The sequence below is a fragment of the Tiliqua scincoides genome, chromosome 8 (assembly GCF_035046505.1).
Source record: "Tiliqua scincoides isolate rTilSci1 chromosome 8, rTilSci1.hap2, whole genome shotgun sequence".
NCBI lineage: Eukaryota > Metazoa > Chordata > Lepidosauria > Squamata > Scincidae > Tiliqua > Tiliqua scincoides.
In genome coordinates, this window is record NC_089828.1 from 42,478,553 (window position 1) to 42,619,928 (window position 141,376).

The 141,376-nt window shown below is 45.8% G+C and overlaps 7 protein-coding genes and 1 long non-coding RNA gene across 9 annotated transcripts in view; 5 read left to right on the forward strand and 3 right to left on the reverse strand.

Annotated features, from left to right (window-relative positions):
* The window catches only part of LOC136659044 (uncharacterized), a 16,346-nt gene extending 2,536 nt beyond the window's left edge, over positions 1–13,810 (forward strand). Inside the window, exons 2-3 of the long non-coding RNA XR_010794820.1 lie at positions 9,608–9,754; positions 12,766–13,810. This is a non-coding gene — a long non-coding RNA (uncharacterized lncRNA). The remainder of the gene's footprint in view (positions 1–9,607; positions 9,755–12,765) is intronic.
* A 4,572-nt stretch (positions 13,811–18,382) lies between these two features.
* On the forward strand, positions 18,383–40,028 carry KANK3 (KN motif and ankyrin repeat domains 3). 2 transcript variants are annotated; one of them, XM_066636584.1, is made up of 11 exons: positions 18,383–18,508; positions 25,266–25,350; positions 25,925–27,754; positions 29,388–29,487; positions 30,968–31,270; positions 32,192–32,282; positions 32,871–33,090; positions 33,931–34,073; positions 34,550–34,750; positions 36,663–36,796; positions 39,321–40,028. In XM_066636584.1, the coding sequence occupies exons 2-10, from the start codon at positions 25,314–25,316 to the stop codon at positions 36,747–36,749; spliced, it is 3,012 nt and encodes a 1,003-aa protein (XP_066492681.1). In that variant the 5' UTR covers positions 18,383–18,508; positions 25,266–25,313; the 3' UTR covers positions 36,750–36,796; positions 39,321–40,028. The 2 variants fall into 2 exon arrangements, with proteins under 2 accessions (XP_066492681.1, XP_066492680.1); XM_066636583.1 differs by having other exon boundaries at positions 18,384–18,508; positions 36,663–36,744.
* Positions 40,029–40,693: 665 nt separating this feature from the next.
* RPS28 (ribosomal protein S28) lies at positions 40,694–47,114 on the reverse strand. The gene is made up of 3 exons (XM_066636586.1): positions 46,996–47,114; positions 40,861–41,016; positions 40,694–40,777 (listed from the first exon to the last, which is right to left on the reverse strand). Exons 1-2 carry the CDS (start codon positions 47,080–47,082, stop codon positions 40,894–40,896), a joined length of 210 nt encoding a protein of 69 aa, XP_066492683.1. The 5' UTR covers positions 47,083–47,114; the 3' UTR covers positions 40,694–40,777; positions 40,861–40,893.
* A 219-nt stretch (positions 47,115–47,333) lies between these two features.
* NDUFA7 (NADH:ubiquinone oxidoreductase subunit A7) lies at positions 47,334–54,589 on the forward strand. Its single transcript, XM_066636585.1, has 4 exons — positions 47,334–47,461; positions 49,062–49,111; positions 50,763–50,915; positions 54,345–54,589. The coding sequence occupies exons 1-4, from the start codon at positions 47,411–47,413 to the stop codon at positions 54,439–54,441; spliced, it is 351 nt and encodes a 116-aa protein (XP_066492682.1). The 5' UTR covers positions 47,334–47,410; the 3' UTR covers positions 54,442–54,589.
* A 3,955-nt stretch (positions 54,590–58,544) lies between these two features.
* On the forward strand, positions 58,545–68,511 carry LOC136659294 (potassium voltage-gated channel subfamily V member 2-like). Its single transcript, XM_066636429.1, has 3 exons — positions 58,545–59,795; positions 65,594–65,878; positions 68,296–68,511. The coding sequence occupies exons 1-3, from the start codon at positions 58,545–58,547 to the stop codon at positions 68,509–68,511; spliced, it is 1,752 nt and encodes a 583-aa protein (XP_066492526.1).
* Positions 68,512–73,538: 5,027 nt separating this feature from the next.
* LOC136659296 (bone morphogenetic protein 2-like) lies at positions 73,539–80,179 on the reverse strand. Its single transcript, XM_066636430.1, has 6 exons — positions 79,930–80,179; positions 77,395–77,534; positions 76,494–76,616; positions 75,688–75,913; positions 75,242–75,250; positions 73,539–73,903 (listed from the first exon to the last, which is right to left on the reverse strand). The coding sequence occupies exons 1-6, from the start codon at positions 80,177–80,179 to the stop codon at positions 73,539–73,541; spliced, it is 1,113 nt and encodes a 370-aa protein (XP_066492527.1).
* A 15,026-nt stretch (positions 80,180–95,205) lies between these two features.
* On the reverse strand, positions 95,206–99,172 carry POLE4 (DNA polymerase epsilon 4, accessory subunit). The gene is made up of 4 exons (XM_066635799.1): positions 98,873–99,172; positions 96,819–96,903; positions 95,781–95,822; positions 95,206–95,438 (listed from the first exon to the last, which is right to left on the reverse strand). Exons 1-4 carry the CDS (start codon positions 99,089–99,091, stop codon positions 95,425–95,427), a joined length of 360 nt encoding a protein of 119 aa, XP_066491896.1. The 5' UTR covers positions 99,092–99,172; the 3' UTR covers positions 95,206–95,424.
* A 4,740-nt stretch (positions 99,173–103,912) lies between these two features.
* On the forward strand, positions 103,913–136,316 carry LOC136658419 (excitatory amino acid transporter 5-like). The gene is made up of 11 exons (XM_066634991.1): positions 103,913–104,146; positions 109,495–109,574; positions 122,187–122,399; positions 123,653–123,695; positions 125,770–125,992; positions 127,605–127,704; positions 130,386–130,619; positions 131,315–131,509; positions 134,762–134,896; positions 135,723–135,822; positions 136,142–136,316. The coding sequence occupies exons 1-11, from the start codon at positions 103,970–103,972 to the stop codon at positions 136,268–136,270; spliced, it is 1,629 nt and encodes a 542-aa protein (XP_066491088.1). The 5' UTR covers positions 103,913–103,969; the 3' UTR covers positions 136,271–136,316.
* The last annotated feature ends 5,060 nt before the right edge of the window (positions 136,317–141,376 follow it).

A 141,376-nucleotide genomic window follows, 5' to 3' on the forward strand; every position in this document is an offset into this window, starting at 1 on the left:
CCAATCCCATCCAACTGGGTTCGCCTTTTGCTCCCAGGGCCAGTTTGGGAACTGGTCCTCTGGAAACTGTGGGGTGGGACCCACCAGGTGGCTCACGAGCCCCTTTCAGTGATCCCCCTGCATTTCCATTTCTCCTTGTCATAGGTTAGACTTGGCCCCACGGGGCTGCCGGGGCCCATGGTTTAGGCAGTGCTTCTCAGACTGTGGGGCAGGATCCGCCAGGTGGGTCGTGAGCCCATTTCAGTGGGTTCCCTTTCATTTCAATATTCTGTTTGTCATGGACTTGATGCTCCCATGGGGTGCGACTGCATTTGGGGTAGTGTGGCAGGCCTGGACTAACAGGCTGCTCTGTATGTTCTTTTAACAATGACAGTCAGTGGGACTTACTCCTGAGTTAGTGCGCATAGGATTGCAGCCTAGGCAGTGGCGTAGTTCAGGGGGTGCAGGGGAGCAGTTGCTTTAGGGGGACAACAAGCTGAGCTTGACACTAGAGGCCAAAATGGTGAAATCCTGGTATGTCTGAATAATCCTTTCATGGTACGTATCACTGGAAAGGTAATTTAATGCAGAATGCAATGCCGCAAACCCCATTGGAATATCTGGATTCTATCAAAAGTTATGGCCAATTAACCATAAAATGGGAACACAACTGCCTTATGGAACAAAAAGTGGATTCTCTTAACTCAAAACTAACCTATGAGATTGATCTGAGAGGCAATGACATGTTTTTATGTTATCGCCATGGTGCAATGACATGTTCTTATGTTATTGACATGTTGCAATGACATGTTATCATGATACAGCATGAAACTGTTCTGCCAAGCTCCTTGTTCTGAGCTTTGCCTAGAGATCCTATGCCCACTTTAAGGCCAATTAGTTCCCCCAGCTGGATTACAGCTAGATTGACCCCCTCCCAGCAGGAAGGAGACTAGTAGGTGGCTTGCCTGTAAGTCTGCAGGGTCCCAGCTCTCCAAGTAGCAGTCCTTCCAGGTAAGCAGCAGCACCTCAGCTTTCCACCACTCAGCAGTCTGTTTGAGTACTCTGTCAGTTAGTGAGCCAGATAATCAGTCCTAAAGTCCAGTCCTAAAGTCATTAGCCAGTCCATTGTTTTGTTAGCAGAGTCCTGGGTGAGCCTGTGAGTCAATAGACAATAAATCATTTAGCCAGGAGGTCAGTCCAAAACGAAGATCCCTATGTCAGTCTGTGAGTTAGCAATCCAGTAGGTCCATTAGCTAGCAAGCAAGCAAGTCTCCTTTCCCTCCTCCACTCTCTCTCCACTACAACCCACAAACCTTCCTACATTAGGTACTCCTTTTATGCCTGAGGGCCCTCATTGCCTCTAGTGGCTGTAGCTGTGTGCACACCCTGTGCTCAGAGCCCAGGCCTTTACCCTTAAAGGGGTCACTGCTGACACCACATGCTGTCTCCTTGCTCAATCTTCTCCAGTTCCAATACAGAAACCAATAAAGTGTTAATGAGTCAGCTCTCATTTCCATGTATCATAATACAGTCACCACTCCTCACTGGGTAAAGAAGCACTTTTTCAATGGTGCCCCTTTTATATTGAGCAGGGGGAGAATCACCACCCCTCTTCACCCCAGCACAGTGTCTCCGACCGATAAGGGGCACAATTTTTATTTATCTACATTAAATTTGATTTTGTCGGGGGGGGGGCTACAAATCTTTGACCCCAGGTAGCAGATAGATGCCTTAGCTATGCCACTGACTGAGGGGAGGCAGCAGAGCAAGTGGGTGGTGACCCCGCATGAACACACACACGGTTCTTTGGATTTTTGGAGAGGCAATCAACAGGCGACAGGAGAATTCAAAGGACTTCTAACCTTTACTTGTTTGCAAACTGGACCTCCACACACATGTAGAGGACCCAGAAGGATTACAATGATGCAGGTTTTATAGGGTCTTTTTAGATAGGGGAGGGGGACAAGAGGACACAAAGAGAGAGAAAATATCCAGGGGAAAATAACATACAGGTAGACACGCAAACAACATTTGGCATGTTATCAGTACAGGATGTTGACCTGAGGATGACAATTCAATACACATCGGCAGTTTGTTTACAGAGATATCCGTTAGAGGGGGTCTGGTACTCTGACTCATCCCTTTTACCCTAACCTTTTTATCCTCATTTGTTGATTGCCCTTATCTATGACCTTTCTGTTCACCCTTGGAGGCCCATACCACAGTTAACTGGTTCTCTGAGAGGAATAGCTTTTTTGGTCAGAGAAGAGCCTTATGGGTGAACTGGGCATTTTGGGATATTTCCATATTGTGAGCTGGGCGTATTGATATCAGTGGTGAGCTGCTGGGGGGAAGAGGTGGGTTCCTCCCAATTTTCACTTTTTTAAAAGCCTGGGCATGTCACTTCCTGTTGTGACATCACTTCCTGGGTGACACTTTCAGCTGCAGGATCTTTAGGTACACCACTGAGCCTAGGCTTGTCAAAAATTGTCCTGCTTGATGATGTCACCACCGGTCATCATTTCTGGTGGGTCCTGACAGATTCTCATTCTAAAAAGTGGGTCCTTGTGATAAATGTGTGAGAGCCACTGCCCTAGGAGGTGGCTGATCTGGTCCTGAAGACTTAAATTCATTTAGAACAGTTAAGTGACCCAGAACCGCATCTTTACCATTCTTGAGCCGCAGCCTTTTCACTCCCTCCTGGTCTCCTTAGTTAGGACACAAAGGCCCAAATCCTAACCCACTTTCCAGCACTGGCATAGTGGTGCAAATGCGACGTGTGCTGCATCCTGAGGTTGCGGGGCACTCATGGAGGCCTCCTCAAAGTAAGGGAACGTTTCCTTCCTTCCTAGGAGCTGCATTGTCCTTATGTTGGGGCTGGAAAGTGGGTTAGGTTTGCAGCCAACGTCTCATTTGCTGAAGAAGACAGAAGCAAAGTAGGCATTTGGTGGCATCTCCAGACTCAGAGGCAGGGCAGCTCAGTACTTGAGTGTACCTAGGTAGCAAACTGTGTGGGAGGGCTATTGATGCCCTGCTTTGTGAGCTGGACTAGATGGAACCTACTTGGGTCTGATCCATTCTTATAATAATAATTAGTCCTTATTTGCAGTCAGGGTGCCCTTGATTAGTTCCAGAAGTTTTGGTGCCCAAGTTGGAAATCCAAATGGTGCTGCACCCTCCTATAAAATTAAAGTGGCACACAGTCCACTGACATCTCACTGAATTGCGTGGATGAGATGGTGGTGTAGGGAGGAGGGTTTTAGATTCGTTAGGCACTGGGGAACGTTTTGGGACAAGCGGGGCCTGTGCAAGAGGGACAGCCTCCACTTAAACCAGAATGGAACCAGACTGCTGGCGCACAATATTGAAAAGGTGGCAGAGCAGCTTTTAAACAGATCCCTGGGGGAAAGTGGACAGGAGGCGAGGGGCATCCAGTTCAGGACTTCTCATCCCTATGGAATGAGGACGGGGAGGTTAGAGAACAACAAGGCAGGGGCAGAGTACGAGTACGAATTGGGAGTAGAAACATGATGGGATGAGATAGCCCATCCAGCAAAATGAGAGACTGCAAAGATAAAGGAGCACATCTTGGGGGACTTCGTATACAAGTGCTTTTATGTGAATGCCAGAAGTCTCCGAGCAGAGATGGGCGAACTGGAACGTTTAGTGACTAGGGAAAACATTGACATAGTGGGCATAATGGAATCATGGTGGAATGCGGAGAACCAGTGGGATACCACAATCCCGGGCTATAAACTCTATAGGAGGGACAGAGATGGGCGTGTTGGTGGTGGGGTAGCCATTTATGTTAAAGAAAGGGTGGAATCCAGCAAAGTAGAGATTGAAGGCGGGTCCGACTCCACCATAGAATCTGTGGGTTAAATTACCAGGTTCAAGGAGCAATGTAATACTGGGGGCGTATTGTTGTCCTCCAAACCAGAAACCTGAAGGGGACCTTGAAATGAGGAAATGGATCAGGGAGGTGTCGACGAGGAACAGGGTTGTAATCATGGGGGACTTTAATTATCCTCACATCAATTGGGTCAATTCGTGCTCTGGTTATGAAAGAGAAACCGATTTTCTTAACATACTAAATGACTGTGCTTTAGAGCAACTAGTCATGGAGCCCACCAGAGGACAGGCGACTCTGGATTTAATATTGTGTGGCACTCAGGACCTGGTTAGAGAGGTAAATGTTACTGAGCCGTTGGGGAACAGTGACCATGCTGTGATCCATTTCGACATGCATGTCGGGGGAAGAGTGCCAAACAAATCTGACACAAAAACCCTTGACTTCTGAAGGGTGAAATTCCCTCAAATGAGGAGGCTAGTTAGGAAGAAGTTGAAAGGGAAGATGAAGAGGGTCCAGTCTCTCCAGAGTGCATGGAAGCTGTTTAAAACAACAGTAATAGAAACCCAGGAGAAGTGTATGCTGCAAAGAAAGAAGCGCTCAACTAAGTCCAGGAGGGTGCCCACATGACTAATGGGCCAAGTTAGAGAGGCCATAAAGGCCAAGGAAGCTTCCTTCCATAAATGGAAGTCTTGCCCTAATGAGGGGAATAAAAAGGAACATAAACAGTGGCAAAAGAAATGTAAGAAGGTGTTTTGGGAGGCCAAGAAAGACTTTGAGGAATGCATGGCCAGCAATATCTGGGTGAACAATAAAAGCTTCTTCAAATAGATTAGAAGCAGGAAACTTACTAAAGAATCAGTTGGCCTGCTGGATAGTGCAGGTGAGAGAGAGAGAGAGAGAGAGAGAGAGAGGGAAGGAGGGAGGGAGGAGATAAAAGGAGACTTGGAGATGGCAGAGAAATTAAATGAGTTCTTTGCATCTGTCTTCACAGCAGAAGACGTGTCAGGCAGATACCACTGCCTGAACGGCCCCTCCTAACTAAGTTGGATAGAGGTTAAAAGAGATGTTTCATACCTAATTGACAAATTAAAGATTGTGGTGTTTTAGTGCTTATGCAGAAGAGCACTGCAGCTTTGGTAACATGGCCAGGCAAGGCAAACCTCCCCACCAACCGCACGCCGAAGGGGGTGCTAAGTTCCAGAGGCCGCAGTGTGAAAATAGCTGATAAGGCACTTGGAAAAAGGCACCCATTGTTCTTAGCCCCTGTATGCGATTCCAATGTGGCACAATCTAGGAACTGGATGTAACTTATTAATGTTGCAAAACTACAATAAAAGAGCAGTTCAGAGGCTTGTAAAAACAGTCTCTCTCTCTGCACTCTCAACCCTCAATCTGCCTGCTGTCTCTTGATTTCTGTCTTACTTTTCACTGCTTCTGCGCTTGCACCTACATCCAGCAACCTGACCCCCTGGGTTTTGGTTGCTCCCCAAAAAGTCACTGCTACAAAGATCAGTAAGTCACCGGGCCCTGATGGCATCCACCCAAGAGTTATTAAGGAACTGAAGAATGAAGTTGTTGATCTCTTGACTAAAATATGCAACTTGTCCCTTAAAATGGCCACAGTGCCAGAAGATTGGAGGATAGCAAATGTCACACTGATCTTTAAAAAGGAAAGGAGAGGGGACCCAGGCAACTATAGGCCAGTCAGCCTAATGTCTGTTCCAGGTAAGATGGTGGAATGCCTCATCAAAGATAGAATTTCAAAACACATAGACAAACAGGCCTTGCTGAGGAAGAATCAGCATGGCTTCTGTAAGGGTAAGTCTTGCCTCACAAACCTTATAGAATTCTTTGAAAAGGTCAACAGGCATGTGGATGCAGGAGAACCTGTGGACATTGTATATATCTGGACTTTCAGAAGGCATTTGACACGGTCCCTCACCAAAGGCTGCTGAGAAAACTCCACAGTCAGGGAATTAGAGGGCAGCTCCTCTCGTGGATTGGGAACTGGTCAAAGACCAGGAAGCAGAGAGTGGGTGTCAATGGGCAATTTTCACAGTGAAGAGAGGTGGAAAGTGGAGTGCCCTAAGGATCTGTCCTGGGACCTGTACTTTTCAACCTCTTCATTGGAGGCAGGCTGTGCAGCATGGCCTTTCCCAGTTTGAAGAGACACTTTGCCAACAGTCTGAGGCAAAGAGGCAAAGAAGGAAGGCCCATAGCCAGGGAGACAGACCAGGGACAGACTGCACTTGCTCCCGGTGTGGAAGGGATTGTCTCTCCCAGATTGGCCTTCTCAGCCACACTAGACGCTGTGCCAGAACCACCTTTCAGAGCGCGATACCATAGTCTTTCGAGACTGAAGGTTGCCAATACAATACAATACAATACATGACCTGGACTAAGCAGCGAGGTGGCCAAGTTTGCAGATGACACCAAACTTTTCTGAGTGGTGAAGATCAGAAGAGATTGTGAAGAGCTCCAGAAGGATCTCTCCAAACTGGGAGACTGGGCAGCAAAATGGCAGGTGCTTTTTAATGTAAGTAAGTGTAAAGTCATGCACATTGGGGCAAAGAATCAAAACTTCACATACAGGCTGATGGGTTCTGAGCTGCCTGTGTCAGATCAGGAGAGAGATCTTGGGGTGGTGGTGGACAGCTCGACGAAAGTGTTGACCCAATGTGCGGTGGCAGTGAAGAGGGCTAATTCCATTCTGGGGATCATTAGGAAAGGCATTGAGAATAAGACAGCCAATATTGTAATGCTGTTGTACAAATCAATGGTAAGGCCACACATGGAGTATTGTGTCCAGTTCTGGTCGGCACATCTCAGAAAGGATATAGTGGAGATGGACAAGGTGCAAAAGAGAGTGACTAAGATGATTACTGGGCTGAGGCACCTTCCCTATGAGGAAAGGCTACGGCGTTTGGGCGTCTTCAATAATAATAATAATAATAATAATAATAATAATAATAATAATAATAACAGGTATTTATATACCGCCTTTCTTGGTCTTTATTCAAGACTTTATTCAAGGCGGTTTACATAGGCAGGCTTTATTAAATCCCTTATTAAATAGGGATTTTTACAATTTCAAAGAAGGTTCTTTCTTTCAAGAAAGACTACATTCAAGGTGTTTCATTCCAATCTGGCTTCACATTCTGGCCTCTAACCTCCCACGCTCAGAGCAGATGGAATTGCTCGGCTTCAGCTTGTCAGCTGCTCCAAGGTTGCATGGTGCCGGTGGCCTTGAACTGGCGACCTTGTGGATGTTATCTTCAGGCAGAAGGAGGCTCTACCCTCTAGACCAGACCTCCTGCCTGACTGTCTTCAGTCTAGAAAAGAGGCGCCTGAGGGGGGACATGATTGAAATATACAAAATCATGCAGGGGATGGACAGAGTGGATAGAGTGACATTCTTTTCCCTCTCACATAACACCAGAACCAGGGGCCATCCACGAAAGTTGAGTGTTGGGAGAGTTAGGACAGACAGAAGAAAATATTTCTTTATCCAGCATGTAATTAGTTTGTGGAATGCCTTGCCACAGGATGTAGTGATGGCATCTTGTCTGGATACCTTTAAGAGGGGATTGGACAAATTTCTGGAGGAAAAGTTCATTACGGGTTACAGGTCATAGAAGGTATGTGCAAGCTCTTGGTTTTAGAGGCAGACTGCCTCTGATTGCCAGATGAAGGGGAGGGCACCAGGATGCAGGTTGTGTCTGTTGTCTTGTGTGCTCCCTTGGGCATTTAGTGGGCCACTGTGAGATACAGGAAGCTGGACTAGATGGGCCCTTGGCCTGCTCCAGCGGGGTGGTTCTAATGTTCTTATGATGATACCATGGTATGTGACTGCATTTTGGGAAATGTTACAGACCTGTACTTTGAACAGACTACTGTGAAGATGCTTTTAACAATGATAGTAAATGGGACTTACTCCTGGGTAAGTGTGGGTAGGATTGAAGCCTAGGTTTGTTAAAAAAAATTTCTGCTTGATGATATCACTTCCGGTCATGACATCACTTCTGGTGGATCCTGACAGATTCTCATTCTAAAAAGTGGGTCCCGGTGCTAAAGGAGTGAGAACCACTGATGTATTTAATTGACTGCGACAAGGGTATTATACAAAAAATTCTCTCAGACCTTAAATAAAAGCAACCTTGAATCCTTTGTCCTTGTAAACAAAGGGTTAAGATTCAGAATAAAGATATGGAGTGTCTTTGGATATTGCTATTCATATAACTACATTCTTGGGATAAAAAGCAGCATACAAATCTGTCTGGCTTGCAAGAGAGAAACAGTTTCATGAAACACCACTGCAGACACAATGGAAGTTCTCCAACCTGACCACTTACCCTGGCAAGCTGTGCCGGTGATGTCAGTGGTGTAGCCCACGTGACAGTGGCAGCGGAAGGAGCCCATGCTGTTGATGCACTGGCCATGCTTGCAGAGGTTGGGCAGCACCTTGCACTCGTCAATGTCTGTAGGTGGGGGGAGAGAAGGACCTCTCTGTCAGCGGAATCCCAGAATGGCAGCTCCCAGCATGCCTTGCTGGAAATCTCCAGCACAACACCATCTGTGAGGTGATGACCAGGGTGTGGGGTTGGACCTTCCATCACATCTTTTCATGGATGAAATGAATCATTTTTCCCTTTTACTACAGCCAAATTCATTTTGGAGGTGAGGAAGCAATAATTTTGCCTCACCTATATCTTTCTTTACTAGTCATTAAAAATTAAATTACATTTATGAGTTAATTGGACAGCATTGACTGGAACAGTTTGAAGCTTAAGTGTTTTTCAATGTCAGTTAAACCTCATTAGGGTTTACAACATTAAAAGCACTAAGATTGGGCATTTTGGGATGGGGGAGGGTGGAACGGGGGTATATCAGGCCCGGGAAACCTTACGCAGGGCCACTTGGACTTCCTCCCCATTCTGTTTAAGTCCTTTTCTTTTGGACTTTTAATACACTAGTTACATTTTGACTCTTGTCTGCCTGGCCCACGTTCACAGGTATTTTGGTGGGTGATCAAATCTCTTTGCAGATGCAAGTGTGGGTTTGATTTGAACCCCCTAGAATTCAGTCCTGACCTGGGAGAATTTTCCCCCAGATGGCTCTTCTCTGCCTGGTCTCTGTAGCCCAGGATGTTGGCAGCAATCTACAAAGGGGTTTTCCCGGTTTTGCTGCTGATGCAGGAAAGGGAAAGTGGGGAGCAGGAAGGGTGTTCCAGACCCACAAATGCAACATTCACACACATGTCCCTATCTAAAAGGAGAAAATCTCTAGAATCTCAAGCATGTCACCAATTTGACTTTACATGAGACTTGCTATGGCATCAGAGTTGTGGAGGAGGACCAGCCTTGAGTTCACAGAATGTGCCAATGTGGAGTTTCATCCTGTATAAGCAGCACTGGACTGCTAAAACTCAGTTCTGCTTAGAAATTCCTCCTTTTGCCTTGGAAGCCCTGCAATCCAGATATGTTGAGTTCAATTGTGATTTGGGAGGGATCTTCTATGCCCCATCTAAAGAAACAACATCTCACTATGCTGCTAGGAAGCTGGCTGGCTTAAATTGGTAGTTGGCTCTTAGGAGATCACTGCCCATACTAGTGGACTGTTTTCTCACTGCCATCTTCCTCCTCTCCCTGTGTGGCTTCCCCTGTGCTCAGCTTTCATTTGAAAGCTCCATGGGACGGGAACTTGCCACCTTGGTTGTTGCTCTGTCAAGGACCCTTCACTTTGATGATGTTTAATGATGATTCTTCATTTCCTCAGCTTGATGAAGAAGCTGCCTGACTCCCAAGAGAAAGGGGGCAGATGAAATGGAGCTTCTTGTTCCCTGGCCTTAGAGATGGTGGGCATAAAGTACTGAAATGGACGCTCTACCATCACATTCCTTCTCTCTTTCTTCCTGAGCTGAAGGTAAGTTGGGCAGGCAGATGGGCTGAAGGGATGAGGCTGAGGGCAGGGAGGGCACTTGCTTACACACCTGGCTTCATCCTCCTATTGCTGCAGAAGCAGAGGCTGCCCACTCTGTGGGGTTGCCAGTCTGACATCTCAGGTTTTTGCCTTCTTTGAGAAGGAGAAAAATGGCAGTAAGAGGCCAGAGACATGGGGCTGTGGGGAGGGAACAATGTGTTGTAGTTGGCTTTGTCAGCTAGCGCAGATGAGGAAGAAATTCCAGCACTCCAGGTCACTGTCCTTGCAGTGAAGAAAAAATGCAGACACAGTAGCTTCCATCACCAAGTCTATTTACATGTATATACAGCAGCAAAAAGTCCACAGCAGTCTCTCAGTAATGCATTTCAGATCAAATAGTACAGAGCAGAGTGAGGAAGAAAAATAGAAGGCTAGCCACAGCCTGCTCCTTCACCTTTATACTTCAGTCAGCCAATCAGGCAAATACATCATTGTATTGCATCAGCTTTGGATGACTCATCATGACTTGGCTTTTTCAGCCTGATTGCAGGCACCTGGTCAGGATGACCTTTAGTGCACTTTGTCCTGTTCTGTTCAGGCTTGTAAATTCATATCCTGACAGACTTTAAAAGACCTTTGGTTATTAGCACCTTCTCATCAGGGGACACTCCCTAAAGCACCAAAGACTCCAAGTTCTGCTCACTGAACAATGAAGTGCACACCCCACCTATACCTGATTGCCCACCATATCAAACTCTACCAGTATCTGTCAGGTTCCACCTCCATTGATCTACCAGAGGAGGTAGACGGCAACCCAGGAACACTTTAAAGAGGGAAGACACCTCAAAAAACTAGGATGGCTCAACAGGCAACTCAGAGGTGAGTTGAAGATTTAAAAAGACATGTATAGGAAGTGAAAGATGAGACTGATCACCAGGGAGGAGTACAGTCAGATAGCCTGGTCTTGCAGGGCAAGGGTCAGGAATGCTAAAGCTCAGTATGAGCTAAGGCTGACCAGGGATGTCAAGAATAACAAGAAAGTTTCTTTAGATACGCCCAAAGAAAGAGGAAGAGAAATGAGGGGGTGGGATTGCTCCTGGACAATCCTTGCTCAACTCCTGCTCATCTTCTCTCAGAAGGAAGATTGTGCAAATGTGGGTGCTGGGTCCTTGGCTGATGGGGGGATATGCTTACACCCCTGAAGAGGTAATGAAAACCTGGACAGTTTAGGATTGGCAGGGAACTAGTTCAAAACCACTTGCATGGCCTAAATGTATTCAAGTCATTTGGACCAGATGAACTGCATCCTAGAGTACTAAAGGAACTTGCAGAGGTACTTGCAGAGCCTCTGTCAATTATCTTTGAAAAATCCTGGAGGACAGGGGAGGTGCCACTAGACTGGAAGCAGGCTAATGTGGTCCCAATCTTTAAAAAGGGAGAAAAAGAAGACCCAGGAAATTACAGACCTGTCAGTCTGACTTCAATACCAGGGAAGATATTAGAACAAATCATATAGCACACAGTTTGCACATATCTAGACAGCAACTCAGCGATCAACAGAACCCAACATGAATTTGAAAAATATAAATCTTGCCAGACAAATCTCATCTCCTTCTTTGATCTGGTTATTAGCTTACTGGATTGTGGGAATTTGGTAGATGTAATATATCTTGGCTTCAGTAAAACATCTGATAAGGTCCCACATGACATCCTAATCAGCAAGTTGGTAAAATACAGGTTCGACGATACAATCGTTAGATGGATTCGCAACTGGTTGGATGGCTGTACACAGAGGGTGTTTGTCAATGACTCCGCGTCAACCTGGAGGGTGGTTTCTAGTGGGGTACCCCAGGACTCTGTCTTGGGCCCGGTTCTCTTTAATATCTTCACCAATTACTAGGGTGAAGGGATACAAGGGAGCTTCATCAAATTTGCTGATGGCACCAAGCTAGGAGGAGTAACAAACACAATAGAAGACAGTAAAAGCCTTCAGGAAGACCTAGACAAAATGGAATACTGGCTGAAATGAATAAGATGAAGTTCAAGAGGGACAAATGCAGTTCTGCACTTGAGCAAAAACAACCAAAGATGTAGGTATAAAAAGGGAGATACATGGCTTGGCAGCACTACATGTGAGCGGGATCTTGGAGTTGGATGGTGGATCACAGGATGAACATGAGTCAGCAGTGTGATGCGACTGCAAGGAAGGCAAATGCAGTTTTAGCCTGCATTAACAGAACCGTAGCCTGGTCAGATAGCCTGGGTGATCTAAATAATGAATTTTAATTGCCTTAACTTTAATCAGTCTGCCCCCATCTCCAAACCTGCAAGGTTTTCTGCTTTTTTCTGCCTTCCAGATTCACTTAATACAGGTATAATAATACAGGTATTTATATACCGCCTTTCTTGGTCTTTATTCAAGGTGGTTTACATAGGCAGGCTAATTTAAATCCCCGTAGGGATTTTTACAATTGAAAGAAGGCTCTATCTTTCAAGAGCCACAACAATTCAGATGTTTCATTCTGATCTGGCCTCCATCCTGGCCTCCATCCTCCCACGCTCAGAGCAGATGGAAATAGCTCAGCTCAGCTTGTCAGCTGCTTCAAGGTCGCCCGGTGCCGGTCGAACTGGCGACCTTGTGGATGTTATCTTCAGGCAAATGGAGGCTCTACCCTCTAGACCAGACCTCCTGCCCTGCAAAAACAAAATCCTGCAAAAACAAAAACTTTCCTTGCAAAAACAAAATCCCTCCCCTCCAAGCTGATAAAGAAAATGTATTGAGCTCTATGAAGCTTTCGGCCTGCTTCTGTGACTTCTGGTCACTTCCATGAGGCATTCTGGGGCCTGCAATGGAGTGGGTTGTGGGCCTGGTGTGACCCAGAATCGACCTGTGGGGACTCCCAGAAAGACTTTGTGGTGGAGCATTGAGCATGGGGTCATGACCCATAATTTGGGAAACACTGGACTGGATTAATAGTTAATTGACTTTGACCTGCAGTTTTTCCTTGCTGTAGGCTCAAGGTTCTCGCCTTGTTCCAGCAGATGATGGGCAGAGCAACAAGAATTCCAGGGATCCATGTGTGGTGTCATTAGAAAGAGCTCAGCTGGAAGAATTGGAGAGAGAAACCTTTGGAAATCAAGAGGGACTTAAGAGGCAAGAAAGCAAGCAAGCAGAGCCCTGGAGAAATAACTCCATTTTTCACCAGAGTGAGAACTTCAATGAAATCCTGATTCAACAAGAAGATAATGGAGGGAGAAGACACATGTGCCAGTTATGTGGGAAAATATTCAGTTCTAAATCAGGCTTGAATAGACATTTCAGAATCCACACAGGGGAGAAACCCTATTAATGCTTGGAGTGCGGAAAGAGATTCCGTGAGAACGCATACCTTGCTTCCCATCAAGGAATTCATGCCGGGGAGAAATTGTATAAATGCTTAGAATGTGGCAAAAATCTGAGTCACAGCATATGCCTTACTTTGCATCAAAGAATCCATACAGGAGACAAACCATATCAATGCTTGGAATGTGGAAGGAGCGTCAGACAGGGATCACAACTTGCTAGACATCAAAGAATTCATACCGGGGAGAAACCTTTTCAGTGCTTTGATTGCAGGAAGAGTTTCTGGCAGAGAGTGCAACTTACTAGACATCAGAGAATCCACACTGGGGAGAAACCATATGAATGCCTGGAGTGGAAAATGCTTTTGGCAGATTTCACACCTTTCCTTCCACCAAAGAATCCACAGAGAAGATAGGCCTTATCATTGCATCAAGTGTGGAAAGAACTTCAGGCAAAGCACAGACCTTACTAAACACCAAAGGATCCACATGGGAAAAGCCATATAAGTGTTTTGAGTGTGACAAGTGTTACAGGCAGGCAGCACACCTTTCTTCCCATCAGAGGACTCGCACCAAAGAACCCACCAACATCCAAGAAACTATAAAAATGCTCTGTCTGTAGCCAAAGTATTCAGGATATATGATTCCTATCTTAATTGTTGACATCAATCTGGAATGGTTAGAGATGCATATTTTTATAATTCAAATCAGCACAAATGTACACACAGAAATAAAATTTTTCTGAAGCAAGCAGACTTTGTTTCTTTAACGATGCATGAGTGTGTCATAGGAGGCACCACCATACAAGTGGAATTTTCTACTAGGCGCGCCAGAGTAAGGTGTTAGTGCAAAGTGCTCCTATTGTGTATGCTCAGAAATAGCATTTCAGCAAGGGCTTCCTGCCAAACTTGTTAATTTAAAGTCAAGGAGGTGCTCTGTTCTTTGTAGGCTGTTAACCAAAATAATCAGTTCTTCAGTGCTATATTATCATTATTTTTTACACCAAATATTAAAAATAAAGCTACCAATGCATCCAGGCATATAAAGGTATTGACAATCACATATGTAAGGATGCACTAGTCTGAAATTGACACAATTGTTATGGTTAATGGTAAAAAGACAATGGGCAATTTGCCAATTTCTATTATTTTCCTTGCAGTCCTGCCACATCTGAGGCAACTGCAATTGCAAGCTTTCTTGAAATAGTGGAATTTTATAGCTGTATAGTGCACCTAAATCAAAATGAAACTCATGGCATAATCCTATCAGGCCTTACTGCTGCTGGAACTTGCGTTCCAGCAGCGGTTGATGTTTTACAGCATTGCAAAAAGCCTTACAGAAGCATGTAGAGCCATGTGTTTTCAAGCCACCACTGCAGTTGACAGGGAGGACCTTGCACATGGTGGTAGTGAAGAGGAGCTCTGCCAATGCCAGTAAGTTGACAGGGTGGGTGTAATAAGGTGGGAGGATTGGGGTGGATCAATGAGACGTCGTCTTGTGTGCTCCCTCAGGCATTTGGGCCACTGTGAGATACAGGAAGCTGGACTAGATGGGCCCTTGGACCTGATCCAGCGGGACTCTTCTTATGTTGGTTTGGGAGCATGTTGGGGTGGGAGGTGATGACACCCAGTATGAGTGATCTTGCACCGGATGCTATCCAGTCCAGAGCCAGCTGACACGCCCCCTTTGTTTTCTCAGATTTGTACCAGCTAAATAGTTGGTGCAGGTTGGAGGAGACCCATTTTCCCTTGCCCCTCTGAAATGGCTCCCTTAACCATAGAATGCAGTGCAACCTGGTTTGGTGCAGCTGCACGCTGTGGCAGAGAAAATAGGATTGGGCTTCTCGGCAAGCTTGGCAGCAAGGCTTAAAATACTGGAATTTTATGGTCCCACAGATAAGGCTCATGCCTGACCACCAGATTGCACATTCTATCATGCAAGTACTGCATGTTTTGTACTTAGTCAAGCAGTCCAAGAATGCTCTCACTGTTCTTTTACTCAATACCCATAAAGTGTTTGATATGTCAGAATGGTGGTTTTTACTATAAATGTTGGGGAAATGAATGTCAGGGCTAATTTCTTTCATATGGTAGGATAGCTATACAAAAAAGGCTACAATCCTATCCACACTTTCCTGGGAGTAAGCCCCATTGACTATAATGGGACTTGCTTCTGAGTAGACATGCATAGGCTTGGGCTTGAAAACAATCTGTCTGACTCCAGTAAGATTAAATTATCTTGAGGCATGAAGCAGGTTAGTTTTGTTTTGTTCCGCATATTGAGGAACAAGCCGCCTTGAGTCCCTTCGGGGAGAAAGGCAGGGTAAAAATAAAATTATTATTATTATTATTATTATTATTATTATTATTATTATTATTATTATTATTATTGCTGGCAAATTCTCTTTGCAGACTGTGGCTGAACCCAAGGAGGAAATGGTCATTTAGTCAATAAGTTTTCAAATTATATTGACCTTTTTCAGGACACTTAAGGAGCCAGGTTTATGTAGTGGTTCTGGGGTTGGACTTAGATCAGGATGATCCAAGTTCAAATCCCTGCTCAGCCATGAAGCTTCCTGGGTGCCCTTGGACCAGTTGCTCTCTCTCAGCCTCACCTACCTCACAGGCTTGTTGTGAGGACGAAAAAAGGGGAGGAACTGTGTACCACCCCTGGGCTCCATGGAAGAAGGCTGGTATTAAAATTGAAAAATAAACAAATTCTTAATTAACTGTTTTAGCACTCTGGCCCTGAAAGGCTAATACAGCTCAAGTGCCTCTCAGAAAACAATTTTTATGGCCTAAACTTCCAAAAGGGAGGACACAAGCCTGTCACATGATGTTTCAAAATGCTTGGTTGTTTCAACAGAATGGATCAAGAATGAATGCTGGATGTGTTGGTCAAATACTTGCAGTTGGTAAACCTATTCTTAGATACCTTATTTTGTTCTGTTGGCAATTTTTTTTCACATTATAATTGCATGACCTTGTTATATTCAATCAAATATTAATACTGTTCTAGTGCATGTCATTGTCAAACATCAAAAACCTAGTACCACATACTGTGATAAAATCAGAAACTCAATTATTAAACACTAACATTGAATATTCAGGACTATTTAGAAGCCAGAATGAGAAATGAGCATTTTGCTCATTTTCACCAATGAGCATTTTGGGAAGGAAGTTCTGGTTTCATGTAGCACAGAATCACTTGAGCAATCTCAAGCAAGCGGGCCCAGCTGTGCCACAGAACAAGAAGGCATCAATGACAGAGAGGTGAAGGGTGAGCACCATTACTCTGCCTGTCTTGGAGGGTTGAGGGAATCGGACTCAATAGCGCAGTTGTCTGCTCTAAACCACAACCCATTCAGTTGCCTAATGAGTTAGAAAGGGCCTTTGCTAATCTGGCCTGATGAACTTGACGGGTTCCAAAAATGAACATTGCCTACTGCTGGTCCGAGATGGATTCTGATGCAGTTTCTTGGCTGTGAATGAGAAGGGCCTTTCTTTGTGGCAGACTCACAAAGGACTTGTACCCCTTCAGTCTGAAATGTCAAAGGGGCCTTGTGGTGGGAAAGATGAGTCATTATCTAGCATCAAGAATGCAAAGTGTCTCTCAGCAGTCAAGTGGCTGGATATGCTGCACATTGCAGCTTTGAGGGCCTGGATGAAGAAAGTGGAAGAAGAATCAGAAGGTCTCCAACATGGGGAAGCATAATGGAAGCTTAATAGTAGAGCAAACTGAATATATGTAGCCCCTCTTGTTGATCCCATGGTCTAGTAACGAGAATTCTAAGATCTCCGTGATGTACTCTTTGGTTGTCTACTGCTGTGTTTAAGTGGTTACGAGCTTCTCTAAAGACTAGCCAGTGTTAGCCTACCCAGTTTGATATGAAAAGTGCATAGTAGACTATAGCAGCCGCTTTGACTTTGAGCCTATCTTTCCTGAGCATTCTTGCTTTTTCAACCGAAGTTGTTCCTTATCGTGTGTCCCTCTTGTGGCAAAAGAGATTGGTTGCAGATGGGTCCCCTCATTTACTTGTGTCTTTCCTGGGCTTGTGTATCTCTATGTTTGATGGAGCTATTTCCCCCTACCCTTTTGGTATCATATGACATTGGCCCTTGAGAGGCTTCTTCCATGCCCTGCCCATGTGAGCCTGTTGCTCTCATGTAGGTATTGCCATACACGCTGAGGGAGTGGTAGACAGGGTTGCATCTCAGATTTTTTTCAGTTCCTCACTCCTTCCCCTTTAGGACCAGCATAGGATAGACTACAATTAAAATGGTTTAGCAAGCTAGAGTGATGACTTAATTTGAGTATAGGATTGCTCTATGTGGATTCTAACATTTTCTAATTTTATTTTTCATATTTTGATACGACGCTTCCTCCAAGGAGCTCAGGGTGGTGTACATAGTTCCTTCCCTCCTGTTGTCCTCACAACAACCCTGTGAGGTAGGTGAGGCTGAGAGAGAGTGACTGGCCGAAGGTCACCCAGGAAACTTCATGGCTGAGCCGGAATTTAAATCTGAAACTTCCAGATCTAAGTCCAACTCCCGAATCACTACTCTAGCCTTGCAGGAGGGAAAACTATAGCAGAGGCATGAAAATGGCTTGTTTTGTAGTTGTGCATAGTATGAGAAGATGGATTTGTGCCTGCATCTCAGGGGCTCAGGGAAAGGAAATGGAGATGGGGTAAACAGCATCTTAGGCTTAATTACTATAGAATAAGAACAAGAGAGGATGTTAAAACTCCTACATTGGCGCAGGGTGACCAGATGTCATAACTGCCAAAGAGGACAAGGCACCTAAAATGTAGGACATCCAAGAAAAATGTAGGGCAGGACTAAATCAAAGCTAAAAACACTCGTATATTGATTTAATGTGGTTAATTTAAACACTACTGTATATTGCTTATTAGTAAATTTTGAACTACGTTGCATATAATTTATTGTATATAATTTATTGATTACAAGAAGGCTATGTACTGCCTGTGGAGCAAAGAAGGACATTTAAGTTATTTTCCAGGACACACGGCTGAAAAAGAGGACATGTCCTGGAAAAAGAGGACATCTGGTCACCCTGTTGGGGGTGAAAGTCACTCTGCAGGTGCTCAGGAGCCCCTTCTTCTCCAGATTGGGGGGGGGGGTTAAACTTGTCTCTTGGAGGACTCCCTGGTCTTGAAACTGGACTCCTGGCAAAGTGGAGGAGGAGTTAAGAAGCCTACCTCGCTTGTCCATCCCAACCAGCCCATTCACGTTCCTTATACGAAGCTCCCTCTCCACCAGGCTCCGCCTCGCCCCTGGTTCATTGGCCAGCTGTTCGAGCCCAAACTCTTGCGGTAGCTGCGGGGGCTGTACTCCCGATCCAAGCGCGGTGGGGATGCTGAGCTTCGGAGAGGGGCTGGAACAGAAGCTGGAGGTACCAGAGACGGTGGAAGGAAAGGGAAAGGTTTGGGGTGGCCTCGATCTGTACCTGTACAGCTGGGAGGGGGGGGTGGCATGGGGTGGTCGTCTCAGGAAGGATGAGAACTACATCTTAAGCATAGCCTTAGGGCTACGGTGGGGTCCCAAGACGCCAGCCTAAGGCTGTAGTCCTGAACAAAGTAGGATTGGGCAACAATCCCCGATTGGGAGCCCATCTGCAGTCAGTGGACCTCAGCAGTGGAGTAGCTAGAGGGGGGGCAAAGCACTAAGTTTTGCAGGTGCCTGAACGTGCCATGTAGGCAGCCCCTTTGGAGGCATTCTGGGTGGTGGGAGCAAAACAGAGACACACTCCTTCCTGCCGCCCTGCATTTGCCTCTGTTTTGATCCCACTACCCAGAATGGCTTGGGAAGGGAAGGAGAGGGGCCGCTTGCACGGCACATTCAGGTGCCTGCAAAACTTAGTGCTTTGCACTCCCACTAGCTATGCCACTGCTTCCCAGTCAATTCTTCATAGATCACAGTTCAGTACTAAAATCCTTCTCTGGTTCAGTTCTCACGCACGCTTCCTTGGAAAGGATAAACCCAACTACTGAACTTGGTCCAATGAATTCCCTGTAGGGCTGGCTGGCTTGCTTGCAGTCTGGAGGACTGCAATGAGGAAGGGTTTAGTTATTTGTTCACAACAACCAACTACCCATCTTCAAATTTTGGTGTTCTGTTGCCTTCATCGACCATTTCGGAGGGGATTCAAAACCAGATGAGTTGTTCTGAGTACAGAGTCGAAGGCTGGTGGCTCTTCCAGACAAGCTGATCTGGATCTTTGGGTAGCAAAGCATCTGCTACTAGCAGAACAGATTTTCCATGCCTCAAACACTGATATGCAAAATGAGGACCAATCAGAACTAAGTGCCCAGTCCTATCCATATCTATGGGTGGAGAGACAGGTGAGGCAGAGCCTCTGCACCAGAGTCCTTTGAAAAGCAGCACCACGGCCAAGTGAGGCGTGCAAGCACTCACAACCCATGCGCACAGCACATGGGTTGTGAGTGCTTGTGCTCCTCATGCATCGGTACGTGTGGTGGGTGGGGAGGCAGATAAGGCAGAGCCTCCCCACTGGAGTTGTTTGAAAAGCGCCACCACCGTGTGAGATGCCCAAGCACTCACAACCCACACACTCCATGCGCCTCACCTGCCTTCCCACCCACCGCATGTCCCTGTTTTTGAAAGACTCCGGTGGGGAGGCTCTGCCTCACCTGTCTCCCCACTCATCACATGTCCCTGATATCTACGCAGAAGAAGCAAATCTTATTCTAGTCAATGAGGCTTACTCCCAGATAAGTGTGGATAGGATTGCTGTCTAAGGGCCCAATCCTATCCAATTTTCCAGTGCAGGTGCCAGTGGGGTGTACACTGCATCCTGCGATAGGGGGGCAGTAACTGGGGCTTTCTTAATATATGGGAACACGTGTTCCCTTACCACAGGACTGCATTGTGGCTACACCAGAGCTAGAAAGTTGGATAGGATTGGGTCCTAAATCTCTCCAAACAGTGGGTTACGCACACTGAGGCACTTTCATGTGTCATTTCAAAGCGAGAGGAGCTAATAGTTTGGCCAGAAATTCTTTGGGCTAGGATCATGAACTTGGACCCTATGTGTGTGTGTGTTACTGAGGCTCCTTTAAGTCTGCTACATATTATTCACTGGATGTGCTCTTAACATCAGCCTGACATGGAAATTAAGTAGGGTGATATCATAATGGATAGATGACCATATTTTGGGGTGGGGGTGCTTTGTCTGCTTTGATTAGTGGCCCGTGTAAAGGTGCATGGGAGAAGAGCCAAAAAAAAAAAAAAATGGTATCCCTGGGCTCAAGGAATGTGTGACTGAATACTAAGATACCCTCTGGGTATGTACAGAGGGCATGTCTTGTTGCTGAGTATGCCAAGCCCAGTTCCTACACATCAAAGCTGAAGGGGGCAGGGCTGCCACCTTGGAAACTATCGCTTTCAGACAAATAGGGTCATCTTCTCTCTCTTCCCCCCCCCCCCCCCAAGAAATGAAGTTCTGAGAACCTAGGAAACACCCTGCTGGGTCAGACCAAATTTCATCTAGTAACATTATAGAGTTGGAAGGGACCTACACTGTTGCTGGGGCTCACCTCATCTTTGAGTGTTCTGCAGACTATTCAGCTGCATTCACAGATCAACCTGACATCATCATCTAGCCCACCTCTCACCAGCCTGTCCACCAGCTTGTCATGGGAAACCTTGCCAGTAGCTTTGCTGGGTTCATCTACTAAAACTGAATATTGGGAGAGTTAGAACAGACAAAAGGAAATATTTCTTTACACAAAGTGTAATTAAGCTGTGGAACTCATTGCCACAGAATGTGGTGATGGCATCTGGCCTAGATTCCTTTAAAAGGGGATTAGATAGATTTCTGAAGGATAAGTCCATCACAGGTTAGAAGCCATGATGGGTATGTGAAACCTCAAAATGCCATATGCAAGGGAGTGGCAACAAGATGCAGGTGTCTTGTGTGCTCCCTGAGTCATCTGGTGGGCCACTGTGAGTTAGAGATTGTTGGACTAGATGGGTCTTTGGCCTGATCCAGCTGAGCTCTTCTTATTCATGTCAGGAAAATGCAACAATTGCAACAAACAAGTTTGCCTTCTATGGCATAATAGTGAATGCCTGGCAATGTCTCACTGGCTGCAATAAGAAAAATGGGGACTTGCCCAGGTCTGATCCAGCAGGGACCACCTGAAAATGTTAATGAAATATACAGCCTTGTACTTGCATAACAAAGGCTACAATCCTATCCACACTTTCCTGGGAGTCAGCCCTGTTGACTACAATGTGACTTACTTCTGAGTAGACCATGATAGGCGTGGGCTCTAAGCCAGACTGCATATTACAAATGAGCAGGTATTTTTTAACATGACCTTTTTTTGGCCCCATTTATTGGAACACCAGATATGAGTTGATTTAATTGTCTTGGCAGATTGCCGCTATCATTCCTGCCTTCTCTCTGGGAAAGGAAACAGCTATTTCCCTTCAGCACTGATATATCAGTGTTTATCATTTAAGGAAGGGGGGGGGTCACACAAATTGCCCTAAGACTAATCTGTCTTTATCAGACAAAGGCAGTCTCTGGCCTCAGTTTCTCACGCCATTCACACCACCACCAAGTTGGAGACAAAACACATTGGCTTCATTTATTAGTAATGTGCAGAGATGGACCAATAAAGGAAGATTTCTTAAAATTGTTATAATTCTAGAATCATTAACATAGTCTGAGATGATGGAGAGTTCCAGAGTTTATTTCTTTACCAATGTCTCATTTGCAAAGCGCTTTACTACTTGCTCACTCTTGAAACACAATGGGTGGCCTTTGGGGACATGACAGCCTTTACGCCTAATTGACCTTGCAGCTTTTGTTGTGTGGATGAAAGTGGGCCGATCCGATCCCTTTGTTAACAATTTTGGAGGAAGATCAGGTGCAACAAGACAGCCAGGCAAACCACACTGGCTATGTGGATGCCTCTTTGATTTGAAATGGTGGTTGAGAGGCAACTTGCCACATGCCAAATTTCTAACCACTGCATCTTGCTGCCTCTCAAACAGTCAGGATTCCAGATTTGGTGTCCTGCTTGAATCAGCAGGATGATGTCGGGGGAAGAAGCGGTTTGGAGCATAGTGGTGTTCCTTCAGGAATATTTTTAATAAATGAATTGAAAATGGCATCCTGCTTATTCTGTAAGTTTTCTCATACAGAGTGGTTTGTGATGTTAAGATGTAATTAACATAACCTGCATGAAAACAAAATCTGCAATTAAGTTATGTAAACAATAATCAGAATGCATTAGAATCATTTTCAGCTGATTTGCCACCTCTTTTCCTTTATTCTGCATTTACAAGCAACCTGACAGGCAGAGATTTTGCAGGTTCAACTGTCCTTGTCATTTTATCTCTTGGAAAAAAAGATTTTTATTTTTTATTTTTGATGATAAGACTGCCTTGCAATCACAAGGAGTTTAACATCTTTTTTTACCCTATGGAAAAAATTAAATGAACTTAGTTGACTCATTGATGTCAGCAAGTTACTTGGACTTTTTAAGAATACAGCCAAGAGAAGGGGGTCGTAAAAAAAGGTGGTAACTATACACACATATGTTTTGAGTAAGTATGTGACAAGGCCTTCCAAGCCTGTGGTTTGTTTACTGTCTGGTGCTCTCCAGGAAGCCTGCGGCTGAGCCTGGGCAGCTGATCTTGGCATGCTTTCTGAGCAGGACAATGGTCCTGTCTCCCAGGCGGATGGAGCTCCTCTGTCATTTCCCTTCCCCTAAGGAAGTTGAGTCATTGGTTCCAGGCAGGCGGTTCCCACTCCTGTCCCTCTTCCTTTCCCCAGGTTCATTTTCTGGGTCCTCACTCTGGGAAGTCCATCCTGTTGCTGTTCTGGCAAGCAAAACATGCGCAAAGGCCCTCAGAAAGGCTTTGCATGCTGGATTAGAAACGGTCGATGTATCCAAGCATAGGACTCTAAATTGAAAGAGAACAAAATGTGGTGTAGGCCATATGGTCCTGCCCCCTTTAGGAACAGGCTGAAAAGATGGGGCTCCTAGGCCTTTAATCCCTGAAAAGTAGGAAATCTTGGCAGGTGCTGATTTTTTACTGGGTGGCATTGTGTTGGGATAAGCTGTTATCATGGGATAAGCTGATATCAGTTTTCCATACAGGAGCCCTACTAAGAGGCTCTTTCCACTTTGGATATCTTGCTTCCTGAACATTAACATTCCTAAACTTTTAAAATACCTTTAACAGAGTACTTTCAACCATTGAAAGCACTGTATAAATTATCCCTACAAGAATTCTTGGGAGGTCAGCAATCTTATCCTCCATCTAGTGACTCCATGGCAAATTCAAATTGGGGACTTTCTGATTCATAGCTCAGTTGATTCAGCCACTATGTTATAGTGGCTATTGTTTCATTGTCTCAAAACTAGTAATAAAAACAGTGGTCTGTTTTTGCACTGGACTGACATAGAATACAGACTAGTTAAAATGGCTAGCTCAACAAAAGTATAACTTTAAGTGCAGGATTGGCTAGTGAGTATTTTAGCATGATACTTTCTGGCCTTGCAGGAGGGGAATGTGTAGGAGGGCATGAATGTGGCTTGTTTTTAGTGCTCCATTTTTGTGCATGATTTGAGAAGATGGGTTTCTACCCCAAGCAGCTCCAGTGAAGGAACTGGAGGCAAGGATAAACCAGGAGGAACATGAGATTATGAGATTGTTCCGTTTATGCTGACCACCCATCCATTGTCACTTGAATTCCAGTGCTGGGGATGTCAATCTGTGTCAATTGAAACAAAATGGCTGAGCAGATATGATTTCCATCCTCCCTTTACAATTCCCTCAGTTATGGAAATCATTTCCTAGAGTGATTCTGTCCCCAGCCTCCTGGTTCTCACGATTTCCTGCAGCTTCCCCAGATCTCCTTGGCTTTGCTAAGCCCTGGAACCCTTTGCGTGTATCCAAATCCAAGCTAAGTTGTTTCAGTTAGGAGGAAAGGCACCTCACACCTTTGAATGGAATATGGTCCAAGATATCCAGGGCTGCCACCACCCCATATCCCATGATGTCAAATGCCACTCCTCCTCTTCCCATGCTCACTAGATTTGAAAAGGAGAAGTACAGAGCAGAAGACACATGCTATAGCTCACCACTCCTTAGCCTCATTTCCCTCATCCTTTCAAATCCAGTGGTGTAGCTAGAGGGGGTGCACAGCACTAAGTTTTGCAGGGAGCCTCACCGCAATGTGTAAGGGGCCCTTTGCCTCCCCTTTGGAGCCATTCCAGGCAGGCTCCAAAGGAGAGGGGCTGCTTGTACTACGTTCAGCCACCTGCAAAACTTAGTGCTTTGCACCCCCTCTAGCTACACTACTGTTCAAATCTAGCAGTTCTGGGAGAAGGAGCAGGAACAACAGCAAAAGTCTTTCTACTCCTTGTCCCGGATGACCTCATCAACTCACATGGCATTCAGTGGTGCCTATATATGGACAATACCCAGCTCCACTTCTCTACCCTCCTTGCAATTGGGTCTCACAGCTCCAGCTGTGTGTCTGACATTTCAGCTTGGATGCTTCATTATCTCAAGCTTATGTTCAAAATAACTACTGTACGTATCTTCCCCCCACAAGCCCTCCTTGTACTGCTTGACAGTGTCACCACGCACCCTATAGAACAGGCATAGTCTTTGCTTTACCTTTTACTCTTCTCTCCCCTTTATTCCCCATATACATTCTGGTGCCAAATCACGCCTGTGCCCCTCTATAATATAGTAAGAATTCAGCCATTTCTCACTGTCCCTGTAGCACAAGAGTGTCAAACAAAAGACTGGTGGAAGCTCCTTTATCTTGCCTGTGTGTATTTGTTGCTCTTCAGCTTCATTGGTGACTGGGTATTATAAAAGAAGAAACATCTCTCTCCAGTTTTTCCATTCCCTCCTTCTCATCACCTTTTTTCTAAGCAGCCCCTTCTCCAAGCCTCTTAAGAAAGCATGCTACAGCACTCTGATCATTCTGGTTCTCTTTTTCCTGCATCTTCTCTAGGGCTACAATATTGACCTTGAGCTGAGAATAGACAAAACTGTACACTGTTTTCCAAGTGTGCCCATAGTATGGATTTGTATAAAGGGAGCAGGAAAACCCATTCAGAGAAGACCTTTATTCTAATGTGGTGTTTCTGCAGGTTCATACATTCCTTATTTGGGATTTCCGGAAGACCTAGCGGAAGGAGATGGCTCGATCCACTCACCTGAACCGAAATCTCCCAGGTAAGAAAGAACTGCAGGCTGGATTCAGCCTGAAATGGAAAGATTTGAGGGAAATACTATATTTTAACATATTTCTTGGTTGCTTTTCAGTCCTACTTATGAGACCGCTAAGGTGGTTACAAAATAAATTCTGGAAACAATTGACAGTTCAACAAAGCTAAACCGAGCACAGTGTTATTTGTTGGAAATCTTCCAAGCAATCCAAGTGATCCCACTGTGCACACACACATACACATACTTGAATACACTTGTTCTATAAAGGATGTGAGGGCATTCCTCTCCTCTCCAAGTATGAACAAATTCAGTCCTTGGGCATAGTCAAAACTTATCCACCACTCTGTTTGAGCTGCACTTCTGTTGGGGTGTGTCTCTAGATCACCAGGTATCCTCCCAGGTAGGGCAGTGTCCTGGAGGAAATCTGTGAGTGTACAGGGCAGAGAGAATAAGAAATTGGATCATGTGGTCATCCTATGAGAAATGGGTATACCTTTTCAAGCATCGTATGGATCTGCCAAGGTTCTTATCTTGGTAGTGTCTCTTTTGATGTGTGTGTTTTTTCCTGGTTGACTTCCAGATTTGGGTGGCCCTTTCTTGTATGCTGACCAGGAACAGGATGGGGAGAAGGCTTCCTACTCTTTGGAGACTCCCTACGGCTTCTTATTGGATCTGGATTTCCTCAAGTATGTTGATGACATTGAGAGGGGCCAAACCCTCCAGAAGTTGCCATTCCATCGGAAACTTAAGGGACCCAAACAGGCACTGAGTTCTTCCCGTAGCCAAACCGGTGATTGGACTTCCACAGAGTCACTTTCATCACTAACTAGTGAGGATGGCAAACCTGCCTTTTCCCCAGGGCCCAAAATGTGGCCTAGCTCCTCAAAAAGCCAAAAGGTGGCAAGCAAACAAGCCTCTGACCCCATGTCTCCAACTCCTATCATCCATCTTCTCCCACCACCTCCTCTGAAGTCCTTGATGAGAAACACACAAGTGGAGAAAACTTTGTTGGCAACAAGGAAGAAGTTGGAACAAGAGCAGCTAAATTTGCTGGAAACGGAGACCTCTAAGACACCCAATAGCCCTTTAAAAATGCATTTGTTCCCCCCGAATTGCTCTCCTTCCTCCATCCCCCCAACAGAAGAAAGTCGAGCTGTAAGAACAAGTCCCTTCAATTCAGGGAGAAGCTCACCAGCCACATCAATGAGTCCTGGGCACCTTCATCATATCCGTGAGCAGATGGCCGCTGCCCTCAAACAACTGAAGGAGCTGGAAGAGCAAGTGAAGGTTATTCCAGTTTTGGAAATGAAGATTTGCAAGCTAAAGAGAGAGAAGGAGCAGTTGGTGGCTGACTTGTTGGTGAAATCAGAAACGGATGCAGATGAGGCCTGCATCTTCAACTTCTCCCCACAATCTCCAAGTCTGGAGACCATCAGTCTGAGTGGGGAGGGATGCCAAAGAAGCCACAAGGCTCCCACTGAGATTGGCAACGACGCAGAGGCTTCCAAAGTGAGGTTTAGTAAAATTGCAGCGTTAAAGAAACTGACGGAAAGATTGTCAAGTTCAGAGAGAGTTGCAAAGATGGGCAAAGGAGCCCTGCATTCTTTAACAGCTAGTGAACATGCATGTAAATCTGTGGGTGTTGGGGAGGAGATTGACATGAATGAGGCAGTTTTCTACTACCAGAGCCAGAGGCCAAGCCAAGAGATTGCTGTTGGAAGAGAGCTGGAGACCAAAGATGCTGAGGTATGGGTGATGGAGTCCTTGCTTGGTGTTTCGTCTGAGACAGAGGAGGAAATCCAGCTCCTTCAACAGACCGTTCAACATCAAAGAGAGGTCATCTCCATGCTGGAGGGACATTTGAAAGAGGCTACAAATGAGCTGGAGGTGTTGAGGATAGAAGTTTGCTCTAGAATGCCAAGGAACCTGATCGACAAGGAGACCATGGCCCAACCAGAGATGGCTGAAGCATGCACAGAGACTGTTCAGACAATCCAGTACCAAGCTGCGAGTGTTCACGTTGAAATGGTGGACAGCAGTGTCCTCTGCTCTCCACAAGTGGCATGTGTAGAAGTTGGCTATGATTTACAAGGGAAAGGTTTCACACCTGTCGTATGTGGAGATAAAGCTATACAAGTTGATCTGGAGGTAGAAGGCAAAGCTCTGAAGAGGGCTAAGTCCACCACCACAACGTTGCATCAAAGCACAGTTAAAAATGTATCTACACCTGAAGATGCAACATGCAGAGAGCATGCAGGCTTGAAGGAGTGTGAGCTTGCCAGATCTTCTCTAGTGATGGAGATTCCAGAAGCTCATGTGGAATCATGTTTGCTCCCACAACCCACAGCAAGGGATCAGGAGAATTTAACTACACAGAAGGGAACTGAGAAGAATTCTGTTGGGAATACAGGTGAGCTAGTTCTTGTGACCAGTGTCAATTTGGGTCTTTGTGTTCAGCCAACAAGGTTTAACAGGAACCCAATTTTCTGTCTAGTCTAGGGCTTAGCTTCTAATACTTTTGAGTAGGTCCTTTGCAGAGTGCACTTTCTTCACCACTGAGAAACACCTGCCATAGAGCTGGAATTATGTGAAAGGGCTTCTCTCTCATTTTAGGGACTTCCACTACAGTTCATTTGAACCAGAGCCTGTTGGCTGAAAGAGCTGTTCTAAGCATGTTATTTAATATGGGCCTGCTCCATGCAGAAGAATCCAGGCACATAGTTTAGTTCTGGAACCTGAGCATGCAGGGATCTACATAAAAATCTAGTCTAAGCAGGATTGCCACCAGAGATCAAGGAAATTCTGGGGTGAGGAAAAGAGAGGGGAGCAGATGAAAAATCAGGCAAATGAATCTGGAGCAAGGCTTAAGGCTATAGGCTGTCTGAGAAACTTACAGCACAGTGCATGTCTACACAGAAGTAAGTTCCATTATTTTCAATGCAGTTTACTCCCAGGAAAGTGTGTATAGGATTTCAGCCTTAACTGTGCAGTCTTATTTTGAACATAGAGGGACTTACTCCAAGCAAATATGCTTAGACTTGCACTGTAATGGACTACCAGGGTAGCATCAAGTCTAATATATTAAAAATAAAATATTGAAATGAATGGGGTCCCACCTAGTGGGTCCCAACCCACAGTTTGAGAAACACTGATCTAAGCACTGAGAAGCTTGCTGTTGACCCAGAATTAGTTCTAGGCAGGACAGGGGGAATTAATGGGCTGCTTGATGGGGGCTCCATGCTGGGACCTGAGAGAGCTTCTGTGTATCTCTAAACAAAGTGCATTAGCACCCAGACCCAGAAGCCCCTGGTTCAAATCTGTTTAGTCCTGATATTCAGACCCCATATGTGCTCCATTCATGTGAGCTGATGTAGCATAATGGCTGACAGCCCAACCCTATGCGTTTATGAGGCTTACTCTCAGGAAGGCGTGTATAGCAGTGTTTCTCAAACTGTGGGTCTGGACCCACTAGGTGGGCCATGAGACAATTTCAGGTGGGTCCCCATTCACTTCAAAATTTAATTTTTAATATATTAGACTTGATACTACCATGATATGTGACCGCATTTGGGGAAATGTTATAGAGTGACCTATACTTTTTAACAAACTACTATGTATATTCTTTTAACAATGACAGTAAAGGAAACTTACTCCTGGGTAAGTATGGGTAGGATTGCAGCCTAGGATTGTGAAAATTTTTTCCTGCTTGATGATGTCACTTCCGGTCATGACATCATTTCTGGTGGGTCCAGACAGATTCTCATTCTGTCCTGGTGGGCCCCACTGCTCAGTGTGTGAAAACCACTGATGTATAGGATTGCAGCCTGATTTAGCTGCAAATCAGGACATTCTTGGTCTGAGGCTTGCCTGCTCAGGTGGCCTTAGATGTCACTTCCACACACCCAGTCTAATCTCCCTCCCACAACAACAGTGTGTCCTAGTCTACCTTAAAATCTAATTGGTAGGGTCTGCAATGCACAGGCCCCTCCCTTTAGGCCTTCTGCTGGTACCTAACCCTGCTGTTCATTTCATTGCTTCACCAGGAGCTCTCAAATCGATCATGAAGAAGCAAAACGGCCCTCCCAAGGTGGATGCAGGAAGTGGGAGGAAGAGCCTCCAGTTTATGGGGGTGCTGAATGGCGAGTACGAATCTTTCCGCTTCCTCTCTTTGGGGAGGGGTGAGTGGGGAATGATCCAGGGTTTCATGCTGAAGGGGTCAATCAGTGTACTTCATTGCTCTCAGTGTTGCTGGAATTAGTTTTAGCCCAGTGTTTTCCAAACTGTAGTGACATGACCCTTAATATAATGGGTCACGACCTGATGCTCAGTTCTTCATGTGCAAAACCTTGCTTTGGGTTGTACTGGGCAGCATGACCCAGAAGCGGACGCCCAAAAAGGCTTAACGCATGAAGAATTGAGCATCATGTTGCATCCCACTATGGAGGACGAGGTGGGTTGTTAAGAATTGGGAACCAGCCTTAGCCTGTTTTCTGGTGTGTTTGTGTGTGTTTTAAAAATGCTTGCATCATGATTCTCACTCCGTACAGTGTATTATGCTTGTACCAAAAGAAAGAAACATACTTGAGGCACTTTAAAGGGGGGCAATATTTCAGTGGTAGTGTGCATGTTTTGTATGTGGAAGGTCCCTTATTCAGTCCACGGTATTCATTTTACAGAATTTCAAGTGGTGGAGGTAGAAAGTTGGAACATCAGTCCAGTTAGCTCAGTAGTGACTATAACAGCTTCATATGTTTACATCTACAATGTTGATCCTTATTTTCTTGGTTTGCTTACATTCTAACATTTGAGGGTTACAACCACTGTTATAAAACAAGGAGTCTTGTGGTACTTTGAGGCCAACCAGATTGATTCCTTAATCCTCAATGTAAGTGCCTGTTCTGTTTTGGATGTCTTTCTGGAAGCTGGAATGCACATACCTTGAAACAGCCAGCTTTTGCCGGCCCAACGCTATTGCACCTTCATGAAAGCACCGCAAAGGATGTATTGTGCCTGTGTGACAGCACCAATGCAGCCATCTATATTTTGGATATCTGTATGCTAAACAGTGCCATGGCAAATACTTTCATGGCTTAGGGCTCACTTCATCGGATGCATGCAACTAACTAACTAACTACCTAACTACCTAACTACCTAACTACCTAACTCACTCACTCACTCACTCACTCACTCACGCACGCACGCACGCACGCACGCACGCACGCACGGGAAAAGGGTCCACCATGGTACATTTCCATGCAAAACCCACATCAAATATCCTGCACAGTGGTGAGGGCCGGGGAAAAAAATTAAATATAAAAGTTAAATAAATGCATTAGAGATGGAACTTAGATGAATGAATAAATGAAGGGGCTCAAATGTCCAGGAATCAGAGGCTGGCCATGGGCTGGATAGAGGCTTGCCATGGGCCGCATCTGGCCCCCGGGCCAGAGTTTGGAGATGCCTGGTATACGCAATTGGGGCACAGTGAGGTGAAGCAGTTGGTGATAACTGTATGATCTTTAGGAGTATTGCTATTGTAAATCATAGTTATTGCAATGGTTGGAGGTCCATTTAACTTGCCCCCCCAGCGTCCAGCCTGACCCCACCCAATTTGTCTTGGTAGGTACGAGACCACATCTAGTGAGGAAGAGGAGGAGGAGGAGGAAGAAGAAGAAGAAGTGGAGGAGGAGGAGGAAGAGGAGGAGGAGGAGGACGAAGAGGAGACGTCTGCTAGGAAGGCATCCCTTCTTGCCTCCACTAGTGACACCGTTGGCCAAAAGGACACCTCTGTCAAGGACTTCTTCACCAATCTTGAGTGCAGTCACAGCAACACAGAGGGTCCTGTACAGGGAGCAGAGCAGAATGAAGCAAAATTTGGCCATGATCAAGAGAACGTTGATGAAGAGAATGTCCCAGAGTTGAAAAAGTATGTCCTTGTCTATGAAGAGTGGATTCTTAGGGCGCAATCCTAACCCCTTATGTCATTACTTTCCAGCACTGGCATAGCGGTGCCAATGGGACATGTGCTGCATCCTGCAGTTGGGTGTCACTCACAGAGGCCTCGTCAAAGTAAGGAAATGTTTGTTCCCTTACCTCAGAGCTGCATTGCTGGCAAGCACTGACTTAAGGGGTTAGGATTGCGCCCTTAGTGTCACAGAGGTTTTTTGTACCTTTCTGACCCTGAAAGTGCCCAGGAAGAAGGGTTAGAACTGGAGGCATGACTTTTTTCCCCCATGATGCCCATGACTCTCCCCCTCCACCACTAAGGTGTACATAGAGTTGGACTTTGCCCTGGCAGATAGGCTTCAAATTCCATCCCATCTCCTGCGTTCTGGATGACGTCTGATGACGTGGTTAAGTCTGCTGGTCTCACTGTCTCTCAGTTCTCCCACCTGTAAAATGGGTGCTGGAGTGGTTCTATTTCTCAGGATGGCTGAGACCTTGATGCAGCAGATATCACAGATAAATTAAAAAGATTGACTCTATGGCCTAGTTCTGTTGGAGGTGCCCAATGCTCATGACTGAATGCAATAATATTATTGGCATGTAGAATCCCCCCCCCCCCCACACACACACACACTGACCTGCCTGTGCCAGGGGATGTCTAAGGATTGCTGATGGGCAACTGCCACTCACCACTTGCGGCAGTGGCCTGGCTCCACAATATGGCAGCAACCACAAAGGACCTTACTCAGCTAGAATGCTAATTCTGGCAGTGTCAGGCCTTGTTAGGATTGGTCAAAAGTCAATGACAAGTAAAATATAAGAGGGCCAATCTGAAAAGCATATGTGGTCAAAGAGAAACAAGAGTTTGATGGCTCAGCCCATTTTTTGTCTCTTCCAACAGGTTCAAGCTGAGTCCCCTGATGAGAGATGCCTGTCTAGTTTTGTGCAGTCATCTGGGCCATGGCAGACTTGCCTCGCAGAGCAAAGAGCTGGTGAGTGGGTGTGGTGAGGGGTAGGCTGACTTGTCCATGTAATTGATAGGGCAAGTGAGTGAGAAGCATTTGGAGCTAACCCAGAAGTCCTGTGGCACAAGCCAATGTGGTATGGACTTGCTTGTGAAGCGTAGTGGCACCCTTATGGTTTGTTGGTGGCCCTTCCTGTAGCAGTGGCAGACTGCTGTCTTAATCATGGCTCCAGTTACCCTGATTCTGTCTTCATTCCTTTTGGTGCTGTGCTGCATTGGAATCGCAGAACATCTGGTGAGGAGGTAGAATGTGGTGTCTGCAGTGGCCCCTTTAAGAGTTAAGGCCTGGGCTTACAGCAAAGGGTGTGCTGCACAGCTGCAGCCACTAGAGGCAACCTAAGGATATAAGGCAGGAATGGTTGGTGGGTTGTAGAAGGAGTGCAGGTTGGAGACTGACTTGGAATCTGTGGACTGGGACTTGACTCTGACTTTTGCTTGCTGCACTTGTGAGTTTAACAAGGGAAACTAATCAGCCTTAAGCGGGCACGAGGCCCAGGGGGGAGGAGCTGTGGCAAGACACATGCTTTCTATTGTGTTTTTATTTTTTGGCTCCTAGTTATCCAGCACCAGCCTCATCCTTCAGGAGTGGTTCCGTGTCTCCAGCCAGAAGTCTTCCCTGGCTGGTGAGGTTGCCAAACACTTGTCGGCCTTTGCTGAAATCTCACTGGCCACACTGGCCCACATCGTCAACCTCTCTGATGGCAATGGGAACACAGCCCTGCATTATAGTGTCTCCCACTCTAATTTTGACATTGTCCAGCTTCTGCTTGACACGGGTGAGTGGAAGAACTTCATTGGAGGTAGTAAGGCTGGGTACAGCTCTCCTTCTCAGAGCCTGAGGGGCTGCTGCCAGTTTGAGAAGACCACAAGGGACTAGCTGTCTAGCTCAGTTGGCAGCGTCATAGTTCTGTGTATTTCTAGCCCTGTATTGTCAAATCTGGCAAGTGGTGGCTCTTCAAAGTCTTAAGGAGAGTTGGAAAGAGGTTCCCTTTAACCTGTGAGAATGGTAGTTTAGAACTGAGGGCAGGTAGATTGCAATGTGAGAAGCAGTTGTTAACTTCTGAGTTAGAAGGTACCCACAAAGTCATCTAGTCCAACCCGCTGCCTCTAGCAGGAAGGCCTCCTAGAGCATCTTCAGCAGGTGCCTGTCAAGCCTCTGCCTGAAGATTTCCAGTGAAGGAGAATCCACCACCTTCCTTTGGAACTGGTTCCACTGCCAGACTGCCCTGTCCATCAAGGATTTCTTCCTGATACCCAACTGGGATCTCCTCTCTTGCCGTTTCAACCTATTTGATCTACTCTTAAAGATTCCCCATCCTGGAATGCTGCTTCCCTGCCTCCCCCCCATGTCCCCACCCACCTCTCCGCTGCCCAGCAGTTCGGATGAGCACCAAGTGACGGAGCACTGGCTTTTCCCCAGATCCGGTGCTGGGGCAGCGCTGAGGGCTTGCAAATGTGCTTTACGACACATTTGTGACAGTGCATGCCGGCACTGATCCGGTGCACACTGTTTAGGATTGGGCTCTAACCTTGTAGTCCTTAGCAATACTGAAGGTCAGCCAACAGGGCTCCATTGGCACCATCTGTGTGCCAGGTTCCTTCTCTCTCTTCTATAGGTGTCTGCAATGTCAACCATCAGAATAAAGCTGGCTACACGGCCCTCATGTTGGCCGCCTTGACGGTAGTGGAGCAGGAAGAAGATATGGCTGTTGTTCAGCGGCTATTTGGAATGGGGAATGTCAATGCCAAAGCAAGCCAAGTATGTGAATGTTGAGAACGGGGAGGATGGCTGGGTGCTGTATGGCTGTAACCCTTAACCTGGTCGGTGGGGAGCTGAGTGTTGGTACTCTGTGTATGTTCAGAGGCAAGCTCATGCATGTCTTGGGATGTGCCAAAAGCATGAAATGAATAAAAATCAATGATAAATACAGGTTGGTCCTCAGCATCCGCAGGGGGGACGGGGACGGGACTGAGAATGAAAACCGCAGATAATGTAATCTGTGGTCCAGCCTGTTTTCTGAGGTTGGATTTGACCCACTATGGGTTTGGAGCCCGTGGTGGGTCAAATCCACAGGTACCAAACCTGCAGATAAATAGGACCCACAGTATAGACATGTCACATTTCTTTTGCAGTTATATCCATTGTTTTTATGCGTACTTAAGCAGGACAAAAATGAGATGAGGTGTAAAAAAAATTAACCAAAAATGATTGCTCATTTTTCATTTGTTTTCCAGGCAGGACAGACAGCACTGATGCTTGCTGTCAGCCATGGAAGGCAGGAGATGGTGGAGGCCCTACTGGCTTGTGGAGCGGACATCAACCTTCAGGACGAGGAAGGCTCTACAGCACTTATGTGCGCCTGTGAACACGGACAGGCAGGGACTGTGAGGCTTCTCTTGTCTCAGCAAGCCTGCAACGTGTCTATTGTAAACAATGTAAGATCTGACTGCAGCTTTGGCTATTAGGAGTGTGGCTGTTTCCAGGAGTTCTCAAGCTTCTGGTCCACATTGTGTGTGAGTGGTAGTGGTTTTTGTTGTCTAATGTGAAGAATGCAACTTACCTTTTCCTCCAGCACAGATGAAAATCTATTGAATGGGGGGGGGCCTGTGCTTCCCCCACTGTCAATGTCTGAGGCAAAAGAGAACAAGCATCATATGGAGGGCAGCACCAAAGGCCAGGTGTTGCCTCAGCCCCTCTGCTGAAACTAGGCAGTTGTGGGCCTGAAGGGGTGATGACCATGGGCACCACCTTGAGTTCCATCATAGAAGGAAAGATATAAATGGCATGTCTTGCTTCTTCCATGATCAGTTGCAGAGCAGGAACAAAGATTCAATTGTTATACTGTAATTATTGGATCATGGTATAGGCTGTTTAAGCATTGACTGGAGCATGACTTAGGGCACAATCTTAACCCCTTATGTCAGTGCTTTCCAGCAGTGACATAACAGTGCCAATGGGACATGTGCTGCATCCTGCAGTTGGGTATCACTCACTGAGTCCTCAAAGTAAGGGAACGTTTGTTCCCTTCCCTCAGAGCTGCATTGCTCTTATGTCAGTGCTGGAAAGCACTGACATAAGGGGTTAGGATTGCGCCCTTTATCATTTACTTAAGAAATAATGGTGCTTCCAAATCACTCCCTTGAATTCCAAATTACTTGGTCTTGTTCCTGAAGTGAAAAAGATGCATTAAAGATCCGCTAATGGCTCAGTTCTATTGTGGTCCCTGCACCAGCACTAGGTGTCACAACCCTGCCATAAAGCATGTTTGTGGCACTGCATAAGTAGGCAGTGCTGGTGGGGAAGCTTACGCTACCCCACCAATGCTGCATCAGTGGAGACAGACACCGACAGAGGTATGAGTGCTGGGCAGCAGAGGCGGGGAGGGGGTGTTCTTGGGTGGGGGAGGGCAGAACAGAGGGTGGGTCAGGCCTGAGGGAGGGGTAGGATTGGCAGGGCAGGCCTCTACCATATCATATCCTCCTTCCTGAGCCTGAACACTCTACACACTACTGATTGGACTTGCAGCAGCTAAATATAATAATTATAATATTTACTGAGTGTAAACTGAGAGTCCACTGGATTAAAGCATAACTTTAGTGTTCATGGTGAATAAATTATATTTAAGAATTCAAATACTAAAGTATTACAGCTTTCAAACACCTGAAGCTTATTATATGTGGCTCTTACATTACGCAAGTTTGGCCACCTCTGATATATAAGCTAGTAGGCTACTATAATATTTTGTTACACAGCACAAAAGCAAAATTCCTTTCTCAGACAACACAAAATTTATGGGATTTGCTCTCACAAAATGTGATGATGGTTTGAAAAAGGAAATGGCAGAAAATTCATGGAGAACAGGTGTCACAGTGGGTAAGAGGCATGACCAGTATTCCTTGTTTTTACAGGGAGTGCTAGGAGCCGTATCAGGGCAGCTGCAGAGCACTCAGTGATGACATTATTGTCATTGCTGAGCTCTCGACTGCTGTGATGGCAGCAGCATGGGGCTCTGAGTCTGGCTGCTCGGCTTAGAGGGAAGGCTGGTCATGGCAAGAAAATGGCACTTCTATATACAGAAACCACGTGCCTCTGAAAAGCAGCACTGCCAAAGGACTGGCAGGCAAGGGAAAGCTGGGGAAAACAATGCTGGGCTAGTTACATCTTCACTCTGATCCTTTATGGGTGCGCCCGTAGGATTCTTCCTATTAATCTTCTGATTCAATCAGCAGGACAGATCCACTTACACTTTTATTAATCACTGCAACTTTAATTTTTGTATAATTGACTGCTACATTTCTTTCTTTAGCCATAAAGGCATGATAGTGTACTCTGTTTGTTTTGCTTTAGGATGGCAACGATGCTGTTTCCATAGCACTGGAGGCTGGTCATCGCAACATAGCAAAGTTGATAAGCACCCATCATGCAATCGGTTAGCAAATCCCATTCAGTTTTGATTGTGTCCGCTCACACAAAGACTCTAGGTCAGTGGTTCCAATACTTACCGTGGTCACAATGCCCCCGCAGCTTCGTCTTCCTGGCTCAGTCAGGCACTGCCATCTTGGATCTTGTGAAATCTCACAAGAGATTGTGAGATTTCGCATGTTCCAAGATGGCAGCACTTTAGGGAACAGGTAGGAGGGGCTACCGCTGATATCTCATGACAGCCCAGTGAGCGTGTATTGTGGGAACCCCTGTCCTAAGGAGAAGGAATTGGTTAAGCCCCATTAACAGGATATATAAGCATTCAATCACAACTGCCTGCCTTGGAATCTGTCCTGGAACTTCAGGCCCTTCACTGAAAGTACCCTGGTAATATGCTTACAAAAGGTCATGCTACATATTTTCCCTTACTTGATGAGTACAATATTTTTTAATATTCATATGGCTATTAAAAGCATATGTAAGTTGCCAGGATTTGACAAATGTTGGCATTGTGCCATTACTTTCTGGAGCCGCCACCCCCCCCCCAAATCAAGAGAACAGTGGACCCTCCAAATCTCCTGGTCCTGTATCCACAGATGGTTAAACCATTTGCAGATACAGAGAGTTCAGTTAGGTGCCTCTATGAACCCAGAGCCCTCTTGTGAATTGTGCTAAGCCTGTGACCCACTCTATTGGCCTCCACAGACCTCAGAATGGCCTATAACTTCTAGTTTGACTGGGAGTCGCCTTCTACAGGCCATTCTGAGGCCTGTGCATGACCCAGGAAAGGCCTCCAGAGGCTCCAGGTAAGTAATTGTGTGAGCTTTGGGCGTGGACCCAACATCCATGGAATTCTTTATCTGGGGGGAACCAAACCCCTGTGGATAAGGAGGCTCCACTGTACCTTTCCTTCCCCTCTAAGTTCTCAGTGAAGGGAGGAGTCTTTTTCCTTTACATGGAGCCTAGAGCAGATGCTAACAGGTTCTTTGTGCTGGATGTGTGACACAGGGTAGGGACACTTGGCAGAGAGATGCTTACTAGTGATGGTCAGGCATATATAATCCTGACTGCCAGTCTTATGCCGTAATACTCTGTGACGCAAAGGACAATTTTAAATGATGCGTGTAGCACCATGCTGTTGAGGCTCCTTGCTCAAGCAGATGTGTGTCCCTTGGCCAGCCATAATGGTGCCACTCATTGTTAGGGGGTATTTGATCCAGTCATCTGTTGTCACCAAATGTTCAGCATGTGCAGGAATGGCAGTTGTTCCAAGCAAGCTGGTGTATACCACCAGCACCTGCTGAACAGAGCCTAAAATACAAATTTTTTATTCATTTATCAGCCTTCCTGGGTGACCTTGGGCTAGTCCAGGCCAAGGCAGCCTCAGGCTGCAACTTGCTCCTCATTTACCTGAAAGTAAGCCCCATAGACTATCATGAGGCTTACTTCTGAGTAGACACACCTAGGCTTGGGCATCAAGTCCTTTGTTGTCTGCCCTGCATGCTGTGCTGATTGGGCAGCAAGAGAAACCAGAGGTGGTCTGGGTGGATTGAGTGAGAAGAGGGAGCCAGTGGCAAACAGGCAGGCAAGCATCCAGTCTGCTGAGGATACCAGCCTAACAATGGGCTGGCTGAGGGTCCTTCTAAGTCCCTTTTCCTTGCCAGTTGCCTGCATCCTCCCTGCCTTGCCTTTCAGAGGAGGGGTGTTGGGCCACAATCCTATCCAGTTTCCTGGGAGTAAGCCCCATTGACTATAATGGGACTTACTTCTCAGTAGACATGCCTGGGCTGGGCTCTCAGGATCCTCTCCTAGCTCCACTTTCCAGGGAGTAAGCTCCATTGACTGTAATAGGACAATAGGACTTCTGAGTAGATATAGCTAGGATTGGGCTTTTGGTCAACTTTTTTCTGAAATACAGGAGCAGGCAATTGGCAGTGGGGGGGAAGAATGTGAGGAAAGTGATTCTGGACCTTTGGAAGGTGGGGATGAGTGAGGGGAGGGACAGTAGGAGAGGTGCTAACTGCAATTATGAGATGGGAGAATGTGTCTGTGGGAGGGGGTGGGGTGGGGGAGAGGAGGAGGGAGAAGTGCCAATTGCCTGCTCATGTATTTAAGAAAAAAGAGTGCCACCAAAAGACCAATCCTAGGCGTGTCTACTCAGAAGTAAGTCCCACAGGCACATTCCCCCCCAATGTCCCCTCCAGGCTTTGGCTGCAATCCTACCCACACTTTCCTGAGAGTAAGCCCCATTGAACAAAACAGGACTTACTTTTGAGTAGGCCTGGTTAGGATTGTGCCCTTTGTCATGTAATATTTAATCATTAATTATGTTAATTAAACATTAATTGTAATGTAGTAATTTAAGTAAAAAACTGGGAGTGTGCCTTGACAATTTTAGTGCCTTGACAGTGTGCCCTGAGCTGAAAAAGGTTGAAGGCTGGGCTAGTCACTGTCTCAGCTTTACCTATTTCATAGGGTTGTGAGGACAAAGGGAAAAGAGGAACTGTGTATACCACCTTGAGCTCCTTGGAGGAAAGACAGTATAAAAATGTGAATAAAAATATAATTTTGTTCTTTTGACAGAGCCTCAGTTGCAACAGGAACAAACTCTTGAGCCTGGATCCTAATCTATGTTGCAGCAAGCAGTTATCAGAAGAGCCAAAGCTACTAATCCCATCAAATCACATGGGATACACTGGGAATGGAAAGATTCCATTCTCCTTCCTTCATTGGAGTAGTGCTACAGTTCAGTTGTTTCTTCCATCTGCCCTACTGTGGTCAACCCATTTTTGCCCAGCCCACAGCTGTACACATTTGGTCCCTGTTGTGTGTGCCTCCATTTGTGAAAGCTCTTCAAAAAAATCCCTGAACATAGAAATCTGACTTATCAGGGAAAAGCTAGGCTATAGCAGTTCTGTCACAGCAGTCTATGCAGACGTAATTTTTTTGCAGTAGAGAAGCAGTCACGCAAACCACCAGTGTACTGAAACAGTATAGGCTGGAGACAAGTTGCCTACCTCAATGACTAGATCCCCTCTTCTGTCCCCCTGCCCTTCAATTAAGTTAGGCCTTGTGATGAATTACCAGGAAGGACTCCCATATTTTTCATCCTGCACCCTCACCTTACTTTAACACTCCCTTGCACCCGTTTTGCTAATAACATTACAGTATCAGAAGCAAAAGATCTCAACTCCAACCTATTTTCTGCCATTTGCAATAAAGGCACCAATATGAGCACAAAGCTTTTTAAATTAATATTATCTCACTGGAATAAAGAGCCATAACACTTACCATCTTGTGACTTTATACTGAATGATGGGGAACAGCATTTGGATCAATTGGTGTAAAAACATGCAAGCTTTAAAACCTTCAGGGGATTGTATCCAGTAGCAGCTCTCCATTAGGAATATCTATGGACTAGTTGGTCACATCAGAAAGCCTTCTGTTTAAGTAGCTATTTAACTGGCCATACAAAGATATGGAACACCATGTGTCGGTTACAGAAGGACCTGCACATCATTCATATTGTGAACTGATCTAGAAGGCAGAGAGACTGAAATGATCTTCTGCTGCCCTCATTTTCCAGATTGCTTGCCAACTGAAAATAGAAGTTTTTCAGTTTGGGTTTAATATATATTAAATCTTCCTACATAAAATGGAAGCTTCTGCACCAGGCACACATACTTTCATGTTTTAAAGTTATGGCACATTTTTACACACCCAAAAATGCACCAGCTAGTACCCTTACCTCTGCTCTTTGCAAAAGATTCACAAAACAAAGCTAGGTTACTTTAGCTTGGTATAAGTACACACAAACAGCATTATATTAGGTTTGTAATTGAGGAGTGCATAGCAGGCAGGGAGAGGAAAGGCCATCTGCATCTATTAATCCCACACAATGATTTCAGACACAAAATCTCTGCTGTTGCTTAAATGAGCAGGAACAAGTTAAAAGGTGGGGAAAAAAACCAAACTTTATTTTAATTGTAAGACATCTCTTCTCTCTTCAACTAAGACATGCCAGAGGAATCTTCTCCCATCTGAAAAAAATAAAAGAGGTTTTAGGTACAAGGGCTATGGAGAGGTAGAGCTTTATTCTCAATGCCAACTGAATCACACTCACTGATCTGTGGTATAGATCTATAGGTGGTATAGATCAGCGCAACCGCCGGGCCTCACGCTCAGACTCCAGAAGTGTCAGCACATCCCCTTCCCGAACTGGGCCTTTCACATTGCGAATGATGGAGCGGCTGGTGTCGTCCATGAATTCTACGCGGACCTGCACAGGAAGGAGACAGTGGGAGACTTAAGAGGGAGGAGTGGAAGATCTGTACTGGGGGGAGGAAGAGAAGAAAAAAGCTGGATTGCCAACTTTTTTTTTTTAAGCAAAGGTGCTCTAGGATTAACCAACCTTGTTCTGAATGTCAGGCTTTTACTGTATGGTTACACTCTCATTAGCCTTCCTTCAAGGAGAAGTTGCATGCTCCTATTTTGATTACCACCTCCTCTGTTACTAGCCCCATGGAGAGGCAACCGCTATACCATCTTCCTAGCAAATAGTTATTAGAATTACCACTTCTGCTTCTGCAACTTCATCTGCCCTCTCCTTTAAGAGAAGAGTGAAGCTGGTCACAGACCAAGATCAATCAGGGACCCTGATTGATCCAGGGTTCCAGGTGCCCCAGCTTTAGAAGGTAGGTAAATAGTTATTGAAGACAGAAGGCATCACTACTTGTGGAGCTCTTGTCCCTTGGCAAATCTACTGGTACCAACTCTGCTGTTTTTTAGTTGCCAAGTTAACATTGCCTCCTTCTCCTGGCCTTTGATGCAAAGCAGAGGTCTGTTTATTAATTTATGTGGCTGTCCTCCAGGCTGTTTTGTTAGGTCTGTTTTTTCAAGACAAGCTATTGCACAGGTGTGAAATCTGCATCAAGACAAGAAAGGATCCATATGGAGCCCAATAAATTTGCATTTGTGCAGTAGAACTTTCCCACACTTCCAGGTTAACCCATTTCTGCCCAATGTTGCACATATGCAACAGGGGCCAAATGTGTACACCTGGGGGCTGGGCAAAAATGAGTTAAGTGCAAGTCAGAAGTGAGCCCTTCTACTTATATGTAAGTTACAATGCAGCTTTAGATGTGCACATATACACAGATACACACTTCACTTAAAGAAGATAACTGTTCTAACAGTGGAGTCGGGGTGGGACTGATAAAAAGAGCTAGAACCGCAGGACACTAGGTTTGGCCAATCAGCACATCTGCATGCCCACCCCACCCCCCCATAATAGAAATAAAAATAACATCCTTGCCATGGCAAACACATTTGTTTAATTTTTATCCTGCCTTTCTATCCCACCAAGGGCACTATAGGTGGCTCACAGATAAATTGCATTAAATACAATCCAACACACAGACAGTACTTTATTCATTCAACCCCAACACCGTGGGAGCTGTAACCTCTCATTACTAGTTTAAAGGTCTGTGGGTTGTTCAGATTCGACCACACTTCTGGTTTTTTTCCATAGTTCTTTTGTTGCTGCAATAAAGTTACCAAAACTCAGCTTTACTGGGTTTGGGACCGATTCATTCCCTCAGATCTGCTAACGCAGTGGCGCTCACAGTGGTGGGTTGTGATCCACCATAGTAAGTAGAATGACCAGGGAACAGATGCCCCAGTGGTGCCGCAGCAATCGGCAGGACCCAGAGGCTTATCCCCCTGCTGGGGGGTCTACAGTCCTCAGAGAGGCCCACAGCCCCTTCTGTAGATCTCCCCCAAGCTTCTTATCCCTCTAATCTGCAGGTTGATCTGTAGATCGGAGCAATAAGAAGCTTGGGGGAGACCCACAGACAGGGCTGCCACAGACCCCCCCCCCACCGGGTAGGAACTCTGGGTCCCCATGGTGCTGTGTTTGTTGTGGCGCAGCTGAGGCACATCCTCCTAGTCCCCGTCCCTGCCAACACGTATCAGCAGTTTTCGAACTCCAGAGAGTTTGAGAACCTGCTGCGCTAACAGATTATGGGCTGCAGTCCAGACACAATATAAACTGCAAAAGAAGTAAAAAGCTGTGAGAAAGAGCAGGACACACCCAACAATACACAGAAAAGTACCCAACAGTTCAGAGGCTACATTTGCAATAGGAAAACTAAACAATAAAAATTATTAGCTGTGGAAGTTTAAAGTGAAAATGCTACTTTCCAGGATGATACCTGGGATGTGCTGAACAGGGACAGACCAGCTGACAAACCCGCGGAAAGGGACAGAAAGAAATAGGCAGGCAAAAGCAGCTATAGTTTTGTTACTGGAAGATCAACAGCTCATTCATGTGAGGAAGGGAGGGAGGGCAAAAGGTATGTGGAATACCCTCTAGAAAGGGCAGGCTCAGGCCTTAAGAGTAAGGCATTCTTGTTATAAAAGTTGTACAGGGATGAGTCCTTGCAAAAGGCAGGAGATGCACAAACCCATAAATGGCATGTTCAAAACTGTAGAACAGCTGTGTAGGCTTGGGGAAGACAACAAAAAGACAACCATTATTAGGACAATGTTACTATGCGGTCTCCCAGAGTCCTTCGGCCTTTGCCAACAGGTGCCTGCCCTAGAGACCACAGACCTGACAGTGGAGTGTATTAAAAGCAAGCTGATGGATGAGGTGCAGAAAGGAAATTCAAGAGAGAAGACTGAGAAAAGCAGAGACAGCTCTGCAGTTACAAGGCAAAGAAGGAAAATCTGAGCATGTTCTCGATGCACCTGAACAGGGTCTGCTCAATCTGACAAGCTGAGCAGAGAAGACAAGCACCAAAAGTGCCACGACAAACAATTAAGGCAGCAGCAAACCAGTCTGCAGATGCATAGGACAGCTGCTTGAAAGCTGAGCAGAACAGTTATTACTCCAGCTACAATATCACCTACCTTCTGAAACAAAAGTAAGATGCTTAGCAATCTGTGGGAGTACATGGCAGCAGTCAACTACAAGTTCCAGAGGAAGCTGCAAACACCTCACACAAATAATGGCAGAATACATGAGGAACAATTTGAAGGTACAAGGCACTGAACACCAAACAACCATGCCACACCACACAAAGGAGGTGAAGTTCAGGTGTAGCCTATTTATTCACAGACTTTTTATCTTCAAATTTGTCTCATCTGAAGGGTATGGGGTGGGGGCACTGAAAGTCACACACACCTTTGCCTCCTGCACCCTGCATCCAAAACACTGCAGAAAGGCTCCCCCTCCCCCAGGCAGGGAAATAGCCCTGGAAGAGGTTCCCCTTGCCAAGGAACAGTCACATTTCTGGAGCCCCTGAGCCATGGAAGGCTAAAGAGGGGAAGGGGGGGCCAAAAATCTCTGTAGCCAGAACACATGCAGCAAGGTGGAGCTGGAGCTTGCTTGCTTGCTTGCTTGCTCTCTCTCTCTCTCTCACACACACAGGGGCAGGTTCAGTAGCAACAGAGGGGGATTGCTTTAAAAAACCCAGGGCTTGTTTGCCGGATTTCCCCCCCCCCCCCATGGTGCAGGCAATCACCAACACAAGCAAGCCTTCCCACCAAGCAAAGCATGAGATTTAGCCTACAATTCTCTCCACACTTTCCTGGGAGTAAGTGAGTTTACTTCTGAGTTTACTTCTGTTAACTCTTGCATGTACTCTGAGGCATGTGGTGGGCCTCAAGAAGGGAGCTTACTTCTGAGTAGAAATGCATAGGGCTGGACTCTTAAAAGGTCAGCATCCCATCTGTGAAAGAAGCAGGACAGCTGGCAACTGGAGGGCTGAGTACGGAGGGGGAAGAGAGGGGATTGCTTCAAAAAACCCAGGGAGTGTTTGCCAAATCTCCCCCCCCCCCCCCGCAAGCTCTCCTGCTCCAGTAAGCCTTCCCAAGCAAGCCTTGGGAAGCCTTGGAGAGACAAGTGAGGGTGAGCAGAGAGCCATACTAAGTCCCAGAATGCTCCAGGGCAGAGGAGCTTCCATGATGGTGGCCAGGGAGGGCTGCAGGAGCAGCAGCCAAGAGAGGAGGAGGAGAACCTGTTGGGAGGCCACCTGGGACACAGAGGAGGAGGCTTCCCAAGCAAGCTCACTATTCCAACTGTGAAAGAATCAGGACAGCTGGCAACAGGAGGGCTGAGTGCAGAGGGGATTGAGAACAGCTGCCTTAGTTTCCTTCCATCTGGAAGTGTCAGGCTGCAGCCTCTTTGTGTAACTCTATGGCATTTAGCACAACACGTTTTTTGTTAATCACACCAAGTCACGGAACTACGGTAACACAGATAGGCTCCACCTGTAGTCAAAATGATCAGGTGAATGTTACTAGATGCTGACTACCTCACAAGTACTGGGGTGAAGCAAAGGCAAAAGAAACTTATCTACAGAAGAGTTTGCAATCAAAGGCAATTGACAACCTTCCATTTGAACAGTGGCATGGCTCCAGCCCAAGAATGAGGCACATCCGCATGTTTGGAACATAGGTCTAAGCTATGTAACTAAGTAAGAAATGGACTAAGTTGGAGAACAGAACCACAAAGGCACATTTGTGTGATGTAGTGACCAGTGGAAGGAATACAGGATCCTGTGTCTCAAAATAGTCAAGCCTGCAATAAACAAGACTAACTTCTTTGACAAAACCCCAGCACCAGATACCATTCAACCTCAAGCCATTCAAGAAATCCTCCCACAAAGGACAGCCAAGCCTCAAATAAAACAGAAGTAGTGCTCGGCACTAACCCATCTGAGATGCAGGAGATAAAAAAGGAGTCTTAACTTACAAATAATACCAACAAAGAAGCAGAAAGGGGTCTTGAGTTCTTCCTACCTTCTTTGAAAGCAGCCAGAGAGAGGGAAGAACATGTGCACTTCAGAGTGAGAACTTAAGCAAGTGAGAATGCAAGCCAAGACAATACAAGTCAAGAGAAAGAGAATGCAAGACTGCATGGGGGGGGACAGTCCATGGGCCACACCACATCTTCTTATGTGTGCTGATTATTTTAACGGAGTGGGGACATGAGCGAAAAAGAGAAGGAACGATGTCTCTGATCAGAATTGGAGCCAGGCAGTGGTGTAGCCAGAGAGGGTGCAAAGCACTAAGTTTTGCAGGGAAGCAGCATGTGAAGCCATTGGGGGGGGGGAAGCTGCTTCCCTCTGCCTGGAATGACTGGAAAGGGGGGGCCCTTACGTGCTGCAGTGAGGCTCCTTGCAAAATTTAGTGCTTTGCACCTCTTCTAGCTATGCCACTGGCGCTGGGGCTGAAGGGAAAGCTTGAATGCAGGCAAGCACAACAACAGCAGGCAAGATGGCCTATCAGAGAGGAAATGTGGGAATGGGGAGAGAGGAATGTGTATGAAGAGGCCTTCAGAGGCCACAAGCCTTCCTTACTCCTCAACATAGGGAGGACACCAGGATGCAGGTCTCTTGTTGTCTTGTGTGCTCCCTGAGACAATGCAGTGGGCTGCTGTGAGATACAGGAAGCTAGACTAGATAGAAGTCCCGCTCCCTGCATGTGTTTCGATCCCTGAGACATGTTAGTGGGCTGCTGTGTGTGTATGTATGTATGTGCTCCATGAGGCATGTGGTGGCCACTGTGAGATACAGGAAGCCTGCCTACATGGGCCCTGGGCCTGATCCAGCAGAGCTCTTCTTATGTTCCTATGACAACAAGCTAATCAGAAAACTCTGGTTGAAAAGTGAAGAGAAGATCCCTATAGACACAAAGGACACCTAAAGAGGTAGGTAAGAGGGTTTTCTCAGGCGCTTAAAACAACTGGATATTATCCAAACGGATAGAAAGAAGAGCACCTCTGAGCACGTATAGAAATCACTTACACGGGGGGGGGGGCACCATGAGGACCAGCACCTTGAATGCAAAGAGTCATGCTAGAGGAGAGCATGTGGCCCTAAGCATGAACAGAGAACATTCATGCTGGGGGAGTGAGACAATGAAGAGAATGCGCCTCTCAGCATGAAGAGGGTACATTCGTGCTGGGGGAGCGAGGCAATGAAGAGAGTGTGCCTCTGAGCATGAACAAAGTACATTTATACTGAGGGGAGTCAGACAATGAAGAGAGTGCCTCTGAACATGAACGGAGTGCATTCTCCATTATGGAGGGAGAGAGACAATGAAAAGAGTGTGCCTCTGAGCATAAACAGAGCGCATTCTCCATGCTGGGGGAGTGAGACAAGAGAGCGTGCCTCTGAGCATGAACAGAGAGCACTCTCCCAAGCGAAGGGGCTGGGGAAGACCCTGAGCCCCGCAGCTCCTCTGCGCGTACCTGAGTACACTGGCCCTGCGACCCCGTCCGGCCCAGAACTTTGGTGACTCGGGCCAGCTTGATGGGCTGCACGCGGCTCGTGTCCATGGCGGCGGCGAGGCAGTAAGAGAAGGGTCACGTGCTCCCCGCTGCGCCTTTATACAGAAGGCCTCGCCGCGTTGCCCCGTATCCCAAATTCTCGCGAGATTTCTGCACCTTCTCTCGCGAGATTTCTACACCTCTGGCGAGAGGTTGTGCTGCATCTCAAATTCTCGCGAGATTTCCGGAGTACCTCTCGCGAGAGTTGTCTTTTTCTGTCTCGGCCTGTAGCGCCCTAGATGCTGCACCGAGTCGTAGGAGACCTTCCTCCCAGCAGCCCCCGCGCGTCAACGGCTCCTCCGCGTCCATTGCGGTGTGACTTTGAAGGGAGGCCAAGATGGCGTCGGCGACGCGGGCCGTCCAGAGGATTCGGAATTGGTTTGCGGGGGTGAGGAAGGGCCCGGAGTGGGGGCGCGGCGGAGCCGTTCGGGGAGCCTCGGCTCGCCTCCTAAGGCTGTCAGCGGACCGGGGGGGGGGACAGTGGACAGGGAGGCAGAGCCCCCCTACCGTAGTTCTTGGAAGAGCAGTGCCTTCGCCGTGTGAGGTACTCGAGCAGAGCGCCAGAGCCTCTCTACCGTAGTCCTTCGAAGAGCAGCGCCGTCGCCTTGTGAGGCGCTCACACTCAGACTCACAAGGTGACGGCGCTGCTCTTCGAAGGACTACGGTAGAGAGGCTCCGCCTCCCTGCCCACTGTGTCCCCCTGGGGTTTGCAGGGCTGCTCCTGCTGTCAGCTGCTCTGCAGCCCCTCTGACTGGCAGAGCACAGTAGTCTTCATGTTAACGGAATATTAAGTTGAGTATTATTAATATTAATATTTGTGTATCAAATGCAAGTGTTTCATGGTTAAGCTGGCTAATATTAATATTAATAATTTATTTTTATACCCCTACTTAGACCAGCCATTTTCAACCACTGTGCCATGGCACACTGGTGTGCCGCAAATGGTCCCCAAGTGTGTCCTGGAATTTGGGAGATGAAAAAGGTTGAAAATCACTGACTTCATCTTCTCACACTCACCTGGGAGGCTGCAGTCATATCCACACTTTCCCTGGAGTAAGCCCCATTGACTCTGATGGGCCTGACTTCTGAGTAGACCTGCATAGGATTTGGCTGTAAGGCTGCAGTCCTATCCACACTTTCCCTGGATTAAGCCCCATTGACTCTGATGGGACTGACTTGTGAGTAGACTTGCATAGGATTGGGCTCTTAATCTCCCAATGGGCATTCTAAGCAGCTTGCAGCAATACAAATATCAAAATACAAAACAGTCCAAATCTATCTACATGCGTGCGCGTGCAGGCAAACCCGTGCACCCCTCTTTTACATAGAAAAAGAAGATGCCAGTGGCCCAGAACCATAGGAAGAAGTTTAACTGGATGACTGAAGATATCTGTGTGAATAAGAACTGGCTTTGATAGACTAGTGTAAGCCATCCTTCATAACTCAATAAAGTGGTGCCCCAATTCTGTTGGGTTAAATTTGTCCATTTATTATTATTATCATTATCATCATCATCATCTTGCATCCTGCTGGTTCTTTAGCTGGTTTTGGTGTCAATTACTAGTTGGGCCCCACTCAGGGGCTTAGGATGTTGCAATGTATTTACGTATAACGTGTGCTGAACCAAGCAGGGTTGCTTTTTGAATTTGACCAGTAGTGATTTTGTCAATGTTCAGATGATATAAATGCAGTTGAAGCATTTTTGAGACTGCACCCAGTGTACCAGTCACAACTGGGATGACCACTGCTGGTTTGCACCATAATCTTTCGATTTCAATTTTTAGATCCTGATATTTACTTATTTTTTCATGTTCTTTTTCATCAGTACTTCTATTGCCAGGTATTGCTACATTGATAATGGTTATTATTATTATTAGCTTTTATGACAACAGAAACTCAGTTGTCTCTAGATGGCAAACTTGAGTTGAGTCCTCCTTGTTGTGTGTATGTGCATGCTCACATATCTCTCTCTCTCTCTTTCTCAACAGCAAGACCTCCAAGCCAAATTGCAGCTGCGCTATACTGAGATCTCTAAAAGGTAATTCCCTTGAGGGGAGGGGAGAATCCTGTGCCAAAGGGAATCTCTGCTTTCACCAAAATAGGGAGCCCTGGACCTTGCTTTTGGATTCTGATTTTGGTTGCAGGGCTACCCTTGGCTTAAAGAAATTGTAAGTTTGTTAATCGTATAAGTTTAGGCAGACTAAAATAATTATAAAATAAGCATAAACTTGCATAAGCTTGCTTCAAATATCAAAAAATTTATCAACACAAAATTGTCTTCTGTATGCAACAGATTCAAATATCAAGAGCACTGGGAGATCTTCCCTCCACTGGGTGATAGTGGGCGGGCATTTGTCCTTCCAGGATTTAAGTTCTGTAAGTCTTTCTACAACTGTCAGGGCGCAGAGAGTCCATCTTTGTTGTCCTTCAGAAAGTTTCCATAAGGTCAAAATATAATTCAAAAGAATATACATATCTATAAAGAACACTGATTTTTCCAAAGCCTGATTGATGCTACTAATAATCTCTATCCAAAAAACTTGTATACTAGTGCAAGATCAAAAGGTGCTGAAATGTAAAACATGCTTGGGACCAGCCATTAAGAGAGGTGAGGGGGATGGTGGCCAGAAAAAGGCCTTCTCAGTGGTGGTGGCGCCTGTATTGTGGAATTTCCTCCCCTTTGAGTTGAGAACAGCTCCTTCCTTGTTAACTTTCCAGAGAGACCTGAAGACATTTTTATTCCAGCAAGTCTTTGATGCCTGATGGCTGCTTTTAATTGTTTTTACTGCTGATTTTATTGCTGCTGGTTGCTTTTTACCTATTTTATTGCTGTTTTTATGTAGTTTTTGATGTATTTTAATGTATTTTTAAATAGTCCAGTAGATTCATACTTTCATGTAGACTCTGGAATTTATCTTTTGTTAGTGGGCTTTTTACTCCCCCTTCTGGGATTTGTTTTTCTGTCTTGGGTGTTTTTCTGTCTGTCTTTCACCCCTGGGGGCTGGGGGATAAGAATAGGCCCTCAGTTTGGCTGTACTTGTCGTAAGAGGCGACTAAACAGCCACCAGGTAGATGGGACTCGTTAGCCTGGGAAGGCAGATCATCTGAGAGAAGGAAAACTCTGATCCCAAATCTCCACTGCCTTGTGGCTACATCCAGTTATGGAAAAGGCTTCAGGAGTCAACCTCTAGGCAAAATCCGGAGCTGGAGTCCCTGAGGCAGTTCATGGCTGAACACAGTCACGTTCTGGCAACTCCTGCGACGCCGCTGGAACCAACCGTATTGGCTTCTGCCTTTCCGTTGGACCATTTCAGCAACGTGGAGAGGGGGGATTTGCTGCATGGGTAACAGTCTATCCTCCATATCTACTTTACCCAGGCTTCGCGAACTGGAGAAGGCACTGTTCCAGAACCACTATTCAGAACACGATACCATAGTCTTCCGAGACTGAAGGATGCCAACAACTGCATAAGCTTGCCTATGCATAAAATCAATTGTTCTGTGACATTTGTACATTCTGGATTAGAGTATTCAGAAGTAGGTAACACTTTTGTTCAGCAGCAAAATCATATTGCGTGGTTTCTGTCTTGTCAGAGCATTGGCATTGGGTAGATTTTGCCCTGCAGCTGCTTGCCTGAATTCAACCAACGTATGGCTTCCATAATGTTCCTGCATTGCTTGTTCTCTAGGACTCAGCCACCTCCATCTCTGCCTGTAGGCCCCAGTCACAAGTTTGCAGACAACTATTACTGTACTCGTGATGGCCGCCGGGAGACTTTTCCTCCAATAGTTATTGTAGCACCACAGAAAACCTTGGCGCCAGGAGATCATGGATCTACCAGGTAAAATCAGAGAGTCCTTTTGACTGCATCTGCTTTGCTCTTGTAATTTCAAGGACTGCAACAAGTTAAGCTTTGTTCTTTGTTGAATATAAACGCCCAAGAAACAGCCATCAGGATGGTTTTGTGGAAAGTTTGATTGTGATAAGGGATTAAGTAATTTTGCTTTGTTATAGTTCACCAACAAATCTTCAAGATATATCTGGACAGATAAATTTTTTGCTTAATTAACTGACTGTCCGATCCTATCCTGGGCCAGTGCCAGTCTCCAGCGTGCTGCCCAGGAGATGGAAGGAGCAAAAGTGTTATAAGGAATGTCATGGTGGCCAGGAGAAGAGAGGCACCGATGGGGAGGCCAGTGCTGGTGGCACTGGGCCTCCACACTGGTCAGGCGACCAATGGGAGCCAGCAGCAGTCCCTGCCAAGCATGGGGAGGCATTCCAGGGTGCAGGGTCAGTGGACAGCAGAGTAGTTCAGGCTTGTGAGAGAGCACACCCGTGTCTCCAAGCCCTCCTTGGTTCTACATGAGCAATTGAGCTGGTACAGATCCGAGTTGACCCATAGGGGCTGCTAGGTCTGACATGGAGTAAGGGAACCAATCTTCAGGAGACCACCAGCTGCTCCCTGCAGGATACAGCAGTGGTGGTTTCGGTGCTGCTGTGCTACAGGACAGGCAGGCTGGTTAGAATTTGGCTGCCTGTTTCTAATCTTTTAACTGCTGCAGCATCTCAAAGGTGCTTTCAGATGTTTTGAAGAAAGCAACAGTTTTGAAGCTCACTCAAAGTTTAGACAAAGTTAACTTTTAAAAGTTATCTCTCATTGTTTATAGTTGGTCTTCTGACTTCCACCACATTTCTGAAGCAGGCAGTACTCTGAGCCCTGGCTTATGAGTGAGATAATAGAACACGTAATAGAACATGTTACTGTTTTAGTTCAGTTTCCATTGTTTGCCAGAATTTTTTTCCAGTGCATCTGCTTTTTTGGCAAAGACCAAGAGATGTGGGGAGCAGGTGTTCTACCAACAAGCTACAGCACCTTACCTAGAACTAAGAATGCAAGCGGTCAAGGAATTTAATAAGTAATTAGTCTAGAGGCCTGCAACTAAAGACCTGTTTGGTGGTACCAAATCAGTGCGTGAACATCAGCTTATGTAGCCCCTGCACACGTGCACCTCTCTTTTCTGCCCAGATTTTCTTCCAGTTTGCCTTTCTTGTCTTGCTTTTCTTCCCCCTCCCTCTTCCATTCCTCCTTTCCTAAACCCTCATTAGCTCTTTGAAATTGCTGCCTCCTTGTGCTCTGGCCTGCTCCTTTCTTAAGCCCTATAAACCCTCTTTCCCTATGCCCTGTTATCTTCCCTAAAATTCTCTAACCAGTAGCAGCTCCACAGTTCTGTGGCATGACAGCAGCTCAGCCAGTCGTGGACAGAGGCTTCACTACCATCCCAAAATATTATTTGTGCTTTGGATTGTTATGAGAACATAAAAACCATCCTTCTGTATCAGAAGCTGGATGCTTCCAGGTAGCCCAGAAACAACAGTCTTTATTCTGGCACCCCCCTTCAACTGATATTTAAAACAGCCTGCCCTGAACATGGTGGCTCCATTTAGCTATAATGTCTAATAGCTGTTGATGCCACCTGCTCAATTACTTTCTCTTTTATTGAGCTGAGGTCTGCTTAGCATATGGGCATTGCTGATCTGGTGGAGCACAGACTTTGCATGGTCACAGGTTAAATCCTTGCATTCTCCAGGTAGTGTTGGGAAAGATCCTTCGCTGTCTGAAACCCTGAAGAGTTGAAGCTATTCAGTGCCAATTATACTGGGAAAAAGGACCAATGGTCTGTCTCAGTAGATGTCAGTTTCACATGTGGTTCAGCATCCTTTTTCTAACAGTGGTAAGCTGGATGCTTCCAACACCCAACCAAAACACCCCACAAACAATCCCCATACCTATGCTAAAACAGCAATCTTTCTTGCTGTTGCCCTCCTATACTTGATAATCAGAAGAACATTGCTTCTGAACCAGGAAGTTCCATTCAGTTCTTATGATGTATAAACCTCTCTCATGAATGTTTAATCACTCTTTATTGCTACCTGAAAGTGGTCATCACTTTCTCTTGTCTGCCTGGAATTTGATCACAGTCAGTATTATCTTCAATTTCTCCACACTAAAACTTTCTTGTGCCCCTTGTTTGTCATTCCTTTCCTAAACAATAAGCTGCAAATGCTTTTGTATTCTGTTATAGTGAAGGTGCTTCAGCTTGTGATCACTTTATAGACCAATCCTGTTGAGCTTTGCTGTAAAGTGCTTTCTGGCATGGTGTTCCATAGCCCTCTCCTGCCAGAGTAGGTAATTCAACAGAAGAGGTAGGAGGGGATGGGGGAGTCTTTACGGGGACAGGGAAGGGACAAAACTGGGCGAGGAGGGTGGTGGATCAGGCAGCAAAATCACTAGCACAGGTCAAAGGAAACCTGTTGCAGAGTGGGAGGCTCACAGAGGTGTAAGAGGATTTAAATTCTTTTGCCTCTAAAGATCTGTGCCTCTCCTGTGCCTGGACAGAGCATGCCTGTTTTTAGTGCAGCTGCACCACAAGGAGAGGAAAGGGTAGGACTGGGCTCTTATAGCCCAATCCCATGTCTACTCACAAGTAAATCCCACATTCAGCTTTACTGCAGCTAAGAGCCCAATGCTATGCATGTCTGTTCTGGTATAAGTTCCATTGTAGTCAATGGGGCTTACTCCCAAGTAAGTGTAGATAGGAGTGCAACCCCAATCTTGGTGTCTTTCCAATTAATTTTTTTTTTAATTTTCAAATAAAAAATATAGATCTGTTATTAATGAAGATGTATGTGTACATATATATGGTTGAATTTTATTTAGAAACATGTTATTCCAAAACATGATAAACAATTAACATCTTTCAATAAACCTATTAAAATGGTCTGTCAGTTGTCTTAAAATAATTTTATGCCTTTTAAAATCTGCTTTTGGAATGGAGTTGGTATATAATTCTTGGTATTTCTTTGATCAAGCCGTGCTGCTGTTTGGCAAACAACAGTTCCATGGGACTAATAACTTGTCTGCCTGACTGATAAGCTTCTTACAGTCTGCGCTTAAATATTTAGTGCCTATCCTACTTTCCAGAACTGATGCAGTTTCAATGCAGTCCTTAGGCAAGGGAACAAATGTTCCTTTGTGGAGACCTCTATAACTACCCTCCCAGAACAGGATACAATGCACATCCCATTGGCATGGCTGCGCCAGGGCTGGAAAGTCGGATAGGATTTGGTCCTTAGTCCTTTGAGCATATCCATTAATTACTCAAAGTTTACAGTTTTATTCTTCTTGTTGAAATGTCTTGATTTTTTTTTTCAATGTTATCACCTTCTGAAGAATATTTTAGTTTCCAACTATTTCTTTTTTCTTTTTTAGCTCAAAACCTGCTGTGGCAACAACAGAGAAAAATCCAGTGGTGCCAGGTTTCCCACCTCGGAAATGGGAACTGTCCAAAGATGAGCCTTATTTATGAACTGATTGTAATTGCTCAAGGCTGGTGGTTGTAATACAGCAGCTAGACGGTTACTACTTGGAAGACTGAAGAACAAGGAAACCCTGCACAGAATTATTGCTGTTCATACTCATTGGTGTTTAATGAATTAAATGATTTCAATCCCTAACTTAATCTCAGTTTTTGTAAAACTGCATGTAGGGACTTGGGGAATAATTCAAAGAAGCTATAATTATAAACCTTTTCTTCTGTATAATGTTTTCCTAAAATCCAGCTTGAAAACATTTTGTGCATATAATCTTCCTTTTAGATGTCTGTCTAGTCCAGTGGTTCTCAAACTGCAACCCACCTTGGCCTCCAGCACTGCCATGGCGACCTGAAACAGGCATCTGGATGCTACTGGAAATTGCATTCGCGAAACCGGAAGTGATGCAGAAATCACTTCTAGAGGCATTCCAAGGCCTCTGGAGGCCATCCCAGGCCCGGCACGATACAGGAGCAACTTCTGAAGGTGGCCTCTAGTTGTGTCTGTTTGTTTTGAGCCAGACAGAGGCAAGAGGGATTGGGTAGCCCAATTCACGATCCACCTGTTCTCAGGCTGTGACCCACAGTTTGAGAAATGTAGGTCTAGTCCTTTGAGCAGGCTGAGGTGGGACAGAGCGAGGCCTTGAGGGAGCTTTAAAATTAAAGAGGTTTAGCAATGAATGAGGACAAGATGGGAAACCATTGGGGATTTCAGGAGAGGTATTGCATGCTCTAAGCCAGGGGTCTCCAAACTTTTTGGCCAGAGGGCCGCATCAAATATCTGGCATGGTGTTGGGGGCTGGAAAAAAAATTTAAATATAAAATTTATATAAATAAATTAGAGATGGAACTTAGTTGAGTGAATAAATGAATGAATGGGCTCATTCCTTCAAACTCTTTGGCCTTTAGAACGCCCTCCAGACGCAACCACAGCACAGTTCCAGTCATGTTTGGCCAAGTGGGCCCGAGGCTTTCAGGGGACAAGTGACTGGCTGCGGGCCGAATAGAGGCTTGCCGTGGGTCGCATCTGGCCCCCGGGCAGGGTTTGGAGACCCCTGTTCTAAGCAATGAGGAATGAAACATTTTGGCAGCAGAGTTCTGGAAAAAGGCGGCAGGGGGAGACCCGATTGTGTCTTTAATGGCATGTGCTCGTACAGATACTCATACCCTGCCTATTTAGGTCTGTACTCAAAATTGTTTATATAGATTAAATTCTTTGCCTCTAAAATTACATTGAAATAGTAGAGGAAGGGGTAAAACCCAGAAAAAATATTCATGGGGGTAATAAAATAAGTAATATACTCTGTATAAAAGGCAGGATGACCACAACAGTGGCAGAAGGGCTGAACATGTACTCATACATTTTAGAAATCTATTATTGTGCATGGCAAAGATATTAATGCTTAGCTAACCTGCATGGAGTAATCTCAAGATACGCAATCTGGATAGGCTTTGATCTTTAAATAGCTGTGTATCTTTTTCCTCATGCTTTAGCTTGCACCATTGATGGGTGAGAATTTTTATCTGCCTTTTGGCCTCAGTGTGCCGTTTCTTATACCATGTCTGCATGAGCTCACTTCTGTGGTACAGTTTTGTAACATAGAGTATGGCAGGGCCTAGGAGAGGGGGGGTAAAGGGGGTAATTTGTACCTGGGCCCAGGGTCAGAAGGGGGCCCAGGAGCCAAAGGAGGGGGCCCAGAAATTTCCTGAGTTCTTACATTTTAAAATCTGACCCAGACTCACTGCCCACGTGGGATGCTGTGGGAATTATTGTGGGCACATGGCAGCGACTACTGCCACAAGCCATACACACCAAGCCCAGGAATGCATACTTTCCTTAACAGTGTCACAACTGGGAGTAAACCGACCTGCTCCAGTAGCTCTTTGGCTTGTGGATCCACTAACCATGAAGGAGTGTGGAGGAGCTCAGGGACACAGCTGCAGGATTGCAGCTACTACAAAAGTCAGTTTTGGTGTACACAGGACACCTTCCATTCTAGTGTGAGCCTAAATACAATGAGATTAATCTCCTGTAATGAAACTGAATGCTTTCCACATGCGCTGCCTCCGATGCATCCTCGGCATCACCTGGCAGGACAAAGTTCCAGACAACACAGTCCTGGAACGAGCTGGAATCCCTAACATGTATGCACTGCTGAAACAGAGACGCCTGCGTTGGCTCAGTCATGTCGTGAGAATGGATGATGGCCGGATCCCAAAGGATCTCCTCTATGGAGAACTCATGCAAGGAAAGCGCCCTACAGGTAGACCACAGCTGTGATACAAGGACATCTGCAAGAGGGATCTGAAGGCCTTAGGAGTGAACCTCATCAGGTGAGAAACCCTGGCCTCTGAGCGGCCCGCTTGGAGGCAGGTTGTGCAGCATGGCCTTTCCCAGTTTGAAGAGACACTTGGCCAACAGCCTGAGGCAAAGAAGGAAGGCCCATAGCCAAGGAGACAGACCAGGGACAGACTGCACTTGCTCCTGGTGTGGAAGGGATTGTCACTCCCGGATCGGCCTTTTCAGCCACACTAGACGCTGTTCCAGAACCACCATTCAGAGCGCGACACCAGAGTCTTTCGAGACTGAAGGTTGCCTAAAATGATGAATGTATGTCTACTCTGAAGTAGACATACTTGTGTTCAATGGGGCTTACTCCCAGGAAAGTGTGCATAGGATTGCAGCCTTAGGAGTGTGTTGGGTTTTCCATATCCAGCTGCCAATGCCAGGCAGATGTGTGCTCTGCATTGGGAAGACTGGTAGACCTGGGCTCCAAAGACTGTTCCGGCTGTTGCTACTTTCTCCCTGCCAGTTTTGCCCCCATTGTGCCCACCCTCATTACCAATCCCCACTCTGTTTCACCCCCTCCTCCTTTAGGAAGGGGCCTAAAAGAAACTTGGTACCTCCTGATAAAATTCCTCTCAGAGGCCCTGGAGTATGGTACCTTTCCATCTGTTCCTTGTACAGTGGTGATTTCCTGTCATTTTATTTTTATTAGAAACAAGGGCATTTTATTAGAAACAAAAAACATATATGGATTATAAACCACATATATGGGTTTATAGCAGGGAAATTAAGAGATCAAAGCAATTGCTCAGCCTTGGCTAGAAAATAATATGAGGAATAGAGTATGTCAGTGAAATGTCCTGTTGAAGGCAACATACCCCTCTTAAAAAGCAGAAAAGACAGTTATTCATTCATATGCACACATCCTTCCCCCCCCCCCCCGGTGCAAATGGAAAAAAGTGTTCAGTTGTGGCAGATCACTGGTACTTTTGTATATAGTTCAAATGTACAGAACAGCAGTTACCATTCACAAGAGTGGGGGTTATTGGGTGATTTCCATGCCATGCATAATTTTATAAATCTATGCCATTTCCTCCCCACCACCCTGTCAATTTCTTTCACTGTGAGAAAAGGGTGTGTACATACATGTATACAGAAATGGTTTTTTCCAGAACTGGTTTATTCATTTGCAAATTGATCAGGTGAGAACCTTTAGTAATAATCTCTTAAGAGTATAAACTCCCGCTGAAACAACAGCTGGTCCCCTCGACTACTGTTACTTCAATTTCTTTTCCCTTCCTCTGTTGTTTCTCTGCCCTGGGGCAGAGATTTACCTTCTTGTATGGAGATAAATCGCATATACTTCCCTTTTATTCCTGGCTTCCTTCTCTCTCCTCTGCCTGTTTTTATATCTCCTGTGTTGAATTATAGATTGGGAACCAACGTTTTTCTAGAGAACAAAGTGTCTTTTACTTTACTTCCTATGCTGAAATAGGGAGCTGAGGGTGGGAGATGGGTGGGTATCAAGTGCTGAAGGAAAGGAGGCCCGGCCTCTAGGAATAGCTTCTTGAAGTTGTTAACCTTTCACGTTAATCGTATTAATGGTTTAAGAAGATAAAGCAGAGCCAACATCCAGCCTTCCCAATGTACATCCAGCAGCTCAGCCTGAGCAACAGTCAGCTTTGGGAGATTCAGCAGGTGACTTGGCACCCGAGAAGCACAGATCGTGCACGCACAGTAGCCTTGGAGGCAATTCCAATGGTGTTTCTGATGAGTGGCGGTTGAAGAGGTATGCGTAGAAGCCCTAGGCATGATGAGACAAACCACAAAGAGACGTGTAAGTCTCTCAGCCAACTTGAAAATCGGAGATCGCCACAGGTGCTTCCTGACCCCTGAGGAGGAGGAAGTGTACTTTCCTTTTGCACAGGAAAATCTAGTGAAGCAATGGAGCTCAATGCATGATGTCACCAACAGGAATCAGGACAGAAATAATGTCCCAACCCGGCGGAGCCGGTATTTCTTAAACATTAATGTTGGAGGAAGGTGTTTCCAGATAGCCTATAAAGTGGCTGCTAAGTATCCCATAACTAGGATTGGGCAGCTGGCCATCGCCACCAACCCCATGAAGAAGCTGGAGCTCTGTGATGACTACTCGGTGCTAAAGAATGAGTATTTCTTCGACCGAGATCCACTTATTTTCAACTATGTCTTCCACTTCTACCGCAGCGGTGTGATGTGGATCATGGACGAGCTGTGCCCATCAAACTTTGTGGAGGAGATTGAGTACTGGGGCATCCATATGAAATACACCCAGAGGTGCTGCCGCATCCTCTTTGAGGAGAAGATGGATGAGATGGATGAGTATCTGAAGATCCAGCGGCAGCTGGAAGCAGAGCTGGAACCAGTGGAACGAGAGGAGCACTTTGAAGGTAAGTGCCTTGGGGAGTTCCGGAAGATGATCTGGAACCTGATCGAGAACCCATATTCCTCCATCCCGGCCAAGATCATTGCCATCATGTCCAGTATCTTTGTCCTCATTTCCATTGTGGGAATGACACTCAGCACAGTGGAGGAGATGCAGCACAAAACCAGCAAGAAGTGCATGGAACAGGTGGAGACACTTTGCGCCATCTTCTTCACCCTGGAATATCTCATGCGGCTCATCTCCACCTCCACCTTCCAGCAGTTCCTGCGGGCAGCCTTCAGTGCCATCGACCTGGTGGCCATCCTGCCCTTCTACATCCAGCTCCTCTTTGAGAACATGGGTGAGGCAGACGGTGAATACCACGAGGAGCTACACAAGATGCGCAGTGTGGGCAAGCTGGGAAAGGTCCTCAAGCTGATCAAGCTGATGCGCATCTTTCGCATCCTCAAGCTGGCCCGGCACTCTACAGGACTGAGGGCCTTTGGCTTCACCATCCGACAGTGCTACCAGCAAGTCTGCTGCCTCCTCCTCTTCATTGCTATGGGAGTCTTCACCTTCTCTGCCCTTATGCATTCTGTGGAGCATGATGTCCCTGGCACCAACTTCACTAGCATTCCTGGTGCTTGGTGGTGGGCAGCGGTAAGTGACCAAATCCCCTCTCTTTTATCAATATATATACACTGCATCAAACCATCAGTCCATGAGTATTGTCTCCTGACTGACAGTGGCCCTCCAAGGCCTTCCCTTAATGGTACAATAAATCTTTTTTAAACTCAAGTTGCCTGGGACAGAATATGGCACCTTCTGCATGCAAAGCAGGTATCCTGTCACTGATTTTTGGACCCTCTGTCAAAAAGCAGAACTATAGGGTGTGTGTGTGTGCGTGTGCGTGTGCGTGTGCGTGTGCATGTGTGTGCGCGCGCGCGCGTGTCACACACAGCTTTATGATCACATAAAGCTGATTCACCTTTGGAAAATACAGTGGGCCCTCTGTATACACAAGGGATCCATTTAAGGACCCTCTGTGATACCAAATTCCATGGATAATGAAATCCACAGCTGGAGGTCCTCAGAGGACCTTCCAGATGTGACCAGGGGGCGTTCCGAGGTGCAGGCAGGCTGCGTGTGGCCACTCCACACCTCAGAGCACCTCTGAACATGATCAGAAGTCACCAGTGCAGACTGGGAGTGACTTCTGGTCACATCCAGGAGGTCCTCTGAGGCACTCCAGCTGCGGGCTCGGCATCTGTGGATACTGAAAACCATGGATGCTGAGTCTGCAGATAAGGTTATTTGCAGAATATCACTGTATATCTTTGACCCATCTGGTCCAGTGTTGATTACAATGATTGGCAATATCTTTCCAACTTCTTAAGCAGACCTCCTATCCAGTACGGGTGACTGGATGGGAATGCAGCGTATTGGAGCAGAGATATTCTGCAAACTATGTACCACAGAGCTGTGGTCCCTCCCCTACACTTGGTCAGACTACTGGGCCCACTGTACTGGATTGCCTTTTCTAGCTGGCAATCCAAGATCTCAAACACACAGAGAGAGGTCATTCCCAGCCTTACCTCTGAGATCTTTTTAAAATGGAAGCTGTTGGGAGTTATAATCTGGACCCTTCCACATGCCAGCCATTGAGTGATGGGCCTCATTACAAGGGGGATATGGAAGGGATGGTGGCACTAACACACTTGTGTGGCGTTGTTTCTGGAAAAACGCAGCATGCTTTCCCCTTGGGGGGCACCCCAGCATCCAAAGTTGGAAGTGAGCTAGAAAAAGCACAGGTGCAAATCCACCATTGTCCTCACGTTCATTGTAGCTGGGGTGGGGGGGATGTGCATGGTCAGAAACCTCCTGTTTGAGGGTGTGGATGGTGGGGAAAGCATATATTGTACTACATGGTGTGTATTTCTGACTCCATTCCCAAGTAAGTCACATGAGTCAGGGCCTGGGACGTCTGGAAAAACAGCATGGTCACACATGCTGGGGATAGGTTTTAGCAAAGGTGCAAACCATCAGAGGCAGCAAGCATGGTCAAAGGTAAACTGGTTTCCAGAGTGGGCAGGCATAGCTACAATGATCAGACACGTGTTGATGGGCTAGAGGTCAGGTTCTAGAACAGGCAGACAAGAGGGTGAGCTGAGCTGTAAAGGAAAGATGAAAGGCAAGATGGAGTTCAATAACTGGCCATTCTGTGCCATCAGCTTCATGCTCTTTTTACTGAGATAATAGGCAATGAATGGGGAAAGGGTCGTTTGTTACCTCCATCCAAAGCTAAAATAGCCAGGCAGGTGGTGGTTGCTTGGGAAAGCCTGCCTCCTACGAGAACTGATAGCCCCAAAATCTAGGAGGGTCCCTTTAAAAACAACCAACTGCAAAATTTGGACCGACTGGTAGATGTGGCAACCCACTCTTTCCCAAGCGAACTGAGAGCAAGCAGGTAAACAGTAAAATAAGTGTATTAGAAGGCTGAAGAATCAAACCAACAGAGGGAAAATGAAAGGGATAAAAAAGACACTGGTCAAGTAGTAAAAGGAAAAAGGGGAAGGTTGCTGAACACACACATGGGAATTAGCATGCTTCCAACAGTGGACCTGAGCAAATGTACAAGAATGTATATAACCCTGTTTTTTATTGCCTGCTTACCTGGGGGAATGGGTACTGAATAGGTCACCTGAGCACCTGATTTCCCACTGAGAAATCAGGGGCTTCATGATCCAGTGGCTTAAAGTCAAATTCTTTGTTTTCTGGTCAGCTGGAGAAAAGGTTTATACTGTAGTTAACCAGTTAAAAGCAACAAAGAGTAATGGTTCCTGCATATGGCTAGCAGTCTCCTTGGGAGTCTGACACCTCCAAGGTGATGGAAAGGTCCAAAACAGGTGAAGAAATGTGATAAAATAAAGGGTGGAAATCAGAGATTTTCCACTATGGGAAGGTCTGTTTAGCATTTTTGAAGGTCAAGGAATGGGGAGCCAAGCCATCTGTACAGGGCTAGTGAGAATATACTGGCTCAAGGATACTACTGGCTAAAAAGAGTTTATCCTTCCTGGATCAAATTCCTTTCCTGCCGCTGCTAAGTGTGAGTTGCTGAGGAGTAGCAAGGCTATCGGTCTTTATGAAGTGGATTAGTGGTGCAGAGAGACAAGGGCTTGAACCTTGCTGCCAGAGTACTGGATTTTGGATCTCCAGTGCTTTATGACATATAAAGAAGTGTGGGTGGATTGCTGATCAGGCAGGAAGTACAGCCACTGGCTTGACAAACTGAGGTCAATCAGCACCCAGATTAGGAATCTGTGTATAGCCTGAAGAAGGGCAGTGGAAGATGGGATCCAGCGTTCCTGCACAGCAAAGAGACTATATTTGGGGCACAGGCAGCTTGGCATTTGCATAGTGAAGTTGTAGAGAAATATGGAATCTTTGTGTGGACAAACTTCCCAGCCTGCTTGGTAACGCGGATGCAATCATAAATGAAAACAAGCTGAATCGAGTGGAACGTCTAGGGCAGCCAACCTGGAACATCCATAGGGCAGTTGTATACTCTGAAAGGTAGAGGGGTAAGGGCAAAAGTGAGTATTAACTGTAAACCTGCTTGCTTTTCGATCCTGCAGAAACATCAAATCCCTATATGGTTTCACTGCCCCCCTTATCTCTTCACTTGTATTGTTCAACACATCCTTTTCCCTTCCCTTTCCCATGCTGCGATCCGTTTTGACGTGCACGTTGGGGGAAGAATACCAGGCAAATCTCTAACAAAAACCCTTGACTTCCGACGGGCGGACTTCCCTCAAATGAGGAGGCTGGTTAGAAGGAGGTTGAAAGGGAGGGTAAAAAGAGTCCAATCTCTCCAGAGTGCATGGAGGCTGCTTAAAACAACAGTAATAGAGGCCCAGCAGAGGTGTATACCGCAAAGAAAGAAGGGTTCCACTAAATCCAGGAGGGTGCCCGCATGGCTAACCAGCCAAGTTAGAGAGGCTGTGAAGGGCAAGGAAGCTTCCTTCCATAAATGGAAGTCTTGCCCTAGTGAGGAGAATAAAAAGGAACATAATCTGTGGCAAAAGAAATGTAAGAAGGTGATATGGGAGGCCAAGAGAGACTATGAGGAACGCATGGCCAGCAACATTAAGGGGAATAATAAAAGCTTCTTCAAATATGTTAGAAGCAGGAAACCCGCCAGAGAAGCGGTTGGCCCTCTGGATGGTGAGGGAGGGAAAGGGGAGATAAAAGGAGACTTAGAGATGGCAGAGAAATTAAATGAGTTCTTTGCATCTGTCTTCACGGCAGAAGACCTCGGGCAGATACCGCTGCCCGAACGGCCCCTCCTGACCGAGGAGTTAAGTCAGATAGAGGTTAAAAGATGTTTCAGACCTCATTGATAAATTAAAGATCAATAAGTCACCGGGCCCTGATGGCATACACCCAAGGGTTATTAAGGAATTGAAGAATGAAGTTGCAGATCTCTTGACTAAGGTATGCAACTTGTCCCTCAAAACGGCCACGGTGCCAGAAGATTGGAGGATAGCAAATGTCACGCCTATTTTTAAAAAGGGAAAGAGGGGGGACCCGGGAAACTATAGGCCGGTCAGCCTAACATGCATACCGGGTAAGATGGTGGAATGCCTCATCAAAGATAGGATCTCAAAACACATAGACGAACAGGTCTTGCTGAGGGAGAGTCAGCATGGCTTCTGTAAGGGTAAGTCTTGCCTCACGAACGTTACAGAATTCTTTGAAAAGTCAACAGGCATGTGGATGCGGGAGAACCCGTGGACATTATATATTTGGACTTTCAGAAGGCGTTTGACACGGTCCCTCACCAAAGGCTACTGAAAAAACTCCACAATCAGGGAATTAGAGGACAGGTCCTCTCGTGGATTGAGAACTGGTTGGAGGCCAGGAAGCAGAGAGTGGGTGTCAATGGGCAATTTTCACAATGGAGAGAGGTGAAAAGCGGTGTAGCCCAAGGATCTGTCCTGGGACCGGTGCTTTTCAACCTCTTCATAAATGACCTGGAGACAGGGTTGAGCAGTGAAGTGGCTAAGTTTGCAGACGACACCAAACTTTTCCGAGTGGTAAAGACCAGAAGTGATTGTGAGGAGCTCCACAAGGATCTCTCCAGACTGGCAGAATGGGCAGCAAAATGGCAGATGCGCTTCAATGTCAGTAAGTGTAAAGTCATGCACATTGGGGCAAAAAATCAAAACTTTAGATATAGGCTGATGGGTTCTGAGCTGTCTGTGACAGATCAGGAGAGAGATCTTGGGGTGGTGGTGGACAGGTCGATGAAAGTGTCGACCCAATGTGCGGCGGCAGTGAAGAAGGCCAATTCTATGCTTGGGATCATTAGGAAGGGTATTGAGAACAAAACGGCTAGTATTATAATGCCGTTGTACAAATCGATGGTAAGGCCACACCTGGAGTATTGTGTCCAGTTCTGGTCGCTGCATCTCAAAAAAGACATAGTGTTAATGGAAAAGGTGCAAAAGAGAGCGACTAAGATGATTACGGGGCTGGGGCACCTTCCTTATGAGGAAAGGCTACGGCGTTTGGGCCTCTTCAGCCTAGAAAAGAGACGCTTGAGGGGGGACATGATTGAGACATACAAAATTATGCAGGGAATGGACAGAGTGGATAGGGAGATACTCTTTACACTCTCACATAATACCAGAACCAGGGGACATCCACTAAAATTGAGTGTTGGGCGGGTTAGGACAGACAAAAGAAAATATTTCTTTACTCAGCGTGTGGTCGGTCTGTGGAACTCCTTGCCACAGGATGTGGTGCTGGCGTCTAGCCTAGACGCCTTTAAAAGGGGATTGGACAAGTTTCTGGAGGAAAAATCCATTATGGGGTACAAGCCATGATGTGTATGCGCAACCTCCTGATTTTAGAAATGGGTTAAGTCAGAATGCCAGATGTAGGGGAGGGCACCAGGATGAGGTCTCTTGTTATCTGGTGTGCTCCCTGGGGCATTTGGTGGGCCGCTGTGAGATGCAGGAAGCTGGACTAGATGGGCCTATGGCCTGATCCAGTGGGGCTGTTCTTATGTTCTTATGTTCCTTCCCCTTACTCCTGGAGCCACCTCCCACAATGCTCCATGATTCCACTTCTCTTACCTCCTCAAAAAACCAGCCTTTTCAATGAAGTCTTTGCCCAACCCTTAGTCCCAAACTATGTTGTAAGTATTCTCATTTATGCGATTGCATAATATTCCCCAGTTTATCCCTGCCTCCCTTGTGTCTCTTTTGCACTGATCTTAGATTGTGAGCTCCATGATGCAGGGACCTGTCATCCTATTCCGTGAAAATCGCCATATACATGGACAGTGCAACCAAATTAAATCAAAAGAATTATGCTCTGTGCATAAAGAAGGGAAGTTCTGCACAGCACCGGCAGGATGATCTCATATTCTCCCTCTCCGTTCCCCCTCTCAGGTCAGCCTCTCCACTGTGGGCTATGGAGACACAGTACCAGATACACTGCTGGGCCGGATGGTGGCCTTTGGCTGCATCTCCTTTGGCATCATCCTCAACGGGATGCCCATTTCCATCCTCTACAACAAGTTCTCTGACTATTACGCCAAACTCAAATCGCATGAGATCGAGTCCACCCTGTCGCTCAAGCTCTCTCGAAAACTCCATCTCAAGGAAAGGACCAAGAGGAAATTCATTGATTGTTGTTGCACAGATTACATCAGCCAGCAAGCTCCGTATTCGATGGTGGGTCATCCCAGCAGCCATCCTTCCACGCAGCAGGCATACCAGTCTGGCCACCCAGGACAACCTGTTACCCACCAACCGTGTCACAGTCATCACTCATATAGCACCACCCCCCACTCACCCTGTCCTCCTGTTCACCGTTCGGACCACCTTTGCTCCCACTCACAAGGTCACCATGGGCGCACAGAATACTCCTTCTTCAAGCCACAGCCCGGCCACCACACCTCCCAGTCATCACCCTATCACTTCCCTCAAGCCAGACAGTCTGGTCAGTAGCATTACAAATGTAAACTTTGGACTAGAAGAGGCTTTCAGGATTGCCACCAAAGCTTTTCCTGGTTTTGGATCCAAAAATCTTGGATTCAGGCAGTACAGAGCAATCCAAAGGATCCTTTTAAGTGGAAATGCCAGGGATTCCTTCTGGGATCTTCTATGTGCAAAGCACAGGTTCTACCTTCTAAGGCTAAGCTATGACTAAGTAGAGCACAGTCATAGATTGTTACTTGTGAACATATGAATTGACACATTAATATTAGATGTGGGATTTGATGGGATTTGATGGGACAAGAATGAATATCAGGGCCTCGGACATGACAGCCTCCACTTGTCTTAGAGAGGGTGTTGGACATCTTCAATCCAAGTTGAACATACATGAAACTACGTTCTGCTCAGTCAATTTGATTTTATACCCCCCCATATCCCCCATATCCCCCACCCAAAGCAGCAAAGACAATTGGTCTATCAAACTCAGTATCATTGACACCAATTGGCAACAGCTCTCCATGGTTTCAGTTGTAGAAGTCTTTCCTTGCACTACCTGGAGAGACTGCTGAAGGAACTGAACTTATATCTTCTGCATGCAAAAATCACAGGCTCTGTCACTGAACTAAGGCTCCATCCCTGAAATTACCAAGAAATCTCCATACTGCATAACTACTAACTATTGAATCATGCAAGATGACCCTTATAATGGTGATGGATCAAGTAGTAATGATATAGTCCAGCTATGCCAACAGCAAAAGGGGAATATCATTGCACTGACAGAGCTGAATAAGAAGACCAAAATACAACTAAAGAATTACTTTGTCTTGGTTGCTAGTGGGGGGGAGGGTTGCATAGAGAGCATGTGTGCTTATTGGCATCTATAATGTGTACAAATATAAAGAAATCTTATTCAGCGGATGGTCTGAGTGTTAGTCAATTCATCAATAAATTAATAATTATATTTGCATAAGTGTATAAACAATTATTCTGAAGCGAAAGAAACTTTTTCTTTTTTGGATGGTGCTGTGTTAAGCGGCATGTATAATAATAATAAATAATGATTCCCCCTTGGAGAGAAAAAGAATACTTCCTCTAAGATGGCAACAACCACCCACTTATTGCTGCATGATGAAGCAAGCATGAAGCAGGCACCGTCGTAGAATCTTCCCTTCTGCGTGTGAGCAAGAATACAGAATGCTTTTTCTAAGATTGTACCTGCCACCTGCAGTTTTTATAAATACATCAATTAAATATTGTCTATGTACAGTGGGCCCTCCTCATCAGTGGGGGTTTGGTTCCAGACACTCCCCTCCACCCCCACAGATTCCATGGATGATGGGGTCCACTCCCAAAGCTCACACAATTACTTATCTGGAACCTCCGGAGACCCCTCCTGGGTCGTGCTGGTCTGGCAACCCACTTTATTGGTCTTCATCAGCCTCAGAATGGCCCGAGAAGCATCCAGAAGCAACTTCTGGTTTTCAGAAGGAAACCAGAAGTTGCCTCTGAAAACCAAAAGTGGCTTCTCTAGGCCATTCTCAGGCTGGTGGAGGTCAAGAGAATTAGTCGCTGGCCCAGTGTGACCCAGGAGAGGCCTCTGGAGGCTCAAGGTAAGTAATTTTGAGGAGCCTCTAGAGGTACCTATGTGGAGGGTGGTTAAATCTGCTGACACAGGACCCACAGATGTGGAGGGTCCACTGTCTACACATTTTCAGACCCACAGCCTAATTAACAGGGAGGGCAGATGTTAGTCCATCAAAAAGGCTTCTAATTGACTAACCTAACTAACAGTGCAAATCCTAACTTGTGCTGGAGCAGGCAGGACAGTGGGCCTGCGCTGTATCCAGCGCAAGTTTCAGGCAGCCAGAGGCTCACCCTGAGGCAAGGGGAAACTTTTCCTCTTACCCTGGGGAGAGCCACTGCAGTCCCAGTGAGGCTACTTGGATCTGCGCCACCTCAATCAGCAGCGCAAATCCGACCTTCCCAGGCTGTTTGGGAATCGGGCTAGGATCTGGCATAACTGCCGGGTCCAGGTCCCGCCTCCCACTCCCTGTCCACCCACACCGGGAATGCCCCTGGCTGCCCACACCCTGACCCAGAATACCTCCCTCCTGCCTCCACCCCACCCTCCCCACCCTCCATGTTCCCTCCAGATCCCCACGCCGGCCGAGCTCGACCAGCGCAAACTCACCCTCCACGGGCCTGCATTCGCGCAGGGAGGCCGGCGCAAGGCCCTTGCAGTGGCCGAAGTGCAGTTGTACTGGTGCAAAAGTGCTTTACAGTACCTTCATGACAGTGCTGGGCTGGCACAAGAGACTTACATCAGCCCAACTGCACCTTTGGATTGCGCCCTATGGCTGCAATCCTAAACATGCTTACCTGAGAGAAGTCCCCCTGGAATAAAGCGGAACTTACTTCTGAGTACACATGTACTCAGGATTGTGCTATGCATGCATGCTTGTGGAATTAATCCTCATTGAACACAGTGGGAGTTATTTCTGAGTAAATATATATGCAGCACATCACTACTATAAAATAAACAAATATATGTTTGAAGAAGGATTCATAGGGAAACTATCCATGAAGTTGCCCACTTCTCCAAAATGAATGTCAGAATAAATGAAGATGGCCCTTCTGCTAACTCATTCATCTGAAACAGGGAAAAGTGGAGAAGTAGCTCGTGTGCTGAGAGTTAACTGGGGCAAACATTCTTGTCCAATGGACTTCTATGTAATTGCAGTCTTTGGTTAAGCAATGGCTGTTTTGACCTTTGCTTGGAAAGATGATTGCCATCATGCTTAACTTTCTTCACAGTGATACTGAGAGGCTGTACCTGATAAGCCAAGCACACTGTCCAGTCCATGCTGTTGTCTCCTATGCCTGCTGCATTTAATTACACAGGCCTACAAAATTGAGGATCAAAAAAGTTTTTCCCAAACTTTATGGTGGTTTGATATGAATTTGGGGTGCTGATTCCAAAAATGACATCCGTTTTGCCCTATCATGTCTAGTTTTGGAGATATAGTATAGCCTCATTAGTGAATGGTTCAAGCAGCTTCCTCATGAGGAAGCCATGGTGTAGGCTTCCTCATGAAGAAGCTGCTTGAAGCATTCACTAAAGAGGCTATGCCGTGTCTCCAAAACTAGATGTGATAGGGCAAAACGGATGCCATTTTTGGAATCAGCACCCCAAATATACCCAGGAATTGGTGCAACGTTTAAGGAAGCAAAATGTGTGTTGGCCTGTGTTATCTAACTGTAGTCTTCCTTGTGTACTCTGAACAAAACCCCAGTCGACCAGTTAGGGTTGCCAACCCACCAGGACTCTCTGGGACTCTCCCATGGAGCAATGGCTCCAATCCAGGAGATTTTTGTCCATTTGCTGTCTGTGGCTGTATGATGGTCCAACTGCACTGAACAGCTAGAGAACAGCCACTTCAGTAAACAAACCTCATCATCAGCAATACTGCTCCTCTCACAGTCAGCATGAGGCATGGGGACAGGCTGGCAGAAGATGCATAGAGCAGCATTCTTGGCCGAGGACTGCCCCAGTGAGAAAAAAGCTGCTGCTCCACATCAGCCCTACTGGGGGTACAAAAGCAACACAGAGAGTACACAAGCAGGAAGAACTAAGAGTATGCAGGTAGCATAATGCCACCTCACTGGAGATCTGTCTGCGAATTTGTCCAATTCCCTCTTAAAGCCATTACGCACAAAGGGAACACTCTGCACTAACCATCTGCTGCCCCCACATAGCATTGTGGCAGGACTCATGTTAACACCTGTATTCCCAGAATTCTCATTGCAGGCACCCTACCCCAGGAGAACACACTCACAGACACCAACCCGGAACTTGTATCCCACCAGGGGGAGCTAAGCCAATAAATCCCACACAGGTAAGCAAAGGGTGGAGATAGGAGCCCCATTCTTCCACATAGTAATGTTTAAGCTCCCTCTCATATCTCCCTATGGGACAGACACCCCCCCTCCATTGTCCAGTGTTTCCTTGGCACACGCAGTGTGGCCATGTCCAGTGGGAAGATCTCTGGCACATTCTGCACTGAAGTGAATGCGAGCTGTGCAGTAGCCTGGTAGCTAGAGATCATGCCAAATCAGTGTCCCAAGAGAGTCAGGGGAAAAAAAATGAACAGCAATGTTTATTATTAGCCACATTGCTCTCCAGACATAGTTCCTGCCCCCCCCCCCCAAAAAAAAAAAACTTCCCCAGACAGACCCAGAGGCCAAAGTTTTTGCTGCAGACTGTTAATCTCTCTGCTTTGCCTAACCAATTCCCTGGTTAAATTGAATAAATTTAACCCAATAAATACAATGAATCCCAATAAATACAATGAATCCCATCCCAATAAATTGAATATTGAACACGATAGGAAGATAATGTAACAAATAATGTGTGGTGCAGTGGTTCGCAAACTTTTTTGACTGGTGGCTCCCTTGACCAAATGGGCCATTGGCTGTGGCCTCCTCCCTATTAGGGCTACAATCCTATACACTGTATAGGGTGGCAGTTTTTTCAAGAGGATTCCTCAGCTCCACTGGCTGGTTTCCACAGCTCCCTGAGGAGCCACAGCTCACAGTTTGGGGACCACTGGTGTTATGAGTTGTACAACTGGGACCAACTTAAATTAATTTCAGTTTCAGTCCAGTGGACAGTCTCTGAATTGAGGCCTGTGGGAATCAGCGCTTTGAAGCTGAAGCAATGAATTGTAAATGGATTAGATTGCCTTGTGGGTCCTTGCAGCTCTTTCTGATTCTAAAGGAAGTTAGTTCAAGACTACAGATGAATAAGGTTCAGCATGGTAAGCAGTCCTTGTGGCTATTTCAGCTTTGAACAGCTTTAGTTAGAAAAAAAAAACACCCACAACCTTGATAAAAATCAGATGGAGAAGGAAATATTGTTTTAATGAAAGTCTACAAAGTCTCTTGCAGGATGAGTTGATGTGGAGATCTCTCATCCACAAAGCTGTGTGTGTGTGTGTGTGTGTGTGTGTGTGTGTGTGTGTGTGAAAAGGGGGAGTTCAAAGGGGGGGATCCCGACACAAAATAAATGGTCAGCCTCCCCTTTTCAACTCTTAGGTGTAACCGTGGTTGGCAACCTTCAGTCTCGAAAGACTATGGTATAAGCCTACAGCACCTGGTATTCCAAGGCAGTTTCCCATCCAAGTACTAACCAGGCCTGACCCTGCTTAGCTTCCAAGATCAGACAAGATTGGGCATGTGCAGGGTCACAGTGTGAGGGGTAGGTGAGGGGTAGGTGTAACCAAGGAGTCAAAAACTGCAGATAAACATTCATGACAGCAAGACAAGGTTAGCATCTGCTTAAGGAAACTATCAAATTGAAATTGGCAGGCTAATCTTGGATTAACTGTCTGAAGATGTTGCTGTTTCTGAGCTCCAGGCCACACATTTACAGGTGCCACTATACAGGGAATGTCTTGGGGTGCGTATGTGTGTACACACACATATATTAGCAATTTTGAAATATACAGTATCCTACATTCTGCGTGTGCTGGGGCGGGCTGGTTAGGATCACAGTTTGCAACTCTGTGATTACTCCCCTCCCAAGTAATTTCATTCACTGGTGCTTTTACAAGTAAGCAAGGCATGCTGTTCCTAATCATTGCAACTACTGAACAAAGATCCATTGCATTCCATATTCCAGACCCAAGAGTTGCCAACCAGATGCTTCAATGTGATGCCAACAAAGCAAGCTGTGGTGGCACAAGCTTCCTCTGTTTTCTGCCTTCTTGCTGCTGCTATCCAGAGATAGACTGGTTTCAAACATGGAAGTTCAATTTGGTGATCATGATGCACGTAGCACATGACGGCACATAGCCATGAATTTTTCTAATTGCCTCCTTAAACCAAATAAGTCAATGCAGTGGTTCTCACACATTTAGCACTGGGATCCACTTTTCAGAATGAGAATCTGTCAGGACCCACCTGACAGTGGGAGTAATGTCACGACTGGAAGTGATGTCATCAAGCAGGAAAATTTTTAACAATCCTAGGCAGAAATCCTACCCACACTTACCCAGGAGTAAGTCCCATTGACTAGCATTGTTAAAAGAATATACATAGTAGCTTGTTGAAAGTACAGGTCTGTAACATTTCCCCAAATGTAGTCACATACCATGGTATCATCCAGTCTAATCTATTAAAAATAAAACATTGAAATGAATGGGGACCCACCTGAAATTGGCTCACGACCCACCTAGTGGGTCAGTGGCCATCACCACATATTGTAGTAATGAATGACATAAGTTAACCCATTTTTACCTGGCCCACACATGTACACCTTTGGTCCCTGTTGCATGTTTGCGACGTTGGGCAGAAATTGCTTAATTTTGTGTTATATGACTGTAACACAGACATTCTTTTGTCTGGCTATCATCCATCCATCTTCATTTTCATCCATTTCATTCAGAAAAGACTGTCAGCCAAAGTGCATGTATTAACACGTGGATAAAATGTCAATGAGGCATAATGGTTACAGTGTGAGGTTAAGATCAGGGAGACGTGTTCAAATCCGCTCTCATGAGGCTCATTGGGTGACCTAGGACTAGTCATTTGCTCATAGTCAAACTTTCCTTGCTTTTATCCTCACAATATGAGGATAACGGGAGGGACACCACATTGCTCCCAGCCCCAGCATGCAAGGGGGAATCTGAGAGGCCGCTCCAAGAGGTTTAAACTTCTTTTTCAAGAAGAAAACTTTATTTTACACTCATTTTTCTCTTGTTTATTAGTATGATTGTATGTACGAAGTTACAAAGTTATATATAAATATACAAATATAATTACAAAAACTTACAAAGTTAATATATACAGTACATTATATATATATATATATATACACACACACATACAAAGTTCATTAAAGAAAAAGTTCACTGTCTGTGCTTCTTCTCTGGCCATTATTATTTATTCATTTTGTCTCATGACTATTGCGGAAAATAATTTTGTCATGGAGGGGTGCCAAAAATGTATGGGCCCCCGTTGCCAAATGTGCCTGGTACACCACTGGTACCAAGTGCCTTCAGTGTCTTGGGAGAAAGGCAAGGCAGAAATGCAACGAGCGATAATATCATTTTTAGAAATCTCATTTCCCCCTCAGAGGGACAATGAATGACCAGAGATGAGTTCCAGAACATAGAGACCAATGAGACATGTGTGAGATTGAAGAGGGGGTACCCTGCAGATACAAGATATTCCCATTGTACACTTCCCAAAGCATGTAGTAGCTCTTAGCAGTGAAAGCACACACTTAGCAAAACTAGGGTATTTCTGGTGTGTGAGATTTTGCCATCCATCCTCTCCTCCCTTGCAGCATAGGCTCCAAGCACCAAGGAAGAAGGCCTCAGTTCATATCTGGGGTTCAGTGACACCCGCAGCTTCCAGCCACCATGCCATCATACTGCCTGAGGACCACATTTTCATCATCATCAAAATACAGCAGGCTGATGGAAAAGAGTTTATCTGGGACGCAGCAGGGACCACTCACGTCCTGGCTGAGTTTTAGTGCATTGATGATGGACTGGACGGTGGCGTGATTGGTCGGCCGCATGTTCTCCCCCAGTGGGAAGGGGCAGGACCCCCTGCAGTGGTAGGCATTGTACCCACGAGGAGAGATAATCCAACCACCCCAGCCAATTTCCTCAAAGTCCACAGAGAGTGGGAGCCTTTGGCAGGGCAACAGACTATCTGCTGAGCGAGGGATCCGTGTCCTGTTTGTTTGGAGGTCTGAAGACTGCTTGGAAAGTACTGGATTCTCCTGGGTCAAATCTAAGGAGAGAAAGATCAGATTCATGTTAAAAGCTGTGAACCACTTAAAAAAAGATTGCTGGGGGCTTCAGCATAGTTAAAGCACTAAGCAGGGATGGCATCAGGGTCTTGCAGAGGAAACAGGCCCACAAAAGGGCCTGACTGCCCGGGCTGCTAACCTCTGAACCTTCAGTACTAGAAGCAGCACACAAAGTACTATCAAGGGGAAGGTGGGGAAACCATGGAGGGCCTAGCACAGGGCTTTGTCTTAGGTCCCCCCAGCAACTTGGCTTGGCAACTGGCATTCTGCACTCTCTCAAGAGTCACGTCCCAGCAGATGCGTAATCTAAAAATGAACTTCCCTTCTCACAATGTAAATGATGACTAGGCCACACACACAGCCAAGATTAGAATTGAGAGGTCCTAGAACAAATGGGGGTGACCTCTGTATGGGTTTAATATAAACTGTCTCCATTTGAAGATTAAAAATTGTCCTTGTGAATCTCGCCCCCTCCCCCTACTGAGTGAAATAGAAGCACAAGATCAGAAAGGATAATTCATATTCCAGTAATGGATTTCATAGAGGTGCATCTCTTTCTAATGATTCTAAGGAATAAGTAACCACATCAGAAGCACAGGAGAAGCACAGGAAATCTCTTCCTACGCAAACAACAGCTCAATCCTACCCAAATCCCCTCCCCCACCGAGGTAGCTGTGTCAACAGAGTGCGCACTGTATCTGCAGGAGAAGGATACTTGGATCTATACCTGCTGTTTAGCTGGACTAGGAGGCTTACAATGGTGGTCTAGATGGAACCTTGTCCTGACCTAGCAAGGCTGCACATATGTTCTTATGCCTGTGCATGTGTGTGCATGTACATGCATACTTCATGTTTCATTCATTTGACACAGAAGACTTCTTTTTATTCTTGCGGAGTCCTCATCTTCAATTTTCCCTTCTGTATTTTATCCTTTGTCCTATGTTATTACTTTAGGGTGCAATCCAAAAAAGGAGGCACATTTGTGCCACCGAGTGAAGAGAGAGGCCAGCCCAAGCCCTGCAGGGCAGTGCAAAAGGTAACCCCGCTCCAGCTGAGTCAGGCCAGTACAAGGATCTGGGGGGGGGGCGCAGGGGGAGGGTGGGAAGGAGGCGTTCCAGGGCAGGGTGGGTGGTGGGCAGGCTGCAGTTGAGCGGGGTGGGAAGGTGGGGGGGGGGGCCAGGATCCAGCACTTGTACAAGATCCTAACCCCGGTCTGAAGCAGTTCTGGGATATTCAGGTCTGTGCCACCTCTTTAGGTGGCACTGATCCAAGTTGACCCATTGGAGCTGCTACGGCATTGCCTGGGGTAAGAGGAATGAATTCCCCTTGCCCTGGACTGAGCCACAGGCAGCCCCAACCCTGCTCTGGATGCAGCACAGGCCAGCCAACCTGCCTGCTCCAGGGCAGGTTAGGATTGGGCTGTCTGTGACACATGCCTTTTAATATAAAACATTTTTTTTTAAAGGAGGGAGAGAGGCAATTTTCTTCCCTGTGAAAAGATTTCCTGTACAAGTGGTTAGTATGAAATCAACCTGACTGAGGCCAAAAAGTAGTTCTAGCTCTTGTTCCAGAGATACACTGTGATGTGCATTGCATGTGTACCGTTAAGCTTCTCCCCCAAATGCCACACCTCTATCTTTCCTTTGAATTCCACAATACCGTTAAAAGAAATAGCCATGCCATTTCTCTCCCCATCACACCTGTGCCTTCAGTCGTCCCCTACTGCTAGCCAAAGGATTCTCCTCCTCACCTAGGACTCTGTTGGTGGGCAGCACAGCTCCTCGCCGCCCATCGTCAGTGAACAAAACCAGCATTGGTTTCTTGCTCTCATGATGATTTCTGCCAGAAGCGAACTGTACAGCTTTGGGATCCAGCAGTACTCCTTCAAGGCTCTGCACTGTTACCAACAAACCCTGGTTGCTACTTTCCTCTTCTGTCCAATCACGAACCTGCAATGCCGCACAAAATGGTTAATTCGTATAAAAATTATAATTTAGGTCGATCAAAGCAAGCCAGCCAAGCTGTATGCTACAGAAAAAGGCTGAAAGCAAAACAGGAAGATTGACCTGTTAATCTGACCTTGAGGGATTTTTTTTGTCCCTAGCAACAAATCTGGGGATCATTGAGACATCAAAAAAATTCACTTGTTGAATCTCTCCCTTCGCCATCTCCTGGTAAGTTCATGACAGAAACAACGTTTGAACCAGGGACCTTCCTGATTCATGGCATCATCTCACTATCTTCCATTTGCCCTACAAATGCAATCATGCCTTTGGTCACTATGCTATGCATACCCAAAACAGAATATTTCAAGTGGGCCACATAATCTTTACAACAGTAATCTTAATAACAACATTGTGAATCAGTGTTGTTATATCCATATTTCATGGAGGGGGCTGAGACTGACTGGCTCTGGACCAACGGGTGATTTCATTCGGGGACTTCTTGATTCATAGCTCAGTTTCGTAGCCAATAAGCCACAACAACTTTCATAGGATCAGAATCTGGCTGGCAAGACTATGAACTCACCGCTTGCGTAATCGTAAACATTTCCCAGCCGGTACTCTGCAGAGATAGGGGCCTGGCTGAGAGCAATTTTTTCCCATGGGAGGAATCCAGGTTCTCCTTGTCTAGGACCTGATAGATGCTCACCTGAAAGGGGGAAAAGGAGGCATGAAAATTAGTCCAGGGATAAGTAACAAACCAGCCTCGTGGGAGGCTGCTGTAAAACAAGTATCAGTTCTAAAATGAGAGGTGCAAGTCTGTTTGGAAGCTCCTTGAAACTCTTTTCTGTATTCCCCCAGCTGTGCAGGAAACATAGTGAAGAAAGATCCTGCCTTGAGAGATCAATACAAGAGAGGAGAAGGGAAGAAAAGCAGAGGCAAAGGTGAATAGGAGAAGAATATGTAGTTGTTGGAGATACAAGTTAAATAGCTCAGGCTCCTTGTTTAAAGGGGGTACACACAAATTAATGAAGAGGTAGCTCTACTAACAGTTGTTTGTCATGACAGATGGAGCATCCACATTTAGTGGCAGTCTAACTCTGAGTTCAGGGGGACAAACAGTAGGGGAGAGCCATTGCCCTTTAGTCTTGCATGTAGACTTCCCAGAGACCTCTGGCTGGTGGTATTGGAAACAAGATGGCAGACTGGAGTGACCCATGATTTGATGTCCATAGTCAATTTCTCTCTGATTATTAAAATATGTACACAAGGGACATAGCCCTTGTCAGGCAACATCATTCTTTACACAGAATAAACTGGATTCTAATTTGAGATCTGATTGGCCCATCTTGTTCTGAACAAGAATTACGTTGTTGAATTTTGCAAGTTTTGTTTTGCCAAATGTTCGGTCTTCAATGTACTTCATAGGGCTGAGGTTGGGCCTATCCCCAGAACCTCTTTCCACTGCCTTCACCAGGCTCACTTACCTTGCAAAAATGTTGCTTGTTGAAAAGCCCATCAGCTACCTGAGCTCGCAGTTTGAAGAGGTGCAGCTCAGCCGTCAACACCCTCTCGTTCTTTGCCACGCTGGACAGGATGAAGAGGAAATGCAGCTGGTCACTGTGAGCTGGAGCAGACAGATTGGAAAGTGATTGACATTAATTGGTTATTTCCGCAGCATCTTGAAGCATACATACAAATTATTTGAGCCTCATAACAGTCATGAGAAGCGTTGGAATTTCACCATTGTATGTTCTCCATGACTGTGTGGTATAATGCTGCCACTCAGTGTATCAAGTCAATACTGCATGAGATCAGACAATTGTCTGGCTCAGTATCAGATAGCTTCATATGTTCCACAAACATGCAATTGATACTCATTACAATGTATGTAGTATGGTGGTGGGATTGCTCTTTTACAGTCAGACACAACCATCTTTCTGAATTTATAAAATTTGTATTCTGAGCTCCATGAACAACTCCTCCCCACCCTCCTTTATCTTTGCAACAACTCTGAGGTAGGTTAGGATGAGAGCCAGAGAGGCTAGTTCAAGGTCACCCACTGAGCTTCATGGCTCAGTGGAGATCTGAAACTGGGTCTACTCAATCCTCATCTGACATGCATGTCACCACATGACACCACACTGATTATCAAATCAAAAGTTTAATGCACAAGATCATATAAACCAGATTAGTTACCACTTAAAGTCTCACAACAATTTAGTGGAGTTTCATCAAATGGGGAGCACTGGTGATCCATATTAAAAGAAGGAAAGAGTCTTGATGTATCTGAGAGACGTAACAGACATTGTGGTTGATGTTTTCATTAAAGTTCTACTGACATCAGGTAATAGTTGGCAACCTTCAGTCTCGAGAGACTATGGTATCGCGCTCTGAATGGTGGTTCTGGAACAGCATCTAGTGTGGCTGAAAAGGCCGATTTGGGAGTGACATCCCTTCCACATTGGGAGCAAGTGCAGTCTGTCCTTGGTCTGTCTCCTTGGTGACATCAGGTGCATTCCATGAAAGGGAATTGATTCCATGAAAGCTTCTGGCACAACAAACTGCTAGTTTTTCGTGTGTCACAAAGCTTGCTGCTGTTTCTGCAACTGAATAGCATAGCTACCCCTCTGGAAACTGGAATTCATGCTGGCAATTGCGAGTATACAACCAGAGGTAGTGGTGGAGAGAAGGGGCAGATTCTTATTCTGGCTTAATCAACACTGAATACAAGCAGTGAATTCATGGATATATATGACAATTTAGACATATATATGACAAATATTTCCTATTTCTAGTATGCGGTGCCTGCTGTGTTTTATACATTGACTTCAATATCTTGTAATTTGTTCATTTTGTTTTGATGTTCTTGTTCATGTATTGTTGTCCAGTATTGTGTTTTAGTGACTTTTTGTGAGATGCTTTAAGTGTTGTTGAGCAAAGCAAAAGTATTTTAAATATCAATACAAATAAATATATTGAGGATTTCATGCTGAAACTAGTCCAGAAAAGATACTCAGGTTTACTGCAGCTAAGAACCCAATCCTATGCATGGCTACTCAGGAGTAAGTCCCACTGTAGTCAATGGAGTTTTTTTCCCAGGTAAGTGTGGATAGGATTGCAGCCAAAGTGTCTTGAGACTAGACTAATCTGGAAGCAATACCTGATAGGTGGAAAACATTTATTTTGAACTGATCAAGCATCCTAGTTGCTGAGAATGGCTTAAGATTGATAAATGCCTGCAGGACATTCCATTCATGCCCTAGCCAGTTAGAGGCATTTTCACAAGCATGGGGTTTTGGAAAGGAATAGTCATTTTACTTAAAAGTCAACATAAGCACCAGGCATGTCCAAACAAGTGACAGCCTTCTCAATCAACATAGATCAGGGAGCTTCCAGGCAGCTCAAAGGGTGAATTAAGCAAGAAGAATCCTTGGTATCCCCATATTTTTAAAAAATTAAATCTAGAAAATGTTGCCTTGATGAATCAAAGACCTGTCCATTCCACAACACTTGCCTCTAACACCAAGCACACAGATGCACCCTGAACTGGCAGTTAATTAGCTCTGCACCCACCCAAATCTGCCAGATGCTTCTGAGAAGCTTAGAAGCAGACTATGAAGGCAGCAGCTTTCATCTGTTGTTTGCTTCTCAGCATCTGGAATTCAAGGGTAAACTGCCTTTGAACAGTGAGGTTCCATTTTAAAGCCCCCCCCCCCCAACCTGCCCAGCTCTTCTTAACTGTTTCTTTAGATGGCAGGCCTTTAGGTAAGCCTGTTTCACTTTTAATTTCAGCATCAGGTGTGTTTAGGCAATTTATACAAATAACAACCACAGTAACCCAAAACAAGGCCTTCTAAAGGGGGGGGAATATGGATGTCACGTGAGAATATACTGCATATTAAAAAGGCCATCTGCACTGGACATCACCCAACTTCTCCTCCCTCCTCTGGCCAAGAAAGCTCATTCCACGCACCAGCCAAGCAGCCCTCCCCACTCTCCCACATCCTACCACCACTCACTTTTGTCCAAGAAACTGCGCACTGTGTTGCCTTTCAAGATGCCAGGGTCTTTGGTGATGCCATCATCTCCTGCCACAGTATTGTAGAGGTCCACCATATACTGGGGAGGCTGCTTGATGTGGTGGGGGGATTGGGGGAGACCCTCAATGCCAAAGACCTGCAAGAGCCTCTTGAGGGCTTTGGCTCTCGTATCTTCAGAGTCATTTTCTGGCAGGTGGGCATGGGAGGGTCTGCCAAAGCAAGCTGGCATATCCCAGGCAAGGAAGAGCCAGAGTAAAAGCTGAGGATGAAGCATGCCTGGTTTCTTTGTGATCCTCAAAAGAATCCCTTCCCATTGGGCTGCAGCAACATTTATAAGGGAAAATTCCTCCCAAATCTTGGGCCCAGAAGAGGCCATTAAGCTGAAGATGTTAATGAGCCATCAGGAAGGGCAAAGAAAGTTAATGGTGATGCTAACAAGGTGAGAAACCATGGCTATTAGGCCCAGTACACAAATGTTAGCTGGATGTGGATTCTCCCCCTGTCACATTTGCTGTAAAAAGGGTGCCTGCTATTGGCAGGGAGGAGAGCCAGGGATCTGCAGATGACTCAAAAGTTTATTCAGTAGCAAATATTGTTAGGAGCAGAGATTAGTCTCCCTGGGAGGCTAATGGGGCAAATAGGAGGCTATTTGCACCTAGGAAGGAATTATATAGTTTTTGACAAATCTGGAAGGAATACCTGATAGGTGGAAAACATTTATTTTAAACTGATCAAGCATCCTCCTTGCTGAGAATGGTTTAAGATTGATAAATGCCTTCAGGACATTCCACTCAGGCCCTAGCCAGTTAGCAGCCATTTTCACAAGGGCTGGTCCATAGAGAAGAAGAAAGGATGACTCTAAGGCAGCAAGAAATCAATACCACCACATTTTAAAAAATGATTGTATTTTTTTGTAACATTCAGGAACAGCTGCCTCACAGGGACATGTCGGAGGGTCTGAAATATTCACCCATTTTTGCAATGTTGGGTTGTTGATTTCTGAACTGTTCTTACTTTCTGCTCTTTGTCTCTGGTAAAAGCAATATATAAATATGAATACGGTTGAAAAGCAGCATATAAATATTTTTAATAATAGCAGCAACAAGAATAAATCCTTGTCCCTGTCTTTGGGGCATGCCTTATTTACAGATACTACAGTTGTCATTCTACAGATTTCAGCTCTCTCCCCAGGGTCTCTAGAACATCTCTCTCTATGTGGGGTGAATGCTGATGAACAAACACAAAGGCACTGTACAGTGTTTAGTTTGCTTCACCTACAGTAGGATAATTAAAAAAATTTATTTTAACCCAGAGCTGCTCTTGGCTTTAAAATCAGTGGTGGAGCTTTAAGAACATAAGAACAGCCCCACTGGATCAGGCCATAGGCCCATCTAGTTCAGCTTCCTGTATCTCACAGCGGCCCACCAAATGCCCCAGGGAGCACACCAGATAACAAGAGACCTCATCCTGGTGCCCTCCCTTGCATCTGGCATTCTGACATAATCCATTTCTAAAATCAGGAGGTTGCGCATACACATCATGGCTTGTACCCCGTAATGGATTTTTCCTCCAGAAACTTATCCAATCCCCTTTTAAAGTCGTCCAGGCTAGGCGCCATCACCACATCCTGTGGCAAGGAGTTCCACAGACCAAACACAGTAAAGAAATATTTTCTCTTGTCTGTTCTAACTCTCCCAACACTCAATTTTAGTGGATGTCCCCTGGTTCTGGTATTATGTGAGAGTGTAAAGAGCATCTCCCTATCCACTCTGTCCATTCCCTGCATAATTTTGTATGTCTCAATCATGTCCCCCTTCAGGCGTCTCTTTTGTAGGCTGAAGAGGCCCATAGCCTTTCCTCGTAAGGAAGGTACCCCAGCCCCATAATCATCTTAGTTGCTCTCTTTTGCACCTTTTCCATTTCCACTATGTCTTTTTTGAGATGCGGCGACCAGAACTGGACACAATACTCCAGGTGTGGCCTTACCATAGATTTGTACAACAGCATACCCTTCCTAATGATGAATACCCTTCCTAATGATCCCAAGCATAGAATTGGCCTTCTTCACTGCCGCCGCACATTGGGTCGACACTTTCATCGACCTGTCCACCACCACCCCAAGATCTCTTTCCTGATCTGTCACAGACAGCTCAGAACCCATCAGCCTATATCTAAAGTTTTGATTTTTTGCCCCAATGTGCATGACTTTACACTTACTGACATTGAAGCGCATCTGCCATTTTGCTGCCCATTCTGCCAGTCTGGAGAGATCCTTCTGGAGCTCCTCACAATCACTTCTGGTCTTCACCACTCAGAAAAGTTTGGTGTCGTCTGCAAACTTAGCCACCTCACTGTTCAACCCTGTCTCCAGGTCATTTATGAAGAGGTTGAAAAGCACTGGTCCCAGGACAGATCCTTGGGGCACACCGCTTTTCACTTCTCTCCATTGTGAAAATTGCCCATTGACACCCACTCTCTGTTTCCTGGCCTTCAACCAGTTCTCAATCCATGAGAGGACCTGTCCTCTAATTCCCTGACTGTGGAGTTTTTTCAGTAGCCTTTGGTGAGGGACTGTGTCGAACGCCTTCTGAAAGTCCAGATATATAATGTCCACGGGTTCTCCCATATCCACATGCCTGTTGACCTTTTCAAAGAATTCTATAAGGTTCGTGAGGCAAGACTTACCCTTACAGAAGCCATGCCGATTCTCCCTCAGCAAGGCCTGTTCATCTATGTGTTTTGAGATCCTATCTTTGATGAGGCATTCCACCATCTTACCCGGTATGGATGTTAGGCTGACCGGCCTATAGTTTCCCAGGTCCCCCCTCTTTCCCTTTTTAAAGATAGGCATGACATTTGCTATCCTCCAATCTTCTGGCACCGTGGCCGTTTTGAGGGACAAGTTGCATATCTTAGTCAAGAGATCTGCAACTTCATTCTTCAATTCCTTAATAACTCTTGGGTGGATGCCATCAGGGCCCGGTGACTTATTGATCTTTAGTTTATCAATGAGGTCTGAAACATCTTCTCTTTTAACCTCTAGCTGACTTAACTCCTCGGTCAGGAGGGGCTGTTCGGGCAGCGGTATCTGGTATTTCAACTTCCTGGAACAGATGGGGCTGGATTCATGAAATGATTCTTGGTGTGCAAATTAGATGTGTTAAAAGGATGATCCTTCTGTGATTGGGAAAATGTTGGATCATAGAGATCATATGTCATAGAGATGAAAATAGAAATATGCTTCTATTCTAATCCCCCCCGGAAAGTTTACAGCAGCAAATACATACGTACAGTATTTAAAAAGAAGTCTCTAAGGGCCCAATCCTATTCAACTTTCCAGTGCTGGTGCAGCTGTGCCAATGGGGTGTGCGTTGCATCCTGCAGTGGGGAGGTGGTGGTCAGTCACAGAGACCTCCTCAAGGTAAGAGAACATTTGTTCCTTTACCTTGGAGCTATATTACAGCTGTATCAGCACTGGAAAGTTGGACAGCATTGGGACCTAACTCTTTTAACCTATGGAAAGAGCAAATGTGCAGGTAACCCTGATTTTAGAGTTTAGCTCTTAGTGGCTTCTCATTCAACTTAACTCTGACTGTAGCTGGGGGAGGGAAACATGTGAAAGTGTTTTACAGAATCAAATCATTTATCCATCTAGTACAGGTTACACATTATACACCATTTGGAGGAAGGAGAAGCAAATAGGACAAACACACACACACCCCAGCATTTTATTCTTCTCCACCTCGGATGCTGTTGGGCAGGTGTAAGATATTAGACCTTACGCATCTGGATAGTAAATACAGTGTGCAGCTGGTGTAGCTTTGGTTTTGACAAGTATTTGTCTCATACTGGTGAAGGACACAGTGGTCACAGAGAGCTGTTGCCCAAACAAGATACTTAACTTGAATTTGTGGGTCTCTTGAGTTAAGAGGTAAGAGGCAGTAAGAAGTGCTGATGTTAGCCTTGACTGGTGGAGCTAAGAATGTGTCTTACATCAGTTACAAATTCATTAAACTGCAATTCAGAACATGGAGTAAACCCCTTTGAACACAGTGGGATTTGCTTCTGAATAAATGTGCCTAGGCTGTGCAGCGTTTCCTTTGATCATCAGCCCCTGTGAGATTGGTACTACTGCCTGCCCTGCCTTACAAGATTGTTATAAGAATTACTGAACTCATACAAGAACATCTGAACAACTCTGCTGGGTGGTCCACTGAGTCCAGCATGCTATTTCCAATGCAGCCATCCCCTCTCCCTTGCAGCCCTTTGGCCTGTATGGCCAGGACATTTGTGTGAATCACATATTTGCTCCCCTGACTGCTCCCTCCTAGGTTTGTCAGTGTGTGTGATGGCACATCTATTACTTCCTTCAAATTTCTTCCCCAAGCCCTCTTTTTCTGTGAATCCTTTGGCCCAACCTCATATGGCCCAGTTCTATCTATTGTTAACACTGGCATACCATGAGGGCAATGAGGGCCCTGCTAGGACAACAGCCTCTTTGCTGCTAAAGCAGCAGCTGGAAAGCATGGTGCAGATTGGCCAGTGGCAGAGTTCTGCCAGTGGAGGGGCAGATCAAAGATTGGGGCAGAATGGGGGGGCATGGCAAAGTTGTGGCCACCTTATCTGAAACCCCTGTCCTGGGCTGGATATGTCCCCAGCAGGTTCCTCAGAGCTATGCTGGCAAATGAGCTGATGTAGCTTTGAGGAGTCCCATCTGGGATCCTTCTGTGCCCTACACTCAGGTAGGTCTTGTCATTCTTTCATCTCTTGTCTGGTCTCTTCCCAGGGATTTGCATTGGGTGCAGTAGCCAGCATGCTAGCAGCTCTGCATTCCTTGCACTGACCCAGGATAGGATTGGGCCAATATTGTACTAAGTGAGCCTCAGTACTGTACAAATAACTGCAATATTAGTATTTGTTTGCTGCAGTCTCCTTTCCCTATTGCCTTTCTTGTGTCAGTGATAGAATGTTTGCTTCTTGGAAAAGGGACCTGCCATTGTTACCAGAATAAATGTAGATCCTTCCCCTCTGTATTCCTCCACTGTCCTCCCAGTATCAAACTTCAAATGGTAAGCTCTTGGGCAGGGGCCTATCTCCTGGCTCTTAGCCATAGCATCATGTGCATGGATGGCACTTATAAATAAGTTAGTTACAGATGAGGGTGATGATGGAGGGAATAAGGCCATGTAAAAAAAAGAGGATTTGAGGATATCATGTGTTCAGGAGGGAGTGCCACACACATGAGTAGTAAGGAATGCCATGATTATAATTAGTATTAGTTAGCCATTGGCTGATGATTATTATGTTTCAATCCCATGGAAGCACCTGCATTGCACTACAAAGCAACACTTCAATGTATTCTGCCTATATCGAGAGCCAGGATGGTATTTCAAGAGTTGGACTTAGACCTGGAATATCCAGAACCAATCTACACTTAGCCATGAGGCTTCCTAGAGGACCTTGGGCTGGATGAATGTCTTTCAGCCTCACTTACCCCACAGGGCTGTTGTGAGGACAAAAAGAGGGGAGGAACTATGTACACCACCCTGAGCTCCTTGGAGGAAGTATGCCATGAAAATGTGAAAAATAAATAAAATAAATACCTCTCCAGCACCTGAGGGGGTGGGCCTGTGTGTTTGTGTGTTGTGTTAGTCACTTTTTTACTTCACACCTTCAGGTCAGGTTCCTATAGAAATATCACAGGTACTTGAGGCCTCCTTTTTCGAGTCTGCCCCCCTCCAGGGCTCTCAAAGAGAGACACCTATAATCCACATGCAATCTGCAGCTACTCACAGACTAAGGGGAAATGAAGAGAAACTGTAATGCAGCTTCCAAGCTTTGCTGTTTGTGGTGGCCAGGAGGATCTCCAACACTTGCACCTCTTGTTCTAGAGAGCATTTGCTCACCTGCCCTTTGGAACTGAATTTGCCCATCTGTGTGTGTGTTGGGTGATTTTTTTTTTTCACCACCCGCCACAACAAACACCACATGTCATTCATTCATTCTAAACAGCTGTGCTTAGCTCAGCAGGCAATGACTTCTTCAATATCATTGCCCTAAGCACCTTCCCACATTAATTTCCTGACAGATCTGCAAAACAAAAGAGCACCTTAAATCACTTGCCATCTCCCACTGACTTGATAGAATGGCAGTCATTCAGGGGCTATTCTGCCTGGAAGTCACCACTGCTCCCTCCCCTCCCCCATCTACACCTTTTACAACCCCAGCTCGGGGTGAGAGGCAGCTGCCTATTATAGCAAGAGGTGGATGGGTTTGTTAAACCCATTTGCAGATGATCATTTGGCTATATTCTAAATGGGTCATCATATTATACTGCTGCAGCCAGAAGTCTTTGGATGGCAGCCAAAAAACCCACTATGTTTGTATTAATAATTCTGCTCTCTTTTTTCTGAACAGCACATTTGTGTATTGCCCATCTCATAGCTCAGTTTAGAAAAGTGAGAGAAAAAAGTTGCTATGCTGCATAGGGATAGTTATACCTCCTCCCCCCCCACAACAGTGCACGTTCAAACAATAATGGAAATGGAAAAGGTGCAAAAGAGAGCGACTAAGATGATTACGGGGCTGGGGCACCTTCCTTATGAGGAAAGGCTACGGCGTTTGGGCCTCTTCAGCCTAGAAAAGAGACGCTTGAGGGGGGACATGATTGAGACATACAAAATTATGCAGGGGATGGACAGAGTGGATAGGGAGATGCTCTTTACACTCTCACACAATACCAGAACCAGGGGACATCCACTAAAATTGAGTGTTGGGCGGGTTAGGACAGACAAAAGAAAATATTTCTTTACTCAGCGTGTGGTCGGTCTGTGGAACTCCTTGCCACAGGATGTGGTGCTGGCGTCTAGCCTAGACGCTTTTAAAAGGGGATTGGACGAGTTTCTGCAGGAAAAATCCATTATGGGGTACAAGCCATGATGTGTATGCGCAACCTCCTGATTTTAGGAATGGGTTAAGTCAGAATGCCAGATGTAGGGGAGAGCACCAGGATGAGGTCTCTTGTTATCTGGTGTGCTCCCTGGGGCATTTGGTGGGCCGCTGTGAGATACAGGAAGCTGGACTAGATGGGCCTATGGCCTGATCCAGTGGGGCTGTTCTTATGTTCTTATGTAATAAATGTTTGCATTTATGGCACAGAAGAATGGAACACAGAAATATTAATGTCACACATGACATCAAGAAGGGGGGATATGCAAGGGGCCTGGAAGTAATGCCTTGCAGTGAAAAGATAAAGTGTGTGTTGCATCTAAGGCTGCATTGACATTTACCTAGGAGTAAGCCCCGCTGACTCTAATGGGACTTACTTCTGAGTACACATGCATAGGATTGGCCTGTAAGTGAAGACAAGCAGACCCACAGTGCTAGTCTAAGCATGTCTACTCCAAAGTAAGTCCCACTGTGCTCAATAGGGCTTACTCCCAGGAAAATGTGCATAGGATTACAATCCAACTCTCCCAAAACAAAGTGAGAGGAAGACAAAGCACTTCCCAGAACTGATTCACAGCTCTGTTTTTGAGCCAATGCAAACACTGCCTACAGGATGATTTTCCCAGATATTTCTACAAGAATATATTGGCATTGCTACCAACAAACTTGAAGAAAATCAAAGCTGTTTGCACAATGGTGGAGAGCACACACTGCACACTTTCCAAAGGTATGCCTTATATCATACAGTGCCTTATAGTCCTAAGCAGAATGGAACTTGCAGAAAAGGTGGTCCTAATGGAGATGGTGAAATGCATGGAGAGAAGCAGTCATGACAGCCAGCTAACTCAGGGCACAATCCTAACCCCTTATGTCAGTATTTTCCAGCACTGGCATAGAAGTGGCAATGGATGTGTGCTGCATCCTGCAGTTGGGTGTCACTCACGGAGGTCTCCCTCTAAAGGGAATGTTTGTTCCCTTACCTCAGAGCTGCACTGCCCTTATGTCAGTGCTGGAAAGCACTGACATAAGGGGTTAGGATTGCACCCTTAATCGGTTACCCACCAAAGCCACTCGCAGGACATCCTATGAATTATAGCATGAACAAAAATCAAGTATGGGACACCTCAGAGTATTTGGAGCCAAGGTCAATGCCTATGAGAGTAGAGAAAAAAAGAAGAGGTCAAACCTGAACAAGGTTGAAAAAGAACTAATGGCTGGTTATGCACCAGTGTGCAAGGGTTACAGGAGAATAAAGCCTAATACAAACAAAATAACAGTAAGCAGAGCCATTTACTTTGAAGTATCTTCATTAAGGTGAATGTCACATACAGAGGAAGTGAGAGACACTGAGGAGTTCAGTGAAGAAGGCCAGGACAGGGAGTAGTCTGGATAGTGTAGTTGTAGTTCAGGAGTTCGCTTAGACCTGGAAGATCCAGGTTCAAATCCCAGCTCAGCCATGAAGCTTCTTGGGTGACCTTGGGCCAGTCACTCTCAGCCTCACCTATCTCACAGGGTTTGTTGCGGGGACAAAAGGAGGAGAGGAACTGTGTACACCACCCTGAACTCCTTGGAAGAAGGGCAGTATAAAAATAAATACAGTGTGTAGGCACAAGGCAGACATGCCCACACAAGAAGAGGGAGCTGAGGAGATGCCAGTCATGTACTCAACCCAACCTACTAGGGCAGTGGTTCTCACACATTTAGCACCGGGACCCACTTTTAGAATGAGAATCTGTCAGGACCCACTGGAAGTGATGTCATGACTGCAAGTAACATCGTCGTGCTGGAAAATGTTAATAATCCTAGGCTGCAATCCTACCCACACTTACCCAGGAGTAAGTCCCATTTACTATCATTGTTAAAAGAATATACATAGTAGCTTGTTAAATGTACAGGTCTGTCACATTTCTCCAAATGCAGTCACATCCCATGGTAGCATCAAGTCTAATATACTAAAAATAAAATATTGAAATGAATGGGGACCCACCTGAAATTGGCTTGTGACCCACCTAGTGGGTCCCAACCCACAGTTTGAGAACCACTGATGGGAATTTCACCTAGGCAACTGTCCAGATTGCCTTGCAATCATGGCAGATATAGCAGAATCCTCAACATGGGAAGAAATTGAACAGATCCCTGCAGAAGAAGCAGAAAGTGGGAAAGAGCAGCACAAGAGAAACTCGGAAGCTCCTGAACTTGAGCCAGGCATAGCAGCAGTCGCAGGAATCTTGTGCAGAAAAAGCAGCTCAGTCAAACAAATGGGACTGGAATGCAGTGGAAAGAAGGGTTAGATACCAGAAACTGCACATCCAAAGTGGATGCTTACATTCCAGATTAGCGGGATACATGGAAGGAGATGGGACTAGAGACAACACAGAAGAGAAGTCCACCAGCAGCCACCTCTTGTTTTATGGCAGCTGGACCATCAGCTGAGTCAGCAGGAAGTTAGCGACAATTATGCTTTCCATCACTGAAGCAGAGTATGGATTGGCAGCCCACGCACATCAGGATGTGGTTGTGCCAGTTACTGGAATATCTAGGCGTAATTGAGACAGAGCCTATACAACTCCTGGTAGAGAACCAAAGCTGCGTACGGCTAACCCAGAAGTCAACTCATGTACAGAGCATAGTGACCTGCTGAGAGATATCAAGAAAAAAGGCTTGTTGAGATTTATCGTTGTGGGGCAGAGGCCATGTCTGCTGTTGTGCTCACCAAGCTACTCCCCAGAGACCATCACCGAACTGAATGAAAGATGTATCTTGTGGGCTTGTGCGTGGGTTGTTTTGTTAAGGTACACAAACACTGCATAAGAATCCCAGACGGAAGGAGACAATTCAACTAGTCAGATGGGATGTAAGTTTTTCCTGTAAAGCTCTTTCATATGCAGATTGCTAATCTCAGGCTGTCCTTTCTTCCTCTAATGGAGTTTCCCTGCAGCTAGATACCAAGCACATAGGGCCTCTTTCCCTCTCTCCAAGTATGGAGTTAGCATATAATATTTCCTTTCTTTATGTCCACACGAGTTTTAGTGATCTTATTATCGGTCTCTCAGACCCTTCTGTGTAAACCAGCCATGCTAACAGGTGTCAGGTGGGTATTGGCCCAGTGGGCCTTAGCCCCTATCTGCCACTCCTGACATTGGCTCTCATGTAAAAGCCTTGCTCACCTTCTGCTAATTTGAAAGGTGGAGTTAAAAGATGTATCAAATTATTGAGAGCCAGTGGGTCAGATTTTTCATAGGAGCATTCATTGATACTGGTCCATGAAAGCCACAATACAGTAGCAAATATCCTATCACACTTACCTGGGAGTAAACCCCATTGACTATAATGAGACTTACTTCTGAGTAGACATGCATATGCTTGGGCTGTCATTGAATCATGTGTGCTCCCTGGAGCATTTGGTGGGGCTGCTGTGAGATACAGGAAGCTGGACTAGATGGGCCTATGGCCTGATCCAGTGGGGCTGTTCTTGTGTTTTATTGCTGCTCAGGGTTAGAGAAAAGGAGTAAATTCTGGTGTGTAGGAATTAACCCTATTAACTGGTCAAAGAAGTGTTTTTTTTTTGTTTTTTTTAAAGCAGGATAGGCAACTACAGGTCCAGCCTATTTATACACAGATTTTTTATACACCTGGATCTATTTTTATCTATTTTATCTATTTTTTTATAGTCCTGGTCCAAGTCCAACACCAGAGCAACTATACCACCATGGCAAGTATTTTTGGGACAGGAAGCCATTTATTTATTTAGCTATGCAATCTGCTTGATAAATTTTTTTTTGGTTGAAAAGCAATATAAAAATATTCTTTAAAATAATTATTTCTCATCCCTCTTTAAATAAAAACTAAGAAAGAGGATGAGAATAAGTGGGTGGGTTCATACACATACAATCAATGCCGTCTAAATAGTTGTAGTTCAATCTGAGATTAGGCATAGAACCAATCTCCATTCGCATGCTCTGCATTAGAATACGATTATTCATTTTCAGCATATCTATCCCACGTTTATTTTTTTAAATGTTGAAATATTAATATTTAAGACACCATTCACAGGCTCTGCATTAGAATACATTTATTCATTTTCAGCATATCTATCCCATGTTTATTTTTTAAAATGTTGAAATATAGCTATTTAAGACACCAATATGGTCCGCCTCTGAGCAAGAAGATATTGCCTTTACCTCATTATGATCTAGTAGCGACTATAAAAAGAGTAACCAGCCCGCCCCCCTCCAAATTTGGAATTTGAGGACTTTCAAAAGAGGGTGAGATTCTTTTTCTACCTACCCTTACATTTTTGTAGTATTGACTGTGGAGATAGATGATCTACATACTTATACAGTTTGCGCATGAGAGGGTCACTTGCTATCAACAGGGGCCAGTTTCTGCACAGAAAGAGGTGCTGCCATATCATTTGCCAGCCTCAGATGTATGCCCTTCCTTACAACTGGGGAGTTACATCAGCAAACCTTCTAACCCAGTGCTTGCTGAATAAGAAACAGAGGGTTGGGGGAAAGTTTGAGAGGAGTGGTATGCTTGAGTTTGAAACAGAGAAGAAATGTGAAGCACCTTGAGGAGTAGATTTATTTTCTCAGAAAATTATTTGCAGTACAGCCCACTGTATCAGATGCACAGTAATCCTGAGTTGCCAGTTATTTTTACTCTTTCTCACATAATATTCAGCCTTGCAATATTTCCATGCAAAAGCTTAAATAAGGTAAGAACACACACAGTGTGTACAGTAGTTTTAATTTTGCTTTTACGCTGCTGCATTTTTGTGGGTTTCAACTGTTTGACGGAACATACCAAGATCCAGGTCTACAGAGCTTGCGTCCTGAGTACACTTCTGTACTGCAGCGAGTCATGGACTCTTCGCTCACAACAGGAGAGGAAACTGAGCGCTTTCCACATGCGCTGCCTCCGACGCATCCTCGGCATCACCTGGCAGGACAAAGTTCCAAACAACACAGTCCTGGAACGTGCTGGAATCCCTAGCATGTATTCACTGCTGAAACAGAGACGCCTGCGTTGGCTTGGTCATGTCGTGAGAATGGATGATGGCCGGATCCCAAAGGATCTCCTCTATGGAGAACTCGTGCAAGGAAAGCGCCCTACAGGTAGACCACAGCTGCGATACAAGGACATCTGCAAGAGGGATCTGAAGGCCTTAGGGATGGACCTCAACAAGTGGGAAACCCTGGCCTCTGAGCGGCCCGCTTGGAGGCAGGCTGTGCAGCATGGCCTTTCCCAGTTTGAAGAGACACTTTGCCAACAGTCTGAGGCTAAGAGGCAAAGAAGGAAGGCCCACAGCCAGGGAGACAGACCAGGGACAGACTGCACTTGCTCCCGGTGTGGAAGGGATTGTCACTCCCGGATTGGCCTTTTCAGCCACACTAGACGCTGTGCCAGAACCACCTTTCAGAGCGCGATACCATAGTCTTTCGAGACTGAAGGTTGCCAATACAAGTTATTTCTATATTGGTTTTGCATTAGTTTTAATTTTTCATTACTTGCCTTGGATCTTTGGAGAAATGAGAACTTAAATGAGAACTTTGTGGCATCTTAGATCAGGGGTGTCAAACTCGTTTCATACAGAGGGCCGAATAGCATTCATGATACCTGCTAAGGACAGGAAGTGATGTCATTAGGCAGGAAGTGGTGTCATTAAACAGGTCATAACCAAAAATAAGCACTTTTTCTCACTTAGGAACTCATGAGCTGCAAATGACAGAGGAGAAAATATGCAAATCTTGATCATATTTCGAGATATTGGAGAGTCCAATTTTCATGTGGGCTGCCCTTTCAGCAGTAACACCTATTACTCAGCAGCTGAGAGCCGGATAAAAAGCTTCCGCGGGCCACATCTGGCATCCGGGCCTTATGTTTGACACCCCTGCCTTAGATTTATTGTGGAAGAAGCTTTCCTAGACCAGAGCCCATTGATAAGTCCATCTATAATAATTAGTTACAATAAATCTGTTAAACTTTATGCTGCAATGCTCCTTTTTGTGATTGAAGCAACAGACTAACATACTGAAAAGATGCACCACTGCCTCTTGCTCTGGGAGAACCTGGAAGTGACATCACAGTGTTTTGGCCCTGGATACAGCTGCCTCCGGTGAAACCTCTGGCAGTGACCACTGCCAGTTCTCACTCCTCCCAGGCCCAATTCACCCCCCCCCCCATTATATCATCCTCACCCCTGTTCTGCCCTCTACCTACTAGTCTGCACAGAGCTTACCTGCTCTGGTACACTCTGGCACCAGCAGGCCAGTGCAGGTCTCCCAGCTGGCACCACAATTATCTGTGCTGTCACAACATGCTTTATAGCATGTTTGCAGTAGCACTTGCTCTGCTGGCACTAGCATGGACAGGATTGCACCACTAAGCATGCTCCCTATTAGTTGCCTTTTTTCCAAACTACATAGCCACAAATCTGGCCTTTCCTCATTAGCAGGGGTGCCCAAATCCCGGCCCTGAGGCCACTTGCGGCCCTTGAGGCCTCCCAATCCAGCCCTCAGGGAGCCCCCAGTCTCCAATGAGCCTCTGGCCCTCTGAAGACTTGCTAGAGCTCACGCTGGCCTGACACAACTGCTCTCAGCATGACGGCCAACTGTTTGACCTCTTCTGTGAGCTGAGGGCTCCTTCCATTGCTTGCTGTTTCACATATGTTTCACATATGTGATTCAGCAGCAGCAAAGGAAAGGTTGGCCTTGCTTTGTATAATGCCTTTTAAAGGCCCTGAGCTATTGCAAGACCTTCATTCATTCATATAAGTTCCATCTCTAATATATACATTTATGTAAATTTATTCAAATTTGAAATGTAAATTGATTTTTTTTTCCTGGCCCCGACACAGTGTCAGAGAGATGATGTGGCCCTCCTGCCAAAAAGTTTGGACACCCCTGCTGATTAGGAAAGAGCTCTAACCCCTTACTATCTTGTTTTTAATGCAAGAACAATGTTCACCTCTTGGTGCCAGATCTGAGGCCCTCAGTTGACTTCCAGCCCTAGCAAGCCAGAATTACCCTTGAATTATAGATCAGTGGCTGAAATAAATTATAACACTGGGGCCTTCCCAGATGAGGTGACATTTAGACTTGTGCTGCTGCATTCACTCCAGGGTGGGGATACCCTCTCCTATTTCTGTGCTTGTTTGTGCATTTGAGCACCTCTAGACAGGATGTTCCCCATTTCATTGAAGGTGGAGGCCAGGGCACAAGAGGATGAAGGAAGTAAAAAAAATCACATTTTGGGACCTGTGAGTGAATTTTAACACTTTATAGGTTCTAGTGCTTCAGTGGCTCAAACTAGATGTGCATGCAATATATTTTTATAGAAGTGCGTTTCCTCCTGGAAGTGCCTTTTATTTTTTAAAACTCTTGCACAGAGCAACAACCCCTGCTTGGGACTGGAACGCATGAGGTAGAAGGAGTTTGCTCTTCATCTACATTCCATTTTGAAGCTTTAAAAAAATGACACTCTGTTGAAGTGGTGATTTGCAACTGGAATAGTGATTTCCTCAAAAGAACAGTATCAAACTTCCACTTCCTCATCCTTTCCTTTCCAAAAAGAGAAAGAGAGAGAGAGAGAGAGAGAGAGAGAGAGAGAGAGAGCACCCACAGCACACTGGTGGAACATATGCTTTTTGTACACAGGTTTTGGTTTCAATCTTCAGTTCAAAGTGGGTAGGCAGAAACGTCCTCTCTCTCTGCCTCAGACCCTGGAGTGCAACTGTCAGTTAGAGCTGATATTGGACTAGATGGTCAACTACTAGACTCACTTAGACAGCCTCACAGGGTCCCAGGTATTGTTCCTTGTAAGCTGCGCAACTCTAAGCCCAGATCTGTGCAGCATGGAGCTTGGTAGCTTGGAAATTCAGCAATGATACACAATGTCATCGATGAGCATCTGGAGAGTGTCGTGACAAGAAGGGAACACTGGTATCAAGTGATCTTTCAAGTCCCTCAAAAGGACTGGGGCCTGGATAATCTTCAATCTTGCTTCCTAGGTTGTCCCCTAACACACTTGGTCATATGCTGCAGAAGATACTTGTCTTGGGGCAGATACAAGGAAATCCAAGTATGGCTGCTGATTAGAAAATGTATCCATCATTGCTGCCTAAGCGAAAGAGGACAGATGGCAAAGAAAACCAGCCACTGTGGGATTCCAGAGAGTCACATCTTCTGCATACACCTGGCACAAGAGGAGCTGGGACACAACTCTTGTGAGTCACTGGCACTAGATATTAACGTAACCAGATAAGGCTAAAATGTGTCATATAAGGAAATCAATACAAGATACAGCTATGGGAAAAATATATGCATTTAAAAAAAACAATATGTAGATATACAAACCACTGAATTATACACAAAGCAAAGTGGGGCAGAGCATCCCATTTCAGGCTGTTTCAAACACAGTAGACACATCTGGATCCTTTATCTTCTTAGGAACAGTCTCACATCTCTTGCCCTGGACGCTCTTCTCAATGCTTTCTTTCCTTCCAAGAATTCCTTTTTGCTCAGTTCAATCCAGAGTACCTAGAACCCCACCACAAGAAAGCAAATCTCATGAACAAAATAGTACACAGGTCATGAACAACCAGGTAGATTAGAGATCAACTTAGCTATTGTTGATGGAGTATGCATTGTGCTAAGCCTGGATCTACACATGAAGCAGAGTTAGATGGTAGAATCCCAAGAGAGCAGAGTGAGGACTATACCAATTTGGACTGCAGGAGAGGGATTCTGCTTTTGAATACTCAGTTGCAGATCCTAAGCAGAGTCACAGTTTTACTGCTCTGAAGTTCAACAGATGAAATAATGGCTTATTCTTAAAACAAGGTGACGAGACAGTTCAGAAAAGGGAAATGAGAACCTCACCTTCCAGAAATGCAAATTCATCAATTGCTTCAATGGCATTATCTGTAATAAGAAAAATAAAGGTCAATTTTTAAAAAAATCACAACATAGAAATCTCTGTTTCTTGTTTGTTAAGGTGATGCTCAGGTTACATATTGCTGGCTGCTGAAGAATCATATTTAGCGACAAGAGATGAACTGGCCACTTAATTTAAAAGAATATATGGAATTCAGTTTCTCTTCACAGATTATCCAGCTCCTTTAACAGTCCCGTCCCGTCCCGTCCCGTCCCCCCACCCCGCTTATAGCCATTCTTCGACTGGGCCCTCTTACTTACTGGGTCCACAGCGTCACTGCCTACCTCTTGCACTCCCAGAACAGCATAGAGTAGAAACTGCACTAATCATTAACATTCTACTGCTGACATAGGCTCAAATCCTATCCAATTTTCCAGTGCCAGTGGGGCATGCACTGAATCTTGTGTTGGGGAGACAGTTGCAAAGGCCTCCTCAAGGTATGGGAACATTTGTTCCCTTACATTGGGGCTTTATTGTGGCTGCACTGGTGCTGGAAAGTTGGATAGAATTGGGCCCACATTCATCCAAAACAGTCACCATACTTGTGATCTATAACATCAGAGCAGCTCAGAAGGAACTGATGCAGGTTGTCATTTTGCAGTTACTGCACTTCCAAGCTTGTCTTGTAGCATGAGACAAGGTTGCTGTGGATCCTCCTGCTCTCCCCCCCCCCCGTCATCTGCTGCTGGAAGCAGGTCTTCAGGTGTGCCATACAGTAGGTGACACAGAAGGCAAACAAGAGGACCACAGACAAAATGAACAGGAGCTCTTGAAACTTAATTATACACAACTAATACTTAAAATTGTGAAACTTAAAATTGGGAAACTTAAAATTGTTACTGGCTAGCATCTGAGTCATGAGGTGGCAAGAAAAATGACCTTCTTTCTGCTAAATCTTATTTGCTGCCACCCAAGGGCCAATGATTAATTAGGCTCATCTCATTCTGTAGCAGCATTACAGGTTAGGAGAATTGAATTCCTACCCAAATCTTTTCTCTGAAGAGTTTTCCTTTTTCCTTGTTGTGCATAGACATAGGCGTCTTTTGCAATGGTTTCCACAAATAACTCCTGCAGATTGAGAGGGAAGAAAAGAAGCCAGACAGCTTTATCAGCTTGTTAATTACTTCTGAACCCATGGCATGCAGTGCAGGAAGGCAGAGGTTGCCTCTGACAGCTCAAGCCACAGACAAATGGTTGACCTTGAATACAAAAATCTCAAGTATCCTTCCCAGGAAGCTAAGGCAACAATCCTATTCATACTTACCTAGGAATAAAATACATCCCATTGAATGCAGTAGGACTTACCATACCTATGAGTAAGTATGCATGGGATTGTGCTGCACATCTCACTGAACTCAGGGGAGGTGACACTGTGGATGATGTCACCTTATAAGCAAACAAGCTACACTACTACCAGTAACAGCAATGCTACTGATATTGATGAGATATCCGTATTAAGATGTCTAAGTTTTTGTTTTTCTCCAAGGAATAAAAAGCTTTTGGAATCTTTTTAAACTCGTACTTAAAATTCTTTTTTCTATCTTTCTTGCATCTACAAATCAGTACTTTGTGCGTAGGCATGTTGTTAATTACAATAATGATAGTTTTCTTCAGTTAATATACAAGATATTATATAAATCCTTGCATTATATAAAATAAATAATAAAATACTAAAATACTTTTATTATTGTATTATTTTGCTATGTTGCTGTTATCTTGGTAATAATGAAATAAATTAACAGTAAAACAAGTACTTTAATGCATAATTTAAAAAACATGAATTCAAACATTTGCCGACTTATTTGAGGTGACAGAAGAGCCCAATCCTATCTAGTTTTCCAGCACTGATGTAGCTGCAATGCAGCCCTGAGATAAGGGAACAAACATTCCTTTGAAGAGTCCTCTGAGACTGCAGCCCAACTACAAGATTCAGTACATGCCCCACTGGCACAGCTGCATCACAGATGGAAAGCTGGATAGGATTGGGCCCTTAGGCTACAATCCCATCCACATTTTTTCTGGGAGTAAGCCCTACTGAACACAACAGGACTAACTTCTGGGTAGACATCCATAGGATTGTGCCCTTTGTGTGCTCTAATAAAGATAATATGTATCCTATTATAATTTTAAGATAATACCTCATTGTCAGCAGTCATACTGACAAGGTAAGGCAATACTATTACTACTACAATGATCCTCTGAAATAGTATCACTAGTAATAATCATCAAATTACTAATGATAATATTAGCAAGCATTATGAATATATTTTATTGTGACTATTATTTACAATAATTGTAGTTGCGTGTGCTCCCTGAAGCACTTGGTGGGCCACTATGAGATACAGGAAGCTGAACCAATGGGCCCTTGGCCTGATCCAGCAGGGCTCTTCTTATGTTCTCATGTAGTTGTATTCATTACAAGATGAATGTCTTAGCTGTGAGAATGAGAAATAAGCAATAATACACCTTTATCTGGATAATTACCAAGGGCTGGGCTAGTCTAAGAGAACAAGCTGCCAGGACTGTTACTAAGGAGATGATGCTAACACTATGACTAGTACTGTAAACCCACTCCTATGTATGTCTACTCAGGAGTAAGTCACATGCCAGTCAGTGGGGCTTACTCCCAGGTAAGTAGATAGGATTGCAGACTCAGAGCCCAGTCCTGTGCATGTCTACTCAGGTGTAAGGCCCATTCCAGTCAGTGGAGCTTACTCCCAGGTAAGTAGATAGGATTGCAGCCTCAGAGCCCAGTCCTGTGCATGTCTACTCAGGTGTAAGGCCCATTCCAGTCAGTGGAGCTTACTCCCAGGTAAGTAGATAGGATTGCAGACTCAGAGCCCAGTCCTGTGCATGTCTACTCAGGTGTAAGGCCCATTCCAGTCAGTGGAGCTTACTCCCAGGTAAGTAGATAGGATTGCAGCCTCAGAGCCCAGTCCTGTGCATGTCTACTCAGGAGCAAGGCCCATTCCAGTCAGGGGCTCACTCCAGGGGCGCGCGCGGGACGCCCGGCGACCCCTAGTGGCGGCCCACCCACCGCTGCGCGCGCCAGGACGAAGACGGCCTCCTGGCTGGCCAGGCTGACGTCCGGGTCTGCTTTGACCAGCGCCTTCACGCGCGTCAGCGGCAGCCTCGCCGGGCGCAGCACTCCCGGGGCCGGGCTGCCCGCCGCCGCCTCGTCCGTGCCCGCCTCTACCGCCGAAGTGGAAGCCGCCACGGCAGCTGCTGCGCTCAGAACCTCGGGCGCCGCCGCCATTTTGGCTGGGGCAGCCCACGCGCCGAGACCCCTCAGGCCGGCTGGCTCCCTCCGCGCGGTGGCCGCGCCCCTTTACGCGCGCTCCTGACTCTAATGACCGCTGTGAGGCGCCTTGAGCAGGAGGCGGGGCTGGGATGGTCCGCACGCCCCGCCCCCTCCCCTCCCCTGGCCAGGCGCTGCACGTGGCGACCCTGGAAGGAGCACCGTCTGAATCACGCGCCCGTTTGCCTGTAAGCACCAAGCGAGCTCACACACAGCCCACCCCGTGCAGGTCTACTCGGAAGTCAGCCCCATCAGACTCCCAGGAAAGCGTGGACAGGGTTGCAGGCTCAGAGCCCACTGCCTGTCTACTCAGAAGTAAGCCCCATTAGCGACAATGGAGCTTACTCCCAGGAAAGCGTGGACAGGCTTGCAGGCTCAGAGCCCACTCCTATGCATGTCTACTCGGAATTAACTCCCACCAGAGTAAGTGGGGCTTACTCCTAGGAAAGCGTGGAGGTGCATGCAGCATCAGAGCCCACTACTATGCAGGTCTACTTGGAAGTAACTCCCACCAGAGTCAGTGGGGCTTACTCCCAAGCAAGTGGATAGCATTGCAGCCTGAGGGCCAAATCCTACCAATTTGCTAGTGTGGGTGCAGCTGTGCCAATGGGGTCTGCACTGCATCCTGTGGTGGGGAGAGGCAGTCACAGAGGCCTCCTCAAGGTATGGGAACATTTGTTACCTTCAGGCTGCATTGTGGCTGCACTTGGATAGGATTAAGCAGCATAAAGCAGCATCCTCAATTGAACAGCATTCCCCTCTAATCTCAATATCAGAAACAGGGGTCTATTATTGCCAGTAGAATAACCTCTGGCTCTTATATTGTGAGAGGGGGAGAAACATTTCTTTCTAGCCCTTAATTTTATAAACCTCAGTCTTGATTCTTTTAATTGCCTTTTCTATCCCCTCTAGCTACCAGTAGCTAGAGCGGGTGCAAAGCACTAGGTTTTGCAGGGAGCTTCCCTGTGCTGTGCAATGATCCCTCCCCTTTGAAGCCATTCTGGGGAAGACCTCTGTTTTGCTCCCACCACCCAGAATGGCTCCGAGGGGGAGGAGCCACTTGCAAGGCTCTGTGAGGCTCCTTGCAAAACCTGGTGCTTTAAGAACATAAGAATAGCCCCGCTGGATCAGACCATAGGCCCCTCTAGTCCAGCTTCCTGTATCTCATAGCGGCCCACCAAATGCTCCAGGGAGCACACCAGATAACCTGAGACCTGCATCTTGGTGCCCTCCCTTGCATCCGACATAGCCTTTGCACCCCAGGGCCTTTGAGAGGAATTGTATCAGGGGGTACAGTTCTTTTGGGGCCCTTTGCAAAGGGGGTGAAACAGAGTGGGGGTGGTGGTGACAGGCGAGCAGAATAGGGGCAGGGAGGGATGAAGCAGGGTTAGGGGAGCGTAGAGACAACTGGAAAAGTCTCTGGAGCCCAGGTCTACCCATGTGGCATCAGTAGTGTCCCCAGCATCCCTAGTCATGGTAGTGTCCCCAGCATCCCATGAGGGCAACAAGTCTGAGTAGATAGGAAAATGTCAGATCCCAGGAAATTCCAGGGCCCCCTCCTTTGGCTCCTGGGCCCAAGTGTTGCAAGGTGCAAAAACCAAGATGTTACAAGAGATCTCAGATGTTGCACGGTAATCCCAGGTTCCAAAGCAAACTCAGAAGGCAAAGGTGATCAAATCCAGGTCTTTATTGTAAATCCAAAGAGAGAGAAATCACACCAACGTTATGCGAAGCTTTGAGAGAGTATGTGTACAAGTCAGAAGTGGAAGTAGAGAAGCGAAGCAAAGCCCAGAGTGCCTTCTGCGGCTCACTTTTATAACAAACTGGGGTTCCCTCCTTGAAACACATACATAGAGACAATTCATTGGTCCTTTCAAAACATCCGTTCCATCTTATACATACATCATACAGATTTGTGCAGGCCATCGATGGGTACTGCACTTGCAATCCCGCTCAAAATGACCTCACCCCTAACCATCGCATGACTTTACTTCTGGCCTTCGTTTGTAGCCTGTGAAGTGCAACATACTTGCTATTGATGCCATGGTGTGCCTGTTCATCTAAAAACTGCTGTGAAATGATTTTCTTTGGGAATCTGACCTGTGAACCTGGAAATGACTTTCCTGTGTTATCTTAAACTTTTTACTGCTGTTAGACTACCACAACTTATTTAGGCTAATGTTAGTTACATGTGTTAATGCACTAAAACTGGTTTGAAATGAAGAACAAGAAATATAAGAAAACTAAGCTGACTAGTATCCTTCTATGAAAGCTGGTGTGAATATTTGCTTTCTAGCATGTGTGTGCAAGTGGTGCTCCGAAAGTCTTCAAACTGGACGTTTCTGAACTTAAAGCAATATTAAAACTTCAAACCGAATTTCAAACTGCTGGAGTATATATTTTTTTCTGTGCTCTGAAAACAAAGGAACATTCACTGTGCTTGCATTCTTATCTGTTGTAATGAGAACACTGCGGCACACAGCCAAATCCAGCAAACCGTTTGTGAGAACTATTTTTTTTACTCAAGTTGAACATTCAAAGATGGACTATGCTGTTTACATTTCAGATAAGCATTCCTGATAAACTTCTACTGATAACTAACAGTCCTTTTACCCTGCATCACAAGTACAAATTATCCCCTTTACCCCCCTCTCCTAGGTCCTGTTGCACCCCCTCTAGCTACACCATTGCCCACAACTAAATAGTATGGAAGCTCAGGGTCAAAAAGGGGGCTTAGGAGCCAAAGGAGGGGGCCTAGAAATTTCCTGGTATCTTATTTTGTTTATCTCACCTGAACTCGCTGACTGCATAGGATGCTGTGGATGCAGTGGCAGCTGCTGCCGCAAGCCAAATCAGCTGGGCCAAGGAATTCATACATGACACTCCTTAATACAGTGTCAAATCTGGGAGGAAACTGACTTGCTACAGGAGCTCTTTAGCTTTTGGACCTGCTTGCCATGAAGGACTGTAGAGGAGTCCAGGGATAAAGCTGCGAGACTACAGCTGCTGCAGAAGTACGTTTTGGTCCACAAAGAACACCTTCCATTCTAATGTGAGCCTAAATACTATGATGCTCATTTTCTGCAATGATTTTCTATATTTAAAAGATTTTAGAGAGACTTGGGAGTGTGTTTGGTTTTCCATATTATTGTATCTATCTGCTGATGCTTTGCAGGTACGTAGACCTGGGCTCCGCATTGAGAAGTGCAGTAGACCTGGGCTCCAAAGTCTTTTTGTTGTTGTTGTCATCACCTTCCCCTTGCACTGTTCTGCTTCTTCTTCACCTGCCCATCCTATTGTCACCCTTCCCTGCTCTGTTTCACCCTCCTCACCCCTTTGGGAAAGGGCCCAAAATAACATTTGTACCCCCTGATAAAATTCCACTTGGAGGCCCTGCCATCAATGTATATGTGTTGGCAGAAGCACACGTTGGGTATGGCGGGGAGGGCATAAGTTGAGGTGGGGTGCCCAGGCAAAAGTTGACGTGGGGTGCCAGGAATGGACTCACAGACAGCGGTGGCCAGCAGTGGCAGAGGCACAGCAAAGTTGGGCTCTCCCCCTGTGCCTGTTTGGCTCCGAAATTGAGCCATTTCAGGAGCTGGGAGTGTGGCTTGCAGGCATGGGGTGACACGGAGGCAAGTCAAGGGCAAAAGTGTGGTAAGTATACAACATTTATATTTTCCTCCCTGTGTAAGCCCTGGGGTTGCCTATGGATCCCTTTGGACATACACCACCTCATTTGGTAGTGTACATCCAAGGAGAGGAAAGGGGCAGGGAACTTCAAACAGGAGGTGATAAGATCCGGCATGTTCCATTGCTGCCAGATCTACCCCTCCCACCTCCTCTCTGTCTCCTGTACCTCCCCCCATCTAGCCCAGTTTTGCCCCAGACTACCTCCTCCTCACCCACCCCGTCCCCACTGCTGCCTTGCCTAGTCCAGTGGGCACAGACTCCAATGGGTTCTCCATAAGCAGTCATTATATACCAGCAGAAGAGACTTCTGCTGTCATAATAGGCTCTGTGCGGCAGCCCAGTCCTGCATAGGTTTGGGCTGTCAAAAAATGTGAAGCAATCTTGCACATTTGCAGAGTGTTTTTATATGCTGACAGGGCAAAAAGGCACCTTTCAAGTTGGTGTCCATATATGTATATATATAGCAGGGAAGAGCAACTGTCCTTCACCTAACATAGTGTCTTTTCTAGTGGTTGTTGCTGTTTCATTATGTTTTTTGTTTTTTTTTTCCAAAGAGTAGGAGTGCTTTGGGGACAGGGAACCATTTATTGATTTATTTTACTATGTAAATCACATTGTGAGCTACTCTGTTGAAAAAAGTATATAAATATTCTTATAATTCTAAACTATATGTCTCAGGCCAGGACTTCATTGGAAGTCCTCTACAGTCAGTAACGCAGCAGGCCAGAGAGTGTTACTATTTAAACCTAGGCTTAAGGCTTTCTCCATAAGTGTGTTGACGGTTTATGGCCACAAGAAGGCTCTATGTTGTTGCTCAGGTATATCTCTCCTCTTCTTGCTTTTCCAAAGTTAGTCTTGGATTACGTCATCTTCCAACATGTCACTTTCTATTAACTTGAAAGGGGTTTGGATAATCGCTAAGCCATGATGTGATCCTTTGGGTAGATGTGAAAGAGAGAGCTGTTTCCTCTGTTCCTTCTTCCTTCAGTGAAAAGAGAGAGCTGTTTCCTCTGTTCCTTCTTCCTTCAGACATGCTGTGATCCAGCAGGAGACATGATTCCGCGAGGCCAGGGGGTGCCCTGAGAGCCCAACGGGATCCTGGCCTCATTGTCACACTCTCTCAGTGAGCCTTTGAAAGCCACCATGTGGGAACAGCTGAAGAAAATCTTGCCGAGCCCCTTTTCTATCAGCTTCGCGTGGGTCTGGAAGGAGATCCAGATATTCTGGAGTAAGAATGGCCTTTTGACGCTTTCCATGCTCTCAGTGATGACTGGATGCCTCGTGGGGTTTCTACTAAGAAGACTGGAATTGTCTGATCTGGTAAGTGATTCAAATGTGCTACTTGGTTGGGACATGTCAGCAGTCTTGTAGGCTTCTCTGAATCAGTGGATGCTAGTACTGAATTTCTTGTGTGAGGTACCAGAGCCCAAAGAAAACAGTGTACAGTACTCTGACACTTAAGCCTGGTCTCTTAATTCCTGGTGTGGTGGAGATCAAGTGTGCTCAGGTCAAGGGAAAGAATTCTGCTTGTTGGTCAGAGGCTCTTCATGTCCGATTCATACTCTGCCAGAGGATTACTGCATTATATTTTCTGGAGAAAACAGCTCAACAATGTTATTTTGTTCCAGAGAAGAACAACCTCTAACCAGGCTGAATGCACCCCCCCGGAACAATTTATCCAGCCCCTGTTATAACTGGGTTCTGCCAGCATGTTAATTAAGCCTCTCATATCTTGAAAACATGAACAAGATTTGTATATTTTTCTCTTCTGTCATTTGCAGCTAATGAGTTTCTATGTGAGAACAAAGTGCTTATTTCTGGCCATCACCTGCTTAATGATGTCACTTTCTGCTTAGTGATGTCACTTCCAGCCCTCGCAGGCACGATGAATGCAAACTCTGTATGAAACGAGTTTGACGCATGTGCTCTAACCTGACTGGGACTGAAATGGGGAGCATGTGTGCTTTGGGCAGAACTTGAGTTTGTAGGGTGGGTAGGTTTGTTGCCATTTTTCTGGGAGTGAGTTGGTACCATAAATAGCTGTCTGAGCAATTCCTGAGTGAACCATTTATTTCCCCAGCTCTTTTAAAGCTCCTGGTAGCAGAAGGTGAAGGAGCCAGATCATTATGCTCTAAGAATTGGAATGTAACAATCTCACGCCTTCCTCCACATGGGCTCTTTACAGACAGCAGACAATGCAGGCAGAGTAGGTAACACTCTGGGATTGTTCCCTGCATTTCTTGCTTTGGTCAAAGAGTGATGCAGAGGAAGGGGCTGGTAAGAAGGCTGACAATGTCCATGGTGGCAGAGTGGAGGGTGGGTGGCAGGCATCTGTTCTCCATTCCTCCACTTAGGTGCCAAGTCACCACCTGATGTGAAAGGCTCATTTGCATCATGGTTGGCTGGCCTTATCTTCACCTGTTGAATTTTTGTTTGCCATGCAGCTATAAAGGCACAGGAGCTCTGTCAAGAAAGAAAATTGGCAAGCCTAATGGGACTACTAGTGAATTAGACCCTCTGGCATGTGCATACAGGGATGATCCATGAGATGCTGAATGGGAGATTGCTGTTCTGTTGGATGAAACTTACTTCAGGCTCACCTTTTTTCACTAAAGAATGCCACATTTTTCTTCTTGCTCTGCTCCTGTGCTTGTAAAAGGAGGCCAAATGTATAAGTTAATCAAATGAAGTTTTTTCACATCTGTTATTTCCATGCCAGAAGAAAACTTCTCTTGATCTGCTTGAATCTTCTGTTTAAGGTACAGGAGCAGAGATAGGTACAAAAGTAGTGGAAATTATTCTCCCTCCCCATTTAATTCAATGAATGATAAGGCACTAATGTTTTTGCACTTTTCCTCTTGCCCAAATGAGTGATATTTTCTTTCTTTTCTTTGTTTAAAAGATTTATATCCCATCTCTCTCCTGGTAAGCAAGGCATCTGAAGTGGTGAACAATAAAATACATATATATTTTGGGGTAGGGATCTCAGATCCTGAATGCTGGTTTACGTGATGCCACCCATCTCTCCCTAGGCATGGCTGTATTTCAGCTTTTTATCCTTCCAGCAGCCTTAGAGATCCCTAAGCTTCCTTACAGGACGTGTCATTGAAATTGGTAGTGGAGCTTATTTCTGAGAAATATGCACGAGATCAACCTGAAAGATGTAAGCATATGAAGCTGAGGCAGACCCTTGGCGAATATAGCTCACTGTTGTTTACAATGAATGACTGCAACTCTCCAGGATTTCAGACAGAGGTCCTTTCCTAACCCCTGGTAACAGGGACTGAACATGGAACTTTATGCATGCAGGGCATGTGTAATACTACAGCTGCAGTCCCACCAATCCAGCCCCTCTAGCTTCATCCGCATACACTCAAAATTATCTGGTAGAAAAATCCCATTCCCATCAATGCAGAACAATCTTTGCTTGCTGTGTTTATTACAGAAGATGGGACTGTTTAAAGACTCAGAATTGACTGCCTGGGGATGAGACACTGTTCCTTCCCTGTCAACTCCAGAGCTATCAGGTCAGGTGTCCTGTCCTGATGCCCGCCTGCTTTGACTGTGCAGCCTTGTGTCTGGCAGAGTTTAGAGATGTAACTCAATTATGAACCTTGGCGTCACAGCCAGGTTTGAGTAGCTAAGCTGGTTACTTAACTGCATCAAGCATGCTAGGAGCTGGTACCCATCCTAGGCTCCATCTCAAGCCAAGAGACCTAAACAGCCTGTAGTATTCTGCTGAATTCAATACTTAAATAAATCATTTTAAAAGGAAAAGGTGCTGGAGCTCAAATGTCTCTGAAAACTTCACTCCTGAACATCATGCCCACTCCCTAACCCTGGTTGTTTGGGGACTAGGCAGCAATTGTTCACTTTTAAGGAAAGAGCTGCTATTATTTTGCAGAGATGCTAATATTTTGCATGTTTCTGAACTGAGCCTTGCTACTGCAAGTCTGGCTGAAGCTGAATTTCCAGCAGGTTTTTCCAGCATCATCATCATCATGTTAAAAATACGTATACCAAGTATCAAATGAAAACAGTGTGAAAAATAAGACCAATAATCTAAGAGTGCAGAATGCGGCGGCTTGGGTAGTTGCTGGGGGTTGGCGGTTTGACTCTGTCATGCTGCTTCTCTGGCGACTGTACTGGCTGCCCATTCATTTCCGGGCTGAATTCAAGGTGCTGGTTATGACCTTTAAAGCCCTAAATGGCTTGGGACCAGCTTATTTGAGAGACTGCCTTCTTCCGTATAGTCTGGTCCGTTCTCTGAGGTCATCAGAAGGGGTCCTGTTGGTTGTGCCGTCACTGAGAGTGGTGAAGGGAATGGTGGCCGGAAAAAGGGCCTTTTCGGTGGTGGCACCTGCACTATGGAATTCCCTCCCCTTTGAATTGAGGACAGCTTCCTTATTATTAACGTTCCGGCTGGGCCTGAAGACTTTTTTTATTCAGGAAAGCCTTTGAGGTGCTATAAGGGCTGTTTTTATAAATTTATAAATTATGTCTTCTTCTGTGTGCTTTTAATCTGCTGCTATATATTTTATCTTGTTTTAATTGTTGTTAAGTGTTTTGTATTTTTAATGTTTATTTTTATCTTTGTCTGTATTTTAACTTAGTCGCCTTGGGTGCCCTTTGGGGAGAAACGCAGAATACAAATCTAATAAATTACTAAATAAACAAACAAACAAACAAATAAATAAATAAACACAACAGAATACATCATAACTCAGCAGCATCAGAAATCTGAAACTTGCTCCAGTTTGGCTGCATCCTTTTTAAAATGTGGCACCCAGAATAGGAGACAGTACCTCTAGATGAGATCTGACCAGCACAGAGCTGAACCACTACTTCTCATGATTAGAAAGTATGGTTCTGCTAAGGCAACCTAAAATTACATTAGCCTTTTTTGCAGATTCATCACATTGCTGACTCATGTTCAGCTTGTGATCCACAGTAATGCCAAGATTCCTTTCACCCATTGTACTGCCCAGCTGGCCTATCTACCCCCGAGAGTGGCGCAAAAGTGCTTTATGGCACTCTTCGGACGGCGCAAGCTAAAGGGACGCTCTGGCTGGCACCCTTTATCTATTAAGAAAGAATATTGGATACTCCTCATGTAGGTCGATCAGGTACGCCAGTCACTTTTCACAGATTAACCACAGGGTTTTTGTGAGGATAAAATGGGGTTGAGGGAATTTTCTTAACTTTGTGCACCTTGGACAGAAGGGGCTCAAATTTCAACATCATTTCTTGGTAGGGGGGAAGGGGATGCTGAGGACTATCTTTCTACACCAAATGTGTTAGACCAGGAACCAGTCCTGTTGCAAAGGGATGGGGAATCTGCTCTTTAGAATTGCGCCTTTTCTTCCCAATATGGTAATTGCTTCCTATATAGAGTGAACCAATTGGAAGGAAGAGGAAATATCTTGAGCAGGGTTGGCCCTACTCAAGACTCACTAGATGTATGTGACAGGCTGAAAATTGGCTAACTGCTGGCAGCCTCAGTGGCAGTTGGCTGAAAGTATAAACTTTCAGCCAATTGCTGCTGAGAAGAAGGGACAAACAATTGGAACAAGTAAGGCTGTGTTCATTTTTCAGCTAGAAAATAGGTGAAAGTGAAGTTGCTAGCATGTCTCTAGAATGCTAGAAACACAATTCATTAAAGAACAAAAGGAAAATGGTGTCGAATGTACTTCAGATTGTTTTTGCAACATTTAATCATTGCCTTGTAGTTATTGCCTTGTACTTTTATTGCATTGTAGAGCATTGCATTTATTGCATTGCAGAGTTATTAAAGCTACCATAAAGTTATTAACTTCTCTATTGTGCTTTTAAAATCTCGAGAGTGGATGGCTCCTTTTGTCCAAATTCAAAAACCTCTCCTCCACCGCCTCCCCTATTTGCTGTAAGTAGATGGTCATGGTCGTTTCCTAGGAACAGAGCAATATGATAATATTACTTGTGGGGCCAGCCATGTTTTCTAGCCCCTAGCTTGCAGGAGAGATTGCTAGCATGGTGAATGTGCTAGAAAGTAAAAAACAAATGCAACCCCAGCGTGCTAGAAGGAGGGGTGGGGAAACAGCTTGCAGGTGGAGAGGTGTCAAATGTAAGGCCCACCAGCCGAATGTGGTCCCTGAAAGCAATTTATCTGGTCCCCATTATAATCGGGCTCTCTTAGCTTGATAATTGGGCTCTCTCATATTTTGAAAATGTAATTAAGATTTGCATATTTTGTCTTCTGTCATTTGCAGCTCATGAGTTTCTATGTGAGAACAAAGTGCTTATTTCTGGCCATCCTCTGCTTAATGATGTCACTTTCTGCTTAATGATGTCACTTCTAGCCCTCAGCTGGCACCATGAATGCTAACTTTGGGCTTCTGTATGAAATGAGTTTTGACATCCCTGCTCTAGCGCTTCTAAACAAACACAGCCAGCCAAGGTTGACACTCCCTGCACTGACAAGACAGTTGTAAAGGAGTTTTGTCATATGAGTCTGTAGCCTGCAGGCCCCCCCACCCCTTGTCCTGACAGCCCAAGAGAGGCTTGAATGAAAACTAGAGTTTTCAACTTGAAACTATAATTACTGTGTCACAGGGACAAACTTCAGCCTGGCCCCACTTCTCTCCAGTTCTTCCATGAAGTCTGACCGGTTTGTTTTCTTTCCCCTACAGGAAAAGCAATATTTCTCTTTCCCAGGAGAGCTTCTGATGAGGATGTTAAAAATGCTAATCTTGCCGCTGATCACTTCCAGGTGAGAGCAGGGAGGTTGGGAGGTGACATATTTTGCCAACAACAGTTCAGAAGGACATGTGCTGTCCTGGGGGCACTTATCAGAACTTCCTGCCTTGCTCCTGTGGGCATTGAAATGGAAGAAATTACAGTAATTAGTTTCTTTTCAGTATAAGAATTAACAAAAAAATTTTTTTGAGCTGTATGATCTGGTAAAAGTCAGATAATTCTTGGGGTGGGTGACCTGATATCACCCCCTGCTATCCTCCTTTTATTTGCAGATTCAGCACTGAGCCTTTGTGTCCTTGGTGGTCTCCTGAAACTACTGAAGGGCATTTTCTGCCATGCCCTGGGCCAGCACCAGAATGTCTGGCTGAGTCCAGTTGCCCTAGAGAACATACCACCATCCAACAGTTCATGCTGGAGGCAGTGCATTCATGGCAGTGGTGGGACACAGGCCACTACATTGCTCATGTTCAGCAACTCTGGAAGCATCAGCTGCTGTTCAGGAGCAACTGGACATGGTGTGTTCCGTTGTCATAAAGCCTTGTGTGCACCGGCCCATTCTAGTTGGGATTCGCTGTTAGACACTATCTTCCTATAGCAACTTCCTTGCTCCCTCATGATCATAATGTGTTAAATCAGACCCTGCTACAGTTACCATCTGTCCATGCAGTATGAACATCTGCTGCTAAAGCAGGACTGTGGAACAATTTCCCTCTGGGACCAAGGAACTGCTCCTCTTTGTGTTCTGGAAGAACCTTCCATTTTGGTCGAATCTGAAGGAAGGAAGGGAAGGAAGGAGCTGTCTGAGACAAAAGTCTGACTGGGTTCAATTACATGTGATGTCTCAAGGCCCAACCCAGATCCTGCTAAGGTGTGGGGGGGAGGGGGAGGGGAAGGGCACAGCTGGACATCCCGCCACCTGCATCCTTCTACCCCAAACCACATTTTTGTTGGTTTTGTTTTCCTCCTGGAAGAATTGCTGTCCTTTAAATAACACCCACCCTGATTCAGTCAGCTCCACCAACATACAGCAAACCTTCACTAAAAGTCATTTCATTATAAAAAAAAAAAAAGATTCCTGGTCAGGGCCACAGTCTGTGTGGATTTGCACATTCTCTCCATGTGTGCGTGAGTTTTCTCCAGCCTGGAAAACTCATTTATTGCAATTTATTTTAAAATATTAGAAGTGTTTTGGGTTTTTATTTAGAAGTTTGGTGATCTTTCTGTGAACAGAAATATGCTATAGGAATGTAACTCTAGTTTATGTGTATCAGTTAGCAGGGATGGGCACTCGAGTCAGATGACTCGAGTCTGAGTTGTGAAAATCAGCGTTTTTTTTGCTGACTCTACACTTGAATCAAAGGCCCCTGACTTGGCACTTGGTCCCCACGTATGTAGACTCAAATCTGTCTGTGTCTGGGTGTGCTTGCTTACTGTTTTTGCGGTGTGAAAAATCTCATGGGGCCATCATTCTGACCAGGTGAGCAGTAGGGAAATTCCAGCCAGGAGGAAGAGTTAATGTTTGCTTTTGCATCTGAGCCGGAAGGGAGGAGAAGGGAGCGGACTCTCTTGCCCATCTCTGAAGGAACCAGTGATCATTGGATGAAGGATGGGAGGTCTGATATGTTTCTTTGGATGAGGGAGGGTAGGAGGAGTAGCCCAAGGGTGTTCTTGCCTTGGGATTGGCTGGAGAAGCCCAGGGAAAAAGGAAGCGGTAAGCAGGGGAGAGATTCGTAGAGATCATGCTTTTCAATTGCATGAGCTCTGTTGTTACTTGGAGGGAGGAAGCCTCATTGAATGACCGGCTGCAGTGTGACTATTGAATAGAGCTGCAAAGGATTGGGTTGTCCTGGTAATCCTCACAGCTGCTGTGTGTGACCCTCCTCCCTCTTGCCGCTTCTGTCTCTGCTCTCTTGCAGTCCGTCCCACCCCCTCCCGCCTTGTTTACAGATGGGATGGGGCAGCAGGGCAGTGTTTAAAGAGAACTCCGACACACACACACACACACACACACCCCTGCAGCAGCTCCTTTCCCCCCCCCCACCTGACACATGTATCAAAAAGATTTGTGACTCAAGTCTTTTCAAGTCGTGAAAACGCTAAAGGTGGTTTGGAAAGTGCCCCCATGAGGATTCATTTTTGACTCGAGTTGCGGGGGCGAAGACCGGTGACATGACTTGAGTCAGGCCATTCTGGATTTGCCCATCCCTGTCAATTAGTCCACAGTAAAATTTTGTTATAAGTCATTTTGCTTAAAGTTGCAGTTTCCAAGAACCTATGAATAACTTTAAGTGAAAATTTGCTGTATGTTTGGTCTTGAGTCTGCTGTGATTGGCAGCAGCTCTCTGAAGTCTTTCCCAGCCCTGATAATCAGAGATAAAGGAAATGAACCTGAGATCCCTTCCATCAAGTATATGTTCAAGAACTTAGGGTGAAATTCTACCCTATGCTGGAACAGGCAAGCCAAGAGGCTTGCGCTGTATCCAGTGTGGCACAGGGACCCAAAGCAGCTCAGCCAAAGGTAAGGGGAAAAGTTTCCGGGTAAGGCATGCTGGCCCCTATGGGTCTCCTCAGACCTACACCACCTCCTGAGGTGACACAAGTCCGAGGATAGCAGAGTGGCTTGAAGCCACTCCAAACTCCCCAGGAACGGGTTGTTGGGATCCAGCATAAGTGCTGGATCCCAGTCCCGCATGCCGCTCCCCACCCCCCGCCCCCAGGGCTGCCCACTGCTCGCCCTCCCCCTGCCCCAGAACCTTCCTGCCTCCTCCCCACCCACCAGAGAGCCTTGCGTTGGCCCAGCTGGGCTGACACAAGGCTCACTGCCGTCGGTGTGGAGGCTTGTGTTAGCCTCTGCAGGCCAGCGCGCGCGCCTCTGTGCACTGGTCTTGCCAACTCCTGAGGAGGCACAAACATATCTTATGGCATGTTTGAGACCCTCCTGGTCCAGTGCAAGGGACTTGTGCCTGCCCAAGGGCACCTCTGGATTGTGCCCTTAGTTGTGGACCCTTTCAGGACCAATATTTTTTGTAAAATTCTGATATTCCTGACCAATTGATGTCACCAGATCTATTCCCCCCCCACTAGCTTTGTATGGGACTGTAGCTAAGTGGCAGAGTACTCGCTTTGTACTGAGAAAGTCCTATGTTCAGACCCTGATATCGGGTAGGCTAGGAAACACCTCCATCTGAAATCACAATTTTATTTATTCATTTATTTATAGAATTTATACCCAGCCTTTCTACCCTGCTAAGGGCACTCAAGGTGGCTACTATATTACATGATTGTATACACAGAAGACCTCTGCTTGGGAGTATCATCTTCCTCTCCCCTTTCTGTTGTCCTTAATTAGCCACTGTCAATTTGCCCTTAACAAGATAAATCACATGGCACAGAGTGTGCAGTTAGAGCTTAGATCTTGCTAAAGAACTATGGATTACGTGACATGGCAGGGATTATGCGTCATTGATCTTTGCTTCCAAAGTCATCCTTTGGTTCAGTTGTTGCACTGTTTTAGCAACTCAGAAGGGCTAGTGCTCTACACTCAGAATAACAGAAAGAAGTGCTGTGCTTAAAAGAGACATTTTGCAGGAGAATATCACCAAGACAAGGTTGACTCACCTCCTTTCAGCATTTACAGTACTTATTTATTTTAGCATTTCTCTCTTGCCTGCTCAGCCTACTGGCTCTAATAGCAGCTTTATGAAACTATAAAAATGAATGTAAAACAGGAATTTTAAATCTAAATATACTAAACTATGGAAGCTAATGACTATCCAAACCTATCCCTCCGCCACACTATAGCATGCGCACTCCACTCCTGTGGAGGAGTGCATGTCATGCTATGGTGGTGTAGGGGATTAGGAGGTCTGTGAATGATATTTTTCCTTTACCTCTGTGTAGGCCCCTGATGGCCTATGGGTCTCCTTGGAATTATGTCAGCTATATAGTAATTCTTGTAGCTGGCATAAGTCCAAGGAGAGCCAGGGGGTGGGACAAGCTAAAAAATGGAGGTTTAAATCTGCTGCTCATGACTGCCACCAGATCCACCATCTCCCTCCCCTGATGCGCCCTGTGTTCCTCCCCTGAAACACCCCTTTACGTCTCCTTCCTGCCCACTGCCCACCCCTGCTGCCAGTGTACCTCCTCTGGTGGGTGCTCTAGTGGTGCATTTACATAATTGCCAGCGATTTATTCTGGTGGTCCCATTGTGCACCTCATGCTGCATCTGCATTGCCAACGGAGGGGGGCTTTGGCTGACAGAACACGTTCCATCAGTGGAAGGTACCTATAAGATTTGGCCCTAGGCCAGTTGAAAAACAAGGACAATTTTTACTTGCTTCAAGCAGAGCTTGCCCAAAACCTCCTAGAGCCTGAAGCAGCATGCCAAATGCTGCTGTCCTTATCCGGTGTTGTGCCAACCTCTGCTGCTCCATCACTCCAACCCACTATTCTCCTTTCTACCACACTTCTGTTTTGTCCCCTGTCTTCCTTTTCCCATGGGGGGTGGAGCTGAGCGGGTGGGTGCCCCCTGCCAGAGTGCTGCCTGAGATGATTGCTTCATTTGACCTCAGAGACAGGCCATCCTAACTTAAAGAGACCAGAAGAGTTAATAATTACTGATAGTTTGCAAGAGAAGTAGTCAGATGCACCTTCCTAGGAAAGGAGCTCCAGACAGAGGGTGCCACCACAGAGAAGACCTGAGACCTTACTAAGACCTTGCTAACTGGGCAAGAGGCACTTTTTCTTTTTTTTCTTTTTTTTTAAATTTATTTATTTATTTATTACAGATACAGGAAGGGAAATAGGTTTAACTTTGGGTGGGTACAACACAAGTTACACATAAGGTTTGGCCCCAGATTCCAACATATATCATTCAATTAATTAAAAAAAAAGATAATAATCATCAGTACAAAGGCTATCAATATAAAAAAATTGACTTTTACGAAACACTCAATCTTATCTAAATAAATTTGTCTACCCAATCATAAAAAACTTCCAATATTTTCTTACTCTATCTAAATCTCTCTCATTCTTTCTGTTAAAACTTCAATTTCTGCTACTTCATAAATTTTATCTATTAAATTTTCTTTAGTTGGCACATCTATAGATTTCCATTTTTGCGCAAACAGTATTCTTGCCGCTGTAACAATATGTACAATAAGGTGTTTCTTAGATTGGTCTTTAGTTTCTGATGTCACATTTAGGAGGAATATGTCTGGTTTGAATGGTAATACACAACGCAATATCTCTTGCTCCCTCTCTCTGCAATTGTCCATTAGCCCCATCTCTGCTCCCTCTCTCTGCAATTGTCCATTAGCCCCATCCCTGCTCCCTCTCTCTGCAATCGTCCATTAGCCCCATCTCTGCTCCCTCTCTCTGCAATCCTCCATTAGCCCCACCCCTGCTTTCTCTCTCTCTGCAATCATCCATTAGCCCCATCTCTGCTCCCTCTCTCTGCAATCGTCCATTAGCCCCATCTCTGCTCCCTCTCTCTGCAATCCTCCATTAGCCCCACCCCTGCTTTCTCTCTCTCTGCAATCGTCCATTAGCCCAATCTCTGCTCCCTCTCTCTCTGCAATCATCCATTAGCCCCATCCCTGCTCCCTCTCTCTGCAATCATCCATTAGCCCCATCTCTGCTCCCTCTCTCTGCAATCGTCCATTAGCCCCATCCCTGCTCCCTCTCTCTGCAATCGTCCATTAGCCCCATCTCTGCTCCCTCTCTCTGCAATCGTCCATTAGCCCCATCTCTGCTCCCTCTCTCTGCAATCGTCCATTAGCCCCATCTCTGCTCCCTCTCTCTGCAATCGTCCATTAGCCCCATCCCTGCTCCCTCTCTCTGCAATCATCCATTAGCCCCATCCCTGCTCCCTCTCTCTGCAATCATCCATTAGCCCCATCTCTGCTCCCTCTCTCTGCAATCATCCATTAGCCCCATCTCTGCTCCCTCTCTCTGCAATCATCCATTAGCCCCATCTCTGCTCCCTCTCTCTGCAATCGTCCATTAGCCCCATCTCTGCTCCCTCTCTCTGCAATCGTCCATTAGCCCCACCCCTGCTTCCTCTCTCTCTGCAGTCCTCCATTAGCCCCACCCCTGCTTCCTCTCTCTCTGCAATCGTCCATTAGCCCCATCTCTGCTCCTTCTCTCTCTGCAACCCTCCATTAGCCCCATCCCTGCTTCCACAATCTTCCTTTCTGCCCCTCCACTCCTGCGTCATCCCCCACGGGCCGGGGATAAGAACAGGCCCTCAGTTTGGCTGTACTTGCCTTAAGAGGCGACTAAACAGCCACCAGGTAGATGGGACTGGTCAGCCTGGGAAGGCAGCTCATCTGAGAGAAGGAAAACTCTGATCCCAAACCTCCACTGCCTTGTGGCTACATCCAGTTATGGAAAAGGCTTCAGGAGTCAACCTCGAGGCAAATTCAGGAGCCGGAGTCCCTGAGGCAGTTCATGGCTGAACACAGTCACGTTCTGGCAACTCCTGCGACGCCGCTGGAACCAACCATATTGGCTTCTGCCTTTCCATTGGACCATTCCAGCGACGTGGAGAGGGGATTAGCTGCATGGGTAACAGCATATCCTCCATACCTTCTTTACCCAGGCTTCGCGCACTGGAGAGGACACTCCAACTTCGCCATATGGCGTCGGCACAACACGGGAAGCAGCAGTTTACCAGTTATAAGTCTTTGCTCGATTGGCGTAGAGCGTGACGCAAGGGGCTGCTTGCGACGGTGGGAGAGATCATTGCATCTCATTGGGCAACTACCGCCTGCCTTAAGGTGGGCAGTCCCCAGCCAGTAAGGTGTTGCCTCGCCACGGTCCGTTAACCTCATGGGGTGCATGGGGTTTAGGGTGAAAACCGACAAGCGGATCGACAACTCTGCACCATGCAACAGAAAACAGAAAACTCCTGCCCTGAAACCGGGCACCTGGAACATAAGGACAATGACACCTGGCTTCTCTGATGACCTGCAAGAAATAGACGACGCACGCAAAACAGCTGTCATCGACATGGAGCTGAGCAGACTGCAGATGGACATGGTCGCCCTTCAAGAGACAAGGCTGCCAGATTCCGGATCTGTCAAGGAGAGAAATTTCTCATTTTTCTGGCAGGGAAAACCACCAAACGAAACCAGGGAACATGGCGTTGGCTTTGCGGTCAGAAATACCCTGCTGGAATCCATCATCCCACCTACTGTGGGAAGTGAAAGAATTTTGTCCCTGCAGCTCCAGTCATCAGCAGGACCTGTCACACTCATCAGTGCTTATGCACCGACTCTGACATCTCCAGCAGAAGCCAAAGACAAATTCTACGATGACCTGGCCACCACTATCAAGAAGATCCCTGTAAAAGAGCTATTGTTCATCCTCGGCGATTTCAATGCTAGAGTTGGTGCTGATCACAGTTCGTGGCCCACTTGCTTAGGTCAGTTCGGCACTGGGAAGATGAATGAAAATGGCCAACGCCTGCTAGAGTTTTGCTGTCATCATGGTCTCTGTCAGCAACACGTTCTTCAACATGAAGCCCCAACATAGTCTCTTGGAGACACCCAAGATCAAAGCACTGGCACCAGCTCGACCTGATTCTCTCCAGACGCTCCAGCCTTCCCAGCATCAAGATCACACGCAGTTATCACGGTGCTGCCTGCGACACTGACCACTCCCTGGTGTGCAGCAGAGTGAAACTGCAAGCAAAGCGACTGTATCACACGAAAAAGGAAGGAAGACCTCGCATTGATACCAGCAAGATCCGGGATCAGAGGAAAGTGGAGGAATTTGCACGAGCACTTGAGGAATCTCTTCCAGGCCCGGTCGATGCAAACGCATCCAACAGATGGGAACATTTCAAGAATACAGTTTACAACACTGCCTTGTCCATATTTGGCAAGAAGACCAACAAGACGGCAGACTGGTTTGAAGCCCACTCTGAGGAGTTGACACCAGTCATTGAGGAAAAGAGGAGAGCTCAAGCAGCATACAAGGCCTTTCCCAGTGAGCGCAACCTGCAGGTCCTCCGAGGTGCTCACAGCAACGTCCAGCAGGCTGCCAGGAGATGTGCTAATGACTACTGGCTCCAGCTCTGTTCCCAGATACAGATAGCAGCTGACACGGGCAACATCAAGGGGATGTATGATGGTATCAAGCAGGCCCTAGGTCCAACACAGAAGAAAATTGCCCCTCTGAAGTCTTCAGCAGGCGAGGTCATCCAGGATCGGGCGCAGCAGATGGAACGCTGGGTGCAGCACTACTCTGAGCTATATTCCAGAGAAAATGTAGTCACCGAAGAAGCGCTGAACAACATTGAGTGCCTGCCTGTGTTGGAGGAGCTTGACAGTGAACCAACCCTAGAAGAACTTCACGTGGCCCTGGACTCCCTTGCCTTTGGCAAGGCACCAGGAAAAGACAGCATCCCTGCTGAAGTCCTAAAGTGCTGCAAAGAGATCATCGTCACTGAGCTGCATGAAATCCTCTGTCTTTGCTGGAGAGAAGGTGGAGTACCCCAAGACATGAGGGATGCAAACATCATCACGCTGTACAAGAACAAAGGCGACAGGGGTGACTGCAACAACTACTGCGGCATCTCTCTCCTTAGCATAGTAGGAAAGCTGTTTGCCCGAGTTGCACTAAAGAGGCTCCAGGTACTTGCAGAGAGCGTTTATCCAGAATCGCAGTGCGGATTCCGAGCCAACAGGTCCACCACCGATATGGTATTCTCCCTTAGACAACTGCAGGAGAAATGCAGGGAACAACGACAGCCACTCTTTATAGCCTTCATAGATCTCACGAAGGCTTTCGACCTGGTCAGCAGGGACGGCCTCTTCAAGATTCTCCCCAAGATTGGATGTCCACCCAGGCTCCTCAGCATCATCAGATCTTTCCACAAGGACATGAAAGGCACTGTTGTCTTCGATGGCTCCACATCAGACCCCTTTGACATCCGAAGCGGAGTGAAGCAGGGCTGTGTTCTTGCGCCAACCTTGTTTGGGATTTTCTTCGCTGTCCTGCTGAAGCATGTCTTTGGAACTGCAACAGAAGGCATCTATCTCCGGACCAGATCAGACGGAAAGCTCTTCAACCTCTCCAGACTGAGAGCAAAGTCCAAAGTTCAGCTGAAATGTCTGCGTGACTTCCTCTTTGCCGACGATGCAGCTGTCACTACCCACTCTGCCAAAGATCTCCAGCAGCTCATGGATCGTTTTAGCAAGGCCTGCCAAGATTTTGGACTTGGATTTTGGATCAGCCTTAAGAAAACACAGGTCATGGTTCAGGATGTGGACTCACCTCCCTGCATTACAATCTCTGCGCATGAACTGGAGGTTGTCCATGACTTTGTGTACCTTGGCTCAACGATCTCCGACACTCTTTCTCTCAATACCGAGCTAAACAAGCGCATCGGTAAAGCAGCTACCACGTTTTCCAGACTCACAAAGAGAGTCTGGTCCAACAAGAAGCTGACGGAACATACCAAGATCCAGGTCTACAGAGCTTGCGTCCTGAGTACACTTCTGTACTGCAGCGAGTCATGGACTCTTCGCTCACAACAGGAGAGGAAACTGAATGCATTCCACATGCACTGCCTCCGACGCATCCTCGGCATCACCTGGCAGGACAAAGTTCCAAACAACACAGTCCTGGAACGAGCTGGAATCCCTAGCATGTATGCACTGCTGAAACAGAGACGCCTGCGTTGGCTCGGTCATGTCGTGAGAATGGATGATGGCCGGATCCCAAAGGATCTCCTCTATGGAGAACTCATGCAAGGAAAGCGCCCTACAGATAGACCACAGCTGCGATACAAGGACATCTGCAAGAGGGATCTGAAGGCCTTAGGAGTGGACCTCAACAGGTGGGAAACCCTGGCCTCTGAGCGGCCCACTTGGAGGCAGGCTGTGCAGCATGGCCTTTCCCAGTTTGAAGAGACGCTTGGCCAACAATCTGAGGCAAAGAGGCAAAGAAGGAAGGCCCATAGCCAGGGAGACAGACCAGGGACACACTACACTTGCTCCCAGTGTGGAAGGGATTGTCACTCCCGAATTGGCCTTTTCAGCCACACTAGATGCTGTGCCAGAGCCACCATCCAGAGCGTGATACCATAGTCTTCCGAGACTGAAGGTTGCCAACAAACCATCTCTTGCAACACTTTATGTATCATTTTCCAGTATTTCTTTGCTTTTCCACAAGTCCACCACATATGATAAAAAGTTCCTTCTACCTCATTACATTTCCAACACTTATTTGATAACCCAGAGTACATTTTTGCTAATTTCTCTGGTGTTAAATACCATCTATAAAACATTTTATATAAATTCTCTTTAAAAGACACTGCTTTAGTTATCTTAATATTTGTATTCCAAATTTGATTCCAGTCATCCACCGATATATTATATCCAAAATTTTTTGCCCAACGCACCATTGCATCTTTAACTATCTCATCTTCCATTCTTATCTCCAGGAGAAAACTGTACATTTTTCTTATATACTTCCCCTCATCAATCAAAAATATTTTATCAAAACTTATATCTTCTTCATATAGACCTAATTTTTGATCTTCTCGTAATCTTGTTCTTATTTGCATTTCACTCCATCAGTCAAGCTTTATTCCTTTTTCTTCTAACTCGTACTTACTTAGGATCTCTCCTTTATTATTCAGCAACTCACTATATGACTTATTTTGATCTTTTTTAATCCAATTAGGATTGGTAGATATTTCAAGCGGTTTTATCCATCTAGGTAATTTAGAATATATCTTATATTTTATCTGATCCCATATCCAAATTAAAGATCTTCTCAAAATGTGTTGTTTAAAATATCCGTGCTGTTTAACTTTATCATAAATCAGGAACGCATGCCAACCTATTTGTAAATCATGTGCCTCTAGTGTTAAAGTTTTCGAATTTAATATAAGTCCCCAATCTTTTATCCAGTTTAAAGCTGCTGCTTGATAATATAATTCCCAGTCTGGTAATCCAAATCCTGCTCTTTTTTTGTCCTCTTGAAGTAACTTCAGTCTTATTCTCTGTTTTTTGCCTTGCCAAACAAATTTTGTAGTAATTTTATTCATTTCTTCAAAAAAAGTTCTCCTCAAAATAATCAGGATAGTCTGAAATAAAAATATTAGCTTGGGCAATATTTTCATTTTGATTAAAGCTATTCTTCCCATTAAAGATAATTGCAGTTTGTTGTATTTCTCCAAATCTTTTTTTACTTCTTTCATTAATTTAATATAATTATCTTCCATTAATGTACTTGTCTTTTTTGTAATTGTAATTCCTAGATATTTTACTTTGTTTGTTATCTGTAGTCCAAATGCCTTTAATTGTTCTATATCATTATCTTTTATATTTTTAAGTATCATTTTAGTCTTCTGGTAATTTATTTTTAAGCCTGCTACTTCTCCATATTGTTTTAAGTCTTCTATCAAAAATTCCATAGAGTTAAGTGGATATTACAAAATAAATACCAGATCATCCGCAAACGCTTGTAAATTATATTCTTCACTTTTAATTTTGAGTGGTTTCACCCTATCATCTTCTCTTATTACATTATTCAGTATTTCTAATGTCAAGATAAACAACAATGGTGAAAGTGGACAACCTTGTCTTACTCCTTGTTGAATGTTAATCTCTCTCGTCAATTCTCCATTTATTCTTATCCTTGCTTTCTGGTCCGAATATATTCCTTGTATCATCTTGATAAATTTTGGACCAAATCTAATTCTTGCAGACAATTAATCATATAAAGTTCCAATGTAAATTGTCAAAAGCCTTCTCAGCATCTAAGAACACTAGAGCTAATTTCTTATCTGGATGGGCTTCAAACTTGCATCCCACACCGTTTGTGTTTTAGTTTCTGAATGAAAATTGGTCTTAAAAAAAATTCCATTTCTATTTTTGTTTGATTCAAAAATTCCTGATTATTCAACTGAATTGTATCGTTGTCTGTATCGTTTTGTATTCAACTGAATTGTATCGTCTGTGTCTTCTGTATCGTTTTAGATTGTGAGCCCTTTTGGGACAGGTAGCCATTTGTTTTTGTCTGTAACAGCTTTGTGAAATTTTTTGTTGAAAAACAGAATATCATAATCATCTTTACTGCTTTCCAACGAAAAAGTTCACAAAGTGATCTTGGGCCACTTGGGATTGGAAGCTCACTTCAATCCATCCATTCCCAGGCAGCCTTATCCTTCTGTTTTTTGTCCAGTCTAGGCCTCTCTTCTAGCAAAAGAGGTGGGCCAAAAGGGTGGGCAGTAACTGTTGTGGTGTGGGGCCTAGAAGTTGGAGGATAGTGGTTGGGAGGCAAAGAATTGGGCTGAAACCTCTCACTGAAACCTCTCACCTTGCAGACAGACAATGCCACTCAGGCCTCCATTTGTTTTTCCAAAATTTCTAGCGGTGCTGCAACTCTGGTTATTTGGGTTTTTGCTCTAACTCTATCCACAACTATTTTTTCTTTTCTATTTAGTCCCACTCACTTACAGTGACCTCTTCTTCTGTGTCATTGTTTTATAAATTGTTGGTAGTTTTCTGACAGTGCAGCTCTTAGCACATTGTCAGTGCCTTTAAAATGAATACATGCTGATGTAGTAACCAGAGCCTCTGCCACATGCCTTCTCTCTGCCTTTTAGCTTGATGTCTGGCCTGGCCACGATGGATTCAAAAGTTTGTGGGAAGATGGGAATCATCACCATTACCTACTACCTCTGGACTACATTCTTGGCAGTCACCACAGGAATAATTCTAGTCATCAGTATCCACCCTGGAGCCGCTGCCCAGAAGGAGGAGTACACAATTGGCAAAGTTGTACTTAGCTCTGCGGATGCTTTGCTGGACCTCATCAGGTACCTGTGTCCCACTCATCTTTTGTTCTTCACTTTTTGTGTAATATATATTCTGCCTACAGGTCCCAGGAGCTGCAGTTTAAACATTGAATGAAAATATGAGGATCTTTTTTAATCAATCTACTTGTCTGTCTAGACAGGCATGGTCTGGTCTGGTCAACTCTACAGGCAGCTCTCAATTTACACGGGGCTTACGTTCTTTGAAAATAGGGTATATTTCAAAACAGTGTAAACAAAAACTGGCTTTCCTGTAGAAAACAATGGGATGGGCCTGGGTTAGGTTGACAAGTCAGTGAGCACTCAGGTAGATAATTGGGATAGAGGAGGCAGGCTACTGGGAGCCGGGCTGCTGATGTGATGACTCACTGGCCCAGGCAATCAAATTCAGTTCTCTCTCTCTCTCTCTCTTTCTGTTGTTCTTAAACCTCAAGAACAAAACTCCCCCTCCCAGCTCCTCCCTCCCCCCATCCTTCTTCAAATCTGTAAAAATCTCCCAAGCTTCTATCTGAATCCTGGATGGACCAACCTGCCTACCAATCAAACCTGCAGGTTTGTCTACCAGAAAGAAAAACTCACAAGAGACAGTCAGCAACACAGTCAGCCTCCATAGCAATGAAGGCAAGAGGTCTTGAGAGCAGAGTCAAGTCCTCTAGGATTCAACTAGGAGCATGGGAGTTTTCAGTTGTATTCTGGAATTCTTAATTTTGAGTAGATATAAGCTCAGGTAGAGGAGGACCATAATTTGCTATAAGAATAAGGGCGCAATCCTAACCCACTTTCCAGTACCGACATAAGGGCAATGCAGCTCCTAGGAAAAGAAACAAACATTTCCTTATGTTGAGGAGGCATCCATGAGTACCCCCTAACTGCAGGATACAGCACACATCCCATTGGCACAGCTGTGCCAGTGCTGGAAAGTGGGTTAGGATTTGGGCCTAAGTGATTCATCTCACAAAGCTCTCTTTAATAGATCTGCTGTTTTCTCAAAATCTGAGAAAGATTTCTTAGTAGATTTTTTCCTTGCAAGGAGCTGGTAAAAGAACAAATGATAGGAAACAAAGAACAAACGATAGGACAGTGGGGAAAAATGGGTGTGCATGGCAGAGGTCCAAGGTTTTGGATAGTCCTCGCCTTGAAGTGTTTTTTTGTTCTTTTTTTCTGGAAAACCAAGATCAAAATATCCTAAAATACATAAACAACATCAGAGGTCAAAGTCTCATGCAGCTACTCAGTTCTCATTTTGTCTCTTGCAGAAATATGTTTCCTTCGAACCTCATTGAGGCTTCATTCCAACAGGTGGGTCCCTGGTCTGGAACTATTCTCAGTGGGGCTTGCATGGATCAAGGCAATTGCTTGTTGCCAGTGACTGCCTGTGTCTGCACTTAGACTGACCCATTTTCTAGTGATTGAGGTTGCAGCTGTTGCTGACCAGCCAAGACCTTTCTGTTTCTGAGATGTTGTTCAAAATGCCTTTCCTCCTGCTTACCCAGTGGTACCTCTGCTGCTCAAAAGAGGAAACAAATGGGGCAGAAGAGGACAGTGGACACTGTAGTCCACCATACTCTGTGCTACCTCTTCTGCTCCATTTCCTTCTTTTCAAATCCAAGGAGTGGGTGGCAGAGCAACAAAGGTTGGCTTCAGTCAATCTCATGGATGGGCAGGCCCTGCCAAATGAGGTCCAGGCATGTCCTGAAGCTCTCTGATTCCCAGATGTGAGTCATACTGGGTATTTTAAGCCACCTATGGTATGAATTTCTAGCAGAACACACTAGAGTATTTGTGCACACCTCAGAATGTAAAGTATGGTCCAAATTGTCATATTACATGCCACCCAGAAATGTCTCCCCCCTTTTCTTTATCATATTCATCTTGAGAAAGAGCTCTGTATCACTCAGAAGCTTGCATGCCCCATTGTGAACATTGATTGATTCTTATAAAGGCATTATTTTCCTGTCCCTATGTATGTGTTTTGTTCTAAAAGGCCAATATAATATATGATTTGGGATTACTGCAGTGACACTTGTCATGTGCAAAAGATAGAAATCAGCATAACAGCACAACCCTAAAGGGGCTGGGCATCAGTGGAATTCATGTTCTCCTGGTGCTGATTGCCATAAAGCAGTCAGCTACAGTCATAAAAGGTGCTCTGGCAGCATGCAAACCCATGTGCTATGCACTTCAGAGCAACTGGACATCACAGCCAATAGAAGGAAGGTGGCAGGGGAGGTGGGAGGGGGTGGCAGGAAGGTGGAATGAGCTGGGGGAGGGTAGAAAGAGGTAGTGACAGGGAAGGGGGAAGGGCAAAGGGCAGATTGTGTCCTGGAAAGGAGTGGGTTCGTCAATAATGGCGGCCACCAAATTCTAACCCCCTTCTTGAACCTGATCCCACAGTGCAGGTTCACACAAACCTGCACCACTGTTTCACATGAATAGACCCCCTGCATGGCAGAGGTTTACCTCCTGGGTAAATGAACAATTGTTCCCTTACCCAGAGGAGACACCTGCAACTGACCCCCCCCCCCTTTGCAGGATGAAGTGATAGCCATTTCAGCACATTTCAGCCTTGGTGGGGTGGGGAGGAGGAGAAAAGAATAGGACTGGGCTATTAATTGTTTCTCTTCCAATTTAACTACATGAGCTGTACTTAAATTGGAAGAGAAAGGAAGTAAAGGTTCCTAATGATAGGAATAAGGCCTTTCTCTGCATGTTCATTTCCTTGTGGGTTCTGAGTCACTGAGTATGCCCTAGTGGCATTCACTTTCTTGCTTTAAAAAAATTGAAGCTGTTTTTCTATGGTACTGAATTATGCAGGGGATGGACAGAGTGGATAGGGAGATGCTCTTTACACTCTCACATAATACCAGAACCAGGGGACATCCACTAAAATTGAGTGTTGGGTGGGTTAGGGCAGACAAAAGAAAATATTTCTTTACTCAGCGTGTGGTCGGTCTGTGGAACTCCTTGCCACAGGATGTGGTGCTGGCATCTAGCCTAGACGCCTTTAAAAGGGGATTGGACGAGTTTCTGGAGGAAAAATCCATTACGGGGTACAAGCCATGATGTGTATGCGCAACCTCCTGATTTTAGAAATGGGTTATGTCAGAATGCCAGATGCAAGGGAGGGCACCAGGATGAGGTCTCTTGTTATCTGGTGTGCTCCCTGGGGCATTTGGTGGGCCGCTGTGAGATACAGGAAGCTGGACTAGATGGGCCTATGGCCTGATCCAGTGGGGCTGTTCTTATGTTCTTATGAATGCTCTGGCTGGAAAAAGAAAAGAGCAGTCGAGCTTAAGCTATGGCAGAAAGATTTTTTATCTTTTTCCAGGGTTCATTCCCCCTTCCTAAATGATATTCTCTCATTTGGTTCTAGTACCGAACAGTTCTCGTCCCTGTGGTGAAGTCTCCTGGGATGCCAAAGATGCCAGGAAAGACTCTGAGCTTCATTTATTTTGCACCAGATGCCGAAAACCCAGAGATCCAGAAGCCTGTGCTCCTTGAGATCACGCCTTCTCCGGAAATGACCTACCGGACACTCCCTGGCAGCAACAATGAGATGAATGTCTTGGGAATAGTGATCTTCTCAGCCACAATTGGTATGTGATGAACCCCACATGGAGGTATTGTCCTGCAGGAATAGTTGATTTAATCCTGATTTGGTGACTGGGTGACCTTGGGTCAGTTCCTCTCTCTCAGCCTAATCTACCTCACAGGATTGGGGAGGGCAGAACCTTGAACACCAGCCTGCATTCCTTGGAGGAAGGGTCAGAGAATAGGAATTTTTTTCAGTCACAAAAAGCTCTGAACCAGAGACTTTGACTAAGTTTTTACATTTATTTTGAATTTTTTATATTAACACACTTTAAAAACAAAATAGTACAGAGTTATCTTCCAATGGACTACATAACTACACTCATCAAAAATGTATTCATCGATATGTTTCAAAACAAGATTTACAGCCCAATCCTGTTCTAGCACAGCAGCTGTTATGTTGGCTCTAGGTGTTGCAGACATGTTGTAAAAGCATATTCACTGCACCCTGTGAGTAAGCAGCACTGTGGGAAGGACTGCTCTGATTCCCCCCCCCCAGTGCTGAATCCAGACCTATGGCCACCAGAGCAGGTAAAAGCTGCTCTGTGCTGTGTAGGAGCAAGAGGAGGGCAGATGGGAAGTTACAGGGCTTGGGGAGGGGGGTGGTTCAGGCCCGGGAAGGGACAGGGATGGAGAAGGAGGCTGCCTAATCCCTGTTCCAGGTCTGAAAGCCCTGCATGGGGCTTCTTAGACTTGCGACAGCGTAAGAATGTAAGAACAGCCCCACTGGATCAGGCCATAGGCCCATCTAGTCCAGCTTCCTGTGTCTCACAGCTGCCCCACCAAATGCCCCAGGGAGTTTGCCTTACCTGGGTGAGTCTTGTTTCTGGTGGAGGCAGGGGGCATTCTGCCCACCACAATTCAGGGGATCACTCCCTCTACTGCATAAACATAGATGCAAGGTGGTATTTAGGGTTTCCTATGACCTATTTCCCTTGTTCAAACCCTTCTGTTTCTGGGATATTAAACCTATTTATGTGCAAAGCACTTTTCCAAACAGTACAATTGTGATGCGAGTTTATAACCAGTCACAGTAGTGTGTATGAGGATCCTGTCACAGCTGGGCAAGTAGTGTCTGGGGACTGGATCCCTGTGCTTGTGGAGCTCCACCCACCTTTTTGTTGGCCCTGCCGCCAGCAGCAGCGAGGAACAATCCCATTGGTGAGGAATGCCCCCTGCCTCCACCAGGAACAAGACTTACCCAGGTAAGGCAAACTCCTGTTTTCTCCCCCACAGACTACCAGAGAGGGCGGAGAACAGACCGCTACAGCTGACACTTCAGTGCTGAATGTAGGCGGTACATTCTCCATCCTCTCTGGTCCATGGGGGAGGGTGCACTTAGCGAGACACTGGAAGTGATCAAAGGCGGTCCCCCCCCAGACTCCTCCAAGACCTCCTCCGAGTCTTTCCCCCCCCCAGACCCCTTCTCAAGGTCTCATGAATCACAAGTTGGGAACCAGTGCTTTAATGGAATTGGTCCCCTTGAGAGAGGCAGGAGTTGGCTTCTGGTCAGTTGCAGTGCCACAATGCTCTAGTGTGCTGCTACTTTCAAGCAACATGGCACTTCTTCTGCCATGTATTGCAACACCAATAACCAGTGGTTGCTTCTGTTGACAGGCCTCCTTTTGGGGAAAATGGGCGAGCGTGGGGCCCCTCTCGTCAATGTGTGCCAGTGCCTGAATGAAGCCGTGATGAAGATAGTCTCCATTGCTGTCTGGTAATTCAATCAATCAGTATCTTGATCAACCAACCTTTATGCACTGTGAGAACGAGACTTTTGTTACCCAGAATGCAAATGGGGCTTCTGTAGCATGGAAGTAGAACATTTGGAAACTCAATGGTGAATGAGGGAAATCCTGATAGAATTGAAGTCTTTATAGCTCTCGTGTTTGGTATCTCTAGAGGTGTCAGCTGTAGAGCTCAAGGGCACTCCATGGTTAAGACCTCAGCTCCATTCACTGGCCAGACAGATAGGGCTTTCTTTTGATGTAATTCTGTGCAGCCAGACATCAGTGGACTAGCAGCCAATCCTATGCTGGGTTTATGGTGGCAGGCAGGGCCCATGAGAGGGGGTTGCTGTGGTAAAAAAGGGAGCCCAGAAGCCAAAGGAGGAGGCCCAGAAATTTCTTGGGATCTCAGCTGGCTGTGTGGAGAGTAAAAGATTGAGGCTGGACCAACCAGGAGGGTAAACCTGGACTCCACATCAGGATGCCCAGTAGAACTGGGCTGCAGAGACCTTTCCAGCTGTTGCCACCCTCCCCTTGTTCAATTTCTTCCCCTCCCTGCCCCTGTTCTGCCTGCCCTTGTTGCCACCCTTCCCCCTACCCTGTTTTGCCCCCTCCCCGTTTGGAAAGTGACCCAAAAGAAACCTTGTACCCTCTGATAAAATTCCTCTCAGAGGCCCTGGTGGCAGGTCTCACAATCACCCACTGTAAGTTTCAGGCTAGTGGTGATGCAGCCGCCGAGCTGTTTGGTAGGCTGCGGTCACCAACACAAATAAAAGAGGCCCATTGAACCTCTGCCATCCTTCACTGCAAGCAATGACAAGGGCAGTTTGGGAGAGGACTGGGTGGTTTGGGATGGAGAGCAGGCCGGTCCAGGGGCAGTTTGGTGGTGGTGGTGGGGAGGATCTCAGCAGCAGTGGCACACGCCAAGATTGTATCCCCTCTTCCTGGCCCAGTCCTGCTCCCAGAAGTCTCCTCTGACTTACAACAGCAAAACAGCTGGTGTAGGTCCAAGTAGACCCACTGGAGGCCAGACAGCCTATAAGGAAGGAAGTAAAAAAGATTTGTACTTCGCTGTCTGGTGACACTTCATTAGCATGCAGTGGTGCTGCATGTTATATGCTGGCAGGGGATAGGCTTTGGTTGCCAGTCTGCAGAACTGGTCCATTATCTTCTTTACACTCCCAGTTCTTAGAATCTGTAAAGTTTTTGGACTCCTGGCCCTCCTTCCAAATGACTTTACTCTTCTGTTGTTCCCAAACTCCTTCATACTAGCTACCTGGTAACAATAAGGTTTTCTCTCCTAACACTAGAACTCACTGGGGAGGGAGTGTTAGCTAGTGGAACTGGAGAAGATTCAGTACAGGCAAAAGAAAGTACCTCTTTACACAAAACAGAATCATTCATTGAATTCACTGCCACAAGATATAGCAATGGCCTGTAGCTTTAATGGCTTTAACAGAGTATTGGAGAAATATGATGCTATGCGGAACCTTCACATTCCAAGGCAAGGTGTTCTGTCACCTCCTGAGTGACCAATAGCAGAGGCGACTGGTGCCCTCCTTGTTGGCTTTGTGGAAGCATCTGATTTGACATCTTAAACACAGTACTCAATCTCACTGCCCAATTCTAACATGCCCTGGAGCAGGCCGGCCGGCTGGCCTGTGCTCATCAGAGCAGGGCTGGGTCAGTTTGCAGTCGAACTCAGAATAAGGGGAATGCATCCCCCTTATTGTACGGCACCTGCTCCTATGGGACTACTTGGATGTGCAGCACCTAAAGAGGTGGTGCAGATCTGAGTGGCCAAGTGTAAGACTGAGCTGCCTGAGAGGGGGGTTAGGATTTGCCATAGGTGCCAGAACTTGGCTGCACCCCTTCTTGGACCCGGTCCTCGCACCAGCCCACCTGCTGCTCACCCTCCCCCCACCCAGAACACCCCATTCCACCCTCCCCCATACTGGCCTGACTCAGCTGGCATGAACTCACCAGTCTACCAGTGCAAGAGCACTGGATTTGGCCTCCAGAGTTTGACGCTCATCCCAATTCCTGAAGTAGCACAAAAATGCCTTATGGCACTTTTGTGAAACCTCTGGGCCGGCGCAAGAGACTTGCGCTGGCCCAAGAGCACATCTGTATTGTGCACTCATAGTCTCTCTTCCATGCCTGCCTACTCTCTTTCGTACACTTCCTCTCAGTGGCGGTCCTGGCTGCTGTGTGGTCAGGGGCACACCCCCAGGAGTGCTGCTCCCCACCTGGAAGTTCCAATCCCTGCACCCACTGCCTCCCCCCAGAGGTGTTCTAGGGGGTCAGAGAGGCTGCGTACTTCCTCTCTGGCCCTCAGAATGCCTTCAGAGGAGGCAGGAGGCATGGGTGGTTCTCGGGACAGCACAGCTGGGGTGGCGGTGGCATCCTCTCAGCTCCACGTGGAGTACCTGTGAACCTTCCCTAGGAACGCCACTGCTTTCCTTACCTTCATCCCTTGCAGCTTTCTGTCTGACCCCTACCCATCAATCATTTCAGTACTGGAAGCTGGCCTATATATTTTCCTCTACTGTCCCTTTTTCTTCCTTGCAATGAAAGTCTTGTGTAGTTGGGGAGGTGGGATCATTGCAGGTGCTATCTCTTCTGGACCCACTACAAGCCTTTGGGAGGCCTGAACTTTTGTGTTTTTCAGGTACTTCCCCTTTGGTATTGTCTTCCTGATTGCTGGAAAAATCTTGGAGATGGAAGACCCCTCTGTTATTGGAAAGAAACTGGGCCTGTACGCCATGACAGTTGTGACTGGGTTGGCCATTCATAGCCTTTTCTTCTTGCCTTTGCTGTTTGTGCTCATTACCAAGAAAAACCCATTCTCCTTCATGAGGGGGATTCTCCAAGCCCTGCTGATTGCTCTGGCAACATCATCGAGGTAGGAAAGGCAGGATGCTCCAATATAGGACTTGACTATGGGCTCTTCAAACCCACTAGGAAGTTCTGATGCACAAGCTATCTTTAACTGAATGAAAAGTGTGTTCATGGAGGAGAGGTCGACCCACAGCTATTAGCTATGATGATTAAATAGAACCTCCATGTTCAGGGGCAGTGTATCTCAGAATGCTAGCTATTTGGAGGGTCAAACAGCAGGGGAGAGCTATTGCATTCATGCCATGCTTTTAGACTTACTGAAATCATCTGGGTAGATCTGCAGCCAGATCCATCGAGACTCTTCCTAGGTTCTTGCCACCTTTTTTCATTTTTATCTGTTTCATGGAGGCTTGTGTAAGATGAACTTCCTGGTGAAGTGTACCTCATGTGAAATTAGTTACACATCATCCGATGATGTGAAATTAATACACATCATCCGATGCAGCAATCTCTCTGTGCTTTTATTGCTGCTGTTGTATTTTGTTTTACTTGTTTAATTATATTCTGCTCTGGGAATTTTGCTGAAGGACAGCTAATGTCCATTCAAGAAAAGTAAAAAGAAATTTCTTATATCAGACATTAAAATGGCTTGAGCTGGTCTAGTATCTATACCATACCTGACTGCATTTCTTATAACTTTCTGTTGTGAAAACATCTGCGCAGACTTATTTTTAATAAGCATGGCTTTGCTCTTTACAGCTCAGCCACACTGCCCATCACCCTGAAATGCCTTCTAGAAAACAATGGGATTGACAGACGGGTGGCCCGATTTGTCCTTCCAGTTGGCGCAACCATCAACATGGATGGAACTGCCCTGTATGAGGCAGTGGCAGCCATATTCATCGCACAAGTCAACGAATATGACCTGGACTTGGGACAGATTATTACCATAAGGTAAAGCTACTCTCCCTTTTCTTCTTGAACTTTACAAGCAAAAGGAAAAGTTAAAAAAAGAAAGGCTTCTTGCATTTAAAGTGGTGTCTGCAATGTTGGGAAGTTCTTTTTTTAACATCAAGAGAGGCTAGAAGGAAGGACAATGAACCTCCCTCTCTTCCTGCAATCTATTTCCCAAACTCCTTTTCACCCAGCTCTGTTCCACTATTGGATTCTGGATTGGGAGAAAAGTGCCTGGGGAAATGAATAAGTACAGCATAAGAGTTGAGAATGTGAGCAAAAACAGTGTGAACCTACTGCATAGCTTAGGCAAACTTCTGTTTCTCTGCCTCAGCTACATTCTCTGCTTCTGCCGTATGGGGACAGTGATACTGGCCTGTTGGAAGGACGCCTGAGATAATGTGTTGGGGAAAGTACTGGGGAGAAGTTACCTGGAGGAGCAAGAGAGTCCCTTTTGGCCTTGGGAAATGGCTGTACAGTGGGCCTTCAATATCCATGGTGGATTGTTTCCACAACACACACGTACCAAAATCCACAGGGAGCCAGGGCACCAGTGCTGCAAAAACCTACATGGAGGCCACACTGGGCCCTCCAAAGGTCGCACCAGCCTCAGCCACCTCAGAAAGCCTCCTGGGTGTGACTGGAAGTGACTTCACACATGGCCTCCCTGCGCTTCAGAACACCTCTCGGACACCACCAGAAGTTGCTGACACAATCTGGAAGCAGTGGCTGGTCACATCTGGGAGACCCTCTGAGGTGAGGGCTTGGCATCCACTGTTACCAAAAGGGCTGTTTTGTTTAGGGGAATTATTACACTGCCATTATTGGAAACTTAGGATTGCAGACTGGATAACAAGACGGCATAATGCAGAGAAATTCCCTTTTGCTTAAAGAGGAGACTGAGAGAAAGATAACTTTCTCCTAATCTTTTAACTTAAACTTTAACTTAAACTTTAACTTTTAACTTAAAGATAACTTAATCTTTTATTAAGATTATGGTTTTTATTACAAAAGTACAAAGGTAAACATAATGCACATGGAGAAATGATAAGTGTATGTTTCTTGGTCCTAGTACTTAGAATTTGTGTACCTAGCTTTCATGGTGGTTGCATGTAAAGAGTATTTGGTGCATCCGAGAAAATTAGAAAAAAGGAAAGGTTGTAGGGAAGGATTTTAGGGGTCCCTGATCTGCCAACTCCAGCTGCTAAATAAAGATGGGGAGGGAAGGGGAGGAAAAGGGGGGGGAGAAGGGAAAGAGTTCCAGGCACAAGATAGTTACCTGTCCTGTAGAGCAGTTGGAGGGGTGGGGGAGAGTTCTGTGAAGAGGACCCTCTGACACAACACAGATGTGTTGGTCCTTGGAGAGAGAGCCATAGAGAACATGTGAGAGGAAGCCCTCTCTTAAAAAGGGGTTCTGACGGAGCTGAGCTGGATGGTAGCTTGCTTACTACCACACAGCAGGGTACTTGGAGTATGTAAAACATTGAAAGGGTCAGGAGGTCAGTTATCAGCAAAATTCAATGGGGTCTATGGCTGGTTTCCTAGCTGGGGGAACTTAAACAATACAGTGAATCAGCAACACAAGAAGGCAGTTCAGGTTTGCATACAGTACTTAAGCAGTGATTGGGTTAAAACAATATAATGAATACAGTAATGTGTGTGTTGGCAACCTTCAGTCTCTATGAAAGACTATGAAAGACTATGGTATCGTCTGAAAGGTGGTTCTGGAACAGCATCTAGTGTGGCTGAAAAGGCCAATTCGGGAGTGACAATCCCTTCCACACTGGGAGCAAGTGCAGTCTGTCCCTGGTCTATCTCCCTGTCTGTGGGCCTTCCTTCTTTGCCTCTTAGCCTCAGACTGTTGGCCAAGTGTCTCTTCAAACTGGGAAAGGCCATGCTGCACAGCCTGCCTCCAAGCGGGCCGCTCAGAGGCCAGGGTTTCCCACTTGTTGAGGTCCACTCCTAAGGCCTTCAGATCCCTCTTGCAGATGTCCTTGTATCGCAGCTGTGGTCTACCTGTAGGGCGCTTTCCTTGCATGAGTTCTCCATAGAGGAGATCCTTTGGGATCTGGCCATCATCCATTCTCACGACATGACCGAGCCAACGCAGGCGTCTCTGTTTCAGCAGTGCGTACATGCTAGGGATTCCAGCACATTCCAGGACTGTGTTGTTTGGAACTTTGTCAGAGACACTTAAACAATGATTTACGATGCCAGACTTCCTCCCATAATGTGTGACCATAGGGAGGTGGTGGTTGTGTCCTAGATGGGGGAGCTTACACACTCAGCAACACAAGAAGGCAGTTCAAGTTTGCATAAACAGTGATTGGGTTAAAACAATACAATGAATACAGTAATGTAGGAGACACTTAATGATTTAAGATGCCAGACTTCCTCCCATAATGTGTGACCATAGGGAGGTGGTGGTTGTGTAACCATGAGCCTGCGACTTGACCAGAGTTTTGGAAATGTGGCCTTTGTGAGAAGTTTAGCCTGCATGATATTTTAGTCCATAGTAACATAACCAGATAGAGAAAAAATCACAACTAAAAGGCAAAGGGGGATTTTCACGTAACACCACAGATGCTGAAATCTGTGGATGCTGAGTTCGCAGATAATTTATTATTATTATTAACAGTATTTATATACTGCTTTTCAACAAAAGTTCGCAAAGTGGTTTACAGAGAAAATCAAATAACTAATGGCTCCCTGTCCCAAAAGGGCTCACAATCTAAAAGATGCAAAACACCTCTGCTAAGTGAGTAAGAGGCACTTTTTCAAGTAGGTTCTCCTCTTTTTTTAGCAGGGGAAGAGTAACCGGTCCTCCTCACCCCAGCAGTGTCTTTTCTAGTGGCTACCTGCTGGTGTTCTTTTGTATCTTTTTAGATTGTGAGCCCTATTGGGACAGGGAGCCATTAGTTATTTGATTTTTCTCTGTAAACCGCTTTGTGAACTTTTTGTTGAAAAGCGGTATATAAATACTGTTAATAATAACAACAACAACAACAACAACAACAAAAACACCAGCAGACAGACACTGCTGGGGTGAGGAGGGCCAGTTACTCTCCCCTTGCTAAATAAAAGAGGAGCACCCACTTGAAAAAGTGCCTCTTACCCAATTAGCAATAAGGCGGGCCCTCTGTATTTGGACACTTTGGACTTGGAAGGCTCTGACATGTGTCTGTTAATTGTGATGATTGGTAGAGTACCTACCATGTGATAATTACTCTAAGTCCTTTCCCCTTCTTGTAGCATTACAGCCACAGCAGCAAGCATCGGAGCAGCTGGAATTCCCCAGTCAGGCCTTGTCACGATGGTTATTGTCTTGACCTCTGTTGGCCTTCCCACAGAAGATATCACACTCATCATTGCCGTGGACTGGGCCTTGTGAGTTGTTTCTCCTCCTTCTCTCATAGCTGTGTGCTGCTGGCCATTCTTGTGGGTTTTGGGATTTTGAGATAGATTGAAACCTGCAAGTCAGGAAGTTCTTCTCAGGAGGCTCTCCTGCATTAAAGGATCATTGAGGTTGCTACAAGCTGTGCTTTTGAGTGTGAAATGTTTAGGGGAGGTCTGGGTTAGATAAGCTATAGACCAGCTTTGTTAGATAGTACAGTGTCTGAAAAGCAATGAGCTAAATCAGCGATTCTCAAAGTGTGCTTCTAAAAGCCCTGGGGGGCTCTGAGACCCTTTTAGTGGCTTCATTACACTATAAGTAGCTGCCAACTGCTCAGTGCTGTGCCACTCTGCATGTGCCTACATTCTGGGGCTCCTTGAGATTTTGTGCATGTACTAGTAGGGGTCCCTGAGACTCTGTGAGTGTAAAGGGCTCTGGATATAAAAAAAATTTGAGAACTGCTTAGGTAAATGCTCAAAGGGAAATGAGGCAGTCCCAGAAAGGGCCCCTGCCTCCAAAACCACAGGAGCTAATCTCACAGCCCCTCCTCAGATGTATTCTCTGACATCAACTTTGGCTGTTTGGATGGAGAGGTGGAAAAGTTTCATTTTAAACATTATGGAGCAAGGTGGAGATGGCATGTGTGTATCTTTTCCCCAGTATTACTTAACCACCTGAAATTCTTATGTTTTTATCTGTTGTGCATTTATCCTTATGTTGTGCACTGCCTTGAGCACAGGAAAGGCAGTATAGAAATCTTTTCAGTTCCCCTCATTTGAAGTGGCTTCTAATCAGTTATCTTTGTTCACCATAATCTAGGGATCGGTTACGCACAATGACCAATGTCCTGGGTGATGCACTGGCAGCAGGGATCATAGCCCATGTCTGCCAGGAAGATTTTGCTCTGAAACCATCCAAGGTATGTGCATATGTCACCTGGGGGGTGGGGTTAAATTTAACAAAGCAATAAGCTGGTTGAGGTGGGTTGAGGGTGGCCCAGGATCTAGGTTCCCAAAGTGTGCATTCACAGGAATGCTGCCTGCCTGTTCTCCTGGGCGCCACCATCTTGGATCTCATGAGATTCGGGTGCTGCTGTCTTGGATTTTGCAAGATCCAATATGGTGGCACCCTGGCTGAGCAAGGTAGAAGAGGCTGCGGGGGTGTTGTCACCCTGAGTTTGGGAACCATGGATCTATAATCTATTTATCTCAATTCCTGTGTTTCTTTCTCATCCCTAGGCTCCTGAGAGCTACAAAGAGAAGAAAACTTTGGCAGAAGTGTCCTACTCCCCTGGCAAGGATCACGTGATGGAGGTCATTGATGACATTTTATCTGAACGAACAAATTACAACATCTGCCAGGTATAACACCTGCAGCTGTATGGCTCCCAGGAAAGAAACAGCGGGAGTTGGTACTGAGATGGTTCACCGCTCAGTTCTCTGAGTGCCCCAACATAAAAGCCTCAACACGCACAAACATCATGGAGAGGTTTGCACTGTAGAGAAGCCAGAAATGGTGCCAAGTGCCACAGAAGCAAGTCTTTCTTTTGCAGGAATAGGAGGAAGTCTGCCTGGCAGCCACTTGTGACTCAGCTGTGATCAAAAGTCAATACCTTGGCTGTCAAATGAAGGGATATTTGGAAGTTACATGCTACTAGTTTCTCAACACCCCAGGAAATGGATTGTAAAGATAAAAATACTCAACAGGTGCTAGTTAGGAATGCCTGGAGGTTATGTTTACCTTTAAGAAAACTGTCCCAAATTACGTAATGTGGGGCAAAATCCCAAGGCTTTGTTGAAGGGCCTGGTCAACACTTCCCCTCCATTGTTTTTCATGGAACTTTTTTCAAAAAGAAAAAAAACAACACATTTTATAGCAAGGCTGCTGTGTTCTTTGAGATTTCACCCCAAAAGCAGACAGTTCTACTTGCAATTCTGGAAATGTAAGTTTGTCTTCAGTAAGCAGCCTACATAATTGAGCTCTCTGGCCAGGATTTTTGTGAGATGCCTGATCTGACTGCACTGTATTTACTGTACTCAGGTAGCCAACAGAGGGCACTCCAAGGATATCATATCCTTTATTGCACCAGCGCATGCAAACGCACACTAATGAGCATGGGATAAAGATTCCAGAGACAGGTTAAGAGATATAGAAGTATGTCAATATCGAAAGTCAAAACAAGGGGGAAGTTGGGATATGACAGGTTGAGAGGGTTTCAGAGGGACAAAAAATAAGCCGTCCAGAAGGAATAGAGGAATGGAGGTAGCGACCAAGAATCTGAGCAGATGACTCAGCCCTTCCTCCAAGGAACTCAGGGTAGCGTACATAGTTCCTCCCCTCCTTTTGTCTTCACAACAACCCTGTGAGGTAGGTGGGGCTAAGAGACAGTGACTGGCCCAGAGTCACCCAGGAAGTTTCATGGCTGAGCAGGAATTTGAACCTGGATCTTCCAGATCGATGTCCAGCTCCCAAACCACTACACCATCCGGGCTCTCAGTAATTTTTTGTAATTGAAACAGTCTGTGAGATATCACAATGACAGGAATGTTTGTCGGTCCACTCCTGCAATCTTCCCACAACCCAACTCTGAGCAGTGGCCAAGTCTGCTCCTCTGTTAGGTGCTCAATTCCAAGAACATGCATATAAAGGGCAGGTGACCACAGTCTTGTGTGACCTCTCTCAGCCACGAATTTCCAAGACTGAGGAAGGTCAGCAGATCTGATAAATATATAGTCAGATTGGACTTTCTGAGTTCACTTGTTTTCTGGGATGGGCTTTGGAGCTTGGGGTAGCGCATCTCAGTCAGAGGTGAGGGACCAGGTCAAATGTTTGCAAATTACTCCATGCCCAGTTTTCTGAACAGCCCTGGCAATGAAGCCACATTGACTTCACTGGCAATGAATACTTTATCTAGCACATCCACAGACATGGTAGTTGAAATGTATGAGGACTTCAGTTGTGCTTGTATGTGGTTTGCCGATGCAGAGTCCAAGTATTACTACCTCCGGAATTGTTCCACGTGAAACAATTTACAAACATCAGAACTTGCTCTGAGCAAAATTCATCTTTCAAGTGGCTGCTTCAGATTACAGTGAGAAATTGAGAGCCAGCCCATTGCAAAAAAGTTTACTGTTTTGTAAATCCACCATGAGCCAAGCATGTGGTCCCCTTGATAAGGACAGAATGAAGCAGTGAGCATTTCAACAACAGGAATGTCTCTATACAAGATATAAGACTTATAGGACGATAATTTGACGGAGAAGCGGGGTCACCTTTCTTAAAAATTGGAAGAAGAAATGAACAGCGCCAGATATCTGGGAATAGACCTGTAGAATTAATCGTGGTAAAAAGAGAAGCCAAGGGAGCAGCCCACCAACCAGGATTAGTAAGAAGAATTTCATTGATGATAAAATCTGGGCCGGGGGCTTTGGCTGATTTTAAGGAAGTTATGAGTTTATAAATTTCCAGTGGGGAAACCGATGGCCATTCGGGGACTTTTTGGAGATCAATATTAGAAATAGGGAGGGAAGAAGAATAGAAAATTTTGGAAAAATAATCTATCCACGTGGTTTCAGGAATATCAGAGTAGATGACAGGAGTTGGATGATTTGCCCTAGTAACTGCATCCCAAAAAGTTTTATGGTTTTTGGAAATAATGGCTTGATGGAGAATGGACCACTTCCCAAGGGCAAAAAGATGTTGTTTTTCCTGGAAATACTTTCGGCAGGCAGTCCGTAGTTGAAAATAATATTGTAAATTGTAAAAAGATGGATTATTCCGAAAAAAAAGAAAAAGGGTACGCACCTGCTTTTTTAATTTCCAACACTCCTCGTCAAACCATGTGTTTTTTGTAAAACGTGGAGGATTACTTGGGCTAGCCATCCTCAAGTGATCTACCAAGGAAGAGATTATAACTTGGAAAGCTTCAATCACATCAGTAGAGGCCCGAGAGGCAAATAATAAACGCAATTGGGAGTTAGTTTCAGGTGCCTGAGTCCACTGGGACAGGGCTTGCTCCACAACTGGTGACCATCTATAGGGACGGCTTGGATTGGGGAGAGAAAGAGAAGAGACAGGGGAATCAAAGGGAATATTAAGAGTAAGTGCAACTGGCAAGTGATCACTCTCAGAACGGGTGCAGACACAGAAATCTGATAAAAGGGGCAGAAGGGCAACAGGAATGTCTTTAATAAGGACTGAACAGCTCTGACTTGGTTGCTCTGGACTCAAGAACTGCATGCAGGCCATGCAAAGGGAGAGAGTAATGGGAATTGTACCATGATTCAATGATTTAAAAATGTTTTTAAAATGCAATGATTGCATTTATACATCAGTTTTCTTCTAAATAAATATATTTTATACATTTCTCTGGTCAGATTTCTTGAATGTTTCATATGTACAAAGTTGCAAATTAATTAGCTAAGAACTATCTTAGCTCCATTCCAGCCACCACCTCCATCAGAGGGCCAGTCTTCTCTTCTTCCTGGTTGCTGCTAGTCCACCTGTTCTCAACAACAGGGCAACTCCCCAGTGTGCAAGGTGGTGTGTGTGTGTGTGTGTGTGTGAGCGAGCAAGGGGTGATTTTCTTGCCCTTTCTCCCTTCATTGCTTTCCCACCATACGTTAAAATTTGGTCTGATCCTGTGCATATTCAATCCCAAATGCACTTCGGCATCTGGGGCAGACCCCCCCTGCCTCACCCTTGGTACCCTAGGGCAATGGTTCCCAAACTATTTCAACAGGTGGCTTGCTTGACCTACTAGGACATTGGCAGCTGATCCCCATTAGGGCTACAACCCTATACATTGCATAGGGCAGCAGGGAGCCATGGCTTACAGTTTGGGAACCACTGCCCTAGATAGAGGTGTTGAACATAAGGCCCATGGGCCAGATGTGGCCCCCAGAAGCAATTTTTCTAGTCCCTGTTATAATTGGGCGCTCCCAAACTTTGAAATTATGAACAAGATTTGCACATTTCCTCTTCTGTCATTAGCAGCTAATGAGTTTCTTTGTGAGAAAAAGGTGCTTATTTCTGGCTATCATCTACTTAATGATGTCACTTCTGGATCTCAGCAGATGCTAATGAATGCTGTTTGGCCCATATGAAATGAGTCTGACACCACTGCCCTAGGAGGTGAGGGAGACCAGATAGTCGCTACTTAACATCGCTTTTTCCCTGGCTGCATTCACTCAGCAATAGATAAAGCAATCCCTGTTTGGTGGAAGAGAACTGATGCCCAAACTAGGGATTGATTTTTTTATTACTTGTGAACAAAAATGCTTTCTTAGTGCTAGTGCATGTTAGTGGTTAGTAGGCATACCCAAAGCGAAAGAGGTGTATTACTAGGAAAAGGAGGTGCATTAATACATAAAATGGAGCAGGGAGGAAAAACAGGATGTTAGTGTCATAGGAAAATCAGAGAGATGGGGCCCAAGAACTGGACAGGGACGTGTGGTGGGTGGGGAGGCAGGTGAGGCAGAGCCTCCTCACCAGAGTCCTTCGAAAAGCAGCACCTGGGGAGGCAGAGCCTCCCCCCAGAGTCCTTCAAAAAGCAGCACCTGGGGAGGCAGGTGAGGTAGAGCCTCCTACCAGAGTCCTTCAAAAAGCAGTGCCGCTGCTGTGTGAGGCACACTAGCACTCACAACCCAAGTGCAGAGCTTGGAGAGTGTGGAGAGCACATAGTGTGTGGGTTGTGAATGCTTGTGCGCCTCACACAGCAGTGGTGCTGCTTTTCAAAGGACTCCAGTGGGAATGCTCTGCCTCTCCACCCACTGCATGTCCCTTGAACTGGGGGAGGAGGTGAGGATTACACTTCCTGAGTAGAGGTGTTTGTTGCCCCTAAGATAGGTTAACACCCTAACTCTCACTGAACACAATAGGCTTATTTCTGAGTAAGGGAAACATCATTTTCACACACCTCTACCCATGAGGCTCTAGAGGGGATTACTCCCCCCCCAGCCCTGCCCTGCTGGGTAGGGAGCCCCAAAACACCCCTCAGAGGTTCTTTTCATCCTGAGGGTTGGTTGAAGGGGAGGCTGGTGGATCCACTGTGGGGTGGGCACAGTGAAACGGCCTCTAAACAGGCCTCACAACAGTGTCCCTTTATCTACAAGGGAGGGGGATTTCAGGGCCATGAGGGGCCTGCCTTACAAAGAGCAAACTCCCAGCCCACCACCCTGGAGGCCTCTCTCAAGCCCAAGCCTATCCACACTTTCCTGGGAGTAAGTCCCACTGACTATAATGGGACTTACTTCTGAGTAGACATGCATAGACTTGGGCTCTCAGTCGGCACCCTCCAAGGCGATCACAGGACCAGAGCCTCTCCCCTCTGCAAGCCCCGCCCTTTCCTGCCCGCCTGCCTCCTCAGTTCGCAGGCACTTCCTCCTCCCCCCCAGCCGCCATCTTTGCCCTCCCCGGAAATCAGTGCCGACGCCATCTTGACAGCGGGCAGGCCTTTCCCCAGCCATCCGCCT

Coding starts and splice junctions, on each gene's coding strand:
- KANK3 (XM_066636583.1), top strand. CDS start 25,314: ATGGCTCGATCCACTCACCTGAACCGAAATCTCCCAG. Junction 27,755..29,387: donor GAATTCTGTTGGGAATACAG/GTGAGCTAGTTC, acceptor TTGCTTCACCAG/GAGCTCTCAAATCGATCATG. Junction 29,488..30,967: donor ATGGGGGTGCTGAATGGCGA/GTACGAATCTTT, acceptor TTGTCTTGGTAG/GTACGAGACCACATCTAGTG.
- RPS28 (XM_066636586.1), bottom strand. CDS start 47,082: ATGGACACGAGCCGCGTGCAGCCCATCAAGCTGGCCCGAGTCACCAAA. Junction 41,017..46,995: donor CGCAGGGCCAGTGTACTCAG/GTACGCGCAGAG, acceptor CTTCCTGTGCAG/GTCCGCGTAGAATTCATGGA.
- LOC136659296 (XM_066636430.1), bottom strand. CDS start 80,179: ATGCCAGCTTGCTTTGGCAGACCCTCCCATGCCCACCTGCCAGAAAAT. Junction 76,617..77,394: donor ACAAGCAACATTTTTGCAAG/GTAAGTGAGCCT, acceptor TCCCCCTTTCAG/GTGAGCATCTATCAGGTCCT. Junction 75,914..76,493: donor TGTTTACGATTACGCAAGCG/GTGAGTTCATAG, acceptor GCGGCATTGCAG/GTTCGTGATTGGACAGAAGA.
- LOC136659294 (XM_066636429.1), top strand. CDS start 58,545: ATGAGACAAACCACAAAGAGACGTGTAAGTCTCTCAGCCAACTTGAAA. Junction 59,796..65,593: donor GTGCTTGGTGGTGGGCAGCG/GTAAGTGACCAA, acceptor TCCCCCTCTCAG/GTCAGCCTCTCCACTGTGGG. Junction 65,879..68,295: donor AGCAAGCTCCGTATTCGATG/GTGGGTCATCCC, acceptor TGTTCCCTCCAG/ATCCCCACGCCGGCCGAGCT.
- POLE4 (XM_066635799.1), bottom strand. CDS start 99,091: ATGGCGGCGGCGCCCGAGGTTCTGAGCGCAGCAGCTGCCGTGGCGGCT. Junction 96,904..98,872: donor TCGTCCTGGCGCGCGCAGCG/GTGGGTGGGCCG, acceptor CTCAATCTGCAG/GAGTTATTTGTGGAAACCAT. Junction 95,823..96,818: donor TCTTCAGAGAAAAGATTTGG/GTAGGAATTCAA, acceptor TTCTTATTACAG/ATAATGCCATTGAAGCAATT.
- LOC136658419 (XM_066634991.1), top strand. CDS start 103,970: ATGTGGGAACAGCTGAAGAAAATCTTGCCGAGCCCCTTTTCTATCAGC. Junction 125,993..127,604: donor GATCTTCTCAGCCACAATTG/GTATGTGATGAA, acceptor TTCTGTTGACAG/GCCTCCTTTTGGGGAAAATG. Junction 130,620..131,314: donor GCTCTGGCAACATCATCGAG/GTAGGAAAGGCA, acceptor TGCTCTTTACAG/CTCAGCCACACTGCCCATCA.
- NDUFA7 (XM_066636585.1), top strand. CDS start 47,411: ATGGCGTCGGCGACGCGGGCCGTCCAGAGGATTCGGAATTGGTTTGCG. Junction 47,462..49,061: donor TTCGGAATTGGTTTGCGGGG/GTGAGGAAGGGC, acceptor CTTTCTCAACAG/CAAGACCTCCAAGCCAAATT. Junction 49,112..50,762: donor TATACTGAGATCTCTAAAAG/GTAATTCCCTTG, acceptor CTTGTTCTCTAG/GACTCAGCCACCTCCATCTC.